At 51.6% G+C, this 140,196-nt stretch overlaps 5 protein-coding genes across 7 annotated transcripts in view; all 5 read left to right on the top strand.

Annotated features, from left to right (window-relative positions):
- FUBP3 (far upstream element binding protein 3) overlaps window positions 1–12,052 on the top strand; it is a 50,728-nt gene extending 38,676 nt beyond the window's left edge. Inside the window, exons 12-19 of one of the 2 annotated variants that reach the window (XM_084899794.1) lie at window positions 493–634; window positions 3,973–4,133; window positions 4,831–4,904; window positions 5,178–5,258; window positions 5,449–5,525; window positions 8,502–8,573; window positions 9,729–9,856; window positions 10,742–12,052. In XM_084899794.1, the coding sequence (XP_084755920.1) occupies window positions 493–634; window positions 3,973–4,133; window positions 4,831–4,904; window positions 5,178–5,258; window positions 5,449–5,525; window positions 8,502–8,573; window positions 9,729–9,856; window positions 10,742–10,750 (744 nt within the window). In that variant the 3' untranslated portion in view covers window positions 10,751–12,052. The remainder of the gene's footprint in view (window positions 1–492; window positions 635–3,972; window positions 4,134–4,830; window positions 4,905–5,177; window positions 5,259–5,448; window positions 5,526–8,501; window positions 8,574–9,728; window positions 9,857–10,741) is intronic. The other variant, XM_084899795.1, reaches the window with a different exon arrangement.
- A 14,477-nt stretch (window positions 12,053–26,529) lies between these two features.
- On the top strand, window positions 26,530–39,567 carry PRDM12 (PR/SET domain 12; the record flags this gene model as incomplete). The annotated part of the gene is made up of 5 exons (XM_084898141.1): window positions 26,530–26,752; window positions 28,541–28,731; window positions 29,630–29,785; window positions 37,697–37,808; window positions 39,158–39,567. 5 exons carry the CDS (start codon window positions 26,530–26,532, stop codon window positions 39,565–39,567), a joined length of 1,092 nt encoding a protein of 363 aa, XP_084754267.1.
- Window positions 39,568–43,609: 4,042 nt separating this feature from the next.
- On the top strand, window positions 43,610–50,550 carry EXOSC2 (exosome component 2). The gene is made up of 9 exons (XM_084898564.1): window positions 43,610–43,757; window positions 44,343–44,444; window positions 45,386–45,431; window positions 45,652–45,741; window positions 46,919–46,984; window positions 47,431–47,499; window positions 48,601–48,777; window positions 49,341–49,469; window positions 49,908–50,550. The coding sequence occupies exons 1-9, from the start codon at window positions 43,636–43,638 to the stop codon at window positions 49,986–49,988; spliced, it is 882 nt and encodes a 293-aa protein (XP_084754690.1). The 5' UTR covers window positions 43,610–43,635; the 3' UTR covers window positions 49,989–50,550.
- Window positions 50,551–54,289: 3,739 nt separating this feature from the next.
- LOC311630601 (uncharacterized protein) lies at window positions 54,290–55,242 on the top strand (the record flags this gene model as incomplete). Its single annotated transcript, XM_084899804.1, has 1 exon — window positions 54,290–55,242. Exon 1 carries the CDS (start codon window positions 55,090–55,092, stop codon window positions 55,240–55,242), a length of 153 nt encoding a protein of 50 aa, XP_084755930.1. The 5' UTR covers window positions 54,290–55,089.
- A 508-nt stretch (window positions 55,243–55,750) lies between these two features.
- Window positions 55,751–138,696, top strand: ABL1 (ABL proto-oncogene 1, non-receptor tyrosine kinase; the record flags this gene model as incomplete). 2 transcript variants are annotated; one of them, XM_084899792.1, is made up of 11 exons in its annotated part: window positions 55,751–55,886; window positions 112,229–112,402; window positions 113,168–113,463; window positions 120,150–120,422; window positions 127,762–127,846; window positions 128,637–128,814; window positions 130,516–130,700; window positions 132,375–132,527; window positions 133,618–133,707; window positions 134,061–134,225; window positions 135,191–138,696. In XM_084899792.1, the coding sequence occupies 11 exons, from the start codon at window positions 55,751–55,753 to the stop codon at window positions 136,894–136,896; spliced, it is 3,441 nt and encodes a 1,146-aa protein (XP_084755918.1). In that variant the 3' UTR covers window positions 136,897–138,696. The 2 variants fall into 2 exon arrangements, with proteins under 2 accessions (XP_084755918.1, XP_084755919.1); XM_084899793.1 differs by lacking the exon at window positions 55,751–55,886 and adding an exon at window positions 96,022–96,555.
- Between the last annotated feature and the right edge of the window lie 1,500 nt (window positions 138,697–140,196).

Here is a 140,196-nt window from a genome sequence, read left to right as displayed (position 1 = left end):
TAGCGGTGTCTGATGGTTCCTTACCGCAGTCTAGCCAGGGGAGGTCAGAAGTCATCCATTGTCACGCCTGTGTCACTGCAAATGGCGGGACTCTTCATCTAGTATCTGGTTTCTGGTCGGCCCACCGTGTGTTAGCCCCTGGGAAAGGGCAGCTTCATTGAAGAAAAACTCACCTCTGACGTAGATGAGGGCCCAGTAATGCAAACCCCAGGGAGAGGGGCACTGGGCCTCGGACCTAGGAGTTCATATCTGCCCTGTTTCGTCAGGTCTGTGCGGTTATGTAACACGTGCATTTATCCTCACGTGTGCTCCTTGAACACACCTGTGATGTGCGCTAATTCTGCTTCTAAAGAGCCTTCACCATTTGAAATGCGGAATGATGCTCGGGTCCGATCCATGACACTGATTACATCCTGTCACAGCTCCTCCTGGGGATGGAAGAGGTGCGGGGGCAGTGGCAGGAAGCTTCACCTGAGCTCTGCTCCTCCCCAGGAAAGGGACGGCTTTGGAGGCCTCGCAGTGGCCCGAGGACGAGGCCGAGGCCGTGGCGACTGGAGCATGGGCGCCCCTGGCGGCATCCAGGAGATCACGTACACGGTGCCCGCAGATAAGTGCGGCCTCGTCATCGGCAAAGGTAAGGGGCCGCTGCTGGGTGTATGTTCCCTCTCCGCTGTCTGACGGCCGGCACACGGGTCACAGACCTCCAGTGCACACGTGGAGGCTGGTTGCTGCGCTTGCCTGAGGCACCGGGTCTGCGGCGTCAGCTGCCTTCTGCGGGGCCCTGCTGGGCACGGGCCTTCTCGTGAACGGGGCAGGGCGAGCAACAGATGGCCCGCAGGGCCCGCTGCCTGGGGAGGCAGCTTAGTTGCTGAAAAGGCTGAATGTTTGCCTTCGGATGTTTGTGGATTGACTGGTCGGTAATGAATGCGCCTCCAAGGAACTTAGGACCAGTTAAGATGGTCTCCTCTCGGGAAGGTGCTTTCTGAAGTGTCACTCTGGGTTTGGGCATTGGCCTCATTGACACAACATGTGGAAGTGTTTTTAATCCTTCCAGCACTTTTACTGCCTCACCCCGCGGAGAATGGAGATAGATTGTTAGTTGTTTCTGGGCTCTGAGGGGCAGGAGGTGAAGCCATCGTCACCGGCTGCATGCGGGAGCGAAGAGGGAGCAGCGATGTCTCGGTGGCGGGCTGGCCTTGCCCGGAACCCAGAGAGGCAGCTGAGAGCAGGTCTGCCCCCGGGCCCTTCCCCGGCCGCCGGCTCAGCTGCTCCCTGCGCTCCACAGTCTCCATGCCAGCAGGACACTCGGTTCAGGGGGGTTGTGTCTGAGGAAATAGCAGGCTTCCCCAGAGTTCCTCCCGTTTCTGTGCCACAGGCCTGTGCCCGCTGGAGGAGGGTGCCAGCACTCCACGGAGGTGATTTGGGAAGGTCTCCACCCACAGAAGGTGGGACCGAAGTGGGACGTCCTCACGAGCTGGCGTGGGGTGGGCCTTCCTCCTGCGCTGCCCCCGCCTCCCAGTCTGCCCTGGCCCTGCCCTGGCCCTGCCCGGGCAGTGTGCTTACGCTCTTTTCACACCTTTACCTCCTGTGTCTGTCATTCGGAGATTCTCGGGAGTGGTAGGAACAATGTGGGCTTGTTTTCATCTTCGGTGATTGCCATGCTGAGAATAGTTTGACAGATACTGTTAGCTGCCCGAATGCTGTGATAACCAGACACACACACACACACACACACACCAGCACCAGCCCTACACCTGCCTGCCTGAGCGTAATTCTGTGGATGTGCAGGTTGAGAGTCAGCTCTGGGTCTCTGTGCCTTGTGAAATCCGTTTTTATCTTCAGGTTTTCCTGTGAGTGTCCTCTAGAGCCGGCGGCCTTCGCTGGGACAGTCCTCACACTCGGGGGGCCTCGGTGTTCACAGGACAGCCTCTGCTCGCTCACCCGCCGGTCCCCGTAGTGCCGCCCAGAGGAAAGCGGGAGCAGAGGCCGCAGGCGTGGTGCTGTGGCGGTGCTCCGGCTGCAGCTGGACAAGCCCAGGGAGAGTTTCGTTGGGGGTTGGGGGCTTTCTGTACCCACAAGGGCTGGGTGTGAGGTGCGCTCCTCCTTGGGAACATGCGGGGAGGAGGGGGGGCAGAGGGAGCCCACTCAGTCGGGCCTGCTCCCCCTGCGCCAGCCCCTGGGCAGACGCTGCGCCTCCCGGCCCCTGCTGGATTTCCATGATAAACACAGCAGTGGTGACAGATAGTGTGGCCGCCCTGCTCTTGTCAGCAGGCCTTTTAGCAGTTTGATTAATTGCTTTACGATTTCACAGCAGCCAGGGGCCGCTGGGGTGGCTTCTGCCCCCATCAGGTGGAAGAATGGAGCGGGCTGCTGAATGAGTCTATAGACAGCCACCATGTGCCAGGCTGGTGACCTCATTTTGAAGGAAGATAAACTTAAATTAACTCCTTCCGGCCCCATGCCGTTTTGTGGGGCCTCACCCTATTAGCATGCTCCTGAGGCCTCGGGAGAGGGGCTGTGGTCTGCCGGCCGAGTGCCCGGACGGAGGGGCTGCAGGGTCTGTCTCAGACAGACATGAGCCTTTGTGCTCCTGCCCACAGCCCAGCGGCGCTGGGATTGCGTGGATGGTCTCCGCCGCGGCTAGGCCCTTCGTTGCTCCCCAGAACGCCATTGCCGAGGGGCCGAGCTGCTCGCTCCTCGCTCCTCAGGTGCCAGGTCAGAGGCACCCTCTGCGGGCGGTCCTGGGACTTCCGCATCGGCACTGCTGTCCCCAGACAAGCGCGTGTAAGGACGCTTTCCTAAACTGTCACAGCTTCACAAAGATCCTGTGCACAGCAGGTGGCTGCCGAGTCCTTTTTTAATTTGCTTTTACATGTAAAGCCTCCCCATACTACCCAGGCCGATGTGAACAAAGCTTCATCCGAGTCCTCAGTTTCTTTCCGCGTGTGAGCGCTCCAGCGAGGACGCCAGGCCCGGCCCCGGCCCCGCTTCTGGCCCCTGTGGTCCCTCCGGGGGCCGGCGGCCGCTGTCGCTCCCTCCGGGAGGCAGGGGGCGTGTGGCCTGTTCCACGGCAGGGACACAGGTCCTGTGAGGTTAGTTTGACTCCGGGCAGGGAGGAGAGTCACAGGCTGGCCTTTAGTTGTTGCTTTTGGTCATTTGGGGCTCCCTGGTCCCTGCGCCAGATTTTCCACGGATCGTCTTTTTCCAGTTTTCCAAGCTCTGCGAGGCGTTTTCCTTGTATCCTGTTCCCCCAGTTGAGCCGTGCTGGTCTAGTTCTGTGAGATCTCAAAGGAAGAATCAGACCATTGTTGCCCTGGTGGCGCTTTTGTTACACAAATTTCATTAAGAGACTGGGACTGTCACCGGTTTTTCAAAGAGTCCAACTAAATTTTCATTAGCCCGGCTCCACCCAGGCCTCTGTGACCCCATCCTCCGGCGGCCTCCGTCTAGACCTGTCCCCCCACCCCCACCGCACCCTCATGGAGGAGCAGGGACTGGAGAGTGACAGGAGGAGATGGGATAGTAAAGGCCGAGCGGGCTTCGGGCATTGTCGGGCCTGTGGCCGTCTGTCTGACCTGTGGAGGGGGGAGCGCCCAGTGCGCAGCCACGCAGGGGCTGAAGGACCCCATTGTGCTGTGGAGGGGCCATCAGGTGGCCGTTCTTGTGCTGAGAAGGATGGAGTGCTTTTCCCGGTGAGGCCTCTGGCTGGGTGGGAGCTGGGCGGGAGCTGGGCGCTGGCCTCCGGGGGCTGAGCGCCATGTGTGCCAATCCCGGGCCTCCGCTTCCTGGCCTCTGCGGGGAGAAGCAGCAGGCGAGGTGCCGTGGTGTCTGCACTGCCGGCCTGACCGGAGAAAGCCTGAGCCTGGCTTCTGAGAAGCGGGTGCAGAAAGCCCCTCCTTCTCTTCTGGAGCGGATCTTGCTCAGCGTTCGGGCTACGACTCACCCTTCTGTCCCCTGTGCTCCTGCCCGCAGGCGGCGAGAACATCAAAAGCATAAACCAGCAGTCCGGCGCGCACGTGGAGCTGCAGCGGAACCCCCCGCCCAACACCGACCCCGGCCTGCGGATATTCACCATCCGGGGCGTCCCCCAGCAGATCGAGGTGGCCAGGCATCTCATAGATGAGAAAGTTGGCGTACGTACAGGGCCTTTCCCTGGGCTTACTAATAGCTGACTTTCTGGTGATGTCCAAGGTACCTGTCCTCCCGGCACCTGTACTTCCTGAACCTTCCGTCCTCACGCCGCGTGAGCCCTCCTCTCACTGCCGAGGGGGAGTGCGGGGCCCAGGGATGCCAGCCAGGGCCAGGCGATGAAGGAAGCCTCTGGCAGATCTCACCACGCCACCAGCTCCGGCCCTAGGGCCGTGTCCCCCGCAGGCTTAGAGGAGCAGCTGGGGCAGCAGCCGTCCCCCAGTCCTGCCCCGGGACTGCCTGGCCGCCAGCCCCACAGGCAGCTCTCATTGACTCTGGCTTTAGTTTCAGGCGCCTCAAAGCAGATAAAGAAAGGGAGTGTTGATGGAGGACAGATGGGCCACTGCTCACCTCAAAGGGGACGTAGAATGGCAGAAAGAGCCATGGGCCAGCCTAAATTGACGGGAGAGTCAAGCAGGTTGGTCCCTACCCCCAGGGTGACATGCCAGGGCAAATGTGGTGGTGCCAGCATTGGCTGTGTGGTGGTATTGGTTCCTCCAGGGGAAGGAAGGCTAGTGTGAGTGCCATAGGATGTCTCCTTCACTTGGCTCTGTCTCCCCGGAAGCTGTGGTCTGCCTTGGGGGGCCTGGGCAGAGGGCAGAGACGCCCAGCAGGAAGTGAGAGCTCCCTCTGCCGTGACAGGGTTCCAGTCTGGGAGCACCGGGAGCCTTTGGACAGAGCCCCTTCAGCCAGCCACCTGCTGCACCTCATCAAAAGTGAGTCACACACACACACACACACACACACACACACCCCCGGAGAGACCTCCTGCCCAGCTGCTGTGGGGCCGGCAGCCTGGGGCCTGCGTGTGGGCAGGGCTGGGCAGGCTCCTCCCACCTGTTCCCGGGGTCCCTCCGGCCCATCCAGAGCTCACTGACGTGGGTGAGGGCCCCCTGGGCAGCATCCCTGAGGAGGCTCGCCATCGTGGGACAGGGGAGGTTTCCCCAGTGTCTGTGTTCGCCCTTTAACGGAGTCTTCACTTTCTCCAGCGCCTTCCCTCCTCGGAGCTCAGGGTGCTTCCCAAACATTGCTGCTAAGGTGAACGGGAACCCGCACAGCGCCCCTGTGAGGTGGGTGACTCTCCCGCTCGTCCTGGAGTGCCGTCAGGCCGGGGGTCCGGTGACCTGGCCGCTGGCGGGGGACCATTGTGCCTGCCTGGGGGCGGCGGGGTGACAGCCAGCCAGCGGGATTGCGGGAGGTGGGCACCGGGGTGCAGGGGTGTGACCTGCACTGGAAAGTGACTCCTCCTGTTCTCGGCAGCGGTCCTCCGGCCTTTCTGACCCAGGGCTGGGGCAGCACCTACCAGGCCTGGCAGCAGCCCACGCAGCAAGTCCCAAGTAAGTGTCTCGGAGGAGGTGGCACTGGGCACCCCCACCCCCCGGAAAGGCTCGGGGGGGGGGGGGCCTGAAATGCTCTCGTTCCACCGCTGCCCACAGGCCTGGGATGCCCCTTCCCGGGTGGCAGCGAGCCTCCTGGGGCATCTGGAGCTGCCGGCAGAGGAGGCTTCTCTGCAGGTGGCACTGCTTCCAGCTGGGCAGGGGCAAAGGAGGCTGGCCACCTTCTCAGACCTTTCCTTCCCACACTCTGTCCTCAGCGCCGTGGGTCACAAAGCCTGAGGGCCACGGGCCTGGTGTGCTGAGCCCTCAGTTCCTCCTGCCTGCAGCTCTGCTGCTCACTATGTTCTCCTAAGCAGCCCCCTGCTTGCTGGGTGCTTTCCCTCTCCCCTCCTCTGGCCGCGCGGTGACCCTCTCCCTCCTCCAGCCCCGCCACAGGGGCTCTGTCTCCGGGGAGAGCCTGCTCGGCGGGCTGGGGGAGAGAGAAGCTGCTGTAAGAGGAGTTCTATGGGAACGAGACCGCCCGCTCCCCGGCCCACTCTCAGGAGCATTCTTTTTTTTTTTTTTTTTTTTTTTATATTTTTATTGATATTATACAGAAAGGAAGGGAGAGAGATAGTCAGAAACATCGATGAGAGAGAGTCATCGATCAGCTGCCTCTTGCACACCCCCTACCGGGGATATGCCCGCAACCAAGGTACATGCCCCTGACCGGAATCGAACCCGGGACCCTTCAGTCCCCAAGCCGACGCTCTATCCATTGAGCCAAACCGGTCCCGGCAGGAGCATTCTTAAGTCTTATTGCTGGCGGAGCCCATCTTGCTCAGCCTGCAAACAGAGCACAGGGCCTGGCTCCTCTGACCCTCTCAAGGGCCCGGCTGTGCCCGGAAGCAGTCTCCAGGCTTCGGTGTGCCTGCGCGTGTCTGCCCCGCACACTGGCTGCAGGCCAGGCTTCACAGCTGTGCTCACGCGGACCGAGCCCGGGGCCTGTGTGCCCCCCTTCCCTCCCTGACAGCGCTGCCCAGACCCCAGGCTGGTCACAGCTGGATGACACCCACGGGGTCCGGAGGCCTGTGCTGTTCTCTGAGCTCCAGTCTCGTGGTCTGAAAGGAAGAGCTTGGATTTGATTTCTAAAGGAACGACAAGCTCTGAAATAGCGTGGCTGTATTTTTCCTCCTCTGCAGTGTTTTCTTAGGGAGCATATTAAATATGCAGAATGTTTTAGAGTAGGGGTGTCGAACTCAATCAGAGAAGGGGCCAAAATCTAAAATCCAGCCTAAATCGCGGGCCGAATGGTTTACTGAACAGTCATAAACTGACAATGTCATAAACTGACAGCGGAGTGCAGTGATGACAGCGCGGTGCGGGCCACATTGCAAGGCCTGGCGGGCTGGATTTGGCCCGCGGGCCTTGTGTTTGACACATTTGTTTTAGAGCTTCACCATGAACACCTAACACCGCCCTGACCCTACCGCTCCCGTTTCCCTGGCTCACTCCACCTGGGAGCTGTCCGTCTGGTTCCCTCCTGTTCTGGCCATCGAGGGCGGCCCAGGGTGTGAGGTGGCCTGGGGTGGGCCCACATGAGCCCCGTTGTCCAGGGCAGGACGGGGATGGTCTACACTGAAGCCCGAGGGCACGTCGACCCCGGGGCTGTGGCTCCGCAGAGCCCGGCCTGCTGCGTGCCCGCGCCCAGGCCGGCCCGGGGAGCGGGGAGCAGCATCGGCGTGGAAGGACGACAGCAGATGCCTGGTTCCTTCCTCTGTTCACTAGCCTGCGTCTTTTTTCTTATTAAATATGTTTCTGTTGATGTCAGAGAGGAAGGAGAGGGAGAGAGAGAAACATCAATGATGAGAATCATTGATCAGCTGCCTCCTGCACGCCCCCCACTGGGGATGGAGCCCATCACCTGGGCCTGGGCCCTGACCGGGAATCGAACTGTGACCTCCTGTTCACAGTTACCAGCCTGCACCTGGTGCGGAGCTTTGTTCTCGGGGGAGAGGGGAGTTAGGGATCAAGAACTGGTTTTGGTCAGTGAAACCTTGTTTGAAAGAAAAACCCTGCTTGCCCACATTCCTCATGCCTGGCCTTCCCCCCAACCCAGTCCTTCTACCCCTAGGTCCTGGCCTGTCCTCCTGCCCAGGCGGGAAAGGAGGATGAGGAGGCCTCTCCCTCTCTTCCCCTCCTCCCTCTTTTCTGCCCCCAGCCCACACCCAGACCCCACGCCCCTGTCCTCAGTGGGCTCACGCGCAGGAGGAATGCTGGGAGATGGCTGCGGGCCAGCCTCCGTGCTGCTGCAGGCTCTTCCCCCTGCAGACGGCGAGAGGCCTCGGGTAGACACCAGCCAGCCTGGCCTCGGCGCAGAGACCCCGCTACCTGAGCCGCCGGGCGGGCTTGCTGAGTTCATTCCCGCTCTCTGTGCACTGGGCAGGCAGTCTCCTGACCCCGGCCGTCCTCACTGCCCTGCTCCACAGAGGAGGCTCCGGCTGGTACTGAGGAGGGCAGAGCGAGCCACACACCCCCCCCCACCCCCCACCCCAGAGGCAGAGGCCACAGCCCTGCTGTGTGGGCCTCACCTGTCATCACCCTGAGCTCAGGTCTGGACAGTGTCCCCGTGTCGCTCTGTGGCTCTGCCTGTGCAGAGGGGCAGCCGGCAGTCTGAACAAAGGTGCAAGGTCCCATTGAAGCCCCTCCGGGAAGCCCCTCACCCACAGCCCCTGTGTGAAGGGTGTGAATGTCCCCGATGCCACCCTGGAGGGCATCAGCCCGCCCACCCGGCCTCACGGGGTCTGAGCGCACACACCGGGGCCTGAGCAGAGGCCCTCCTGGGGTGGCCACGTCTCCTCCGCAGCCCTCTGCCGCCACCTTCTTCCCGGCCACCGGGCCGGGAGCGGCTGTAGAGTGTGTGGCCCGGGGTGAGCCCGCGCAGGCAGGGCCGGGGTCGCCGGGCTGGGCCTGACCGCTTTTGTGTTCTTCGCACAGGCCAACAGAGCCAGCCGCAGAGCAGCCAGCCCGACTACAGCAAGGCCTGGGAGGACTATTACAAAAAGCAGAGTGAGTGTGACGGCCGCCCTCACCCCAGCCCAGCCGCAGCCCCTCGCCTGTGGCCGTCACTGCCGTGGCTCCCGTCCCCGTCTGGCCCTCTGTGTGTCTCAGGAGACGTGGCGCAGCCATTGCTTTCCCTCCGCCCCCGTCCCTCCCCCTCCTGAACGCCACAGCGAGCCCTCCACCGGGAGCAGCCACTGTCCTGCCCGTTAGGCCGCGAGGCCAGGACGCAGCCCAGCCGTCTCCTGTTCCCCTCTTGCCGTCAGCTGGCTCTCTGGCTACTCCGGAGCGGGTGAAGGGAGAGGAGAGAGTGCTGGGACTCAGGGAAGGGAGCCTGCAGTTGGAGTGGGTGATGAGATGTTTGGTTTTCTTAGGAAATTAAACCAGTCTTTAAAAAGAGGAGGGAAAACTAACAACGGCAACCCAAACCCCGGCGGATGCTTCAGACGAGGACTCGGTCCTCCGTGGGTGTGCCGGGGCTGGGGGCGGGCGCGGGGGGAGCTGTGTCGCGGGCTTGCCTCTGAAGGATGCTACTGGCCGGTTGGAGGTCAAAGGCCATCAGAGACACAGTCCCTGGGGTTTGCGTCCTCACTGGGCCAGGAGGACATCACCGGAGGCACCTGGTGCAAGTCCAGGGCCCTTCTCCCCACACCTCCCAAACCCGGACTCCCAGGCACGGCGCCTGGGCACCCTGGGCAGTTGCACCCTCCTCCCCTCCTCACTGGGTGCTCACGGGTCAGGTGACCAATGCAGAGAATGTGGTTCTGAAGAGACAGCCAGCGATAGAGCAGGAGCAGCAGTGAAAAGCTAACGGTTTTTGTTTGTTTTTAAATATATTTATTTTTTACAGAGAGGAAGAGAGAGGGATAGAGAGCTAGAAACATCGATGAGAGAGAAACATTGATCAGCTGCCTCCTGCACACCCCTCACTGGGGATGTGCCTGCCACCAAGGTACATGCCTTGACCGGAATTGAACCTTCAATCCGCAGGCCCACGCTCTATCCACTGAGCCAAATCGGTTTGGTCAGCTAAAGGTGTTTTTTGCAGCCAACACCGGGCCCCACCTCACCGGCATCCAGGGGGCACTGGTTCCGGATGCCACGTCTTTAGGAAGCGCCCCCTAGCGCCTCCCCTCCTGACGAGCTGTTCCTTCTGTCCCTCAGGCCACGCTGCCAGCGCCGCACCTCAGGCCAGCTCCCCGCCGGACTACACCATGGCCTGGGCCGAGTATTACCGACAGCAGGTTGCTTTCTACGGGCAGACGTTAGGGCAAGCTCAGGCCCACAGCCAGGTGTGTACCCGTGCCAGCTCTGCTGACACCCCCCAGCCCAGCCCTACCTACAGCCCTTCCTCCCAGGCCCTGCGCCTGCTCCCGGGGCAGAAACACCAGCCCGGGGGGAGGAGGGGGGGGGCTGCGCAGGCCCCGTGGCTGCCATCTGCCCAGAGCCCAAAGGCAGCCGCCAGCCCTCCTTGCCCAGAGAGTGCGTGTGGGCCAAGTGGGAGAGGAGGCGGTTGGGCAGTCCCTCCCAGACCAGGCCCAGCCCGCAGCGCTGAGCGGCCTCAGTTTCCCCCCCTAAATGAGAGCACCAGGCTTGGAGGATTCTGGGCAAGCTTGGCACTGCGATAGGGACTGGAGCTCATGCCCGCTGCCGTTCTGAGGGTGCTGGGGCCAGGCTGTCGTCCTTGCCTCCGTCAGGGCGGGGCCAGGGCCCACACCCTCGGAAGGCTGGGCAGGGCGGAGTGCCAGCTCTTGGTCCTGCACAGAAGCCTGAGGGCTCTGCCGTCAGAGGCCAAAAACGGATTTCTTGTTAACGGAGGGCAAAGGCCAAGTGACCTAACGCTGGGCCCTCAGAGCCCTGGACCTAAAGCTGCCTGGCCCGCTCACTACCACGTTGGCCCTGGTGCCTGTGCGGTGGGAACGGGTGTCCGAGGCTGGTGGTGACCGGGAAGTATCGCGGGCTCACTCCCTCTCCCCTCCCAGTGTCCCCCCAGAAAGAGATGCCGGACCTCTTTCTGGGGAGGCTCTTTGCGGGCCGGAGACCCTGGGAGGCGGGAGGCCGAGACACTGCTGCTCCTGTGTGCCCCGCCTGGGGGCAGCCGAGGGCGGGTGCCCTGCCCCCCATCAGCCTGCCCCTGGGAGCCTGCCCCCGGCTGACCCCTCTCCCTCCTTCCACAGGAGCAGTAGGACAGTGACCTGTGACCCCTCCCCGAAATCATCGTGAGCGAAAGCCTATTTGTAACAGGTTTTTAGATTTGCAAACCTTTTGATGAAGAACCTTTGTTCTGTGAAACACTATATTTAGATTAACAGAATTTTTCTAAAAATCGGGAAATTAGTTACTAAAGATTGCTGATCATTTTTGTTTCATTATTTTTGTTATTTCAAACGTGGAAGCTCTGGGATTCTTTTTGGAGCAATATCTGCCAATGCAGGCACCAGAATGTGCCTCACTGCAGCAACATTTCAACTGGTGTGTTTTGTTCTGTTCTGTTTTGTTTTGTTTCGTGTCTTTTTATTTACAGTTGTTTCTGTTTCAACAGAAAGTGGCTTGGAAGTCTTAGGAGGTGTGTAACAAATTATTTTTAAAAAATTTTAAACAGTATTTAAATGTGTAAATTCATTAAATGTTTTACTTCTAATTTCTTGTATCTTGGCTGTCAATTGTTTTATTGCATTTTTTAAAAAACTGAACTATTCTGTATTGTAATTAATTATGTGAATTCTGAATTGAGACAGAGAATTTATCGCTGTCCAAAGGGATTGGGAGGGGCATTTTTTAGGGTTTGTATAATTTCTAGAGTTCTAAAGGGTAATATAAAAATGTGTTCATGTGTCTACATACGTTTTTTTTTTTCATGTCTCATTACCAGTTGCAATTGTGTATCTAAGACCTCCAAGCTTGTTTTAAAAACAACACAAAAAACCTTTCTCTATTCTCTCAGAAATATAAATGCTGTTATTTTTAATATTAAGAGGAACTTTTAACAAACACTGTGGAACTTTAAACCGCATAAAAATGTAGTATCTATTTTTTAATTGAGGCATTTTTTGCTTTTTGCTTTTAAATATTTTTTAATATTTGTCAAATTAACTAGATGAATAAATAAATCTAGTATTAACCACACTATGAATTCAATGATTTTGATTTAATAAAAGGGATACTATGATTTCCAGTGTTTACTGTAGCGTGTCTTGTACAGATAACATGTATTTTTAAAGGAAAGAAAAACGGAATTAAAGCTATTTTTTCTTGCATTTTTAATTGACCTGGGGGACATTCCGTTTGAAATGTGCTGACATTACTTTTCTGTTTTTTTTCTCTCATTTTCTTTATAATGCTTGAGAGTCTAACTATTAAAAATAAATATTTGGAGAATGTTATGCATGTTGTTTTTAAAAAGAAAAGTGTTCTTTTTATTTGACTGACAACGCATTTTACACTCTATGTAATAAAATTTCCACAAGACATCTTGTGGTTGAAATATTTTGAGTCTGTTTGCTTTCCATTCGCTTGTCCCTCCCTCCACCCTCCACCCTCTGCCCGCTGCCCCCGAGATCAAAGCCAGAGTTCATGGCCAGCCCCCTTGCTCTGCGGCAGCCCCACTCGGCGCACCCCTGGATTCCTAGCTCCCCGGTGACGCTCCTGGTAATGTTTGGTGGAATTGGACAGTTTGCCTTGAGCCCTTGGTCACCGGCAGCCCCTCCCTCTCACCTGTCCGTCTGAGCCGCGCTGGCCTGGCCGTGGGGGTGGCACGGGAAATCAATAGCGCCTCCCAGAGGCGCGGCTGGACAAAAGGGCCTGATCAGCTCGGCCGCAGGGCGAGCACACTTCCTGGTGACTGAGTCAGCACCGGCCCCTCCCCCCTCAGCCTGAGAAACGGGAAGCTCACACCAAAACTGGAACAAGAAACACAGACCAGCATGGCCCCGCTCCAGGGGCCTGCAAACCCGTGCAGCGTTTCATGTTTAAACAGGAAGTAAAGTAGCACCAGGCTGGTCTTGGCCTGGGAGCCGGCTGCTGCCTTCCACGGCGGCCTGTTTGGCTGCAGCTGCCTGAGACCCGCCGGCCTCTGGCTGTGTCCTGGTGGCCGTTCTCTCGGCCCCGGCCCGCTATGGGCCACTGGGTGCTGGGAGAGCTGGAAAGGGGCTCCTCCATCATTCTGTTTGTCAGTAAGGAAACCAAGAGCGGGTGTCCTTACCCACGGGTTACATTGGGGAGGGTCCTGCGGTGTCGGGACACGTTAGGACAGTGCGGGCCCTGGACTAGGATGTTGAGGAACAAGATCAGCCTTCAGCTCTTTCCCCTCCTTCCTTGTGATGGGAGCCACTGGCTCTGGACCCGGCTCCGCTTTAATATTTGAACACGCCTGCCTCTGCCGCCGGCTGCCTGCGTGCGTGCGTCATCCCTTCATTTAGAGGCGCTTGTGCGGGTCCTCCTTATGGCTCATCCTCGGGTGCGTTTCTAATTCTGGTCCTTTTTCTTTTCTCGGCCCCAAGCTCTGAGAGGAGGGGGGGAAGCATCTGTGGCTCCTTTAGGCCAAAAAGGGGTGTGGAGAGCAGCCCATCTGCAGCCGCTCCGAGGCCGCGAGAGCCGGAAAACAAAAAGGAGACGGGCATCTTTAACTGCACCTCTAGAGAATCGAGTTTGACGTTGAGAAATTGAATAGTAAAAGCCACTTGAGAAGGAGGAGGGGGCTGAGCCCAAGGAGGGCATAAATGCTGATGATGGGGGTGGGAATTGGGGAGAGGGCATTACAGAGAAGACTTCCTTCTAATTCATCTTCCAAGCTCTGTGCCAAAACAGCATTTGGCATGGTTCACAGGGAGCGATTGTGTGATAATGAACCCTAAGGTGTCCCTTAATTGAAGACTGAGCATTGCGGTTTGTGCCAAGAGTCATAAATGGGGCAGGCTTGCGAGAGGATGCATTTTCTTAAATGTATCGGTAAGTACAGATTAGCGCTTGTCCCCAGTGAAATGCCCATACTATAAATTATGGAAATCTCTCTCTCTCTGATGCAACCTTTTATTGAGGGGGAAGGCGGGGTGTAATACAGCAGGAGGTGGAGGGGGGGAAAGTTTGCAAGCGTATGAAATTCGGCCTCTCATTAACATGGCGCCCACGGAAGATGGTTCTCATCAGCAGTCTGGTGTCCTGGAAGGCTAAAGTGCTCGAAATGTACCAAGTTCAGCGGTTGTGTTCCATTAGGAAAGCTGCATGGTCATCACCGAAAGGACAGTCTGTGTGTTTGGGGGGGTGGGGGGAGGGCAGCTGCCGGTCCTTGCCCCACCCCCGGCTCTCCACCGCACATGCACATCGGTCTCCGCCAACTGCCAGGTTCACTGGTCAAGGACCAGCTGTGTTGTTACAAACCCACGTACGAGTGTGGGCCAGGGTAGGGGGTTTTCCAGCCAGCGTGCCTCCGTCAATACCCCTGGCCTCCCCTGAGCCAGGAGGCACTGTCTTCCCAATGTCCCTCTCCAGCGGTGGCCGTCCATGACGTCCTACAGCCCCGCGGTGGGGTTGGCTGGGGCACAGATGGCACATGGCAGGGCCTGTCCAAGAGGGCTTTGGGACACCGTGGGCTCGGCTTCCAGCTGGCTCCAGCAGGCAGCTTCCTGAGCCCCACTCCTGGCCCACTAGGGCCCAGCTGGGGTCTTGTGAGAGGGGCTAATGCAAGTGGTCCTGATAGACTCAGAGAGATTAATGGCCAGAAAGTGACACTCAATTCCGCAGAGAGCGCCGGCCTGGGGCTGCGTCTCGGGTGGGTGGGAAGGGAAGTGACAATGAGCCCTGGCAGCGATGGGAATCCTGCTGGCCTCTGAGGAGGATCCACCCAAGGAGTTCTGGCCTCTGCGGGCAGCTCCTCCGGTGGGGTCTCCACACCGCGGGAGGTGGACGGGACTGTTCTAGTCTTACAAACGAGGGTTCCGAGTCAGAAGCTCAGTGTGGGGCCAGTTTTGTGCCACGTTCTGTGCTGGACGTCGGGGCTTCCGTGGAGAGCAGAACAGCTGCCCACGGGAGCTCACGGCCAAATACGGGTGCTACGGTCACCACCACGGGAAGTCGTTGACCAGACGGAGAAGCGGCTCTAAAAGGTTAGTGTCACACGTTTCTGACTTAGGTCAGTGGTCGGCAAACTGTGGCTCGAGAGCCACATTTGGCTCTTTGGCCCCTTGTGTGTGGCTCTTCCACAAAATACCACGGCCTGGGCGAGTCTATTTTAAAGTGGCGTTAGAAGAAGTTTACGTTTAAAAATTTGGCTCTCCAAAGAAATTTCAATCGTCGTACTGTTGGTATTTGGCTCTGTTGATTCATGAGTTTGCTGACCACTGACTTAGACTAACGTGAGGAGGGCTGCCAACTTGGAACTTCCGTTCAACTCTCTTAAGTTCCTCCAATTTTTATTTTTATTTTATTCCCTCCAGTTTCTAAATATTAAAAACCTTGAGTTATGCCAACACCTCAGGCCAAGCCCACTTCACTAACCCTCAGTACTGTACAAATATTTCTGAGTGCCTGCTGACTAAATACTCCTATCCCACGTTACAAAGGCTGAAGCACCAGCTCACACATTTCAAACGGGCTCCCAAGGAGTAAGCAAGCCATGGGGATGCTAGCAGTGTGGTGAAGGGTCCTCAGTGGTAACAGTGAGTGCGCGGTGAACTGTGGCTCATAAGCAGATGTGAGATGGGGCATCAGGAAAGTGCAACCCCAGGTTTCTGTTTAATGGACGGGCATGTCTACCGAAACCTTCCTAAAGGGCTCAGCACCTCTCCTGCAGGCTCCCAGCGCCTGGCATTCACATAAGTCTCCTCACTGCTAACACCCATTCTCTTCTGACGTTTTCCTCTGTGGGGAACCATTAGCAGCGAAGGCGGTGACTAATGTTAACAAAGCTTCCGACTCCCTTCGCTTCCACCACGTGGCCCTCAGGACCGGAAATCCGGCTGCCCCGGGTCACGTGTTCTGCCGCCATATTGGCTCTGCTGGCAGCTGCGAGCCTGGGAGGGTGTGATGGAGCAGCACCGCTTCTCTGGGCGGAGTTTTCCTCCTGGGAGAAGGCCCACCGGCTGTGAGGGCAGGTGGAGGAGGTGGAGGGGCTGTGGGGGCAGGTGGAGGAGGTGGAGGGGCTGTGGGGGCAGGTGGAGGAGGTGGAGGGGCTGTGGGGGCAGGTGGAGGAGGTGGAGGGGCTGTGGGGGCAGGTGGAGGAGGTGGAGGAGCTGTGGGGGCAGGTGGAGGGGCTGTGGGGGCAGGTGGAGGGGCTGTGGGGGCAGGTGGAGGAGGTGGAGGGGCTGTGGGGGCAGGTGGAGGAGGTGGAGGGGCTGTGGGAGCAGGTGGAAGGGCTGTGGGGGCAGGTGGAGGGGTTGTGGGGGCAGGTGGAGGGGCTGTGAGGGCAGGTGGAAGGGCTGTGGGGGCAGGTGGAGGGGCTGTGGGGGCAGGTGGAGGAGGTGGAGGAGCTGTGGGGGCAGGTGGAGGGGCTGTGGGGGCAGGTGGAGGGGCTGTGGGGGCAGGTGGAAGGGCTGTGGGGGCAGGTGGAGGGGCTGTGGGGGCAGGTGGAGGAGGTGGAGGAGCTGTGGGGGCAGGTGGAGGGGCTGTGGGGGCAGGTGGAGGGGCTGTGGGGGCAGGTGGAGGAGATGGAAGCCTCTGGAGGGCAGATGGGAGGTCTCCTGGGAGCATGGTGAGAGAGGATATCACCTGCAGGTGAGGACTTGATCAGGCCTCAGCCAGTCATTGCCTCGCACATATGCAAATCACCCTGAAAGGTATGTATCACCCAACAGCCAATACTCACCACACCTTGCGGTCATTCAGAGCACATGTGCGTGTTCCTCAACGGTGAGCAGGACAGCCTGCCTCCGGGTTTCAGTGCTCTCGCTGTACACAGGTGACCTCGTTGTCCGGAGCCTGGCTTAGGCATTTTCCCGCTTCCTGCTGCTGACGTTGCTGTGGAAAGTGGCCCAGCACAGTGCCGTCTGCTGTCCCGAAGGAAGCCCTGCCGGGAATTCAGTGTTGATGAATGGACAACGAGCATTACACAAGGTGTCTTTGAGTACCAGCGCACAGGAGCGATGTATGTACCGATTGGCTGATGGAAAGGCTGTGGCCGTGGCTGGAAGGAGCGCCCCCTGTGTGTCCCTCGGAGCGGCCATGGCCCAGCATGTGCTGACTGGGGTTCGCCGGACCCGGTGGAACACAGCTACCACAAACGGGGAGCGCCGTGTTCTGCTTTCCTCTGAGTGCCCACGGCTCTCGAGCCCCATTTTAGGTTTGCCAGCGTCGTACCAGGCCTCTGGAGCCAGGGCTCAGGCCTTCGTCTGCCCACTTCTCCCGTCGGAGGGACACCTAGCTTGTTCTAGAGCAAGGTGACCAGATCGTCCAGGTGTTGGCGGGACAGTCCTGATTTCTAACAGTTTTTCCCGCGTCCCGCGGCATTTTTAAAAAGTCCCAATTTTTAGAAAGAATCTTTCCAATGTTTCCAATCTTTCCAAAAATCGGGACTTTTTTAAAACACCGCAGGACTCGGGAAAAATTGTTAGAAATCAGGACTGTCCCGCCAACACCCGGACGATCTGGTCACCTTATTCTAGAGGGACCTCGTAGGTCCAGGCCGCCCGGGCAGCAGAGTGGGAGGAATGGACGTTTGGACTCTCAGGCTTGGGTTTGAGCCTGTCTTCGCCCCTCAGCAGCTCTGCGCCCTGAGGCAGGTTGTTTACCGCGCTGGCCTCCATTTCCTTACCTGCAGAATGGGCGTAGTAACTGCCTTCCTGGCCAGAGGTCTGAGGTAGGTCAGCGACATGCATGTAACGGACTTGACGCCTGGCTCACCATGAGCACTTAGAAAATAGCAGCAAGCCGAAACCGGTTTGGCTCAGTGGATAGAGCATTGGCCTGTGGACTGAAAGGTCCTGGGTTCGATTCCAGTCAAGGGCATGTATAATACCTTGGTTGCGGGCACATCCCCAGTGGGAGGTGTGCAGGAGGAGCTGGTCGATGTTTCTCTCTCATCGATGTTTCTAGTTCTCTATCCCTCTCCCTTCCTCTCTGTAAAAAAAATATACTTAAAAAAAAAATACAGCTGAAACCAGTTTGGCTTGTGGATAGAGCATCAGCCTCTGGACTGAAAGGTCCTGGGTTCGATTCTGGTCAAGGGCATGTACCTTGGTTGTGGGCACATCCCCAGTAGAGGGTGTGCAAAAGGCAGCTGATTGATGATTCTCTCTCATTGATGTTTCTAACTCTCTATCCCTCTCTCTTCCTCTCTGTAAAAAAGTCAATAAAATATATATTTTTTAAATACAACACTACCTTAATTACTGTACATTCACAATAAGTCTTTCAGCTCTGTTCTTCAGAATTACCTTGGCTCTTCTCAGCCCTTTGCATTTCCATATAAATTTTAGAATCAGTTTATCAATTTCCTACTCCTGACAAAGTGTTTTCAATTTGGGATTTTTAATAGGATTACATGGAATCTGTTGGGTTTTGGTAAGAATTGACAACCCAACACGAGTCTTCTAATCCCTTCTTTGGTTTAGTTCTTTGATTTCTTTCTATCATTTTAGTAGTTTTCAGTATAGAGGTTGCACAGCTTTCTTTGCATTTATTCTTGGGTTTTTTTATGTTATTGAAAATGCTATATTTAAAATATTATTTCTCATTTTTTTGTTACTGGTTGTAGAAATACACCTTATTTTTGTATAGTGACCTGATTCCAATGGCCTTACTTCAATTCCTTTTTAGTTGTAATAGCTTGTAGATTCATATGGATTTCTAATATTAAGAATCATATCATTTATGAATAATGACGATATAATTTTTCCCTTCCTAATCCTTACGCCATTTGTTTCCTTTTATTGCACTGGCTTAGACTACCAGCACGCTGTTGACTGAGAGTAGCAAGAGGGCATCCTGGTCTTATCAGAGGGAACATTTTTAATAATTCACCATTAATGATGTTTGTTCTACAATTGTTGTACATACCTAGTATCAGATAAGGGAGTTCCCCTCTGTTTCTAGTTTGCCACAAGTTTTATCATAAGTGGTTGTTGCAGTTTTCGGGTGCTTTTTCTGCATCTTACAGAGACCATCACATGATGTACCTCCGTTTTTATGTTAAAAACTAGAGGCCCAGTGCACAAAATTCGTGCACGGGGGTGTGTGTCCCTCAGCCCCCACGCTCCAGGTCCAGTCTGGCACATTGCGGTTTGCAATCAATATTTGCATAATTAAAATAAATGCATGACGATCTGAGAGTCTGGAGTGTCCAGAAGGCTCCAGAATAAATGCAACTTGAGACTTGTTAGACATTTAGAGCAGCAAACGCCCCCTTCATTGTAACTACAGCTCATGTAAGTGGTCTTCCAGCGAGTCTGTCTTCCCTGACTGCCCGAAGTCTGCCTCTGGACAGAGGAGGGGAGGGGCAGGCACAGGTAAAGGTGGGAGGGGTAAACGAGTCTAAAATTAAGTCTTTATCCAGCCCAGTTTCACCCATTGCCTGACACCTGCTCAGAGCTGGGCTTATGTAGGGGCACGTGGATGTGAAGATACAGTGTCCGAGGGTTCTCTCTGGCTTAGGGAGCCACGAAGGCGAGAGGGGAAGGCACGGGCTTAGCGGCTTCCATTGCTCTCCCTGGGCCTCCGTGTCCTTGGCTGTAAGACGGGGTGAAGGTTGGAACACATCTCCCAGACTCGCTGTGCATTGTCAATATCACATGTACGTGTGTGACCCCGTGCTCAGCGTGGGAGCAAAAGGGGGCTCTCAGAGAGTGGGAGCCACCCCCCCTTTATCCTTGGTGCTGTTGGCGGCTTTGGCACCAGGACTGCAATGATGATGACGGGAATTGAACCCGGGACTCTTTGGTCTGCAGGCCGACCCTCTATCCACTGAGCAAAACTGGCTAGGACAGGCTTGGCCTCATCTTAAGGTCTCCTGGCCCGGTGGCTCCTGCTGGGACCAGGGACTTTCCATGCGGCCAGGCACTCTTTGCTGAGGAGGCGGCAACAGGAATGAGAGCCTCGGCTGTCCCCTCCGTGGGAGCGCTCATGGCCGGCCGGCCGCCGGGATGAGGCAGGCGAGGCTCCTGCTTCCACTTCGCGGGAAAGGAAAAGAACCCTCCGAGAGCTGGCCTCGGAGGGGCTGCCACCCCCTCTCGCCCACCAGGCTGCAGGCCTGCGTGCCTGGGAGCTGGTCTGGGGGCAGGGCCTGGGCCCGGTGCCTGGGGCCTGGGGTAGGGCCTGGCACACGGTGGGTGCTCAGTAAGTATTCGTTGAGTCAGAGCCTCCAGGATCCCCGAGAGGCGGTGATCGCCTGGGTGGCAACAGGAGGTGAGTCCAGAATGAGGCTGTCACTCCTGTGCCACCTCCTCTCTGCTCCGGGGCATGGCAGGTGGAAGGATGGGCAGGAACAGGGCTGGCGGCAGGAAGTGCGGGCAGTGGAGATGGTGGCGGAGGCGGGGGGCTGAGTGGGGTGGGCAGGGCCTCTGGAGGAGGACGGGGCTGAGTCCTGGAGCTTTCTTGTGGCCGCCCAGACTCACCGGAGACAGGAGGGGCCCAGGCCAGAGGGTCCGAAGAATAGGGGGCAGGGAGGGCCTCCCATCACTCCCCTCCCCCCCAAACTCTCCCTCTTCACCCTCCTGCATGCTTTCTCCATTCTCCTTCTGCGCCCCCCCCAATCTCTGTGCCTGAGGCGCCCCATCCTACCTCTCCCTCCTGCCTCTTTTTAATATAGTTTATTGATTTTGTACAGAGAGGAAGGGAGAGAGATAGAGAGTTAGAAATATCGATGAGAGAGAGTCATCGATCAGTCGCCTCCTGCACACCCCCTACTGGGGATATGCCCGCAACCAAGGTACATGCCCTTGACCGGAATCGAACCCGGGTCCCTTCAGTCCCCAAGCCGACGCTCTATCCACTGAGCCAAACCGGTTTTGGCTCTTGGCCAATTTCTAACTCTCAGAATTCTCCTCGGGTCTCTCTAGGAACCCCTGTCTCTGACGTGCATACCTTGGCTCCCTCCCAGCAGTACCTACTGGAGCCAGGATTGGACTCATTTTTTAAAATTTATCATCATTATCATTATTATTATTATTATTATTTTAAAAATGTATTTTATTGATTTTTTACAGAGAAGAAGGAAGAGAGAGAGAGAGAGAGAGAGAGAGAGAGAGCTAGAAACGTCGATGAGAGAGAATCATCGATCAGCTGCCTCTTGCACACCACCTACTGGGGATGTGCCCCGCAACCAAGGTACATGCCCTTGACCAGAATCGAACCCGGGACCTTTCAGTCCACAGACCGACGCTCTACCACTGAGCCAAACCGGTTTTGCCATTATTATTAGTTTTATTTTTAAATCCTTACAGGCGGATATGATGGGATAACCCCTATCTCTGACTCCTTCGCCTCAGACTAAGACTTCCACCTGGACCCTTCCCCTCTCTCTGCCTCAGTCTCCCCCGCCCCGCCCCTCTGCCCCCAGCAGCCTGCGCCCCTTCTCCCCGCCGCTGGGCCTCCGCGGCGTCTCCCCTCCGTCCCGCCGCATTGATCCGCCGGGCGTGGCGCGGGCATCCCGGAGCCGGGCCGCGCGTGGGCCTCGGGGCGGGGGAGGGGGTTCCGGGAGGCTCAGCCCCGGAGGGAGGCGCGCCCGCCGCCCGCCGCCCCGCGCAGACCCCGCGCCACTCGCCCGACGGGGCGCCCGGGCCTTGTCTGCGGCGGAGCGGAGGGCCGGCGGGGGCGCTGTCCCCGGAGGGAGGGCCGGCGGGGGCGCTGTCCCCGGAGGGAGGGCCGGCGGGGGCGCTGTCCCCGGAGGGAGGGCCGGCGGGGGCGCTGTCCCCGGAGGGAGGGCCGGCGGGGGCGCTGTCCCCGGAGGGAGGGCCGGCGGGGGCGCTGTCCCCGGAGGGAGGGCCGGCGGGGGGCGCTGTCCCCGGAGGGAGGGCCGGCGGGGGCGCTGTCCCCGGAGGGAGGGCCGGCGGGGGGCGCTGTCCCGGGCACGCGGTTGCATCCTTGAAGCCGCCCTGGCGGCCGCACCCCGCCTCCTCCGCAGCCGTCCAGCCTCTGTGCGCCCGAAGCCCAGACCGGCCTGCGAGGACGGGGCGGGAGACACCCGGGCCCGGCGGGAGGACGGAGCCGCCCCGAGGGAGGAAGGGCTCGGGGGCCCAGGGCTGAGGAAGCCGCGGGGGCGCGGGGGGCCCCGGGGAGAGGGCGCGGGGGGCGAAGGAGGAACAAGTGCGATGCCGCGTGGGGAGCGCGCCGGGGCGGCCGGGGCCGGGGAGGAGCGGGAGCGGGTCCCGCAGGCGGCGGGGAGGCCGGGGCCGGGGTGCGGAGCCCCAGGCAGACGGACGAGGGATGCAGGGCCCCTCCCGCCGCCAGGCCGGGCGCACGGGGCGGCGGGATCCGGGGAAGGGGGTCCAGGGGAGGGGGTCCGGGGGAGGGGGATCCACATTCTTCCCTTCCTCCCTCCGCTCACCCGCCGATCGATGCCGCGAGGGCCGCCCCCTCCGGTCCCCCTCCCCCGGCCCCCCTCCCCGTCCCCCCGCTAATATGGTTTTAATGAGTTCGCGGGGGGCGGCGGGCGGCGCGGGGGGGACAAATCTCTCCTCCAGGGCGAGGGCAGAGATCCTCTAACGTGTGAAAGAAAGACGGGCTTTCACGGCCCCAAAAAATGTATTTCCCCGCGGACAATGGGCTCCTTTCTGCGCCTCCCGGGCCGGCGGGCGGGGAGCGGGGAGGTGCGAGCCTGGACCACACCCGCCCCGCGCCCCTCCGCCGGAGAGCCCCCCAACACCCTCCGCCAGGGTGCCCCCCCAGACACCCCCTCCGCCAGGGTGCCCCCCGACACCCCCTCCGCCAGGGTGCCCCCAACACCCCCTCCGCCAGGGTGCCCCCCCAGACACCCCCTCCGCCAGGGTGCCCCCCCAGACACCCCCTCCGCCAGGGTGCCCCCCAACACCCCCTCCGCCAGGGTGCCCCCCCAGACACCCCCTCCACCAGGGTGCCCCCCGACACCCCCTCCGCCAGGGTGCCCCCAACACCCCCTCCGCCAGGGTGCCCCCCCAGACACCCCCTCCGCCAGGGTGCCCCCCCAGACACCCCCTCCGCCAGGGTGCCCCCCGACACCCCCTCCGCCAGGGTGCCCCCCAGACACCCCCTCCGCCAGGGTGCCCCCCAACACCCTCCGCCAGGGTGCCCCCCCAGACACCCCCTCCGCCAGGGTGCCCCCCAACACCCCCCTCCGCCAGGATGCCCCCCAGACACCCCCTCCGCCAGGGTGCCCCCCGACACCCCCTCCGCCGGAGTGCCCTCGAACATCCCCCCGCCAGGGTCCCCCCAACACTCCCTTCACCGGAGTGCCCCCAACACCCGCCCCCCCCCGCCAGGGTGCCCCCCAGATACCCCGCGGAGGCGCTCCCCAGACCGGGGCGCACAGGCGGGATGGTCAGCGCCCTCGGGTCCGGCCGCGCGGCCCGGAGCCGGGGTGCGGCCCTCCGTCCTGGGGGAGCAGGAGGGCTCCGGGGCTCGGCGGCCCGCGTCCTCCCCGCGCTCCGCTCCGCGCGGGGCAACAGGTAGCGATCCCCGTCGGTCCGGGCGGCCGCGGGCCCTGAGCTCCTCCTCACCTGCCGGGGCGCACCCCCGGGCTGCCTGCGCCCCACCCCGCACCCCAATCCGCAGGCCCGTCACCCCCCTCGGCCCCTCGGCCCCTCGGCCGCTCTCCGCTCCGGGGGCGCGGCGGGCGGGAGGGACAGGCCGCGGGGTGACCTCCGAGGGGCCGCGGCCGATCGATTGGTTCTGCCGGAGCCCGGGCCGCGAACGGGCCGCGGGATAAAGATGTTCTCGGCGGCGAGGGGCCGGGCGGGGGGCGGCCATTCACTCCGCCCGGCCCCTGGGGAAACGGCCCGAAGAAAGGGGCCGAAAGGGGCCGGGCCTATTCAGCCTTCGAGCGGCCACAAAGGCCGATATGCTGGGGCCTCTCTATTAACGCCATGAATACTGAGGAGCCGGCGGCGGGCGGGGCGGGCGGCCTGGAGCTCCGGCCCGCAGCGGAGGGGCTTCCGGGCCGCGCACCGGCCTCGGGGAGAGCGATCGGGCTCGTCCGCGGAGAACCCCGAAGGCCGCCTTCTCGGCCAGGGGAGAGGAAAACACAAGGTCCTTGGCTCCCAGTTTCCAGGCGCCCTGAGACGGGGCGCTCCCTGTGAGGCTCCCTCCGGGGCGCATCCAGGCGGCCAGGGCAGAGCTGAGCTCCCGGCCGAGGCTATTCTGGGCTCTGCGTCCACCCGGCCCCCAACACCGCCCCCTGGGCTTGTGGGTCCCCCTGGGTTTGTGGATCTCCCTGGGTCTGTGGGTCCCCCTGGGGTTGTGGATCCCCCTGGGCTTGTGGGTCCCCCTGGGTTTGTGGATCTCCCTGGGTTTGTGGATCTCCCTGGGGTTGTGGGTCCCCCTGGGGTTGTGGGTCCCCTGGGTTTGTGGGTCCCCCTGGGTCTGTGGGTCCCCCTGGGTCTGTGGGTCCCCCTGGGGTTGTGGGTCCCCCTGGGGTTGTGGGTCCCCCTGGGTTTGTGGATCTCCCTGGGGTTGTGGGTCTCCGGAAGAGGAACAGGGCTCCCTGGCGCTCGGAGCGCTCAATCCTTTCTGACCCCTCGGTGGGTTAGGACCCAGAGGGCTTTTCTCAGTGGGGTGCGGTCTGGGGTTGGCAGCATCCTCAGGGCCTGCGGGGAGGAGGTCACCTGACCCCAAGGCAGCCCGGGCGAGAGGAGCCTCATCCACACAGTGCGGCCCGCACCGCCTGGGCCTCCGGGGGCCGAGGCTGGCGCGGCCCCGGCAGCGCTCCCCGCAGCCGGCTCCTCGGCCGCGGGCGCAGCTCCTCCGCCGCCGCGTCTCCGCAGAAGTCAAGTCCTGGGCGCCGAGGAGACTCCCGTGCCAGCCCCTCGGCTGAGCCGGAGCCGCGGGGACTCGCCGGAGGCGGCTCGAAGGGACCCTAACGGGCCGCGCTCTCTCCGCAGCGCTGCCCTCTGCTGGGCAGGCCCGGAGGCCGCGCCTTCCGCCCGGTGCTCCCTCCCAGGACCAGCCTCCGTGGCTCTGGGCCCGGGTCTAAAAGCCGGAGGTTGCCCACGTCCTAGCCTCCCGCCATGGGCCCGGGGTGTCGGAGGTCCCTGGCCAGAGCCCAGCGTGCAGAGGCTGGGGTCCGGGCCGGGGGTGTGAGGATGGCTCAGTGCAGGCCCGGCCCGTGGTGGAGGGGCTCCTTGCCCAGGGGCCTGAGGACAACCACCCGCTCCCGGGGGAAGGCCTGTCCCCCTGCCTCCCCACCCGTTTCCACCCCGCGGAGTAGCCTCGGAGCCGGCTTCCTCCAGCGAACCCATCCGTTCTCGGAATCTGAAATCCTGCCGCGGGGATGGGGGGGGGGGCTCTGCAGGTTGGGGGAGGCGTCGCCATGCCTTCCCCCTGGTCTGGCACTGGGTTGGGGGCCAGAAGCGAACCCCAGGAGCCAGCAGCGCCTGTGGGAAGCCGTGGCCTGCCCGCCTTGGCTGTGGGCTCAGCTACTGCGACCCGGAGAGGCCGAGAGAGAGGCTGCTGCCGGCGCTCAGGTGCCTGGGAGCCTCGGAGCAGAGAGCCTCGTGGCGGGGCGGGGGCAGAGGAGCAGGGAGGAAGGGGAGAAGATGGAGGATGGAGGAGAAAGAGAGGGAGAAGGCAGGAAGGGAGGAGTGCAGGGGTGCATCGAGTTTCCCAAGATCTGGACTGAGCGAAGCAGCCAGGAGGCCTGAGTATGGAGCCCAGTGCACACGGCCGGGCCGGGCCAGGGAGGGCTGTGAGCTCGGAGGACAGGCTCTGGGGCACGGCTGCTCCCGCCAGTGCGGTCCACGGCACCCTTTCCACCCGCCTGCCCAGTACCCGCTGGAAAGCCTTTTGCGAGCAACCCCCATGTCCGTCTGCCCCTCCGCACCCCCCTCCCCCGCCCCCACATCCATGTCATCACGGCCGGCCCGGCCCGGACAGGACTGCAGCGGCTCAGGCCGCCTCTTCCCGGATGGTTCACCCCGACTGTGAGCGGCGGCAGAGCGATCGGAGCGCCCGTTTGAGGCGAAGCGCTCGAAGATCCATCAGCGTGGGGCCTGCAGGCTCTGGGGCGACTGCACAGCCCAGGACGGGATGCCCGGAGCCCCAGGTCCGCCGAGGAGCTGAGGACCTGTCCGGGCCCGGCGGATGGTGAGCCCGGCCGGCCGAGGCCAGCTCCCCTCCTGCCCAGCAGCCTCTGGGGTCCGAGTCTCTGAACTTGGCTGAGCCCCCTCCCCGGCTCCTCGCCGTCCTCTCGCAGCCTCCCTCCCCGCCCGGCTTCCCGAGGGGAGAGGAGGAGGAGGAAGAGGAGGCGGGGGAGGAAGGGCCGGGAGGGGCGGGAGGAGCGAATGGGGAGCCGTGGTGGCGAAGGCTCCTGAGCCGGCGGGTACGGCGAGTGTCCTCCGACGTCAGGGCGTCATTAATAACCAATTAGGAGGGTCACCGGCGTCTTATAAAGGCGCCGAGGGTTTGCCAAGACCGAGACCGACCGGGCCGAGTGCAGGAGGCGAGCGCACGTCCGAGAGCCCCGGCCGCCCTGGTCCTCCGCCGCCGCCCGCCGCCCGCCTCCCGCACCCGCACCCACCCGCACCCGCACCCGCCCGCACCCACCCGCCTCCGTTCCCCCCGTCCCCGCCGCCCCTCCATCTCCGCTGCTCCCCCTCCATCTCCGCTGCTCCCCCTCCACCTCCGCTGCTCTCCCTCCATCTCCCTGCCTCTCCGCCTGGCTCCCCGCGTCCCCCTTCCTCCCCGCCGCCCCCTCGCCGCCCTCCCGCACCTCCTCCCTCCCCGCTCCCCTGCTGCCGCCTCCAGCCCCGCGGCCGCTCCCCTCGCCCCTCCGCGCCCCCCTCGCCCCGCGCATCTTCCCGTCCGCCGGGCCGTCGGTCCGTGCCCGGCGCCGGCGCGCCCCGGGCCGCCCATGATGGGCTCCGTGCTCCCGGCGGAGGCCCTGGTGCTCAAGACGGGGCTGAAGGCGCCGGGGCTGGCGCTGGCCGAGGTCATCACCTCCGACATCCTGCACAGCTTCCTGTACGGCCGCTGGCGCAACGTGCTGGGCGAGCAGCTCTTCGAGGACAAGAGCCACCACGCCGGCCCCAGGACGGCCTTCACCGCCGAGGTCCTGGCGCAGTCCTTCTCGGGCGGTGAGTGCGCCGTCGGGCCGGCGGCCGGGCCCCTCCTCCAGGGAAGGACCCTCCCCTGCGACGCGCGGGCCGCGGCGGGGCCCGGAGGCGGGGAAGCGGCGCGGGTCCGGGTGCCTCGGTTTCCCAGAAGCCGAACCCCGAGCCGGGCCCCGGCGGGGCGGGACGGGGCGGAGGACGGCTCCCCGCCGCGCCGCTCCGAGAGGGACCGGGAGCGGACCGCGGCGCCCGCGCCCCTGCCCGCCCCGCGCCCCTCGGAGCCGGCGGGCTCCCGGCGGTGAAAGCCTTACGAGGCGTGTAATAGCACTTGACTCGAGAAGAAGGGGCTTTAAATTCATTTGGTTAACTTGGGCTTGACCCGCGAAAGTTCCCACTTAAACCGGGCGCTTTTTTTTTTTTTTATTAAAAGGCGGCGGGGGCGGGGGCGGGCGCCTCGGAGGAGGGCAGCGAAAGAGGAGGAAAGTTCTTTTCTTCAGGATGTCTCAAGTTCCCCCGCTCATTCATCACCGGCACCATCTCCCTCCCGGCGCTGGCGCCCGCTCCCCCCGGCTCCGTTCCTCCTTAACTCGCCGTGCAGCCTAATTCCCCTCCATTCACGCCCCGTCAACCATCTAATCCCCCCGCTTTGTCCGGGGGATTCCTCGGCCCCTTTTAAACAAGTCCGCTCCGCGCGGAGCCGCGATTTACTGCTACAGCATTCTTCCCGGGCTAATGAATTTGGAATTAGCCATTTCTGGCGGATGGGGCCCGGTGAATGCGGCCGCGTTAACGGCGTGACAAATCGCCGCCGCCGCGCCGCGCCCGGCCCGGTCCCCGCTCCCCGGCCGGGCTCCCCGCTCCCCGCCGGCTCCCCGCTCCCCGCCGGCTCCCCGCCGGCTCCCCGCTCCCCGCCACCGGCTCCGGCATTTTCCCAGGTCGCTTAGGGGGGCGTCTTGTCAGACACGGAGGCCGCCCTGTGCGCCTCCCATTCCCACAGCGGCTGCCAGGCCCGGTCCCCGCCCCCCCCCCCCCCCATTCCTCTCCCAGGGACGGCGGGGCGCCCCAGCTCTTCCAGGCCGGGACAGGCCACGACTTCAGGGCTCGCCCGGGTTCGGGAGCCGCCCTCCCCGGCGCCCCGGATTCTGGATGGATGCTGGGTGCGCCCTGCCCGGGTCACACGGGGAGTGATGCGCCCCGAGCGTTTCTCTGGAGCCGCCTTGGCCCCCTCGCAGGCCGAGGTCTGTGCCCAGCGCTGCCGGCCCGTCCCGGGGAAGGGCCTCCCGCACCGGCAGGAGTCGGAGCTCCGGACCGCACCCCGGTGCGCCGAAGCGCAGGGAGCTCGCAGCGCAGGGAGCTCCGCGGGGTGACGAGGCGGGGGTGGGGGATGTCGGGGCGGAAGAACACAAACCCGGACTTGGGCGAACAGTGCCGGCTGGGTTGGCTCCTCCGGGGAGCTGGCCTTCGTTTGCCCACGTGTGGGACCACTCGCTGCATCGGTTCAGTGTTCTCACACTTTCCCGGGGTGCGGGCAGGGGGAAAGATGGGTGCTCTGAGACTTCGCGAAGAGACTAAATAAAACAACAACACACGCACACACAAAAATAAGACAAAACTAGAAATAAGCCCAAAGCACCGCTTCCAAGGGCGCGGAGGGTGCCAGGCTTGCAAACTGCGCGCGGCCTCCCCGCACCGCTCTGTTCCCTCCCGGTCCCCGTCCCCGCACCCGGGGAGTGGCCCGGCGGCTGGGGCGGGCGGGAAGGGCCCCGGGCGCTGAGACCCTGTCCCTGTCCCCTGTCCGCCCCGCGGCCACAGAGGTGCAGAAGCTGTCCAGCCTGGTGCTGCCGGCCGAGGTGATCATCGCGCAGAGCTCCATCCCCGGCGAGGGCCTCGGCATCTTCTCCAAGACATGGATCAAGGCCGGCACCGAGATGGGCCCCTTCACGGGCCGCGTCATCGCCCCCGAGCACGTCGACATCTGCAAGAACAACAACCTCATGTGGGAGGTAAGGGGGGGAGGGAGAAGCGCGGGGGGGGGGGGGGAGGGGAAGGCAAGAGGGGGGGTGCGGGGTGGCGCGCGGCGGCAGAGGGGGGGAATCTCCAGCCGCCCAGCAGCTGCTTCTGCCCTGGTTGGGAGCTGCAGCCCTGCGGCTCCTCAAGGCAGGACCCTATGCCGCTGGATCCCCCCAACCCGCCCAGTCAGCTTCCCCCTCTCCCCCCACCTCCAAATCCGACCCTCTTTCCTCTGGCCACGTCTATGGAGCATGCCTGCTGTGGGCTCACTTCACAGAAGAGGCACTGAGACCCGGCTTGCCCAGGGCCCATGCAGACTGGGAGCCTTCTCCTCATCATCTGCGTTTCCCCCCACCCCTCCTCACCTCCCTCCTCCCCCCCGCTGGAGGCACAAGCCGGGGTTACTTTTTCTCCTCGCTGCTGGGTCAGAAAGTTGGGGTGCAGATTGAGGTCCCTGGCAGCTCTCCCCGGGCCAGGTGCCACGGGTGAGCCAGCCTCGCCACTCTGGGCTCCCATGTGCCCTCTGGGGTGTGGCCAGCGCCTTCCGCTGCTTTGGGGAACCCTCTCCATCCCCCGCGGGGTGCTTCTTTGTTTCACCCGAGACCCCGGGAGACCCCTTTCTAATGGGGATGGGGAGGACATGGCAGCCGGAAGGAGCCTGTGGCCCCTAGAGATGAACTCCCCACTGGCCACTCCTGGCCAGCTGGCCTCAGGCAAGTGCCGCTCGGAGCTTATCTTTTCTCAGCGGAAAACTGAGATGGGAAGAGCCGTCCACTTCCTGGGGCCGCTGTGGGGCGGGGAGAGAGCGCGCCTGGCCTGGCGCCTGGGCTGGACACAGGTGGCACACCTGCCAGCGCGCTGCCTCACCTGGTCCCCACGCCCCTGTGCCAGGTGTTCAATGAGGATGGCACGGTGCGCTACTTCATCGACGCCAGCCAGGAGGACCACCGCAGCTGGATGACCTACATCAAGTGCGCACGGAACGAGCAGGAGCAGAACCTGGAGGTGGTCCAGATCGGCACCAGCATCTTCTACAAGGCCATCGAGGTGAGCGCGTGCTGCCGCGGAGGGAGCCAGGAGCAGCTGGGTGCAGGGCATGGGGCATGGGGCAGGGGGCAGGGGCAGCTGTGCTTGAGGTCTGCGCGGAGGGGCGCTGACAGCAGCCCAGCGGCCGCCCAGGATGTAGGGCTGAGGCTATGCACCCCGGTCTCCAGGAGTATGACCCCCAGGCACGCTTTCTGCCACAGATCGGGAAGGACGGGACTTTGGATGTGATGCCGGTGGGAATGTCATGAGCACCTCAGCAGTGAGGTCCCCGGGCAGCTGCTGAGGGTGTCCTGGGGTTCAGAAGCCATAGCAACACCGAGAGCCAGACAGGAAGGCAGCCCAGGGCGAGCGTGCGTGCGGGCGGGAGAGGGGCTGTGTCTGCAGCGGCTCAGCGGTGTGTTGCCCCTCATTCTGCGTGTGTGCGTGGGACTCTGATGACATGGAGGTCACCATCTAGTCTCAGCCGTCACATAGCGGTCGCTCCGGGTGTCAGGCTTCTCCTGGCGGCAGTGCCGCATTATCCCGCCTAATCCTCACGTATTTAACCCACACGGGGGCGGCTGCGGCTGCTGCAGTTTACAGACACGGGGACTGGATCGCAGTCGGCGGCAGGCAGACGCAGGAGCTCTCACAGGGCATCGGGCTTCATGCCTGCGGTGGCGGAGCTCCTCTGTCAGAGGAGAGAGAAAGGGGGAGCAGCAGGCAGATAAATATCACTTCCCATGGTCCTGTGGGGGGGCTGGGGGGCTAAGCCGGGCTCAGGGCATGAGACAGTTCAAGAAGGTGGGAGAAAGAGATGCTTGGGCAGCTGCAGAGGAGCTCACAGTGTTCGGGGAGGAGCTAATGGAGAGCTGAGTGGTGGTGGCCAAGCAGGGCCACCCTGCCGGGACCTTCCTGGGCTGTGTTCCTCGGCAGGAAATTCTCTCAGCATCTGGCCCAGGACAGCCTGGTGCCTGGCCTCCCATCGGCGCAGGTGGCAGGTTGTCGGGGAGCACTGTTCAAGGGTGATGGGGTTGTTTGCCCCCACTTTTCCGGCCCTCCTGCTTCTGCTTGCAGGTGGGGAGAGGGACAGTGCCCCTTAGGTGGGGCTGGGCTTGGCTGAGCGCCCCCAGAGTCCAGGAGTGACTTCTTATTAGACTGTGCTCCCTTTCCTCTTCCCCCCCTCCCCAACGACTCAGGTCCCTAAGTTCTTCCAAGGCCCAAGGGGCATTGGGGCCTAGAAGCTTCTGGAATTGAGGTCCGGTTGTCCCTGAATAGCCAGGCCTCAGGGAATGACCAGAATGGGTTTGCTCGGTGCAGCCGGGGAGTGGGCCCCAGCTGGGGGGTGTGGGGAGCCCTGGGAGGACAGGAGGTGGACGACAGGAAGGTGAGCTATCCTACCCGGGGCCCAGTGAGGTGGGGCGGGGGAGGCAGTGTGACGGGCCAGGTGGCCAGGCCCAGGACAGAGGAGGTTCTTGTGAGCATCCAGGGGGCTAACACCCTGAGAGAGCAGACCTCCTGGAATCAGCCTCAGGGGTGGCCGAACCCCACTTCTGATAGAAAGTACCCTTCCAGATCCTCTCCCCTCGCCCCCTCACACACGCACCCTCACATGTGTACCCGGCTACCCAGCCATCCAGACTCAGATGCGCCTGGGACCCACACCCACACCATCCCCCCCCCCCCCCCGCATAGACCGGCACACGCACCCAGGAGGCCGATGGGGCGCCTGGGTGGTTCTGGCAGACGGCTTCTGGCTCGGGCAGACACGGGGGCTAGTCTCAGCTCGCTGTGCCCCGTCTCCTCTTGCGAGCCGGAAGCTGCCCGGAGCCAGGACATGTTAATAGACATTTATTCAGGGTCAGAGGGCCGGCGGCCCAAGAACTCTGCAAGGAGGGGCCTGGGTGGTATGAGCGTTTGAAAAAGCCACCCACATTCGATCAGGAGTAGTGTAAGCTGGTAAGAGAAGCTCAGGGAGAAGTCCCATCATTTATGATATTGGTAGCTGGATAGCACGCTTGGCCAGGAACGCTCTAACTTCTGCAAAGACGGACCTAGTTGAAGGAGAGGCAAAGAAACAGAGAACATCACCCATGTTATTTTCATTAGGTTTGACTTTTTACGAGAGAGAGAGAGAGAGAGAGAGAGAGAGAGAGCGCTTAATTTATTGTTCCACTTAGTTATGAATTCATTGGTTGATTCTTGTGTGTGCCCTGACTGGGGATTGAACCCGAAACCTTAGCGTATCAGGATGGACGTTCCAACGGAGCACCCCAGCCAGGGCTTCCTCATCTTATCTTGACTGCGTGAAGCTGGGCACACTTTTCCGTGGGGACAGTCTCCTCAGATTGTGTTGTAATGTCCAATTTCACCCACCAGACCATGTGAGCGTGTGGGTGTGTGTGGCCATCGTGCTGCGGGTCCGAGGCCTCAGCTCACGGGACACGGTGCGCCCAGACCTCTCCCAGACGCCCCTGGGGGAGCCGGCTCTTTGTTCTGGGCCCGCGTGCAAGTTACCCCAGGAGAGAGGCCCCTGCGTGATCGGCTTCCTCCATCTTCCTGTCACTCAGGACTATTTATATTTCCTAACGGTAACCCATTACGTGCCAAAGACAAATAAATAAGAAGGAAGATCTTTATTCAATAAGTGGGATATACTGCTGCCGCTCCACAGTTTTCAGCCGTCTGCACGGAGACCAGGGTGGGCTTGTCCAGGCCAGCGGGCCCGCAGAGAGCCGAGAGCGAGAGTGCCCAGGCCTTTCGGCATCTGGCTTATCTCCTGGCATGTCATCCTTGCACATGGCGACCAGGAAGAATTTCCTATAACCTCAGTGCCTACAGTGACACTTCTAGAAAGTTCCCAGCCCATGGCAAATGGGAGCTCGGTGTTGAATGAATACTTCTTTCTGTAGGGGAGGGGGGCTGAGCTGAAAGGGGACACACATGGACCCAGTTTTCCCAGGAAAACACCCACCTCATCCTCTGGAAGCAAGGTCTTTGACTCCAAAACGCAGCACAAGGAGAGGACGTGGGAATAAGAGACGGCGAGGTGTTTTGGATTCGGGAATGAGGGAGAGAATTCCGTCTTTCCCCGCCCGTTTTCTGACAAGTTCCTGGCCCTGAAACGTGGGCTTGTCTTTTGCTACTTTCCTTCTCATCTCAGGCAGCTGAGCTTTCCCCCTGGAGTGCATGGCCCCCCTCTCCTTCCTTTGGCCCCGGGTGGGTGGGTGGGGTACGCTCGGTTTCCCTCCGACCTTGTTCACCGATGGGTGCAGGTAAGGCGCTCTGATTACTAATGAGCAGCGTCAATGACACTGTGAGTCTTTACCGCGTGCCGGCGCCTTGCTAAGGCTTAGCAGCTTTTTTAGAAATAGAATCCTCTCCACCCCATGAGGTGCTCTCCATCGCTCTCCCCATTTCAATGACGATGGAAGTGGGGTTCCGGGAGACTGAGGGAGGTTGCTGGGCTGTGATTGGAGTCCAGGCCTGTCGGACCCCAGAGCCGAGCCTTCGGCCGCCACGGGGCCTCCCTGGCCACTATCTATTTGCTGGAGCTCTATTAATTGGCGTGTCAGGACATCTGTGGTACAATGGAAATTGATATCCGCCCAGATGACACCGAGATCCTTCTAGACCCGGGCTTCTGCGCCGCCTGGGGCAGGGAGGGCAGCAGAGCCCCAGGGAGCATGTTCAATAGTGTGGCGAGAATTTGTACTAGGCAAACAAACCCCAAGCCCCGTCATTTCAGTTTATAAAAATTCAGAAACGGAAACGGGGCGGGACAAACCTTGTGGGCTGGTGGAGGAGGGAAGGAAGCATGAGCTGAGAGATGGTGCCATTTGTCCACGGAAGTCTCAGGCACTGATATCCCGCCCTCCCCTCCGGTCCGGGTGATGGGCGTGGGACTCGGTTGCTCTGGGAACTGTGTGGTTGACTGCATGTCCCCAGCCAGTCCCTGCTCCCAGGAAAGTGAAGGAGCGGCTGGTTCTGGTCCTCTGAGCCCCAGGGAGAGGCTGGCTGGGCCAGGCTGGAGGGTTGGACTTAAAGGAACAGCACGAGTGAGGGGACGCGGGGGCCTGCAGGCTGTGGCTGGTCCTTGCTCTCAGGCCGGCAGCTGGCGGGAGCTCGGGGCCTCCAGACAATGGGACCAGGATCTCAGGAGGAGGCTGCCTGGAGCAGCAGAGACCAGACGTGCAGACCAGGGCGGCTGCCGGCTTCCAGGGCTCAGTTCCGGGTCTGTGCCGGCCAGGCTGCCTTCCCCTCCCCGTGGGGCTCAGAGGGCCGGTGGCTGCTTGCTGTCTGGGGCTGTGCGTGATTCTCAATTCCAGTAGGTTCTTCTTAACAGATTCTCTTTCTTTAAAAAAAAAAATATATATATTTTTTGTATAAAAATAGAATGAGAGCGGCTCATTTTTTAAAAGATCAGATGCGTCATGTGGAAAATGGAAATCACTCTGCCCATCACGCTGCTCCCCAGGAACCCAAATCAGCGTTTGTTAATTGTCTCAAAATGACAGGCCCCTCGCCACCAGAACCCGCAGTGACTGGCATCCGGCGGGGGGAGGCTGGCTGCTCCTTCTCGCCGTTAGGTGTTTGCACAGTTTTGTCTATGGTCCGCATCACTGTTTTAACCTTATAATTAATTTCAGTAAAACCACTTGGAGTACATTTTAAAGATTGATCTTAGAGAAAGCGGGGGGGGGGGGGGGGGGACATCGATCCTGAATGGCTCACGGGAAGACTCATCCAGCTGCAACCAACTGAGCCACACCGGCCAGGGCCCATTTAAAAAATATATATATGCCGAAACCGGTTTGGCTCAATAGATAGAGAGTCAGCTTGGGGACTGGAAGGTCCCGGGTTCGATTCCGGTCAAGGGCATGTACCTTGGTTGCGGGCATATCCCCAGTAGGGGGTGTGCAAGAGGCAGCTGATCGATGACTCTCTCTCATCGATGATTCTAACTCTCTATCTCTCTCCCTTTCTCTCTGTACAAAATCAATAAAATATATTTAAAAAATATATATATATATATTTTTTTAATTCATTTTGTACAGAGAGGAAGGGACAGGGATAGAGAGTTAGAAACATGGATCAGCGGCCTCCTGCACACCTCCCACTGGGGATGTGCCCGCAACCAAGGTACATGCCCTTGACCGGAATCGAACCTGGGACCCTTCAGTACTCAGGCCGACGCTCTATCCACGGAGCCACACCGGTCAGGGCAGGGCCCATTTTTATACATGTGAAAAATGTTAGTACATAAACGCCTCACGGTTGTATTGAAACAGTTAACACTGAAGCTCTGGAATAATAATTTTCAAGTTTTGTGCAGTCTCAGAGTTCTTGGCTCCGCAGTCATCACCCCCCTTTTCGTTGTTACGTTTAATGAATAATTCTTACTGTCAATGAAGAGGAAAAGGCCGGCTGAGTGAGCCTGGAGGTGGAGCCGCAGCTCAGGCTCAGGGTGACATCCCGGGGGAGGGAGGGTTGGAGGGTGGCTTGCTGAGCCTCTCACCCCTTCTCTGCGGGAAGCAGTGGGGGCCAGCCTGCGGTCCTGTCAGACGGTGAAGGCAAAGCCACGGCCACGTGGGGCTTTAACGGCGCCCGGTGCCATGCTGCCAGCTCTGCGGCGGCTCCTGCGGGACTCCCACGCGCCTGAGATCCTGCCAGCTTCTCTGTGAGGCTGGCGAGCTCGGGAGTGGGGGTGCGGGGTGGGGGTGGGGGTCACAGCAAGCTCTCCTGGGTATCGATCGCGTAAAGAGCTTTGTGTGCCTGGCTCCTCTGCACCCCGACAAGCACCCAGTTATGGCGGAGGAAACCGAGGCCCAGAGCCTTGCCCGAGGTCACATGCTCAGCAGCGGGGGAGCCTGAGGGGACCCCAACATGACTGAGCTGGGAGCCTGAAGGAAGAGGCAGGCCAGGCTGTCTGACGGGGGCTGGTCGCTGTACAAAATCCACGCTGGATACAGGTCAGTCCATCTGAGAGTTGCAGCCAGGCGTTGGGGCAATATTGCAGCTGACATACAACCAGAGTCCTGAAGTTGGGGGGCCTCAGAGACCCCAGTTCCCGCATTTGAGGCAAAGTGGCTTCTGCAAGGTCACCCAGGGCCCTCAAAACGGACGTCCCATGTGCGCAGTCTCGTGGTGAGTGGCTTCCCTCACAGTGAGTTTATTTGGAATATTTTAGTTCCGTCCTCCGGTTTTCCAAGGGCTTACAAAGCCCCCCTCCTCGCCGCCCTTTTCCAGCGGGGCCTCTAGGTCTGGCCCGCTGGGCCTCCCGGACAGTGGCCACGGCTGTGAACGGCCAGAGAGGCCTCCAGAACTTTCGCTGTGGTTCCTGCTTTCTGTGAGGCTCCACCTACTTGTCAGTGGGTTCAGACTGCACTTGGTTCTTCCATATTCCGCACCGCGCCCCCCCCCCCCCCCCCCCGCGCCTGTTCTCAGCGCTCACTTTCCCCCAGGCTCCAGGCCATGTGCTCTGGGCCCGGGGCTGGCTGAGAAGGGCACATGACCCCTGGCTGCGTCTTGGAGGGGGGGTGTGCTCGCACCCGCACTTCCTTCTTCCACCTGCTGCTCCCCGAGTCCCTCTGCTTCCGGGAACAGGCTGGCTGTGCTGCCTGAGAGTCTTTGGCCTCCGACCAGAGGGAGGAGGTGTGCGGGACAGCAGGCTCACAGTATGATGGGGACTGCGGGCCAGAACCGCATGGAAGGGTGGGCCCTCGCTGTGACCACAGAGGAACGGGAGGGCCTGCACGGCTGACATCAGACACCCCTAAATGAATCCATCAGATCTAAACGGCCAGGGCCCTGGCTGGTGTGGCTCAGTTGGCTGAGTGTTGTCCTGTGCACCAGAAGGTCACGGGTTCGATTACAGATCAGAGCACATGCCCAGGTTGCAGGCTTGATCCCTGGCTGGAGTGCATGTGGGAGGCAACCAGTATCATTTCTCTTCCTCCTTTCCTTTCGCTATAAAAATTTTTCAATAAAAAACATTTTTTTTTTTTTATTTAAAAAAAGATGACCTACCAGGAAAACAAACCAGCTGCTGCCTGGGTTTCCATCTTTCTCTGGAGAGATCAGAGGGACCCGGGGTGGGTGCAGGCTCAGGAGGGTGATGGGCCGTCCCCTCTCTCATTTGAGCCTGATGGCTCCCCTCTCGGCAGTAGGACTGGGGGCCCCTTGAGATACCCCGGAGGGTGGTGTGTATGGTCAGCTCCACTCAGGAGCTGGCGCCCAAAGCTCCCTGGATTAGCACTGTGAGTCCTCCTCCTGGCGGCCACTCCCCGGGCAGGTGCTCCCACTGCGAGTCCTCCCTCCGGCGGCCACTCCCCGGGCAGGTGCTCCCACTGCGAGTCCTCCTCCTGGCGGCCACTCCCCGGGCAGGTGCTCCCCGGGAGCAGAGAGCCTGTGCTGTCTCTGGCACTGAATGCCAGAGGCCAGGACACGGCCAGGGGAGTTCGTGTAAGGCTGCGCGGCCCAGTGCCTCCCCCGGTGGCAGGAACCGGGAGGTGCTTTGGTGCACGGAGCCACACAGCCTGTGATCCAGGAGGATGCCTGTGGTGTGCTGCTGCCTTGGGGTGCTTTGGATGAGAGCTGTTTCCATTTGAGAGCATTATGGGGCAGGGGTACCCCGCAACGCAGGCTCCTTGGGAACATCCAGCTCTGCCCTCAGACTTGAGGGCTGGCTGACTGTTCTCCTCACCCCCACGTAAGAAATGGAGTCTTCTAACTTGGGGTGCCCGTCACATCTGCTGCTGTTGTGTTGCCATCCGCTTGGGGGCGCTTGGGAGTCTGGGAGGCAGCGCGTTCCCAGCAGATGCGGCAGTGTGCAGAGCCCTCTCTCTCTTCCTCTCTCTCACGCACACGCACACGCACACGCACACGCACATGCCACCGCCTCCCTGACCGCCTCTGGCCTCCTTCTCACAGATGATCCCTCCGGACCAGGAGCTGCTGGTGTGGTACGGGAACTCGCACAACACCTTCCTCGGGATCCCCGGGGTGCCCGGGCTGGAGGAGGAGCAGAAAAAGAACAAGCACGGTAGGTCTGCTCCACCAGGCCGCCATGACAGGGACCCCGGAGCCATGCGTGTGTGTGTGTGTGTGTGTGTGTGTGTGTCCGCCATGACAGGGACCCCGGAGCCATGCGTGTGTGTGTGTGTGTGTGTGTGTGTGTGTCCACCATGACAGGGACCCCGGAGCCATGCGTGTGTGTGTGTGTGTGTGTCCGCCATGACAGGGACCCCAGAGCCGTGTGTGTGTGTGTGTGTGTGGTGTGTATGTGGTGTGTGTGCGTGATGTGGTGTGATGGGGAGGCACCTGGCTCAGCATCAAGCACCACTGAGCACAGGGGACCTACTGGGTGGAGGAGGCCAATGCCTCCGGAGCCACGCCCTTGGCCCAGGCATGGTGAGAGGCGTCTGCTTTCTGGCCGGAATGGAGGCAGCTGGCTTGGCAGGAGGAGTGAGGGGCCAGGCTTCTGTGCCATCCTGGGAATGGCTCTGTGACTCAGTTTCCCCATCTTTAGAGGAAGGGGGTTGGGTAAGGTGATCTCTAAGCTCCCTCCGGGCCCTGAGGCTCTGGCCCAGCCTGGCACTGCGTGGTGCTCAGTGTGAGCCTGTGGGAAGGCGGTGAGCAGTTGCCTCATGTGTTGGAGGGCCGCTGACCTATTCTGTTTTGGGCTAAACGTTTATCCCCGGGATCCTCAGGAAATCCTTGTGAGCTCTGATGCCCCTTATTTCTAGAGGATGCACCTGAGGCTCCTGAACGCTGCTCACTGAGCCTTCCCCTGCAGCTGACAGTCACTCCTCTAGTCCTCGGCGCTCAGGGCGGCGCTGCTGGTATTGCTCTGAGGGGGAAAGTGAGCGCAGTTCCTGGCACACAGGAGGCTCAGGAAACGTTTGTGGGGACAGTAAATGAAAGGAGTTTTTCTTGGGGGGAGGGGAGGGGTTATAATAGTCACTTCCACTTATGGAGGGCTACCATGGGCAGGCACTTGGCACACCTGGGGGCAGGCAGGTAAGTGCTCAGCACAGAGTAGCCTTCAGCTTTTGGTGATCGTCTCCTCTGGTCCTGCAGAGCCCCCCGAGGGGCAGCAGGCTCCCTTTTACAGATGGGAAAGTTGAGGTTTGGTGGGGCCGAGTCACTAAGTCTCCGAGTCTCACAGTGTGTCCTGGAGCCCAGCTCCTGCCTGACCCCAAGCCAGGCCCCTCGCTCCCCCTCCCAGCCCCGGCCCGGGCTCCCCATCAGCTGCCCGAGAACCATCCCGTTGGAGGTGGGCGATCCCGGGAGCACCGCGCGCGTGGGGAGCGTGGGTGCTGGGCGCTGGCCGCGGGTTCTAACGAGGCCTCTCTCTCTGCCGCTGTCTCTCCCCCCTCTCCCCGCGGCCAGAGGACTTCCACCCCGCGGACTCGGCGGGCCCCGCGGGCCGCATGCGCTGCGTCATCTGCCACCGCGGCTTCAACTCGCGCAGCAACCTGCGCTCGCACATGCGCATCCACACGCTGGACAAGCCGTTCGTGTGCCGCTTCTGCAACCGCCGCTTCAGCCAGTCGTCCACGCTGCGCAACCACGTGCGCCTGCACACGGGCGAGCGGCCCTACAAGTGCCAGGTGTGCCAGAGCGCCTACTCGCAGCTGGCCGGCCTGCGCGCCCACCAGAAGAGCGCGCGCCACCGGCCGCCCGGCGCCGCGCCCGCGCCCGCGCTGCCCGCGCCCGCGCCCGCGCTCCCGCTGCCGCACCCGCACCCGCCCGCGCTCGCCGCCGCCGCCGCGCACCACCTGCCGGCCATGGTGCTGTGAGCGCCGCCCGCCCTCCCACCGCCCCTCCGCCGGGCCCGCAGGGCCGGTGCGCTCCCGCCGGGAGCCCCGGGCTCGCCGGTCGCCCGCTGTGCGGATGGGGACGCCGGGGTGAGGTTTTCTCCCCCGAGACCAGCCAGGGGCTGCAGCCCCCAAGCCCGGTCCGACTCCCCAGCCTCCCTCCTCCGATCGAGCCGCGCGTCCGAGCCGGATCCCCCCTCGTGGGCGGCGGGAGAAGGGACTGCGAGTCCCCGAGGGCCCCAGAGGGGAAGGGACCCCGACCTCCGCGCCCAGAGCTGCGTGCCTCTCCCCGCCCTGCCTCTGGGGACTGCTGTCCTGCAGGGTCCGCAGGCACCGGAGAGGATGGCCGCCCGAGGAGGCCCGCAGAGGCCCGCACTGCCCTTGAGGGGGACCGAGGGGAGGATGGGGTCACTTTTAAGACACTTTCCTCCTCCAACCCCCACGCGGCCCCCGGAGGAGAGTGAGGCAAACGGAAAGCCACTGTGGGACCCGGGAAAGACTCTGCCCCTCTGGGCCTCAGTTTCCCCTTCCTCTATTTATAAAATGAGAGAATTGGACCGAGGCCCCCCCCCCCCCCCTTCAGCCCTGGCATCATGGTTGGGAAAGGGAAGTTTTCCTGTTCGTCCTCGCCACACTCCAGCGAGAGGAGGGCAGGCTGGCCGAGCGGAATGGGAGTGTGTGTGTGTGGGGGTGCCCACCCTGCCGCCCACACTCTCCCTTGCTCCTTCCCGTTTCCCCCCAGCTCGGCCCTGAGCGCCCTCTGGTGTCCTCTCTCCCACCCTCCAGGCATTTCCCGGTGTTTCCGTAGGGCGTTTTGTAAGATACAGAAACTATAATAATATTAATGAAAAGTATAAAATGTATAGAGTTTTCAAGAAACTGTGTTCTACTTCCAGAAAATGGTCACTTTAACGTTGTAAATACTTACCTGAAATGTTATTTACAAAACTGTGGTATATATTATTTGATTGTATATGTATAACTGTAAATACCTTTGTACCTCTCTTGTATTCTAAAATAAAAATTACTTGGAGCATTTATCACTTAGCATCTGAACGGGCTGGCACTTTTGTCTACATGAAGAGGGAGTATGGGGAGTGCCTGGAAGCTGGCGAGGGATTGTGCCATCTCTAAGGAAAAATCTGTTGCAAATGGGGTGTCGGCTCGCAAAGAGATGGCCACAGTGCAAAGCCACCCGCCTCCAGATTGATTCCACGACACCTCAGAAGGGGCTGGGTTGACTCCTACTTTCCAGCTGACTCAAATATAGGTCCCATTTAATCACTTCCCCAAAATTTTTACTTACTTTTTTTTTTTTTTCTATTTTCATGGACAACTTGAAGGAATTCAAGCAGCCAGGAGTGGGGGTGGGGGTAAGATGGGCACCATGTGCCCTCCCAATGCATAGAATTCCCAAGCGCTCAGACACCCACTTCGGACTTCCTTGGGGAGGACCCAGGAGCAGAGGGGCCATCGATGCAGGGCCAGGCCCTGGCTCCACCCTCCAGGGCAGGTGTGACCGGGCAGTGTGCGTTCACACCTGTGTTCCAGTACACGCCAGCCATGGCTACTGGCGTCCTCTAGCCCAGTGTTTCCCAACCTTCTCTCATGATGAGAATCACCTGGTGGAGTTGTTAAAACACAGATTCCTGAATCCCAACTAAGAAGTGCTAAACTAGGATTTTTGGGAACATATAGGTAAAATTGTATACTTAACTAGTGCTCTAAGACAGATGTTATATACAGAGCACTAAGTTAGGTATGCAATTTTACCTATATGTTCCCAAAAATCCTAGTTTAGCACTTCTTAGTTGGGATTCAGGAATCTGTGCTTTAACAACTCCACCAGGTGATTCTCATCATGAGAGAAGGTTGGGAAACACTGCTCTAGCCATACGTGTGCGCACATATACACACACAACTGCAGACGCTGAATGCACGCTTGCCCACACAGGCCACTCCCCTCTTTGGAGCTGCAGGTGTGTACTCCCAAAACCCCCCACACTTTGGGGGACTGCACCCTAGCAGGTGGAGGCATGGGCAGAAATGTACATTTAATGTGCTCATTTGCATATCCCCTCTGGGGTTTCCTTCCAGGGGGGCCAGGGGGGAAGGCACCCTTGGTGCTCCTGCTCCCGCTCCCATCACAAACCTTGCCTTTGCTTTGATACCTCACCACTAGGTTTCCGATGCCTCTAGTGGCCCCCGGCATTACCATCCTCCCACTGCAGCCCCCACCTAGGCATCTAACCAAAGCTTTCTGTCCCTAAACCCCATTCCCTCGGGATGCAGATGGGTGAGGTAGCCTGCCGTACTCTCCTGGCCCCGCTACACATCACAGGGAGCTACCACCCAGTCTCCAGAACCCACCTGGTGGCAGGAGGCTGTAATTGCAGACTAAAAGCATCTGCTAAGTCAGCTGCAGAGATGTCCCCCTGCTGGAGGTACAGGGTGAGCGGGCAGGGATCTGATCATGAAAACTTTGGGATACTCACTCACAATTCCCTAGAATCTGGAGGCAGTGGGGTCAATTAGGAGGCGGGGGAGCAAGGAGAACCTATGGAAAGGTTCATGAATCCAAATAGTGTCTATGAGAATCCAAATAGCATCCCTCACTCCTTAGCCAATGAGGACACAGTGAAAAGACAGCTATGAACCAGGAAGCGAACCCTCACCAGACACCAAACCTGCCAATGTCTTGATCTTGGACTTCTCAAACTCCCAAACTGTCAGAAGTAAATTTCTGTTGTTTATAAGCCACTCGGCCCAGGGTATTTTGTTAATAGCCCCCAAACAGACTACACAGTATCCATCATTCCATCGTGACAGGCTCTGTAAATGCGAGTGCTGCGAGAACGGGAGGGATTAAGGTTATGTCCATCCCATCGAGGATGAAACTGAATAATGTGAAGACTGTACCTCTTCCTTAGTCAACTGAAACTCCCAGGCCCACCTCCCTGGCGGGCTCACAGGACACTACCGCCCTCTTATGGTCGAGACTGGCCTTAACAGATGGCCCTTCCTCACACTTGCAGTCACGAGCTTTGCATAGGTGAAAGAGATGCTGTCTTTTTGGAGATTTAGCAAACGATCAGTCTATGGGTCTTCGGGAGGCAGCAAGCCTGGTTTTGTGAGCACAGTGGACAGGACTGATGCAACTCGTTTCATTCAAACCTCTTGAGGGCCCATGTGCATGAAGAACGGTCCTCTCCGCTTCCCTGAGGTTTGTGGTGAACGCTATAAACCACGCAGGGCCAGGGCGAGGGGAAGGGTGGGGAGAAGGGAGGCGGAAGTGCTCCCGTCAAACAGGAAGTGAAGACAGAGCCACACGTACATCTGTCCCTCCGCCACAGTCCTCAGAACACAGCGAGCACTCCGTTCACGTCTGAGGAAAGATGAGCGAAGAGCTTTGTATCACGGGCCCGCTTGCCCACCAGATGTACCTGCCTTGCAAGGGTTGAATGTTTTCTCAGTTTCTTGTTTTCACAAAAGAAGTGTTCGAGTAAACCAGCTCCTTCCAAAGTCGCTATGAAAGAACGGAAGCAGCCCCCAGAGCTCCGTGTGGGGGCAGATGACGGTGGGTGCTGAGAAGAATACTGACGGCACTAAGGAGCAGCAAGAAAGGGGGCTCTTCTTTCGGTCTGAAAAAGAGAGTTTTCCTCCTGCGCTCATTCACACAGTGAGCTGGGAGGACACCCAGAGGGCCATTTCTCAACGACCTCTGACCCCGGTAAACCATCAATTGGACGATGACTGCGAGGCAGTTTGGTAAAAACAAACAAAACAAAAACAAACAAAAGAAAAACCAACACCATACATGAAATTTTGTTCCCCAGGTACAGACTTCCCGTAGTAAAAATGGCGACGCTGCTCCCTCCTTCCCTTAATCTGAGCCAAACTGTTGCCCACAGCGACCATGGCCGCCAGGCCACGCGTTCCCATTGGCTGCTGCTCCGCGGCCCCGCCCCCTCCGAGCGTGGGCCGGGAATCGCGGGCCGGGATCTCGCGGCGCTCCGCCGGGCCGCGCCTGCGCAATTCATTGGCGCCAAGATGGCGATGGAGATGAGACTCCCGGTGGCTCGTAAGCCTCTTAGCGAGAGTCTGGGCCGCGAGACTAAGAAACACCTGGTGGTGCCGGGGGACACGATCACCACGGACACGGGCTTCATGCGGTGCGTGGGGACCCGGGGACTCGGGGCCGCGAAGGGCGGCCGCGGGGCTCTGCACGTGGCCCGCGGGCCGGAACCTGGGCCTCTGTCCCCGGATACAGCGCCCGCGGGACCCGGGGCACATCTCAGGAGCGTCCCCGCTTTACAAGGCCTCGGGCTTCTGCTCCCTGCATCTGTGTGTCCCCGGGTGCGTTCGTCTCAGACCCTTGAAGCCCTTCTCCGCTGGCCGGGAGAGACAGATGCTAAACAATAAGCACAACAAACAAGCTATTCAGGATGTTTGGTGATGAATCCAGTGGGGGCAATGAAAAGTTGAGCAGACTAAGTGGAATGTGGTTGGGACTATGGTGGGGTGGGAGCAGAGGGGTAGGTGACTGTTTTAAATGGGGCGGTGAGCGTAGGCCCGATGGAAAAAGTGACGTTGGTGTAGACCTGAGTGAGATGAGGGGATGTCCATGTAGCTCTCTAGAATAGGAGAGAGAGCAATGGCACGAAAGCCAGGCTCGGAGGGAGGAGGCCCTGGTAGTTGGAGGAATACATTGTTCTTGACAAGTGTTACCTGGTATCCTTTGTGTCTTCTTGCAACAGGGGCCACGGGACTTACATGGGGGAAGAGAAACTTATTGCATCCGTGGCCGGCTCTGTGGAAAGAGTAAACAAGTTGGTCTGTGTGAAAGCTTTGAAAACCAGGTGAGAGCAGAAGGTGTGTATTCTCTTTCCTGTGGCGTCCACCTTGCACAACCAGGCCTTTTCTGCCACGCCGTACCTCCCACCCCCACCTGCCCCCTGGCATTCTGTGGGTCTGCGATTTGGAACATGAATAGGTGGATAGGCAAGTGTGGGCTTCCAAGATTTCCTCACATTACTTAAAAACAAAAAAAAAACCCAAAAACTAAGATTCTGAGGTTTTTGGTTTGAGCAACTGCAGGATGGAGTTGTCCTTTACTGAGATGGTGACCTCTGGGAGAGGATCAGTTTGTGATGGAGGAGGGGGTGCTGGGAGCTTTGTTGTAGGGGTGTTACATTTGAAAATGCCTATTAGCCATGCCTATTAGAGATGGTGCCAGCAGTTGCCTGGAGTAGAATTCAAGGGAGTGGTGCAGCCTCGTGCCTTTAGGTGGATGAACTCACAAAGAGGTGAGCGTGGGCTGAACAGAGAAGAGGCCCAAGGCCTGAGCCTTCAGCGTGTCATTGGGATCGGGGCGAAGAGCTAGCAAAGGGCCTGGCAGGAGCCGCCAGTGGGTGCGGGAGACGGTGGGTAGACTGGTTTGGGTGGTGTGCGGTCTCCCACTCCTTTCTCCTCCCGTGGCTGATGCCGAACCCGCCTGTGTTCTGTAGCCACCGGGAAATCCTCCGTGTTTATCAGTGTCTGTAGTTAACAATAGGGAGGCTCAGGCTTCATGAACTGCTGCAGTGAATGTTCGCTGAGGAATAGTTCACGCAGACTGTGTACTCGCAGGAGTGCTTGAAGTGATCAGTGCCTGAGGATAAGTCCCAGCAGCATAGTGGTTTGAACTCACTAAATGTGGTGCCTACTCAGGGCCCTCATCCTGTTGAACTGAAATCTCAATAGCGCTTGGTTTTGTACTCAAGTCTTTTACTGATGGATCACCATTTGTGTTGTCTTTCAGATACAATGGTGAAGTAGGCGACATCGTGGTGGGCAGGATCACAGAGGTAAAGTCATGTCATCTTGGTCTTTACGTAGTAAAAGCAAGCTGGTGCCTTAATGAATGGGATAGCATTCTGTGCAGTTACGTGAACAAAGAGTCACTGCATTCGGCTCGATGTGACCTGGGATGTAAACAGTGCCTTGTTATTGGGGTTATTGGTCACTCGTGTTGTGCGGTCTTGGCCCTGGAGTATGTGTCCAGGTGTGGAATTTCTTTGTTTCTAGGTTCAGCAGAAGAGGTGGAAGGTGGAGACGAACTCCAGGCTGGATTCCGTCTTGCTTCTGTCTTCCATGAACCTTCCAGGAGGAGAGCTGGTGAGGGGCTGCGGCTGGGACTCATTTGCTGCGAGAGCTCTGGTCTCTGCTCCGCCAGAAAGCTCTGCTTTCCATCGGGGTTGCCCGCTTTCTCCTGCTTCTCTGCTGGGACGTTTGCTGCCCGATGACACGTAGGCTTTTCCCTTGGCCCACGCCTCCCCACGTAGGCAGCAGTTGGGCTGTAGTGAGATCTGGAGCGTCCATGGGGAGGAACCCCAAAAAGGAGTTGGAAATAAGCCCTCAGAGGCTCGGTGCTTACAGTTTTCCTTCTGGCTTCATCAGCTTTGAAAAGTGTGTTTTGCATTTAGATTCGATTCCAGGAATTGAGTGGCATTGGGTTACCCCAGGCAGCTGCGGCCTTTTGTAAAAGGCCCTGGTTTCCCTTGTGTGAGGTTCTGTGGAGAAGCAGGACAAAGGAGGCGGGACTGAGTTCCTGAAGTTTACAGACTACCAGGGATGTAGATTACCTGCAGTGAAGAACAAACGAGTGTGGGATTGTACAGAGAGGATTAATTTCAGTGAAAGACACTCATAGGAAAGGTGGGCACTAGAGTTGGTCCTTGAAGGATGGATAGAATTTCAAGGATGAACTGGGGATATCTGAGAGGAAGGGGAATGTGTGAGCACAGACAGTCAGGCTGGAGGCGGTCTGGTCCTGCTGGAGCTTGCAGGGCTGCCGGGGAAGGTCTCTGGGAAAGTAGGCTGGGCTATCTTCGGAGGGTTCTGAACACCATGTCCAGAGCTTTAATTCTTCCCAGAGGAGGGAGAAGGAGAAGAGCTGTGGGAAGGTTGTAAGTGGTTGTCACTCTCATCTCCTTGAGGGGCACAGGTTACCTTAGTGGTCGGCAAACTGCGGCTCGAGAGTCACATGCTCTTTGCCGCTCTGTTGATTAATGAGTTTGCCGACCACTGGGATAGGGGCTTAATCACAAGGAACAACAACAGCCTGTAATTATTGGAATCCAGAGTCTAGGTCAGTGGTTGGCAAACTCATTAGTCAACAGAGCGGCAAACAGCATGTGACGCGCGAGCCGCAGTTTGCCGACCACTGGGTTACCTACAGTAGTGTTTGGGTACTGTGACTGCATTTAGAGGTCTTGCAGTGAATGAGAAAAAGGAAGCAGGCGGCCTTTCTGTTGGAGCTGACTTCAGTAACGTGTGCCTTTGTGTGTTTCAGAGGAGAAGATCTGCAGAAGACGAGCTGGCCATGAGAGGCTTCTTGCAGGAAGGAGACCTCATCAGTGTATCCTGCACCGTGCGCTCCCGCCTCTGCTGACGTGGCGCTGGGAAGTGGGGCTTAAACTCCCCCACAGGAGAAACATCCGCGTCCCAGACGGAGTGTCGGGCTCTGCTGCAGCCCTTCTCCGGGTCCTTACGCAGGGTGACGCTCCAGCTCTGGTCACATCTGGGCTGCTCCGTCATTTCTGTGGGTCTTGTAACTGATGTGGCCCGTGCTTTAAGCTAGACTCATATTTTCTTAATGACATTAACTTTTACCCCAGGTTGTAGGAAAGGTGTTATTCATATCAAGATATTCATGGCTAGAGGGTGAGGTTAGGTCATGGTCATGCCTTCCGGTCCAGGACTGCCCAGGGGGATTGTTGGGTGGGAGGAAAGGATGGGAGAGGGGCCAGGGCAGAGAGGATGCAGATGGCATGAAAAACGTTGGCTCCTTCATCACCTGGCCAGGCGGAGGTGCAGGCAGTGTTCTCTGACGGAGCTGTTTCCCTGCACACGAGGAGTCTGAAATACGGAAAAGTAAGTCGGGCTCTTGCTGTTCCTGTTTGTCGAAAGAGACTTCAGATTCATTTCTGAATCCTCAGAGCTCTGGAATTCTGACCCAAAGAACCCCAGAAGTTAGGGCCCCAGACTGGCATACCACTGATGATTACCTCACACAGTCATGGGCTGTAGCGTTGTGGTGGAGGATAACTTTTACCCTTACTTTACTGATGAGCTTGTCCCGGCAGGAGCCCCAGGACCGAGGACCCTGCGGCCCTGCTGTCTGCTCCCTCCGGTGGGTGCTGCGCTGGGGTAGGGGCTGCGAAGCAGTCTGGAACAAAGGGAAGTCTCGGACTGATGAAGCAGGAGAGTAACTCAGACAAACGTCTAATCAATAAAATGGATATTATCTCTAGAACGATTGTTCACTTGAGCCTCTAAATGAAGTTTTACTGCTTTTCTTCTATCAGGTTACATTATTGAGGCTATTTTTTTTTTTTTAATGACAGCTTCCCAAAACAAATTATGACTTGTTAGGATCTTGGCTTTATCTGAAGGAAGCTTTTCATTTCCTTCCCTTAATGGAGTGGCTACAGCCAACCACGTTCATGTCCTTAAAGCAGGAGGTGAAAGTTACCCTGCACACGCTGGCCTTTTGGGCCCGGGTACTGCGGACCCTCCCTTGGTGATGTGGGGTTTGGGCTGTCCTGTCAGAACCAGGGCTGGATGTGCACCCTTGGTCAGTCCCCAGCCCAGTGCTGCACATCTTGTTGACAAGCTAGGTGGTTGGGGTCAAGGTGCAGCAGACAGCGCTCCTTGTCCTGCAAGAGGCTCCAGCCAGGTCCTCATTGGCCCCAATTTTTCCAGCAGTCAGAGCACAGCGCTGGCTTAGAATGTGGTGGTGGTGATTGCAAAGGAAAATGGCACAGAAGGATATTGAAAGTCACCTTCCTTGGGATATGTCAACAACCTATGCACCTAGAAGTGTTCTCTGAATACTTACTGTGCATGTGCAGACGGTGACCCGCAGTTACTAACGAGAAGGACTGATTCCACAATAACTAGGACATGCATTCTGCAGTCTACTTTTCCTCCACCTGCTGGTCCCACGGGACTTAGTGTGACGTCTCTCTCCAGCTCGGTCAGGGTGTTCTGGTCCAGGTGTCCCCGTCCCTGGTGAAGCGGCAGAAGACTCACTTCCATGACCTGCCTTGTGGTGCCTCAGTGATTCTGGGTAACAACGGCTTCATCTGGATCTACCCTACCCCTGAGCACAAAGAAGAGGACGCAGGGGGCTTCATTGCAAACCTGGAGGTGCGTAAACACCTCTGTAGCTGTCGGGACAGAGAGTACTCAGTCTTCCTTCTGCTTCTTAACTTTTTTATTGCTGTTTTTAACTATATTATTGCTGTAGTGTGTTAGTTTGAAGTGTTTTGTGAAATTACTTTGCCCTCTTTCTGAAGAGATGAGGTCAGCAACAGATGGCAAAGTTGTAGGGTAGTAGCTGAAGAGCCACTGAAGAAGCCTTCCTTTTTTTAAAGCCTTGCCTGAGGCTATGCTTAAAAAAAACAAAAATATTTTGGGGAGGGCAGAGGAGGAGGGAGAAGGAGAGAAACATCGATGGGTTCTGCCTGTACTCACCCTTAGCAGGAATAGAGTCAGCGGCCTTTCGGTGTATGGGATGATGTGCCAACCCCCTGAGCCACACTGGGCAGGCAAGAAGCCACTTTTGTGAATCCTGATTGGAGTTAGCCGTTTGGTTTGGCATCCCAGAGTGATAACTGAGTTATAAGTGATTTCTGTGGTTTGCTGTGACCGTTCACTTATTTTGGTCCTGTTTCTGTTCCCCTCCCCTTTCCCTCTGCATCCCCTGGCAGCCGGTCTCCCTCACTGATCGAGAGGTGATCTCCCGGCTTCGGAACTGTATTGTCTCGCTGGTAACGCAGAGGATGATGCTCTATGACACCAGCATCCTGTATTGCTACGAGGCATCCCTTCCACATCAGGTACTCCTCCCAGGCTTCCCTTTTCCTCATTGATCTGGGAGCAGTATTGCATATTTATCCATTTACTCCGTGTCCATCAGGATGAACCGATCGGATGGACAGCCCTAACGAGTGTCTGGAGCTCTTTCCCCAAGATACCTGTAATAGTCTCAGTGTGTCTAGTGTCACAATAAGGGTTTGGGGCGTGAAGGTTATGACAGCAACCCTCTGGACTTCCTCTTGCCCATTCCAGTTTCAGCTCTCTGTTTAGTGAGTGCTGTATCCCAGAGAACCTTCTAGCAGATCATATCCTGTAATACTTAGCCTCTGATAAATGAAACAGAAAGAAAGATAGAAGGCTTGTGTTAACCATGCTTGCTTTCTGCATTCGGCCTGATTAGATGGCCTGCTTGTGGTTGGTTTCTTTTCTGAATAAATACTTTTTCCTTTCTTTTTCAGATTAAAGACATTTTAAAGCCAGAAATAATGGAAGAAATTGTGATGGAAACACGTCAGAGACTTTTAGAACAAGAGGGATAAGCAAAAGCATCTGAAGGCCAGGACTGTGTACCTGACAGAGCAGTTCTTGAAAGTGAAGATCCGAGCTGTAGTTCCGTGTGTGGCTCCGAAACCCATCCTGGACGTACGTTGGGCTGCCTCCGGCCACAGACCTGCTTGCTTCTGTTCGAAGGCCAAACCTGGGGGAGGTGACCTGCGCTGCTGGCCCCTTGGGCTGCCTGCAGATCCTAGCACTTCGGTGGTTTGTGGTCTTTAAAAGTACACAGTGTTCCCATCCTGGAATAATACAAAGACTCTTTCCTTTTCTACTTAACCATCAATTCATAAAGCACAGTGCCTCAAGAAATTGCCTGTATAGTTTGGCTGGTATGGCTTAGTGGTTGGGCATCGACCCAGGAACCAAGAGGTCCCTGGTTGGATTCCTGGTCAGGGCATATGTCCAGGTTGCAGGTTTGATCTCCAGTAGGGGGCATGCAGGAGACAGCCAATGGAAGTCTCCCTCTCTCATCAATGTTTCTCTCTCTCTCTCTCTCTAAAATCAATAAAGCAAAAACAACAATAAAAATGGCTACTTGACCCCAAATTGTCTGTTTTGGCTTCCATTCCCACCTCCTCTGCTGTACAAGTTAGCCCAGCAGTCAATAAACTTAACCAAGCAGCCTTTTGCTGGGTTGGAATCTTCCCTTCGCATGTTCCTTCTAGTGGTAGATTCAAGGGCCTCCACACCAGGCTGCCTTCTGTCCTGCCATTGAGGGTGATTTGTAAGAAGTTGAATTATTGATAATAGAATGAATGTTTTGGGTGTTCCTCCTATAATTGAAGTAGCAATGCATTAACTTTTTTTTTTTTTTAATTGATTTTTAGAGAGGAAGAGGGAGAGAAATACTAATCTGTTGCCTCCCACATTTGCCTCTACCTGGGTGTGTGTCCTGACTGGGAATGGAACCTGCACCTTTGGGTGTATGGCATCCCCCAGCAGCCTGTCTTCCTTACTGAGCAAGAGGATCTCCCGGCTTTGGAGATCACCAATTGAGCCACACTGGCCAGGGCAAGATGCTGACGTTATTAAGAAATGCCAGAATTCCTGTGCACTGGTTTGTCTGATGTAAAATAAAAAAATGGTGCTGGGACCGGTTTGGCTCAGTGGATAGAGTGTTAGCCTGCGGACTGAAAGGTCCCAGGTTCGATTCCGGTCAAGGGCATGTACCTTGGTTGTGGGCACATCTCCGGTGGGGGGTGTGCAAGAGGCAGCTGGTCGATGTTTCTCATCGACATTTCTAACTCTCTGTCCCTCTCAATTCCTCTCTGTGTAAAATCAATAAAATGTATTTAATAAAATAAAATAAAATAAAATAAATGGTTTAAAGGCACTGTTTCTGTTCTTGTGTCCTTTGTAATACTTGAGAACTGAGTACAGTTGAAGGAGGGCATAGCAGATAAACATTCTGCCAGAGGCTCTAACTACTGGGGTCACCTAATAAAAATTTAAACCTAGGAGAGTTTCAATGGTGGTAACATGGAACACTGTTTTTGACAATTTTGAATAAAGTTTGGCTGTTTTTCATTAAGTGATATATATATATATTCAATATATTTTTATTGATTTTCAGAGAGGAAGGGATAGCAGAGAGATAGAAACATCAATAATGAGACAATAGGCTGCCTCCTGCACACCCCCTACTGGGGATTGAGCCCACAGTCCAGGCAAGTGCCCTGACAGGGAATTGAAAAGTGATTTCCTGGTTCATAGGTCAAGACACCACAGAGCCACATCAGCCAGGCATAAAGGGTATATTTCTTGTTTATAATACTCAATAGACAACTTTAAAATATCTCATTCTTTTTCTGTTCCAAGTGTATCAGTTGTTTTGAGGAGTTTGCAGACAACTGAATATTCTACAGGCTGTTGCAACTTAGGTTTGCTTACCTGTCATTTTTGAGAACACAGGCCAGGCCATATGCCTCTTGAGAGAAGGGAATAAAAGATGGGAGCTCGAGTCCCTGGTTTGGTTTGGTTTTAACCAGGGCCATATGTGAGCTTGTTGAAAGTTATTCTTCTCAATGAACCATCCTGAGCTGCCAACCTATGCTGTTCAGTACCTGCTGAAGGGTGGTACCTCAGAGTAGAAATAAGAGAGCTAAAGCACCTTTTAGTATGTAGTTATTTTCTGTGGCCCACTAGAGGGCGCCCTTGTTAAGTGAATATATTCCAGAGGGCGGAAGAAATGGAACAAACTGAACAGAATAGGATACGTAGATGAATTACACCGGTACTGAAACCCTTTAGCAATTTGGTGGATCTATTGTCAGGATTTCCTGGGCTCTGGGTTCTAGTTTTAAGTCATCAAAATATTCTACAGTGTTCTACACGGGGTAAAAAAGTATATTGAATCTCTAAAAATATAGACTGGGCTTGGGGCTCACCTAAAATTAAAAAATGGCTAAAGTAGAAAATGGAGATTTGGGATAAGTGTTTAAGTACAGCTGGCCTCTATACTGACTTTCATAAAACAATTTCAATCTTTGTGGGAAATCAAGATCTCATTTGATCCTCCTGATAGCCTTGTAAAGTTGGCAGAAATGACTCCACTTAAAAGTGAAGGAAGTGATTCAGGGAGTTAAATGACTGGATTAAGCCCATTAACAACTAATGAGGAATAGCTTTAAGCTTTAGAGAGGTATCAGAGCAATCCAGGGTAGCCTAAGACCATCGGAAAACACAGATATTTACATTATGATTCATTAATAGTAGCAAAATTACAGTTACAAAGTAGCAACGAAAATAATTTTATGGTTGGGGGTCACCACAACATGAGGAACTGTATTAAAGGGTTGAGACATTAAAAAGGTTGAGAACCACTGCATGGGTAAATAAAGCAATATGGGTCTTCAAGTTTTAAGAATGATCTGCAAGCCAGGACCAAGTTTGTTAGCCAGATTGTTTTGTGACAGAGCAAAGATAAACCAAATAACTTGCGAATATAAATTCTAGCTCTGAATTTGTGCACAAATTTTCTCTCATGTGCTTCACATTCCCTCCCTCCAGGTGACTATTTTTTGAAGTCTATGTAAAAACATCATTTCCCAATCCAGCAGAAATATTTCCAAGATACATACAAGACCTACAATTTGGCTGTGGTTTTCCCCTAATATCAGTGGCAACTTATTAAAAAATCAGAGTCTAATGAGGCCAACACTTGTTTGATACTGAAAACCATGGGTTTTGGAGCAACATCAACTGGACTCAAATTGTGACTTTGTCACATGCTAAGCAAGTGACCTTAGGTAAGTCACGTTTCTGAAGTTTTTCCCAGCTGTATAATGGGGAATATTTCATGCCTTTTTGGGCTTTAGTGAGGATTAAATGAGATAATACAGTTTATGAAAAGCATAGCAGTGCCTGGTGTACAGTAGGCGCTGTGGTGAGTGGATCCTCTTAGAAATGGGTGTACAGTGACTTGGTCAGGTGCACCATAGGAGACATGGAGAGTAAAGAGTAGGGAACCAGGGTGCCTTTTAGTTGCAGAACATGGGTTCTGACAGGTGTGGGCTTGTGTCTGGGTCATTGGGCAGTTCTGCGGGCCTGGTGCCAACAGGCCGCGCAATTTCTGGGCTTACACAGTGGCTGTTTTCATGTGAATACATGTACACCTGTGAAATGAGGTTTTATGGTAAAGGTTCCGCTTAAGCATCTGTGATTGCGCCTGGCTAAGCCTCCGAGCGGCTCCTGATGCCCCAAAGAAACAATGAATTCTATAGCAATATGTCGGATGCTTCCCAGTCATTAATTTTTTCCCCCCGCTAGTTCTAATATTTATACTTCTTGGGGAAACGGTGGAAATTTATGGTCGGGGAGTGGGCACCAAAAACCTTGGTTTCCAGGAGGGAGCCAAATTTTCTCAAAGAGCCTCAAGGAAGTAATCCAACTCCGGTTCTGGGAAAATCCAAACCATGGTTTTCTCCTTGCTTTGGTTCCTCGCGGGTCTTTCAACTCGCGCAGGGGAGAAAGTTGGCCAGCCCGAGCGAGACCGGCTAGAGTCCACCGGCTCCCAGGAGGGTGGGACCGGAACTCAGGGCCTGGGCAGAGGTCAAGAAGTCGAGGGTGCGCGAGGACAGGTGTGTGTGTGGGGGGGGGGGGGGGGGGGGAGGGAAGAGAGGCGGGGAAGGAGGGCTATGGGACCACAGTTCCCGACATGCCCTGCGGGCTGCGCCGAAAACGGTTGGCTGGGAGCTCTAGCTTTACTGCCCTTGTCAGCCAATAGGACGCAGGGGGGAGACATGACCCGGATTCTCGCGGACCAATGGTGAGGCAGGGGAGGCGGGCGCTTCCTTACTATTCACCTTGCCCTCGGAAAAATCCCATTTCCATGGTTGGGCCGGGGCGGGCTCTGGCGGGCACGGGGAGCTGAGCGGGAAGGTGCAGCGGCGCCGCGAAAACGGCGCCTGGAGGGTCCCGGTCCCCGTGCGGCGCGCGCGGGACGCCGCTGGGGGCGGGGCCGGAGGCGGGGCCTGGCCTCGTTGTGGAGCGGCTCGTAATCCATCATGGCGGCCGCGGGGGTCAGTGTCCGTTCCTGAGCCGCGCCGGAGCCGGAGCCGGTCCCGGGTCCTGCAGCTGAGGAGCAGCGCCGCTGTCCACGGCCCCTACCTGCGGGGCGCGGCCAGGCCCCGCGGCGGAGCTCGGGGGATGTGACTGCCTGGCCGCTGCGGCGACGTCCGAGGCCGGGGGAGGGGGTGTCTCGGGCAGAGACCCCCGGGCTCGGGGCAGCTGAGGCGGCCGGGCCTCCTCCCCGCTTCGCCGCCTGCCCCCTGCGAAGCCCCGCGAGCCTCTGGGCCCTCAGAGCCCTGCGCCGGCTCTGGGACCCTGGGGGTGGTCTCCCGCCCCCGGACCCGGGGCGCCCGGCTCCCTGAGGCGACGGGGAGCGTCGCCCCGGAGTCACCGCCCGCGCCGCGCCCGGCCGCCTCCCCCTCCCCCTCCAGCCGCCCCTTCGTCCGGCTCCCGGCCCCACGTTTGGCCTGGAACTCCCCACCCCCCTTCCATTCAAACCCCCTCCCTGCTGTCCAGGCCCCTCCACCCCTTCTCCGCAGGCTGCTCCCGGGAGCCTCCATGTCCTGACTTCTCCCAATGTCACCGACGGCGCCCCTCGCCTCAGCCCTGCCCAAAACTTCCATGCGGAGGAAGAGTCTGGACTCGTTTCACAGGCCTTTTAAAAAGCGGCCCTGCAAGTTGCCGGCCGCGCACTCCTCCTCGGCGGAGCCCGGGGCCCGCGCCCGCTGAGCCCTCCGGACGCGGGGCGGCGGGCGGCCTGTCCGCGGATGGAGAAGCGGCCGGGGGCGGCCGACCTCCGCAGGGAAGGTTCTGGAGCAGCCTCCGAGGACGGCCCACGGTTCCTTCGCGTGTGGGAACCAGCGCGATGACCTGAGCAATCGCCCTGGTGCAGCAGCATCTCCTGTGAATCTCTCCGGTGAGGCGTTCCTCCTGGAAAGAAACCTGTCGTTCAGCCAGTAAAAAAGACACTTACAACAAAGCAACTTTTTTTTTTTTTTTTTTTTTGGGGGGGGGGGGGCGTTGCAATGACTGCAGACTGACAAACTGCGAACATAGCGGACCCCTGTTCGCACGGGCCGGCCCGGGATGGAAGGTGTTCTGTGACTGCCCTCCGCCCTGACGCGGGCAGGCGGGGGATGTGAAACCCCACGTGGAACGGGGGCCGTTGTCCTGAGCTCACGGGCCATTCTGAGCGGCCCCGGACCCTCTTCTGGAAAGGGGCACCTATCCTTACTTTATGGGGCAGCAGCCTGGAAAAGTCCTTGGGGACCAGAGGAGGCCGAGCTTGCCTGCCTTGCACTTCATCAAGGTAGCAGGCAAGAAGGAGGCGTCCCGGCACGGCGGGCCGCCCTGCAATGTGTTCGTGGAACATGGTGAGTGCTCGCCCGCCCGGGCCACACGGCCCTCCCGGGGTCAGCGCGGGGAGCGCAGGAGGGCGGGGAACCGGCGCTCCTGCTGGTTCTTCCTGGGCTGCTTAGAACTCTGTTCCTGTAGCTTTCTCGGTTTCTTTGGAGGAGAAAAGGTTGCGTGGTGAGGGGACGTCCTCATTCAGTATTTTGTTGTTTCTTGCTTCTTGTCTGGCTCTCGCCGGCTGTCGGTTGACCTTGGACAAGCCATTTCACTCTGCCAGCTTCCTGAGGAGGTTGGACTCGTGCTTTCCCAGGATCCACAGTCCACGACTGTGCGCCAGCCCGAGGCGCGGGCTCTGCCCCTCAGGTGCACAGGTCCTTTCCCTTCACCTGCAGGGCGCTTTGGCCCAAAGCTTAAGAATCGCAGGTCCTGGTTGGCCTGACGTCCGTGCCCTTCTCGGCCATAAGCACTCACTCTGGGGTCTGGGAAAAGTCAGGCAGGGAGCAGCATTCCATGGGACTGGTGTCCAGCCTCCAGTTATTCACTTTGTGCAGGGGTCGTCCTTTCCCAGGGATGGAGTGAAAGTTCCTCCTCCACTGACCCTGTTTCAGATGGCATTTGGGGCAAAAAAGTTGTCTCTGACATTTTTATGGACATAGTTGGCATCTGAGTTCTGACAGTGCATGTTACTCTTCACTTCTAGTAATACTGTGTGAAGTTTTTTGTGTTTTTTTTTTTAAATATTTTCCTTTTTTTTAATGATCTGTGTACATATCTTACCTCCCCCTCCCCCTCCCCCCGTGAAGTGTTTTGTTTTTTTAAAAATATATTTTATTGATTTTTTACAGAGAGGAAGGGAGAGGGATAGAGAGTTAGAAACATCGATGAGAGAGAAACATCGACCAGTTGCCTCCTGCACACCCCCTACTGGGGATGTGCCCGCAACCAAGGCACATGCCCCTGACAGGAATCGAACCCGGGACCTTTCAGTCCACAGGCCGCTGCTCTATCCACTGAGCCAAACGGGTTTCGGGTCTGTGTGAAGTTTTAAGTAAGGGTCAGCTTAGAAGATGACTGTAATGGGTGGGATTAATTAGGGTCCTCTTTATACACTTGCAGCATGACATTTTTTAGACTGGGTACTTTATATTAAAACTAGAGACTCATTGCATAATATTTGTGCAAGAGTAGGCCTTCCTTCTCTCTGGTACTCCGGACCAGGGCTTCCCTCTGGCCGCCGGCAGGCACAGCCCCAGCTTCATCGGAAGAACTTCACAGCCCCGGCTTCATCGGAAGGACTTCCGGAAGGACGTCCGGTCTGATTAGCATATTATGCTTTTATTATTATAGATATTGGTTGAGTCCATTGATCCTATAAGCAAAGGTGTGTGCAAGTGGCATATACTTTAAAATTCAACCATAAATACCTCTTAACCATGGATGACTATAATAAACAAAGGTCTCTGTTCATTGAATTTGCACTTGACACTTGAGGTTTTGACTTTCTTACAGAAAAATATTGACCTTATCTAATTGTTCCGGGTACTTGGATTTTACTTTGCTTAAAACATTTGGTTATATTTTAGCATTGGTTTTAGACAGGCAAATATGGTAATGTGTTATGTTCTGGTGCTTCCCCAATTCAGCATTTGTAAAGTGAATTCTTTGCATTTTAAAATGCTAGTGAAATAGGAAAATTGGTTCAGACTTTCAGGAGAGCTTTGACCAAACTCAGGATTTAAAGTGTATATAGCAATGAGCCAGTAAAATCTCACTCTTGGGAAACTATCCCAGTACAGAACAGTATAGTCCCTAGATGTTCCTGATATACCCCTTTGGGGGACCAGGGTTAAAACAGTTTGCATATTAATGCAATGCCAAGATGTTATTGTACTCTGCACAAATGGTGCAAAAGTAATGCGTGAATCAAGGCTGTGGTACCTAACTGCTACTTTACTGGTAGCCATGTATGCATACTGTGCACCCATAGTTTTTAAAAAAAGACTTTAACTTAACAATGTCCTTGGTGAAGTAGCAAAAACTGTTAATTTTATTAGCTCTTGATCCTTGTGTATATGTGTTTAATATCCTATGGGATGAAATGGGAATTCACAGTGCTTTTCTGTTGTGTATTGATTATCTCTAGGCAGAGCACTGGGGCAGTTGTTTGAGTTGCAGTCTGAACTAGTGCTTATATCATGGACTATCCTTTTTACTTGAAACTATGATGAAAAACGATGACTGACAAATGATGGTTATTCAGAGTTAACATATAAAAGAGTCTTTCAAAGAAAACAACTGGTAGTATCTGTTGCCAAAGATAAAAATTTTAGCTTTCCAGCAAAAAATAGTTTGTGGAAATAATCATATCTTATAGAGATTGGTGATACTATTTATAAATGTGATATTTTGATAAATGTTATTATATTCTCCTATATAATAACTTAATATTCTAAGTGTCTAGTCAACCGGTTAGCTATTCAACCAAAGAGTAATATGCTAATTATATGCTAAGGCTGCTCAACTGCTTGCTATGATGTGTACTGACCACCAGAGGCAGGCAGTTGACGGGTCAGTCAATCTCTATGATGTGCAATAGCCACCAGGAGGGCAGACAGTCGACCAGTTGACCAGTTGCTATGACATGCACTGACCACCAGGGGGCAGATGCTCTGACCAGTAGGTTAGCTTACTGCTGGTGTTCAGTCTATTAGGACTGAGTGAGACGGGCTGGACATACCCAGGAGCCCTGCCTTGGTCCCTCCCTGGCTGGCTAACCTCCTGCACCCCTCCCTGGTCCTGGTTGTGCATTGGTGGGGTCCCTTGGCCTGGCCTGCGCCCTCTCGCAATCTGGAACCCCTCGGGGCATGTTGGAAAGCCAGTTTCGGCCCAATCCTGCAGGCCACGCTGAGGGACCCCACTGGTGCACAAATTCATGCACTGGGCCTCTAGTCTTGTAATCAAATGTGTTATTTGGAAGATCTACATAATTCAGTGCATCACTCTTTTCTAAATGATTAACACATGATATTATAAAATCACATACAGGTAAAAGATTCATTCAAGATATAAGATGGACCAATGAATTTTTATGTAACAATACCAAAGTTCATTGTTACAGTTTTAGATTCTACATTACAGCTAACCTTAGGAAACTACCAGTTACCAAGTTTTGGTGTAGCTTCAAAGAATATCTATAGTTATCTAAAAATAGGTTGAAACATTTATTTTTCAGTTATAATAAAAACATTTATTTTTAAATGAATAATTAAAAATTTTCAGTTTAAACTTCTAGAATGATAAATAATGATGAGATAAGCTATACAAACAAAAACTCTTCAGGGTCCTCAATAATTTTCAGAGTGTCAAAGAGGTTTGAGAAAAAAAAAGTTTGCCTTAGCTGGTTTGGCTCCACGGATAGAGCGTTGGCCTGCTGACTGAACGTTCCCAGGTTTGATTCTGGCCAAGGGCATATGCCGGGGCTGTGGGCTCGATCCCCAGTAGGGAGCATGCAATAGGCAGCCGATCCATGATTCTCATTGTTTATGTTTCTATCTCTCTCTCCCTCTCCCTTCCTCTTTGAAACAATAAAAATATATTTTTAAAAAAGTTTGAGAACTGCTGCTATAGAGAGTATGTATATAGAGGGCACATAAGGATGTGTACTGACATACTGTAAAGTATTAATACTGAAAGATGTCCATGTAGTGGCAAAAGGGAATTGGAAGATCAGTCTGCATGATGTGGCGGCCCCCCCACCCCCCTCATTTTTATTGATTTCAGAGAGAGGAAGGGAAAAGGAGAGAGATAGAAACATTAATGATGAAAGAGAATCATTGATTGGCTGCCTCCTGCATGCCCTATGACTGGGAATGGAACCGTGACCTCCTGGTTCATAGTTTGACACTCAGCCACTGAGCCATGCTGCCCGGGAACTCATCATGGTTTTGATAGTCTGTTGGATATCTTACCCTTTGGTGTTTGGGTGTTTGGAGATGTTTTTTTTTTTTTTTTAATCACTGCAATGTAGGTTTTTTTGTTTTTTGTTTTAAGTAAATACAAGCAATTATGCCTTTATTATATAAAAGATAGTATATGATATATACTGTTCTGTACTTTTTACTTTTTTTTTTTTTAATATATTTTTATTGATTTTTTACAGAGAGGAAGAGAGAGGGATAGAGAGTTAGAAACATCGATGAGAGAGAATCATCGATCAGCTGCCTCTTGCACACCTCCTACTGGGGATGTGCCCACAACCAAGGTATATGCCCTTGACTGGAATGGAACCCGGGACCTTTCAGTCCGCAGACCGACGCTCTATCCACTGAGCCAAACCGGTTTTGGCTACTTTTTACTTTTTTGTCTTTCACTCAATATGTACTCAGGATCTCTCCGTTTGGGAATATGGGTGTCTTAGTTTTTCTTATGGCTGCCTTGTGCCCCACTATCTTGGAAGTGTCATTGATTTTTCAGCTAGTCCCTCTTTCTGGACATTTGGTTGTTTCCAGTCTTGAGCTGTTACAGGGCTGCAAGAATAACCTAATATCTGTCCTTTTAACTTGTGCAGGTGTAGGTGTGGGAGAGATTGCTAAAAGTGGGAATGCTGGGCTAGTGCACTTGTAATTTTTATTGGTAGATGTTCCTTTATATGTTAATAGTAGCAGATAGATATTAATATGGATACTGTTTGGTAGATATTGCTCCCAAGTTCCTTCCCATCTGTACTAGGTTATGCTCCCATCGCTGGTAATGCACAAGAGCCTGGCCAAGAGAGCGTGTTGTCAAACTTTGGGACTTTTACCAATCTGATAAGAAATAACGTCTTAGTACGTTTTTAATTAGTAGCTCGTATGAATGAGGTTGAGCATTTTTAATATTTTTAAGGAACACATATGTGTATCTTTTTGTGAACCGTCTCACCGGGTTCGTTGTGTGCCAGACACTTAAACAGGCACTTGTGCGGGGCAATGGCCCCTTCACCCCGTGTCTCACCAGGAAGGACCCCACCCCAGCCTCTAGAGTGTCCCAATGAGGCCGTTGTCAGCCCTGGCTGTACTTCAGGATCTCAGGTCCTGCTCCCAGGGATCGACGTAACCGGTGTGGGGAGAGCCTGGCCTGGGTGTTTTGTTTTGTTGTTCAGTAAGGAGTGACTTCATTCAAGAGGAAGATCGCTGGCGGGGAAGGGACTGTTGCAATAGGGAGAGCATTCTGACCAGAAGGTCTGCAAGTGTCTCAAGTGTCTCCTCGCCCCACCCCCCACCCCCTCTCTCAACTTTCAGTCTGATGGAAATTAGGCCTTTTTCCCTTGTGTTGGGCTTGGGGTCTTTGCTTCTGGAGGGCAGCCTGCCGGAGGCTGGGGCTGAAACGCTGGGGCCGCTGCAGAGCCTCCCTCTGGACTGAGTTAGGTGACTGATGCATTTCCCTCATTGGTTAAGCCGTTTTGATTTGGGTTGACTATTACTTGCACCACCAGTTTTTATCGAAAAAGTAATACATGTTAACCTAATCAGTTTTTTCCACCTCCCATTTTTTGGAAAGAAAAGTGGCAGCTTCCATTGACAAATGATATTACCAATTCTTTATATCTGTTTTGCTCTTTAGTTTCATACCACGTTCACACATTTTTTTGTTTTGTAAAATTGACAAAATCCAGTTTTATGAAGGTAACCTTACTTCTTCCTACCACAGTGAGCTAATCATATCCCCAAGGTATATTGCTGGGTGACCTTGTGATAACATCAGTTGTTAGAGATAAGTGTGTGTATTGCCTTGGAGCACAGTCCTGAGGTCCTGTGTCCTGGTCATTGCTGCTGCCTCTTCCAGGGGGTGGACTGGATTGGCTAGTACCAGCCGCCTGCTGTTCCTAGATTTTAGCTTGTCCTGCAGTTGACACCTCAAGTTAATATGCTAAGCCCCAGGCCATGCTTAAAGAACATAGGACTGAGGTTTAGGGAGCTCTTATTGTTGCAGACTGCATGGCGAGGAAGCCAGAGGGGGAGCTGTCAAGTCTCCTGAATGGCAGTGCTGGCTCCCCGGGAGCAGAGTGGTGAAAAACTCAATTCAGCTCGAGTCTTCCTTGGAGCTGCGGTGGCCAGTGTTCAATAGCTTTGACCTCAGAACATGTCCATTCTTGAGGAATGATGGTGGATTAGGAAGAAAACGGAAAAAATAGGTCCCAATGCAAAACATCTCCTACCTAAGGTAGCCAGCACATTGCCTAAGGGGAGAGGAACGCCCTGATAGTGTTTGTCTTTCAGTTGCCTTTCCGTATCTAGGCTAGTAGTAATAACTGGTAGGCTTGTTAGTGCTTTCTGTATTCAGGCACTAGTCCAGATTTTAAATTTGACTTTTAGAGAGAGGAAAAAAACAATATTGATGTGATAATGAAATATCAATCGGCTGCTTCTTGCATGGTGCCTACTATAGACCGAGCCTCGAACTGGGCATGTGCCCTGACTAAGAATCTAAACAGGCAACAATTTCATGTGTGGAATAATGCCCAACTGACTGAGCCATACCAGCTAGGGTCCAGTCACTTTAAAAAATATATATATATATGTTTTATTGATTTATTTTATTTTATTTTATTTTATTTTATTTTATTTTATTTTATTTTATTTTATTTTTTTTTACAGAGAGGAAGGAAGAGGGATAGAGAGTTAGAAACATCAATGAGAGAGAAACATCAATCAGCTGCCTCCTGCACATCCCCGACTGGGGATTTGCCCGAAACCAAGGTACATGCCCTTCGCCGAAATTGAACCCAGGACCCTTGAGTCCGCAGGCTGATGCTCTATCTACTGTGCAAAACCGGTTAGAACAGGGTCCAGTCATTTTTAATATGTTAAGTTATTTAATATATTTTATTGATTTTGTACAGAGAGGAAGGGAGAGAAATAGAGAGCTAGAAACATCGATGAGAGAGAGTCATTGATCAGCTGCCTCTTGCACACCCCCTACTGGGGATATGCCCGCAACCAAGGTACATGCCCTTGACCAGAATCGAACCCGGGACCCTTCAGTCCCCAAGCCGACGCTCTATTCATTGAGCCAAACTGGTTTCGGCTAATATGTTAAGTTATTTAATACAACAGCAATTGTAGGTATTTTTAATAAGGAAAAATGAAAATTAAGAATTCATCATTATTAGTACATTTAGAGAGTTTGTTTTGTTTGAGAAGCATAATTGAGGCAGTTGCTGGGATGAGTGATTTGTGAGGACACAGGCGAACACATAAAAACGTTAAAACATGCCCTGGCTGGGTAGCTCAGTTGGTTAGAACATCATCCTGACACACCCAGGTTGTGGGCTTGATCCCCAGTCAGGACACATACAAGAAATAACCAGTGAATGCATAAGTGGAACAACAAATCAATGTTTGTTTTTTCTCTCCCCCCCTCTCTAAAAAATCAATGGAAAGGAAAATAATAAAAGAAAAGTTGTACATGATACTATGAGTAACTAGAGGCCTGGTGTATGAAATTCATGCACAGGTAGGGTCCCTAGACAGCGATCAGGGCCCATTGGGCCTTCCTTCGTTCCGCGTTGCCCCCTGGTGGTCAGCACACTTCAGAAAGAAGTCAAACTCCCTGTTGGTCCAACTCCCGAGGGGTAATTTGCATACTAGCCTTTTATTATATAGGATAATAATAGTGATTATTTCCACCTCCCATTCAAAACAAAATCTATTGGTTAGTGGACACAATCTAAGGAAAATTTTTTTCTTAGAGAAATGTGATATATTCATTTTTGGTGATATATGAGCCTTTCAAAAGTCTCGCAGTGAAAATAGAGCTCTTTAATTACAAGAAAAGTATATTGTTTATGTGATTTGTTAGCAATAAACACACTGTGTAGCTTTCTGTTTCTTTGGCTAGGCTGTGATGTGTGACATTTAATTAGCATCCTCCTTGGCATGGTGTAATTCATGATTATGCCCTTGTCAGTTAAACTGAATGTATGGTGTTTCCAAAAAAAATGTCCAGGGATTTTTAAAAAATTTTTTTTTAGTTTAATTAAAATATGGGTATAATGCATAGACACAGACAATAGGGTGGTGAAGGCCTGGGGCAGAGGGTGAGGGCATGCTAGAAGGGGCCAATGGGGGAAGAAAAGGGTGATATATAATACTTTTAACAATAAAGACCTAAAAAAAATTAGCTACATTATTGCCTGTCTGGTGTGGCTCAGGAGGTCACGGTTCAATTCTTGCTTATGCCCAGTCGAAAACTAGATCACCATTAGAGGGTGTACAAGAGGCAGCTGATCAGTAATTCTCATCACTGATGTTTCTGTCTCTTTCTCCCTCTCCCTTCCTCTCTGAAACCAATAAAAATATATTAAAAAATAATAAAATAGCTACATTGTTTTTTATGAAAACAACATACATTTTTGTAACTTATTCAGTCAAGGAAGATTTGGTTTAGAAAGTAATTTGAAGTTCAAAAATTTTTTTTCTTAGATTTGTATCCACTAAACCATAGATTTTGTTTCGAATGGGAGGGGGAAATAATCACTATTATTATAATCAGTGCTTCTTTAATTCCTGTTCAAATGAAAATTAATCCTCTCCTACTGACAGTGGACAAGCAAAGTAAGGAAAATGTGGTGGAGGGAGGAGAGCAGGAATACCAGTTACCCTGCTGGAGTGCCCGATTTGCCCAAGACCTATAGTCGTACCTGAGAGGCAAGACCGCACCTGGCCTCCGGCCTTTACAAACCAATGCGGAGAAAAACGAGCAAGATGAGAAAAATGTAGTGAAAGGATGGTTGCTTAAGAAAAGGGATAAAGTGGGTTGGTTACACCACACCCACTTGCCCTGCATAGCACCAGTGAGCGCTGTGGGGGGGCGGGACATCTGGCTCAGACCTTGTCCAGCGGGGAAGGCTCGTGCCTGTCACAGGCCAGTTGTCAAAAGGGAGGAGCCTGGTCGTTTGCCCCTCGGTGTGAATTCTTTGCTGTGGTGCAGGGCTCATTGCTAGGCCCACCGAGGTCTCAGTGTCCTGGGTGCTGTCTGGTTGTCCCTGGTTTTGGCTGAACTCAAAGGATGACCATTGATGCTCTTTACCACTATGTGCTCCAGCGGAGGTGGGCGTCATTTGGAGGATGTACACTCAGCAGTGAGTCAGATGGGATGCACACATGGCTTTCGGTTATTAACCCCTGCACTTTCCTAATGAGCTTCTGAGAAGTCCTGATGTCAGTATTGAAACTTTTTACTGGCTAGAAGCTGAGGCCTACTTCAACAAGAAGGACTTCCATGTCTTCTGAAGTACATTAGGAAAACTGGAGGCTATTGACTCACAGGTGATGAGTTACATGTAAATAACCCATCTTAGACATACACCAGGTACTGATAATATAAAAGCATAATATGCTAATTAGATAGGACATCGTTCTGGATGAAGCTGGGCCTGCAAGGGAAGCCTGATCCCGGGTGTCTGCTGGCGGGCCAGAGGGAAGCCCAGGTACTGGGTGCCTGACAGAGGCCAGAGGGAAGCCCGGGTCCTGGGTGCCTGACAGAGGCCAGAGGGAAGCCCGCGTTCCAGATGCCGGAAGGAGGCTGGTGCCAGCAGCCGGGAGAAGGAAGTGCTATTCTTGCATGAATTTCATGCACCGGGCCTCTAGTGGTCATATATTACTTGCGTAGTATAGCTGCTATTGGAGTGCTTTCTCTGTGCTAGGCTCTGCAGAGCCCTTGAACATACTATGTTAAAGGTTATGAAATAACGCCAGAGCCCTTTCCTACAAAGCAGTCTATCATTTGAACCCTCTGGTGGTTCCTATTCTGTACAGAAACAGTCTCTATTTTTGTATCTTTATCCCTAAAAAATTTTTGAGCAAGCAAATTACACACACACAGGCAGGTGCGTGCACATGTGAAAGCTGTGTTTGAAGTTTTGGAGTGGAATGTTTTTGCTTTTATGGAGCCAAAGTGGCAAGGACAAGGTAAGGTGGTGAGAAGGTACTGTCCCTTCCTTGGAACCTTCTCATTATGTGGCGCCTGGCAGTTTTATCCTGGCCTGCCTAATAGAGCACCCTGCTGTGAGATTTGCAATTTTCTGTAGAAGGAAAAAAATATCAAACAAACAAGAGCAAAGCTCTTCATGCCTCCTGTCCTCCCTCCCTTCCTCCTGACATATATGGGTTCTGATAGGAAATTTTCCATCTCACTCCTGGAGTGAGGGGAAAATGACTTCCACATTTTGGTTTCTAATTCTAAAATTCCCAGATTTCAGCCTGGATTCTTTGATAATGACCTGAGCTCTTAGTCTTTGAAATGCATGTGGAAAAATGTTTATCGCTATTGAAATTTGACATTTTTTATCTCGTGAAACTCCAGAATTGATTTTTAAATTTCTACTTGTTTGTGGTTAAAATTCTATTTTTAAAAGAGTAGAATGTACTCCAGCAAATTGAAGATCAGATAAATAAAGAGGACCTGGACAACTAAGGCTTGACAGTGTGACAGTGTATATTAAACCAAATCTTCCCAGACTATAGGATAGCGGTTCTTTTGTCCCTTGACAATTTCCTCCTTCTGTGTCTATCTCAGTCCAGTGGTCAGCAAACTGCGGCTCATGAGCCGTGGTTTGCCACTCTGTTGACTAATGAGTTTGCCGACCACTGTCCTAGTCAAACAGGGAGACAGGTGTGAATCATGGTTTTATATGAATTCACATCCCAGCTTACCACTTCCTAGAAGTGTGTCCAGCATTAACTTAGTAGATATTAGTTGAACACATACTTTGTGCTGCACACTTTGCTAGGTATGGGGAGTACAGCAAGTCTTTTTAACCTCTGAGTCTCTGGTTCCTGATTTGCAAAATGGCAATCATAGTGCTTCCTTTGATTGTACAATTGATGAGGGAATTAGGTAATGAATAAACATGCTTAACAGTGCCTGCCACTTCGTTAACCCCTAACAAAAAATAATTATTGCTGCTATTATCTTACCTAATAATAGACAAACATGTAAAATTGACCATACCTCCTCTACACCCACAGCCAATCAGGAACGAGTATGCAAATTAACCCACCAAAGATGGCAGGTTAATTTGCATGTGGAGGTGCAGAGTGGCTGGGCAGGGCAGGATGCCTGCTCTGGGGGAGGGGCACAGAGGGAGCTACAGGAGCGGAGGACTTGGCGCCTCCCAGGTGGCCCGGGAGCGGGGATTTGCAGTCTCCCGGGTGGCCCAGGAGTGAAGCCAGGGGAAGGAAGGCCTATTCTTGCATGGATATCGTGCAGTGGGCCTCTAGTTGTTTATAATTCTAGAATAATATACCTGTCAGTAATAAGAAGCAGGCTGAACAGAATCAAACCAGAGGACAATTAAGAAATAATTTCTAGTAATAATACCATTGAGATGAGCAGTTTACCTGCAATAAGTTTGTACAATGTTGATAATTAAAGATTATCCATAAAACCCATGGGTTATATCTCAACTTATGATGACACTGAAATGCAACTATTCAAAAAAAATTCTAGAGAAACTCCACTTGAACTGTCAACACTTTTTTCTTTAAAGCACTAGATTTTAAGCACTAACCATTTATTTTCTCTTGAAGCAGTGATTCATAGTAATAAATTATGCAAAATTCTTTTTTGGTCCTTGATTAAGTCTTACATAGTATCATTTATTACTTGAATTCTTTTTAAAAAAAAATATATTTTATTGATTTTACACCGAGAGGAATTGAGAGGGACAGAGAGTCAGAAACGTCGATGAGAGAGAAACATCGATCAGCTGCCTCTTGCACACCCCCCAAAGGGGATGTGCCTGCAACCAAGGTACATGCCCTGACCGGAATCGCACCCCGGGACCCTTCAGTCCACAGGCTGATGTTCTATCCACTGAGCCAAACCGGTCCGGGCTATTACTGGAATTCTTATAGAGTTATGAGGGGTAATTACATGAATGCCAATGAGATTAATAATTATCTGAGCATATACTTGGGTTGTAAGTTCCCATCCCAACCCCAGGTCAGGGTACATGCAGGAAGCAACCAATCGATGTTTGTCTTTCATTTTCCTAGCGTTGTTATGAGAGTGAAGTATAGAATGCATGTATATTAATGCATTCTATACTTCATATTGACTAACTCAGAATAAATAACCAGCAATAGTAGTTTCGTTCAATCATTCTTTAGAAGAAGGTGGCAACATGAAAATTTTGTTGTGCTGCTGCCTCTGTTAAGAATACCCCCTGGTAACTCCTACGTGCGATAACCTTATTAAACTTAAGAGCATGTCACTTCTTCTATTCCCACTGTGTCTTGTGCTTACCACTGTAGTATTTATTACACTTTTTAAATACTTGCCTCTCTGTTACTTCCTCTGAAATGTCTTTAGAGGTTGTGTTGTGCCTGTCAATAGTACATGTTCAGTAAATATTAATGAATGAATGGTGAATGATTAAAAACTGGGTGATGTTTTTAGCTTGAAGAGGAGACGAAGGGAAGACATGTTAGCCATCTGAAAATATTTAAAGAACTATCATGTAAAAGGAAATTGGTCTCACTGTACACTGCTTTGGACGGCAGAATTAGGACGAGTGGATAGAAGTCACAAAAGAAGGCCTCTTGGGGCTCAGCGTCGGCCTGCAGACTTGAGGGTGAAGTATAGAAGCATGTATATTAAATGCCTACTCTATTGGCTAGCTCAGAATAAATAACCAGCAGCTAGTAGTTTCGTGTTAGTGAATAGAGCGTCAGCCAGATTTGATTCCAGTCAGGGGCACGTACCTTGGTTGTGGGCACATCCCCTGGTAGGATTTATTTCCTGTGGGTTCAGCAGGACAGGCCTCTTCATATAGCTTTCCTGTTCACACATAAGGTGTGTGATGTGTTAGCTGTTTTCAGCAGTGCTGTAAGAGGGAGCTTTTCTCTTCTAGGCCGTGGACACACATTTTACTCCATCATTTCCTCTCCGCCTTTGGGGTCACGCTGACAGTGTCTAAGGCAACCCGGCAGTGTTTGGCCACAGAAGAAAAGAAGGAAGGGCTGTGGGAGTTGAGAGGAAAGTTGCAGTTTCTGTTGTTGCTACTTGCCAAGTTAGAGTTATCTAAAAAATGGAAACAAACTGTCCACCGTGTCAGTCTGCGGCTGGCCTCTGCAGCGTCAGCAGAGGCGGGCTGCGGTCCTGCTGTGTGCTAACGGGTTTGAGTCCACTTTGACATGATTGTAAGAAGGTCTGAGGTGTGTGTGTCTGGGAGTGTTTTAACGGAGTGGAATCAAAGTTCTTCTTTCCTGTGCACATGGTTGTGAATTGGGCATTTGGAGTCCTCCAGGCCTGCAGTCTGGGCAGAGCTGGGCTTCCCTGGTGCTACCTGCTGGGGATGAGGCAGCTCTGAACACTGGGTGCAAGGGGGGCACACATCATTTTATTCTGCAGGATTCTCTTCTGAGCCTGCGAGAAGGCAGCGTGGAGCCCTGTGAGCAGCATGCTTTGTAAGTGAGGAAACTGAGGCTGGCTCACTGTACACGCAGAGCACAGGCTCTGAGGTCAGCCCGGGTGGGAAGGGCTCGGTCCTGGAGGAGAACGCCAGGTGGTGGGAAGCGTACAGGCCCCGCTTTCCTGCTGAGAATCCAAACTTCAGGCAGAAAACCGGAGGAGCTTGGCAAGAGCTCTGAGAAAGCTAAGAAACTATTGCCCCTCCAAGGCAACCCGCCTGCCCCACCCCAAGCACTTTCCCTTTCCCTCAGGAGTTTACCTCAGTCCCCTCGGCTGTGAAAACGGGCTAACAGAGCCTCCTGAGGGCTGTTGCAGTATTGCTGAGATGTTCTGCGGACTCACACTGAGTGCCTCTGAGCGGATGCTGTGCTGGGCGCTCACTTTACAGAGTGGCTCCGAAAGACAGGCCTGGGATGGGTTCCCACTCAGTCTTCACTAGCTTTTCTAGCTCCAGACGCAGTAGCAGCTTTTCTAACTACAGAGATGTCGTAGCAGCTTTTCTAACTACAGAGATGTCGTAGTAGCTTTTGTAACTATAGAGATGTCGTAGTAGCTTTTGTAACTATGGAGATCTAGTAGTAAATTTTCTAATGCTACAGATCTAGTAGTTATCTCAGACAAAATCATACCTATCTCATTGGATTTGGGAGGTTGCCTTAGAGAGGGCATTATCTTGTCATCAGAGTGGAGGGAAGACTGATAAGACACTTGGCAAAGGTTCTCCAGGGCTGAGGAGGCCCCGGGCAGCTGCACACCTTGCAGGCGCTCCTGTTTCCCAGGACATCAGTTTACTCTAATCTAATCGTTGAGTGGATGTTGTGCCTGGACTTCTCCTAAGGGTTTGCATAGTCTCTTGGCTAAAGCCTCCCTGTAGCCCCGCAGGGCTGGCATTCCTAGCCACACTTATCATCCACACCGGCTTGTCTCAGTGATGGCAGGATTGGCGCCCAAGCTGCTGTCCACCTCAAGGCTCACCCCAGGCCATGCTGAATTGTTTCAGACCTTTAACCTGGTGTCACCTTACCTTGGTCAGGGAGAGATTGGGGTTAACTTTGTTCCTTCCTTGCCCACAAGCTGTCATGTGCTGCACCAAGGATGGGCAGGAGCAGTGTTTGGTCTGTCCCCCTCCTTAGAGTCAGCCCTTTACTGTGGGGACTTTAGGAACCGGACCATTGTTATCAGTTATAATTCCTGTTCCTCTTGGGTTTGTGATGGAAGCCCCTGTCCGTAATCAGAGGCTGTTGTTCCTTCATTTCTTTCTGTTCTCCTAACACATAGATCCTTCTGAGTCTTACAGATATCAGGGGCTCTGGGAAGCAGGAAATACTCTGATCTTCTCTAAGTGACTGTATAACTGATCCTTGTAAAAAGACCTGAAAATACTAGGAAAAGACTTTTTTGCTTAAACGTTCGGGTAATAAGTTCTTATTATACTGCTTCTCTACTTTTTAAGGGAGAAAATTTCTCACAAAATTTGGGGGAGCTAAATTTATTTCCCTCCCTTTTTATGACCATTCATGATCTTTCACACATCATTCAGATCTGATGACTGAGTTCCGGAAGGGAGGGTGGCACCTGTCCTTTCTCCAGCCGGCAGTCCTTCCCACCCTGAGGCCTCTCGCAGCTTTCTCTCTTCTTTTCGAAGGAAAGAGCTCTCTTTGAAGCATTATTAGGACTAGGAGGACAAAATCGGAATTGCTGAAATACCCCGCTTTAGGGCCTCTCCCCCCCTTTAAAATTCATTGTTAGACTTATGCAGTGAGAATCTATTTACCATTACCAAGCAGGAGGGCCTTTCTTCCGCATCGCCTCACAAACGCTGCCACGGTATGACCAGGAGTCTCACTGTTAATATCTTTTTCCTCTGACATAGTTCAAGTCTTCATTTAGTGGACTATCCAGCTATTTCTTAAAAAAAATTTTTTTAGTAATGTAAAAGTTAATTTTTTTCCACAAATGAAATTTTATATTTATCTCTGTAAAAGAGATAAATGCTCATTATTCAAAAAGAAAATTCAGAAGTATAGAAAGGGATACTGAGAAAGGAATACTGAAGAAAGCATATTCCACTACTTAGAAATAACTACTGTTTATTCTGTGGCAATCTTTCAGATTTATTCCTCTGCTTATAGCCACACTCCACTTGCACAGAAGGGTTCATATTAGATATGCAGTTTCTGTTCATTTGCTTTAAAAAGCTTACCTTAACAATAGATTGCACTCATTTTCCCATGGCGCTGAATGTCGGTGGTAATTTTTTATTTTGTGTCGTGTGCATTTTATAGTTCATAGTGATTGTGTATGTTTCTGATGATTTTCAAACGAGTAATATTTACAAAGAAAACAATTTGTGGTAGTTGGGTGCATAGTGTGTTAGGCACTTCATAGGAGCCGTCTCATCAAAGCCATCACTTCCTCTGGATTTATGCAATACCCTTTTTACTGATATTTCTGCTTTCAGTCTTTCTGCTTCATAAGTTCTTTTGCATACAGAAACCTGAATAATCTTTCAGGAATGCAAATGAGATCATATTGCTCCTCTGCTTAAAACCCTGCAGTAGCTTCTTTTTTCACTTTAACTGAAAGCCAGATGCCTAACTGAGGTCTGGCCTATGTCCCCGGCAGCCCCTCACAGCCACGTTGGCCTGTCTTTCTATTCCTTAAATATGACACATCTGTTTTAACCACAGGGCCTTTGCACGGCTTTCTAGTTCCTCTGCCCTGGGTCATCGGATAATTGGCTCTTTCATTCGGGCTCCAGTTCAAATTGAATTCATGAAAGGCAAACCCTGTTATACATATACTTCATAGAACATTTTAAAAATGTAGCAAGGTATAGAATAGAATATGTCATTTATAATCTCACCATTCACTCTAACATTTTTGAAATTCTTTTTCTTACATTTGCTTCATTTATTCATTCTTCTGACAAAATGCCTGCGATAGATATGGCTGTGTATTGTGCGGGTGTTCGGGAGGATGCAGCATTAACTGGACAATGATTCTTGCCTGTGTGGTCTGTCGGGGCGTTCACCCTTCTGTGGAGGAGGTTGCATGATGTGACAGTCAAGAACTCAGACTCTCGAGTCAGACGGCAGGATTCAAACACTTCGGTGAGCTATTGTACTTCCATTCTCAGTCTGTTTTCCCAGTGTTAGTTATCTCGTTCCGCATGACAAATTGCCTCAGAATGGAGTTGCTTAAAACAGCGAGCATGTATGACCTCACAGTCTGTGGCCAGGAAGCAGAAGTGGCTTAGCCGGTGGTTCCGGCTTGTGGTCTCCACTGAGATTGCAGTCTAGATGTCGCCTGGGGCTGCAGTCGTCCGGCAGCCTGACCGGGATGGAGGACCCCTCAGGTGGCTCAGTCACGGGCTGGCAGGCCGTGCTGGCTGTTGGCAGGAGGCCTGCCTTCCTTGCCACAAGACAGCTCCATAGGCTGCTTGAGCGTCCCCAGAACAAGAATCTCAGAGACCACCGCAGGCAAAGGCTACGTACAATGTCTTGTGACCTCTCGGCAGGAACCCTAAGGACGCCATCATTTCTGCAATATCCTGTTAGTTCTGCAGGTCAGCGGGGCAGGGGACTAACCTAGGCGGTGGGAATCCCTGGGGCCATGCTGGATGCTGGCTGGTACGCTGGCTCAGCATCGCAGTGGTGACACATCCTGGTTTCCAGTGAGGGTTAAAAGAGATCGTCCATAGAAAGTGAATGCTACACGCTCTGAGCACTCAGGTATCTTAGTTGTGATTGTGTTGTCATTACAATCACTGCCACCTCCTCCACCAGCACAAGGGGACAATGAGCCTAGCATAAAGCGGGCAGGAGGACGGCGGGAAAGGCCCCAAGGAGGGGGCATTTGTGCTGAGGAGACGGGACCTACCAGCGGGCTTTGGAGAAGTTAAGGACATTCCAGGCAAAGGGGCAGTGAGGGCGAGGTCCTGAGTGGGCAGGCAGCTGGCTGGAGCGGGGAGAGTGGCAGCGAGGGGGCAGAGGCCAGGAGGCGGTCATCACTGTGCCCTGTAGGGAGATGTCCTTCTCAGGGACCAGAGCTGGGCTTCCCCAGGAACTGCGAGAAGGTAAGAGCCGCGGTTTCCGGAGTCACTTACCCGTGACGCGAGGCTTGTGTGCACAGGTTTCCCAGAATTCTCCACGCTTTCCTCATTCCCAGCGGGAGCACACACCTGGTCTTCTGGTCTCCCCTTCACCACGCTGTTCTTCCTTTCCCCGGTGACAGACCTCCTCTTCCTCCGGCTGTGCTTCTGTGTTCACATGCATGTTTCTTTTATTTAGCAGGATCCGATGCTTGTTCTGATGAACGCTCCTCTGCAGGGTGCTGTTTTTATTGTTAAATGTGACTGACAGGTTCTCCTTGGACTTTCAGGCCGGTCCAAAAGCTTTTCCACCACCGCACCGCTACCAGTGATGGATGCCTCTGGTCAGTGCCGGGATTGGGGAAACAGGTCGGTGCTCATGTCCCAGCAGATTTGTGTAACTTGCAAACATTTCAGCATTTGTTCAGACAGCGAGCCCGTGACCTAAAGAAGAAAGCCAAAGGAGCTTCCCAGATTTTTTATTTTATGGGTTTTGGGGAGGAAGTTCGGAGCCTTTATCAGCTTCTGAAGGGGCTGGAGGCGAAGGGGAGGCCGTGGGCAGTGTGATAGAGTTCTGGCGCCCAGCGGGGCCACCGGTGCTGCTCGCCCTCTCCTCTGGCGTTCTTACGGGAGGAGGGCGCACACAGCAGTGAAGCAGGATGGACGCTGAGTCCCATGACGGCTGCGGAGAAGCCGTGACCCAGCCCCCTGGCCCTCTATTGCTGGACGCCAAGTTGGTTGACGATTTTCTCCCCAGAATCATCTTCATGACCCATTTTTTGTACATTTTTATTATTTCCTTAGGATAAAATTCTACACGTGGGACTTCCGCATCAAAAGAATAGGTTCTGTTAAAAACCTTTGAACGTATTTCTAAGTGCCCTCTGGAAGGAGCATCTAATCAGATCAGTTTATTGTGCTCTGACAGTAACAGCTCTGTCTTCATTTACCTTCGTCAAGGAGGAAATCCCGTTACTGTGGGCCTAGAGGTGAAATTCAGCCCCTCAGACCCAGTGTTTCTAATCTGTCTGCGAGGCTCCCACAGCCCCGTGCTTTCTTCCCTAGGCCACAGGCTCAGTATTTTAACAGACACTGACATTTGTGCAAGTTACACAAACGTATGGGGCCCAAGAGTCGCAGGTTTTCCCAGTCCTGCACTGGCCAGACGCATCAGCTGGCAGCAGTGGTGCTGTGGTGGAGCAGCATCGCCAGCGGGCTGCTGGAGGGTGAGGACACGGTCCCAGGACTGTCCTGCTCTCCGGAGGGGCTCCCTGAGGCGGGAAGGTGCAGCCAGCAGTGTGAACTCATCAGATCGTGTTTGGCAGCACGGAGACCCAGTGGGTGCAGGTCATCGCCCACGACGTGTTTCCCAGGGTTTGGAGCGCTGCTGCCCAGAGCTGCCGACGGGGAGGGCCTGGGGCAGGGCTTGCGTGGTTGCTCTGAGGAATGTGGCCGTGGCATTCCACAGACACATACCAAGCACACTTGGCCTCCCTGGCGCCCTCCGCCAGCTAGCTCCCCGTCATGCTGAATAACCGGCAGCCCACACGACCGCAGCGTGGAAAGGGAGTCTGGCCAGGCAGGACAGAGGCCTGGCTGTGGCTCAGGGAGGAAAGGATGATGGTAGACACACTTCTGAGCAGGACCCTGAGAAGAGCATGGGAAAACTCAGTGAATGTGGCCCTTCTGAGGAAATCGGAGCGTCACGGAGGTAGATGGCCTGAGTAGCTCACCGAGGCACAGGTGAGAATGCCCCGTGGTTATCAGATGCCCTGCCACCTCCTCTGGATGTCCTCCTGGCTGCCTCCCTTCTCACTCCCACTCTGATCCAGCAGCAAACGCTCCAGAACAAATCGCAGAGGGCATCAGTCCCGCCCTGGCCCTGTGCTCTGCCTGTGCACTGCTGTCTCTGTCCTGCAAGGTTTCCCAGCCTGGTCTGTTCCTGTCCGTGTCTGCTCTCCTGCGGCCATGGGAGACCTTTCCTCAGGCCCTACATCAGTCTTCACTGCCCCGCTGCCTTCCAGCGGTCCCCCGCTCAGTTAGAACAGGATTTCCCACTGCTCTCCACAGCCTCTGGCCCCGCATGGTCTGAGCCTGGTTCCCTCTCGGACTTGAATTCCCTCACTCCCTTTGTTTACGGGGTGCCTCTCCCTGTCAGTGCCTGCCCCGGGCTCTGCTGCCTCTGTGGGCCCTCTTGTACCACATCTCCTGGGCCTGCCTCGTTCACATGCAGGCCCCGCTCCCGAGCACCTTTTCGGAAAGTCCTTCTCTGAACTCCAGTCCAGAGTACCCATGCTGGCCGAGTACCATGTGGCAGAGGACCCACGCCAGCACCACTTCTTTATCTCCTTCCCCTTGTAATTTCTCCACAACACGTGCCATCTGCAACCACCTCATGTATTTATGGATATAGTTGTGTGCTCTCCAGGGGCCCCTCAGCGATCCCCTTCTCCTAAAGCAGAGGTGGGGGATGTCAGGGCCTGTAAAATCATGTGGTCTGGCCCTCCCACGGCATCAGGGGTGAGTTAATTACATGTTTAATCAAGTATAGCAGGCTGAGTTTTAAGATGATAATTTTGTATGGCCCACTGAATGATATTAAAAATATTCAAATGGCCCTTGGCAGAAAAAAGGTTCTAAAGCCCCTGTTCTAAAGGCTCACCTGGCCTCAGAATGTCCTGGAGAGTCTGACCCCAAATAGGAATATTAAATTTTAGTTCTGGAAGAGCTGCAGGTTGTATGAGAAAGAAACACATTTGATTTCTCAAACCAGCCACAGCATAACTTCCAAAACAGAGTACACACACACACACACACACACACACAAATAGGTATCTCTTTTAAACAGAAATGGTCATCTGTATTTGAGCAAAGAAAGTTTCAGATGGAGGAAAACATTAAAATGAAGCTGCTAATAAATTAAACTTAGTCATTAAAATTTAGGCTGAGGGGAATTCTGTAGAACAAATAACTTGGTTTCATTAATGGGTAAATTGAAAGAAAAAAATTAAGTGGAATTTATAAATTAAAGGAGACATAATTGCAAAGTGTGGAACTTATTAAAGTCTGATTTCACACAAACTGTAAAAATTGTGAAAGTTCATTTATGAGCTGATTGGGGAACTTCGAACTGCCTGAATATTGGATAATATTAAAGATTTACTGTTAATTTTTTAGATGTGATAACCAAAAGAGTCATTATGTTTAAAAGTTATGGTCGCTGGCCTTTTATTATATAGGATAGACCCACTCTGTAGGTCATTGGGAGAATTAAATGAGCACCTCTAATAACTTAGAGCAATTAAATATTCATTAACAAGGAATGACAAAATTAATTGTGGCCACCATGCTGCGCAATACTCTTAAGTTGAGAACTTTTACCTTTTCACTTAACGCAAGCACTCTGTAACTTCTCAAAGCAACTCCCGTGCTTGGGGTCATCAGTAAGTAAAATAAGAGTGCTTGAGCACGGGCACTGCAGTTCCCCAACCGCTGATCTGATAACCCAGCTGGCTCCTAAGTGATGGATGAGCGGGCCAAGTGTAGAGCGGAGAGATGCCGGACAAAGAGATGGTTCATATCTCAGGGCAGGATGAAGCGGAGGGCTTGAGATTTCATCACGCTACTCAGAATGGTGCAGTTTAAAACTTATGAACTGTTTATGTCAGGAATTTTCCATTTAATATTTTCAGACTGTGGCTGACCACAGGTAACTGAAATTACAGAAAGCGAAATCACCAAGAAGGATGATGCTGTATAACACATGCTATTGGTATCTGTTGAAAGTGTATTAAAAACACTCACCACGTGGTGGCACTCTTTAAAAAAAGGAACAAAAGATGATAGGTTCACATTGAGTTTTAGGCATGGAGCTGAGTAGAGGCAGCTAGAGTGCCAGTTTATATTCTATACAATTGTGCTCCGAGGTTTGGGGGACAAATAAGGAAATCGAGTCCTTTCATTCTATTGGCTCAATAAGTTATGCAGATGTCAGAATATAGGAACATTTGTTCTTTCTTAAGCATTAGGACACATTCATTGTATATTATGCTATATTTTTTAAATGGTCTCAGTATTGTCATTCAGAAGCTTGTATGCTTAGTGGGAAAACACACCTATAAAGAGAAAATCATAGATACTTCTTCACAAATGTTTTAAACATATGTTGCCCGATAATTACTATAGGAAGTACAGTTTTAACATTTTGTGGATCTCTTGATGCAAAACGTACCTACCTTAATGATTTGAAATGCATACTGCCACGCAGTTACTGCTATGACTGGCTGGATTTAGGTTATTAAACAGAATAACTAAGTTATTGTCAGGCTGGGTGACCCTTGTGCACCTTTGGAGGGAGAGGAAATATCATATTAATTTCCCTTAAGCATTTTTACTCCTGTATAAGTTAATTGATTCACTTGCAGGTTTTTTTGTTTATTCAGACAAGGCATTGTGCTAGAGCTATGGAAGAGTCAAACATGATGCTCATTTTCAGGAATCAAATCAAGAAGATGAAACACCCAAACATTCAATCCAAGTGTTAGGCATTATTTGGTTCACATTGATAATATAGGCAAGAAGAATGGCAGTGGTTGAGAGGAGAGAGAGAGTGCTCCTTACAGTGGTGATTGGTCAGGGAGAAATATGGGAGTGGTATTTGGCGGGGGGAAATGAGAGAACATTTGGGCATATGAAGAGCCAGAGTTAACGAGGTAGATTTTTACTCAAAATCTGACTGTTGGAAGGAGCAGTGGGTGCAGGAAGGAGAGGCAGGTTCTGAAGGCTTTTCTTAACTACTTTTCAATCACTTTTTTAAATTAATTTTTTTTGGCAGTCATATTTTAACTACTGAATCTCGTATTTAAAATATATTTTTATATCAAACCACATTCTTGATTTCTGGAACAGATAATCTTCATGAATGTCTCCGAGGCTCTATGAATTAGGGAAAAGTTGTGGGTAGGATCTCTCTCTTTTTTATTGTATGTAGTTTCCTGAATTACCTGTTTTCTTCAGGGTGAATCATTTTTTGTGATACTCTATCTAGGCTTTCCTCCAAAGTCTGGTGACCCCGGTTGTCCATTCAGATTTTAGAAAGTGGGAGTAGGAAGGCTGATTGGAGTTCTGTATGTGGGGGATTATAGATTGCTGCATTTCTGGATTAATGAGTAGGGGAATCAAGAAACCCTCTCTAAGGCTTTTATATCTGGCAGCACCATGCTGATTGGTGTTTTGCAGATTTGCCTGTGTCTCTGTAGGAAAGGTCCCTCCTTACCGTGGTAAATGTCTGGGTGTGGAGAGATGGGTCAGGTGTGTGTTTGGGTTGTCTACCATTTCATATACAATTTATACTCCTCAGTTTTCACCCCATGTCTCCCTCGCACCCTCCGTTCCTGGCTTATGGGCTCTTTCAAGACTCTCCTCAGTGCAGTGTCCCAGGCAGCGCTGCCCCTCCACATCCGGACTCCAAACATTTGTTGAAATTCCTTGTCTGCTGACAGCCCGCTTTCTCTTTTCTTCACTGCCCTGGGCTTAGACTTTTTATCCCTTTATTGTGAGTGAAAGGGTCGCAGGAAGGAGAGGGAATAGCACATGTGCCCAGTCTACCTTGTTCCAGAAACCCAGTCGTTATTTTAATACCTCTGATGATAGGGATTACTGCGGATTAAGAAAACAGGCCATTCAGGCAAACATATATCAACTCCTAAGCATTACCTAGAGCTTATTTAGACTTTTTTAAAAAAAGTTTCTTGCATTTTAGAAATTTGTCATTTTCTAAAAAAAAAAAAAAAGTTTATGGTAAATAGGGAAAAACTTTTTAGATAATTGAGAATTATAATTAAGCAAGAATTAAGTATTATCATATATTGATGAGAACTGTGACTTTTATAAAACAAATCTAAGACTTGCTTGTTCAAGAAATAGGCACCCCCCGCCCCTTCCCAGTGTCATGTGATAATGGCCTTTGACCTAAGCAGCCATCAGATGAATGAAAGCGGATCTGGAGAGATGGAGTGGCAGTAACAGCACTGGAGATATGTATGCAGTTTGTTAAGATGATTCAAATGGTAGTTATGGTAACAAAGAGCAACAGAGGGAGAAAGAGAGAGATACTGGAAAAGCAGCAGCACATTTTAGTAACAGCCATTATTCATAATGGCAAAGTTGTTTACTATAAAAATTCCATCCTCCTTTGCTCTTTGCTGTCCTCCACCATTTTTACTTTGTTCGAACTTGCTGGCTTATCGCCTGGTGCAGTCAATTTCACCTCTCAAACAAAGTCTGTAAAGTCTCGAGACATATTAAAGACTTTAGACCCTAACAGTAAGTCATGAAAGGCCCTTATACTGCTTAACCTTTTATGCTTGGGGAGGGGCAGCTTATACATTTATATGGAGAAGTGGATATGAGGCGGTGCATTTGATAATTAACTGCCTCAATTAGGCAAACATGGCCACTTCAAGAAAAACAATATATATATCATCTGAGTAATATTATGGGGGGAGTTGCTTTGTGTTTTTTGAATCCTCTCTTAAGGATATATTTTATTTTATTTTTATTTTTAATATATTTTATTGACTTTTTACAGAGAGGAAAGGAGAGAGAGTTAGAAACATTGATGAGAGAGAAACTTCGATCAGCTGTCTCCTGTACACCCCCCACTGGGAAGGTCCCAGCAACCAAGGTTTATGCCCTTGACCGGAATCAAACCTGGGACCCTTTAATCCGCAGGCCGACGCTCTATCCACTGAACTAAACCAGTTTCGGCAGTATATGTTTTATTGATTTTTTTTTTTTTTTTGAGACAGACAGATAAACATGGGGCAGTATCTGACTCATCCCGAAGGGAACCCTGTAGCTTCCATTTTGGAATTTTACTCACTCCCTGTCAGTTCTTCCTCGCTTTAGACCTCACCTGCCGTTTTTAGGTGACTAGTTCCCTCCATTTCCCAAATCTCATGCTTTCCTCCCCTTGGCTGACTGGGCCTCCTCCTCCATCCTCATCCTACATGTCACCCTCAGAGACCTTTCCGGTCCTGGTCAGTACTCATCCTTGGTCTGATTTCGTCCCTGCCGGCCCTCTTTACAGTTACGGGAGGTGTGTAAGTGTGGCCGGTGTTAAAGCCTCCTGCTCCACCAGGCAGCGGGAAAGGCTGCCTGCCTCCGGCCGTCTGCGCTGTCTGCGGCGCCTGCGTTGAGCCTGGCACCTGCCATGGCTGGTGCCGTCACTGTGACTGACTGGGTGGGTGGTCCGCCTCTGCCCGTCCATCAGGTATCCACGCATGCTCACCGTCTCTGGTGGGTGCACAGGGGTCTGATTTAGGTGAGCCATTGGGTACTGTCTTTATTAGGACTGGGAGAAATACTGAATTATTTCTGAAAATGGGGTAGGAGAACATGGGTCATTGAAATCCTTTTCCCAGTCTCCATAGGGAGATTTTCCTTTTTTCAGTAAAAAGTTAGAGGAGGGAACTCCAGATGTGTGGGAGAGTCAGCACTGGGGAAATCTGAACTAGATTTCTTACTTATACGACCAAGGTAGGTTGGACTCTGAGTGGGCAGAGAAGGTGGACAGGAAGTCTTAAAGAGATGAGCAAGTTAAGAAAAGATTGTGAAAAAATGGCCAGCCTATATTACCCGTTGGAAAAGTGAGCAGGTCATGATGAAATAAAGGTGAGGAGAACATTCGCGGCACCTGCCTGGTCCTGGTGATTCTGAGTGGGTGCCGGCCGATCTCTGGCTTCGAAGGCAGCCTTTGCCTGGATGTAGCCGCAGTCTGTTTTGAAGTTGTGCAGAGAAGCTCACTTGCGTCATTCCGAAGATGCAGTGAGTCAATGCAGTCCCCGGGGAGCAGTAATGGCCTCAAACAGAAACTTGGAATGAAAAATAGCTGTGGTTTTAAAGACATAGTACTTTCTTCCTATGATTTCATTTGGTAGCATGAAGATTGATTCACAGAAAACCCTCTCTAATGGCGGGCCGTAAACACATGTGGAACGATTGTTTTCCTTCAGTCTTCCTGTTGAACCTCTTAAACCAGGACATAGTTAGGTGCTTGGTGGGGGCGCTCATTAAAATAATTCGCCAGCGCTCTCTTGCCATCCACGTTGCCACCCCCAGCTGCTTTTGGACTTCTCAAAAAATGTCACAACGGCTTTTCCTGGTCTTGATTGACCTCCAGCCATATTTACGTGCATGAGGTTTTCAGTGGAGAAGAAGAACCAGAGAAGAATCTTTTCATTTAATTTTAACCATTGACCATATCTACTATTTCAGCCTGATTTTTAAATTGATATCTTTTAATAGAATTACAGATAACATCTCACTAAAACAAACATCAAGGGGATTATCCAGATTCTTACTGGAAAATGTCTTTTATATTAGCATATTTGCCAGCTGCATTACTATCTGTTAGTGTGTACCAAAAGTATATTATTTTGAGATTAGAGACTTCCCAGTGGAATTTTCACCTTAACCATCTAAATCTGTATTGCTTATTGCTTATTGCTTCCCCCCCCCTGCAGTCTCCTACTAAATAGTGAGGCTCTGGGCAGGAAATGAAAGAGGAGGAGGCAATATAGAATAATTCAGAATGGCTTTAACACGTTGTGACGTGCATGAGTATATACTACTGTACTGTGACCGGTGTGTGTGTGTGTGTGTGTGTGTGTGTGTGTGTGTGTAAAGAAAGTCTGAAAAAAGCTTATGAATTAACACATGCCCTTATTATGAAGCATAGTGATGTTTTCTATTTTAATTCATTTTCGGAAACTGCTTCAGTGACTTACTAGTGGATGTCATGACCAAGAATGAGTCCTGACCCAGGTGTAAAGACTGGCCATGGAAAGCCTGTGGGCTCCAGAGCTTGTCTGCCCGGGTTCAAATCCTGGCTCTACCCTACCTCAGGCTTTGGCCCTGACTCTTTCCAACACCAACGGGGGCGGCACACACACCCGCCTCCCGGGTCTGAGCAGATTTGGGGAGAGACTGAACCAAAGCTCTTAGCGAAGCGCCTGTGAGAGGCTTTGTAACTCCGCTGGGCAGCGGGGGTCGTGACTGTCCTTAAAGGCGCTGCGCGGCTGTGCTGGCTTCATGAGAAGTCGTGGAATTTCATTCCCTGAGGATATTGAGAAAGAGAGATTGTACTTGTCAAGAGCATTCATTATTCTTTTCTTTTCTTTATTTGTTAATGAAAAATTTTAAACGTTTAAAAAGTTAAAAAAACAGTGCAAAGAATCACCAATATATCCCTCATCTAGATCCATCAACTTTTAACACTTTTACACTTTACACACGGGTACGTTCCTCCTGGAATTGGCTGTAGGCTCCAGCAGCCAAGAGCAGGCACATTCTCTCACACCCCCACAGCGCTAGCAGCGCGTGAGAAAACGAACATTAGCCCAGTAACATTATATAACATGGATCCATAGTCAGAATTCCCCAAGTCTCAGTAACATTTTAAACAGGAGCCATCAAAGAATTTATGATGAACTAGATTGCCTATGAAGTTTGTCATGGAGCTAAAGACTCATGTGAAGTTGAAATTATTAAAATGATGTGTATCTTGTTGGCCTCCTGCAGAGAACGGACAGATGAGGTACAGCTTTGGTTACCTGCCCCGTGTGAGCCAGGCAGCTGGGCAGTCAGCACACGTGCGTTAGAGATTGTATCCTTTACTTTGCCAGTTCACACAGATGGTTCTGGTATAAAACAGGACCAGAAAATTTACCTTGATAACAAATTCCCAAAGGCTGTCAAGACTCAGCTTAAGCAATGGTGGGTTTTTTTTCTTCCTTTTTTTTTTTTTTTTTTTTTTAGAATTTTTCATTAAAAAAAAATATTTTTATTGGTTTCAGAGAGGAAGAGAGAGGGAGAGAGAGAAATATCAATGATGAGAGAAAATCATTGACTGGCTGCCTCTTGCACGCCCCCTACTGGGGATTGAGCTCACAATGTGGGCAGGTGTCCTTGGCCAGAATCAAACCTGGGACCCTTTAGTTCGCAGGCTGATGGTCTATCCGCTGAGCCAAACCAGCTAGGGAAAGCAATGACACTTTCTGGTGAAAACGTAGGGCTTACCTCAGAAGTGAACACCCAGGCCTACTTCCTGGATGGAAATGCTCTCCATAAGTATTGTAAAGCTCTAATTATTAACTAGTATCCAGACTAATTGGAATTTCCTGTAAATGGAATGTCCTTTGTACCCTGTAGGACATTGTTATTACCCTCTCCATGCAATTTAGAAGTTTCAGACTACTTCTTCTGAGAAATAAATTGAGTTCATAGAAGCTGTATTGTGAAATGTACCCTTTCATTTGAATTTTAGTACTGGGCTTTCCTGCTCTTAAAAGAGGCAGGTAAACCCAGCTAATGAGTGAACTTCCAACACTAAGCCATCATTCTCCTGCAGGTGACACTGGATCATGGCACATCGCTATCTTGGTGAAAGGTGCTTCAAACCTCGAAGTTTGTAACTGCCCTTAAGTCATTTTTTTTTTTAACTTGCAAACTTACAGCCAAAAGTTAGAATATGTCATAGTCAAGTTCTTTTATTTCAAGTTCTTAAACTAGCTGATTTATTAATATTTTGTTCATTTAGTGAGCTTGGAAAGATTTTTTTTTTTTAAGGCTAAGTTTAAGATACCTTATAATATAAAAATATGGGTATTTCCTGGCCTGTTCTATCTTCTGAAGGTCAGATTTCATCAAAATAAATGAATCACTGTTTTTTTTTTTTTTCTTTCATCATCCCTTAATTGGTTTCCAAATTAAAATGATTAATGGCTGAGTTTCTCAATTGTATTGTTTTGATTACAGTCCTACTGGCAGTGCTGGTGATCATTGGGAAACATTTTCAAAATGGGTGATTGTTCCTGACTAGGTCACATGACTCCACCAAGGGTCCCGGATATGTTGCCACTAGGAAGTCTTCAAAGAAGCAAGCAGGCTTTTTTTGTAAGTTAAGGAAAATGATTTTAAATAATGAAAACTTAGTTACGATTAGGGCTCTATTTTAAAAAAATATTTTTATTGATTTTAGAGGAAGAGAGAAGGAGAGAGAAACATCAATGATGAGAGAGAATCATTGATTGGCTGCCTCCTGCATGCCCCCTACTGGGGATCTAGTCTGCAACCAGGGCATGCACCCTGGATAGGAATCAAACCCGGGACCCTTCAGTCCTCAGGCCGAACCAGCTAAGGCAGGCTCTATTTTTTCTTGAGGTGTTTTTAGTTTTCAGAAAGGAAAAAAGTGTACGTTTTAGAGTTCCCTAGAGCATATTTTAATTAGTGAAGTTTTAAGCCATTAGTTTGTATGAAAGCATCATCAGCTGACCCTCTTGCAGGATATGACTTCAGGCCCCTTTTTCCTGGTACCCTCAGAAACACAACTCCCCCCCTGGTTGCTGTGGCTCAGTTGGTTGGTGTCGTCCCGTGCACCTAAAATTGCTGGTTCAATTCCTAGTCAGGCACATGCCCAAGTTGTGGGCTCCATCCTTGCTATGAGCATGCAGGAGGCAGAAGATTGATGTTACACTCTCACATTGATGTTTCTCTTTCTCTCTTCCTCTCCCTTTCTCTCAAAAAATAAATAAAAAGCCCTAGCCTGTTTGGCTCAGTGGATAGAGTCGGCCTGCAGACTGAAGGGTCCTGGGTTCGATTGCAGTCAAGGGCACATGCTTGGGTTGGGAGCTTGATCCCCAGTAGGGGGCATGCAGGAGGCAGCCAATCAGTGATTCTGTCTCATCATTGATTTTCTTTTCCTCCCTCTCCCTTCCTCTCTGAAATCAATAAAACTATATTTAAAAAATCAATAAGAAAAAAAGTAACTCCCTTCAAATTTCTTAAACACTTTGAAGAGTGGCTTGGAGCATAAAGCTAGTTGGATGAGCGGGTGAGGCACAGGCTTCCTCCCGAGCACCTGCTTTGCACGGCAGGCCTTGGGTTCATGGGCGCGCTGTTCCATAGCCAGTTGGCCACTGAGAATTTCTTCTTATGAAGTGGGTGGTTTTAGAATTCCACCTCAGATGGCATCAGCCCTTAATGCAGCTGGTTCCACTTAATACGTTTTGTTTAAACAAACCCTGTTCCTGGAAATGGTTTCAGAATAGTCTGTTCCTTGTAGCTGTTCCTTTGCCTTTATTTTTAAAAACGTGTTCCCAACGCTATCATCTGTGCATGAGCACAACAGATTCAGAAATTCTATTTAAGTTATTGCATTTATGAATAGTGTTGAATCCAGATATTATAGATTGATTCTTATTCAGTACCTCACTGATTTAATTTGGTACCTTTATTTTGCAGAATCAACCAAATTCCTTTGTTGTTTAGGTATATTCCCCTTTAAGGGACTCATGCAGAAATCTCCACTGACAAAACAGATAAATTAGGGAATGAGTACTTTTTAACTTTGTAAACATGAAAAAAAAAATTTTTTTAACATGAAAAATTTTTAACAAAAAGCCAACGCTGGGCTAATTATATTGATATAATTAATATATTTTCAAATAGAATATACTAGTACATTTTTATTTTGGGTATGATGACAATATTAAAATTAAATTTAGAAAAAAAAACTGGATGAAAATACAAAATAAGGTATTAGTAGTCTCTATTCTGACTTTTTCTAAAACAAGTTGTATTTTTATTTTTTAAATATATTTTATTGATTTTGTACAGAGAGGAAGGGAGAGAGATAGAGAGTTAGAAACATCGATGAGAGAGAGTCATCGATCAGCTGCCTCTTGCACACCCCCTACTGGGGATATGCCCGCAACCAAGGTACATGCCCTTGACCGGAATCGAACCTGGGACCTTTCAGTCCCCAAGCCGATGCTCTATCCATTGAGCCAAACCGGTCTCGGCACAAGTTGTATTTTTATTTAAAAAATTTTAATGAGCCCTGACTGGTTTGGCTCAGTGGATAGAGCATCAGCCTGCGAACTGAAGGGTCCCAGGTTCAATTCCAGTCAAGAGCATGTAGCTTGGTTGAGGGCACATCCCCAGTAGGTGGTGTGCAGGAGGCAGCTGATCAATGTTTCCCTCTCATCAATGTTTCGAACTATCTCTCTCTGTATAAAAATCAATAAAATATGTATTTTTTAAAATAAAAAAATAAAAAAATTTAATGAAAGAAACTTTTTTTTAACAAGATTTTTAAAATATATATATATTTTTATTGACTTTTCACAGAGAGGAAGAGAGAGGGATAGAGTGTTGGAAACATCGATGAGAGAGAAACATCAATCAGCTGCCTCTTGCACACCCCCTACTGGGGATGTGCCCGCAACCAAGGTACATGCCCTTGACCGGAATCGAACCTGGGACCTTTCAGTCCGCAGGCTGATGCTCTGTCCACTGAGCCAAACTGGTTTCGGCTGAAAGAATCTTTTAAAAATAGGAATTTATAAAGCGTATATGCAACTCATTAAGAACTTTTTAACATAAACTTTCATTTCGTTATATTGTCATAGGATTTATTCTTGTCTTTGGAGAAATTAGTTTATAAATCATACATTAATTAAAGTGATACTTCATTTACTCTCTCTCCCTTCCTGGCTGTAAGCTCCCTTCGCATGGAGACCATGACCACTCTGTGCACATCATATGACCTGACACATAGTCGATGTTTAGTAGAAACTTAATGAGTGAGTGAATAAAGGAGTCAGTGAACACTTCTCACTTGGAGTGCAGTGTGATGACAATGATAGCAAGCCACTTACATTCCTCTTCACTGTGTCAGGTATGGTTCTGAGTGCTTTACATACTTTAATTCCGTATTTACTAATACATTTAAATGTTATCAGGCACTCAATAGCATGCTTGATAACTTTTAAGTCTTTGTTGCCAAGACCTTTATTTTTGTGTTTGACAGTTATTTCAGGCATTTTCCACAGGCATATTTTGGCAATAACACAGGATATTCTTCTACTCCCGGGACTAGTGCATGTGATTCCAGGTGCAAATCTCTTTGGCCAGGAGCCATTGACCTATTCTCAAATCCAAACACTGCGTCAGAGATAAGAGTTGGTGCCTTTCCTTTTATCCCTATGGTTTTCTCTCCTTTTTCCCCCTCTTTGATTCTCATTTCATTTTCTTTCTTTCTTTCTTTTCTTTTTTTTTTTTTTTTAATATATTTTATTGATTTTTTTACAGAGAGGAAGGGAGAGCGATAGAGAGCTAGAAACATCGACCAGCTGCCTCTTGCACACCCCCTACTGGGGACGTGCCCGCAACCCAGGTACATGCCCTTGACCAGAATCGAACCTGGGACCTTTCAGTCCGCAGACCGATGCTCTACCACTGAGCCAAACCGGTTTCGGCTCATTTTCTTTTTAATATTTTTATTGATTTCAGAGAGAGGAGAGGAAGAGGGAGAGAGACATTGATGTGAGAGAGAAATATCGATCGGTTGCCTCTGTACCCCTGAATGGGGATCTAATCCACAACCTAGTGTGTGCCCTGACCTGGATCTGAACCCTCAGCATTTTGGTGTGCCTGATGACGTTCCAATTGATTGGGCCACCCGCCAGGGCTGATTTTCATTTCTTCAGCAGGTCCCCACCATCCAGTTCTGGGACATTTCTGTCATCTAATAAAGATCCCCTTTGCACTCGATCCCACCCCAACCCCAGGATGCCACCCTCTACTGTCCGTCTTGATAGATTTGCCTTCTCTGCACATTTCACATGAATGGAATCATACAGTATGAGCTCTTTTGTGACTGGCTTCTTTCACTTGACAGCATGTTTTTGAGGTTTATCTATGTTGTTAACAGCACATGTCAGTACTTTGTTCCTTTTTATTGTTGGATATTATTCCATTCTTTGGAAATACATTTTGTTTATCCATTTGCCAGTTGATGGACATTTGGATTATTTCCAAGTTTTGGTTCTTATGAATAACTAGAGCCCAGTGCATGAAATTTGTGCACTTGGGCTGGGGTTCCTCAGCCCAGCCCTCACCCTCTCACAGTCCGGGGGCCATGAGGGGGTGTGTCCTAAGCTGGCAGTTGGACATCTTTCGCGCTGCTGTGGAGGCGGGAGAGGCTACTGCCACTGCCACCACGCTCGCCACTTGTGAGCCCAGCTTCTGGCCGAGTGCACTGACCACCAAAGAGCAGCTCCTGCATTGAGCACCTGCTCCCTGGTGGTCAGCGCACATCATAGCGACTGGTCGTCCCGTCGTTCAGTTGAATTGCATATTAGCCTTTTATTATATAGGATGGTGCTTGTACATGTTTTCATTTCTCTAGGGTAAATTCGTAGGAGTGAAACTGCTGGGTCTGGTAGAAAGCTCTCCACATTCTTACAAACACATGGTTTTATCTGTCTTTTATTTATTTATTTTTTTTATTTTATTGATTTTGTACAGAGAGGAAGGGAGAGAGATAGAGAGTTAGAAACATCGATGAGAGAGAGTCATTGATCAGCTGCCTCTTGCACACCCCCTACTGGGGATATGCCCGCAACCAAGGTACATGCCTTTGACCGGAATTGAACCCGGGTCCCTTCAGTCCCCAAGCCGACGCTCTATCCATTGAGCCAAACTTGTTTCGGCTTATCTGTCTTTTTAAATTATAGTTATTCATATGGTTGTGAAGTGGCATCGCACTGTGGTTTAGTTTCTATTTCTTGAATAACTAATATGCTGAACAATTTTTTATGTGCTTGTTAGCCATTCATATTTCTTACTTGGTGAGATGTCAGTTTAAAAATTTTAAATTGGTTTGTGTACTGTCTTATTATTGAGGGGTAGAGTTCAGTCTATACCAGGTACATGATAGAACAGAACACATGGGTTTTTAATTTTCCTCACATCAGCACCAGAGACTGTGGAAAGGGGCAGGGGCAATAGTAAGAATAATTAACTTGTACTATTTGCATGTTGTGAGTTGGACACTGGGCTATGTGTTTCACATGGGTTATTTAAACCATTTTGTCATTTTTTAAAGCTTATAGAACAGTTTCATATGCTTGTTCTACAATTAACAGTTTTTCATAGATAAAGAATAGAAACAGTTGATTTGGAGAATTCTTATATTTTTTGCGAATTAGGACAAGCCTTTTAATATTATTACCATTAAGACTAAATGGTGATAATACAGATGCTGATTGCCAGTGATATAAACAAGCTAGATGTTTATCTCTCTCTAAAACAGGCTGACATTAGCCAACCTGGATGTGTGTGGGGACTCCACAGGGTGAAACACCTGATATCTTGATATCTTGTTACTCTTTAAGATGCAATTCTGCTTCAGGATCCAAAAGGCCATTCCAGTTGACCTGACCCCTTGCAGACAGTGGGAAGTAAAGAGGAGTTTTTTTTAAATATAAAATTTTAGTTTTCAATTAGAGTTTACATTCAATATTGCTTTATATTAGTTTTAGGTGTATAGGATGGTGGATAATACAGTCATATCCTTACAAAGTGTTTTCCCCGATATTTCCAATACCCACCCTAGCATCATACATAGTTATTACAATATTATTGACTATATTTCCTGTGTTGTACTTTGCATCCCAGTGACTATTCGGTATCTCCCAATTTGTAGTTCTTAATTCCTCTACTTTTCACACGGCCCCCCAACTCCCTCCTCCTTCTCTGTGTCTGTGAGTCTGTTTCAGTTTTGTTTGTTGGTTTATTTTGTTCTTTAGACTTTACATATAAGTGAAATCATGTGGTATTTGCCTTTCTCTCGCTGACTTATTTCACTTAGCATAACACCCTCTAGGTCCATCCATGCTGTCATAATTGGTAAGATCTCATTCTTTTTTATGGCCGAGTAATATTCCATTGTGTATATGTACCATAGCTTTTTTTACCCACTCGTCTCTGGATAGGCACTCGGGTTGCCATATCCTGGCTACTGTAAATAACACTGCAGTGAACATGGGGGTGCCTGTATTCTTTTGAATTAGTGGTTTGGGTTTCTTTGGATACATATCCAGAAGTGGAATTGCTAAGTCATAAGGCAGCTCCATTTGTAATTTTTTGAGGACCTTCCACACTGTTTTCCGTAGGGAGGAAGCCCTTTCCTTTTAAGAACCTGGCTCTGAAGCTCAAGTATCTTTTCTACTCACATACTATTGGCTACACTTGGTCATGTGGTGGTGCTCCATGTGAGAGAGTCTGGGAAATGGGTCCATCCGAAACTTAGGGTCTAAGGCCTGAAACTTAAGGTTGAAGGTAAGAGAAGGGAACAGATGGGGCCACTGTTGGGCTTGCGGGCTCCTGTAACTAGTCTGTGTGGGACACTCATTCATTTTTCATTAAAGAAAGACTAGTTGATATGGAGCTGTTGGCCTAAGCCTTATTGAAGAGTTACTTTTACTATTGTCTTTAGAATCACACTAGAATGTTCTTCATGGTGAACTAGTCATAAATATAAATGATCATTGCTCAGGGAATCTGAAAGTACTTAGTGATTAAATCTGATTTTGGAGTTGCTATACTGAATATAGGATTTTATGTATCAGCTAACGGGAAGGGGGCAGATAAGAGGACAGCTCCTGCCAGGTCAGCGTGGAAAGCACAACTCTGTGTTCTGTGGTTTTCTTTCCAAGTGGCGGTTTCCTCCTGATGTCACACAGCCGCTCACTGCGCGGCTAACGGGAGCCGCTCTTTCTGGCTAATGTGTCCTCTGGATTAACATGCCGATCTGTCGCTGAGAGAAAGAGCTGTCATTGCTTCTCTGAGGACAGCAGGACTTTCTAATAAGTGTAGGCAAGACACTGGACCCATTTGTTCTTTGTGTGTTTAAAACCTTACAGACAACAACACTTGGTACTAAATGTTTTGAAGAAACAAGCATTAATTTTCGGTTTCCAGCTCTGGCCTGTGAGAGGTTCCTAATGCAGCCCCTTCCAGCCCCGCAGAGACCCCGCGGCAAACAGGCTGCTCCAGAGCCTCCTGCTCCCGCCGCCCGCTGCGGGGCTCAGACAGCTTGTTTTCCTTCCCTCTGGGCCTTCCCGCTCCCCTCCAGCTGCCTTCCTCCGCCCCCGCCCCCACAGTAACGTGATCTCCGCCTGGGCTGCTGCTTTCGCAGATTCTTTTCGTCTTAGAGAAAGAGAGGAAAAAATTAACCATTGGCTTCCCAGTCCAAAGTTAACAAGACCACAAAAGCCAAAAACAGTGCCAGTGTTTGAAAAGGAGTGTTTTGCTTATAAGTAACCAGTGCCTTTATTAATGGTTTATATTTTAATCATGTATATTGAAGTGTACTTAAGGTTACCTTCTTACGGAGATAATAAGAGGCCTTTAGGATTATTGCAACTTGCTATTTTTGTTTCTCTTGTAAATATCTTCATCTTTACTTCATCTTAATATTCAGATTAAAAGCAAACAAGATTTTTGTGATTTAAAATAAAATTCTGGGGCATTTTTTAAAAAGTTAACCAAAGTAAAGGGACAAAGGCAGTGCATGAAAACATGCAAAATGTCTTTAAGTTGAATTCAAGTACTTAGAGTTTAGTAAGAATATCCCAAACTGTTTTTGTTCTGTAATATATGTTTATAGCTTCACTTTAAGCAGTGGGACTGGATTTATGAATTCGGGGTTTGGTTGTTCTTCACAACAGCAATGTTAAGATTTGAGACCTATAGTTTATAACAAATTTTAAATAGTTTTTCACTCTCTTGCCCTGGCTGGTGTGCTCAGTGGTTAGGGTATTGCCTGTGCACCAAAGGGCTGTGGGTTTGATTCTGGTCAGGGCACATACCTAGGTGCTGGTTTGATTCGTGGGGGCGCATTTGTGAGGCAACCAGTGATGTTTCCCTTCACATTGATGGCTTTTGTTTTTTTCTCTCCCTCTCCTACTCCTTACCCCCCTCTAATATCATCAGTTGGATTAAAAAAAAGTCCTTCACTCTCACGTTCTAAAGCTGGTCTTCAGTATGGGTAACTGATGGTGTCATGTAATGGAAAGTGTCTAACACGGGCGTTTGGAAATCTGGGTTCCATTCCTGATGTTGCCATTCACTTGCCGTGAGACCTTGTGTTCAGCTATCTCATGCATCAAATGGGCAAAGTAGATTTTAATTTAAAATTATTAAAGATTGCAGACCTGTTTTTATCACTCTTCCTCCCCAAGCCGCACTAAAATTACAGTAAAAAGATTTTTTAAAAAGTGAAAATACATAAGGACTAAAAGAATTCAGAAGGATAAATGGATAACAAGTGAACATATTTTTAGAAAATGGCAGTCAAAGGCTAGCCTTAGCAGAATTGAGGAAGATGAAGTCCAGCCTCTTCTGAGAGAGACATTGGTTAGAAGTGAGCCTTTTGCTTATAAGAACCTGAGGGGAAAGCAGAGTTGTGATTTGCCATAAAGCATAGTTGCAGAACCTTGGCTTTCGGATTAAAAGTAAGACTCTGTGGCATTTCACTGTTAGTTGTTACTCCTGCCCCGTAGCTAGTATTTCTTTCCCTTAACAAAATGGTCCGATTTCCCTTTCCCTGGGCAAACCTCCGGACTCTCCCACTCCCGCAGGCGGTGCTCTCTGAATCATTTCCACTTAGCACTTTTGTTCATTTTAGCTCTTAACTTAGTCCCAGTCAGACTTAGACAGGAACACAGGCCATCACCTGACACATTTGGAAATAACAAGCAGCTCCTGTTTATTGAGCACTTTCCATGCATGATCCCTAATCTCCTAACCCTGTGACATAGCTGCTCCTGTACTGCCCCACCCAGTTTTACAGACAGAACATTTGGCCGAGAGGGAAGTCACTGGCCCACACCGCCCAGCGCCCAGGCCGGAGTCACCGGGCCGCGGTGACCCTGGCTGGTGGGTGCTCTCACTGACAGTGGATCGGAGAGGAGCGTGTCCTGTGCAGTCGGGCAAACGTGGACGTGACCGTGGGCTTTCTAAGCGGCGTGCGCTCTCAGTTGGACCCACAGTGGACCCAGAAGGCTAGGGTCTCGCAGGCTCTCACTGGACCGTGTTTGCAGAATCAAAGGAAGTGCGTTTTGTGGGCACGTGCGTGTGAAATAACATGCACATACTTCAAGTTTCCGCCCTTTCCCGCTGAAACCATTGGCTGGGCTGGAAGCAGTCAAAGGGGCAGTCAGATCTGGGATTACTGGTCCTAAGGGTCCCACACCAGGCCCACATCAGATCCACCTCCCTGCCTTACCCTCCTCCCCATCCTGCTCTGCACAGGGGCCTTTCAACACCCTGCCTCCTGGGCGCCCTGTCTCCTTCCTCCTTCCCTGACCCCCTGTGGGCTCCCCACCCCTTAAGAATAGGACCGAACTTTAAAAAATTAAATTCTTCTATCCTAAAATATTCTTAAGAAAAGAGTCCCCTTTTGGTGAATTTTTCTAGAGTTGTACCTTTTTTAAAAAAGTATATTTTATTGATTTTTTACAGAGAGAAAGGGAGAAGGAGAGTTAGAAACATCCATCAGCTGCCTCCTGCACACCTCCTACTGGGGATGTGCCCGCAACCAAGGTACATGCCCTTGACCAGAATCGAACCTGGGACCCTTCAGTCCGCAGGCTGATGCTCTATCCACCGAGCCAAACCGGTTAGGGCAAGTTGTACTTTTCTTAAATTCAGAAATTGCTTTCAAATGAACACATTGTAGAAATATCTGTTCATCTTTGTCTATTCCCAGTGAGAATAAGAAGCAAATCTTTCTTTTCTAAAACGGCGGTTTTCAGACCTCAGTACAGACCCACCAGCTCATCTAGGGCCTTCAGAGGCAGTGCGCTCCACACACCCTCATCCGGGACCTGAACGGAGGCTGCTCGTTCAGCAAGGCCTGCGGGGACTCTGTGCGTGTCCCTGCACCTCATTTTGGAAACACAGCTCTGTTACATGCTTTGATCTCATTAAGGACCTTTATTCTTCCGTTCTTACTATTCTTAACATGTCAAACTATTCTTGTTAGTTCTAATTCCCAGAACTATTTTCTTTTAAGACTTATTCTTCCAGTTTCTGTTTCCTTCTCTGGCTTTACACATATTGTACACTTTTCACTTAAATTGCAAATTTTGTGCCATTTTGGAAAATTCAAGGACTTTGGACCTTACTACTTCCTCGCTTTGTATACTTGGAAAGATATTTCCTCTTTCCCCCTCCGCCCAGTTTCCTACCTGTGAAATTAAATCCCATATCCAATGCCAAAGACTGCTGTGGGCTTGTGCCTGGCGAGTGTTAGGTGCACAGTAAGTGTCTATCCTTTCCCAAGCTGAACGCAGCATGACAAACAAGTTAAGTAGGTCACAGACTTTTTCATTTCGTTGTTGTTGTTTTCCCTATTTTTTTAAGTTAATGCCTTTGAGGCCTAAGATTGCTCAGAGGGAATCCTGGGCCCATGGGGGCTCACTTGCTGGTAACTGCCTTTTGTATCTTGCAAGTGAGTTTCTAGGTTCAACACTGGCTCTGGAGAGGATCGTACAGGTTTGATATGGCAGTGTACAGTTTGGTGATAGTTTCAATATTCGTTGCTCAGTTTTGGGCACAGTTTGTAAGTAAGCATTACTCATTTAAAAATATATATATTGATTTGAGACTCTTGAGAGGAAGGGAGGGAGAGAGAGAAACATCGATTTTTTCCACTTATTTTTGCATTCATCGGTTGATTCTTGTATATGCTCTGATCTGGGATCGAACCTGCAACCTTGGCATATCAGGACGATGCTCTAACCAACTGAGCTACCTGCCTAGGGTAATACATGTTAGTGCTGATTACTCACGTGCTCTAAGATATGGACTAACCGAAGTTTTTTTTTGTTGTTGTTTTTTTTTTTAAAGAATAGTTTTTATTGATTTTTAGAAAGAGGGAGAGAGAGAAACCTATGTGAGAGTGTAACACTGATCAGCTGCTTCCTGCATGATCTCCACCAGGGATCGTGCTTACAGCCTGGGCATGTGCTCTGACCTGGAATCAAACCAGCAACCTTTTGGTGCACCGGATGATGCTCAACCAACTGAACCACACCAGCCAGGGCTGGACTAACTTAGTTTTTCTGCCTGTTGCGTTGATACTATTATTAAATTTTCTTTTCTATTGTTACTGATATTTATCTGATTTTTATTAAATTATTTGGTATGATTGGGACTCTATTGTTTCCTGTTGACCTGGATTTCTGGTATTATGCCAAGTAACATTCTTGTGATATGCCATTGTCTCTTATCAGTCCGGACCTGAGTTATACACAGATTTGAGCCCAACACAGCAATGAGATGGGTTTTAAACAGTGGTGCCGTGACACCTGCCCAACAAGGGCGACAGTTCTCCGTGGAAGAAAAGGAGGCGAAGTCCCAGGCCCTGCCTCTGGAGAGTTCTCACTGTGGAGACCACATCCCTCACATACAATCGGAAATTACGTGTGAGTGTGAACTCGCACATCTCTTCCTTGTTCCAGCTGTCTCTGAGCCCGAATGTATGATTTGACAAACGTGTTGCATTCTTGTAACTGTTATGTGGGTTACAAAGTTTTGATTATTCATTCCTTAACCACCCATTGAGTGTAGCCTTAATCACAGTAAGCTCACTGAATAGAAATGAGACCGTTATTGGTAATTCCAAAGGAATTTGCGTTATTCACCAGCGTTCTGGGGACATGGGTTTGCCAGGGCTGGGGTATGGTGGGACCTAGCAGTGCAGGTTGAGAACTTCTCCTGGGTTCAGCAGTGGCCGGGAGCACCCGCGGGCTCCAAGGGGAGCAGCGGGTGTAGGGATCGCTGTGCTCAGGTGCTCTGCTTATAAGCAATCCTGCGGATTCAGAAGTGGATTGGCTTTGGACCGCTGTCTAGCTGGCCTGGGCCTTAGGAACGCCTGGAAAGGGCCCCTGCCGGCGCCGAGGGGGTTAAGCGGAGCCGTTAGGAGGCGGGGCGGGCCTCGCGGGCCGGGCCTGGGCCCTTTGTTAGCGGCGTCCGGAGCGGGAGGGAGCCGGCCGCGGCCTGGGGCGGGCGCGGGGGGCGGTGAGGCCCATGGCGGGGCCGCGGGGGCCCGGGGCGGCGCACGGAGCCGGAGCGACCAGCCGAGCCTGAGCCTGAGCCGCCGCGGGAGAGGAGGGGGCGCCGGCCCTCGGGGCGCGGGCACACGAAAATGTTGGAGATCTGCTTGAAGCTGGTGGGCTGCAAGTCCAAGAAGGGGCTCTCCTCGTCCTCCAGCTGCTACCTGGAAGGTGAGCCCGGCCCAGGGCCCGAGTGGGCGAGGGGGCCGCCGCCGGGCCTCCTGGGCCTTCCCGCCTGCGCGCCCCCTCCCTTCCCCTCCTCTCTCCCCCTCTCCTTCCCCCCTTTCCTTTCCTCTCCAGCTCCCCTTTTCTGCTGCTTTCTCTAGGCAGCTCCTGCGCGGTCCTGGCCGGGGAGGGGGGGGGTGGTGCGGGGCTCTGGCCCCCGCGCACTACCAGCCCCTGGAGAACCTGCGTCGGGATGGCTGTGTCGAGGGGCCCCAACTGCGGGCTTCGACCCGAAAAAGTTTGAGAAAGCGAACTCTGAGGGCCTGGACGGCCCACACGGTGGAATTTCCACGGTTAATTGGAAATTATGTGTCAAAAAAGTCGACCTGTGTTTGTGAAAGATCCGATTTGCATTAGGTATCGGGCATTACAAAAGGAAAGCGGCTCTACCATTTATGGATACAGAATTTCAAGGGATCCTTCCCCTCCCGGCCCCAACCCGAACAGACCATGAGGAGGTCTTAGACTCTCTCTCTTCGATGGCGTAGGAGCGATCACACCACATTTTAAGAAGGCATTTGAATGAGCCCGGAGTGTTTGGGGAGGGGCAGTAGCCACATGCTAGGTTGCTTCAGAAAAGCTGAGACCCAAGAGCGGCTCACTTTTGCCTTCTCCCCCTTCTGCGCTTCTTTTTCTTATCTAAGCCCTCCCCTCCCCCGTGCCTGTTCCTTGTCTTTCCTTTCTGTCCCAGGAAGGTGAGGTCTGGAAAAAAGTGAGCTGAGGATGAGTGGTTATCGTTGATAGCTTCAAGATGGATCTGAAATTGATCTGCTTTGGGGACTGGCCATCCCAGGCGGTTTGCTTTCAGCTGAAAAGGCTGATTGGACTTCAGAGATGTACTCCTGCTTGCATTTCTCCATTGAGTTCACCGAGGGCTTAACATATTGTAGGAATAGAAATGGAAAGCTCACTGTAGAACAAGTAGGATTTCTACTATAGCGCCGGGAAGGTGTAAGGCTTTTCTTTTTTAAATGAAGGGGAAATAAAGAGGCCTCATTAATTGTCCAAACTATTTTTCTTCTCACTTTTTGACTTGAGGGCCTGCCTAGAATCATATATGGAGCTCAAACCATAAACCCCAATGATATAGGCAAAACCTGTGTGCCCTTTTTGCCACAGGAGGTGTACCTGGGTCCCTTTCCCTCTCTGGGATTGGGGCCTGAGAGAAGGCCCACCCGGATGGAGTGGGCTCACAAAGGCTGGCATCAGGAGAGAGGGCTTATTTGTCCCCTGAAAGTTCATATCTGAACAGCCAAGATCAACTTCAGTTAATACGTGGCTTGTTTTCCAAGTTGCTCAGAATTCTGAACACATTCTCATTTCCATCTGTAACGAGTTAGTGTCAGGCATTATCATCTCCGTTCTGCAGATGGAGGCCCAAGGCTGAGCAGATGAATGGACTTTTGTAACTGCAGGGCTGCAGGAAAGGTCAGGGCACAGCCAAGCTGTGACACTGTTTTGCTTGGGGGCGGGGGGGATTTAGTAGTACCTGGCTGGTTTAATTATTCTTTTTGGGGGGTAGGGGGGTCTAAAGTGACCCATTCCAGCATGTCTTGAAATAATGTTGGCTCTCAAGTCTGAAGGGAAAAAAGGATTCTGGTACAACAGACTACTTTAGTTAAGACTTTATCTGGAAAGCTCTCACGATAGGAATTTTTTATTGTTACTGATATTCCTGATGTCATGGTTGTGTTTTAATTGGGAAAAGTAAATGAAATTATTATTTTGTAGTTTAGAGAATTTAACAAACCTCAGCGATCCTTTCTTAAAGACTGGATGTGCTATTAGTCTCTTGGGAAACATAGTTGCCAACATCTGGGTAAGTAATCCAGCCCTTCTGTTTTTACTGACATCTAGATCCATCAATCAGTGTTTATTGACAGCCACTGGGGCCCAGGCATCACGCGTCATGGAGAGAATTAAATACGGTCAAGTTTTCCATCCTATCAAAGGAGGGTCAGCTGTGAATGCAACGATCATGCATCCACTTTGCTATTCGGGCCTAGCTGTCAAAGCAATTATTAAATGCTTACTGTGTGCCAACCACTGTTTCAACGTTCTGTGATTTCATTTGCTTACTTCTCATGATGGCCTTGTGGTTATTTTCATTTTATTGGTGAGGAAACTGAGGCACCGAAAAACTAGGAAACTTGTCTAAGGCAACAAAGCTAGCAAGTGGTGGTGCTGGGATTTGAACCCATGGCTATCTGTCCCCAAAGAGTCCAGTTTAGCCACTCTGCTTTATGGACTGTGACTGTTTATCTTCTTTGGAACTCTCTGTGGATGTGAAAATGACATCTTCAGAAACACTAATGCCTCAAAAGGGGGTATTCTTTCTTTCCCTCTGGAAACCTGATATTGATAAGAAGGATTACCGTTAGCCATTTTGAGTCCTCTTTGAAATCAATAAAAATGTATTTTACAAAATAGCTGTCATGCTAGCACATTCTGGAAGGGTATTCTGAGGGGTAATTCTGTCCCCCGTGCAGTTTCCTGCCCAGAGGCATGGGGACTTTCTGTGTGTCCTCCTGGAGCAGCTGCTGCCAACCTTTCAGACCTCAGACGGCTGGTTGGCGACCCCTGTTCTAGAAGTGTTTCATACACATAAAAGCATTTATAGCATTTGAGTTGTTCATCAACTTGGTGAAAATGTATCTTTATACCATAATCATGTTCATCTTTATAAACTTTGGTCTGCTTCAAACACTGACTCTGTTACTCCTGACCTCTAGCGATGTGAGAGAAAACATGAACAGTAGTCATTTGCATTCATCTTTTCTCCAGTTTACTTTTACTCGTTCATATGCTTGTGTTTGCATACATTGTGTGTGGTGATGTACGGGGGCATGTAAGTTCTATGTGGGGAATAAAAAACTAATGTCTGGAGTGAACTCTTGTTGAACTTTCAAATGTTATTTGAAGGGCCCTCTTTCCACTTCTTGTGAGTACAGTTAACGTTCTGGCGAGTGCTTTCTGCGGTCCAGCCACACAGATACACTAGTATCGATACTTCTGCCTCAGATTGCTGGTGCTCTTCCTAACCCCTCCTGAGCTCATCGGCTGCTCCTCTTGTCCAGTAACAAAGACAACCTGAGCTCTGGAGCGGGCTAGCCAGGCAGCCCTTCTCATCCGGGCTTGTGTTCAAACATGGAGCATGTCTGAGGGGGCACGCCTGGGCACCCCGCTTCATTGCCATCCTCACTAATTCCCGTACCAGTGCTCCGAGGTGCTCAGGGCAGAGAAGGGCCCCGCTCACTTTGGCTGGAAACACTTGTGATTTTTGAGTCAGGAGATCCCCTTCTTGTCCGACTTCTCTCAGCTTTTCTGTTTCATTTCCTCTAAGACAGAACAGGCACCTCTGTCCAGCTCACCTTAGAGCAGGGGTCTTCAAACTTTTTAAAGTGGGGGCCAGATCACGGTCCCTCAGAGAGCTGGAGGGCCGGACTATATGAACTACTAATCCCTACTGTAACACCTCGGCTGCGCTCACTGCCCAAAAAACCTGGCGGGCAGGATCAGACTCCCCTGGGGGCTGCATGTGGCCCGTGGGCCGTAGTTTGAAGACCCCTGCCTTAGAGGATGGTTTTCCGAACATATGAGATGATTCAGGTGGAAGTTTAGAAACAAATAAAATGCTTAATGTATGTATTTATACCAGTACAGGTTCCTTTGAGATGTCCTAAGTCCAGAGAGTTTTCTGGCCAGGATATACATGCTAAGTCCCATTCTGCTATGGCCCCAGGTGCATCCATGCTGCCCAGGGTCTTGGGCACACAGCTTTCTGAGCTGGATGTTCTCACTTCTAAAACAGGCTCCGAGTGGTTCCTGTCTTGTTGAGTTGGTAGATTCACACGAGAGATTTCACTTAAATTGTTTAGCACAGACCCGGGCATGGAGCAAGATGTTAGCATATGTTCGATGTTGTTATTTTAAACAAATACTTAGCAGTCTAAAATGTTGGGGTTGCCAACTTTTCTAATGGCGGAAGAATGATAGAATTGAGTTGAACCTATCCATAGTTTCTTTTCTTTTTTTTTCTGATAGTTTTTCTTGTTAACAAAACAATGTTTTCAAGTTTGTTTTGATGCATATAATTAATATTTCCTGTCCTTGGTTTTAAGGAAAAGTATCTTCCCTTCCTCTGATTCTATCTTATTCCCATGGTGAAAATTTTAATTATGGAAGAAAAAATCCTATTGGTTCATGGGTTGGCATTTTATTTCTTCTCTCCAGAGGGAGTTTGTTCATAGCTCCAAACATGTGAAAGCTAAAAGTCTCATACTGCTTACTACCTTGTTGCAAAATAATTTTGCCAGTGTAATTAAACACTGACCCAAAACAGAAACAGGAAAAATTGTCAATTGTTAGGCTTTAAAAATACATAATATTGTACAATGTGATGATATGGTTAACAAATACTGTATTGTGTATTCGGAAGTTGCCAAGAATAGATCTTTATAAAGTTTCTCCTTCCAAGAAAAAAGTTAATAGTTATGTGTGTTAATGGTTGTTAACTTTTATGATAATCCCTTCATAATATATACATATATCAAATTATTCACCTTTAACTTATACAATATCATTATACCTTAAAACTGGGAAAATATATGTAACAAGAACTAAAGATCAAATGTGACATGGGAAAAATATATAACTTTTTTCTGTAATTGTGGATTGTAGAAGAACACAGAAGAACAATTTCTAAAACAAATGCTTGTTAGTCTTTTTTGCCCCCCCTCCCCCCAGCAGAAAGTTTTAAACCCGTGACAAAAGCAGACAACATAATGAACTCCCTGGTACTCACCACCCAGCTGTAATATTACCAGCTTCTGGTCCATCTTGTTTTCTTTTCTATTGAAGTTACAGTTCCAAAGCCATTGAATAGCTTTGCTAGTTACTGACTCTTTTAAAAAATATTTTTTATTGATTTTTTTATAGAGAGGAAGGGAGAGGGATAGAGAGTTAGAAACATCGATGAGAGAAACATTGATCAGCTGCCTCCTGAACATCCCCTGCTGGGGATGTGCCCGCAGCTAAGGTACATGCCCTTGACCGGAATTGAACCTGGGACTCTTTAGTCCACAGGCCGACGCTCTATCCATTGAGCCATACTGGTTCGGGCTAGTTACTGACTCTTGAGAGTCTAATTTTAAATGGCTTCTCATGTCCTGTCCTAACCCACACCGTAGGTGATTGTCATCCTCTCTGTGTTGGGTGGTGGTAGGGAAGACAGGTAGACAGAGGAGGCCGTTAGAGAGGGAAGGGAGGCAGAGGAGCAGGAAAAGGAAAACGGGGGGGGGGGGGGGGGCTACAAACAAATTGGGAGACAAGGACAGTAGGCTGGGACAGGAAAGGGAAACCAAGAAGGGAGGGAAGAAGACACAGAGAAGAGAAGAGGGGATGGGGACAGAGGGAGTGTGTCCTGAGAGGAGCATGAGAGAGGCAGGTTGGCCGCTGAGCAGGATCCCGGCGGGAGGGCTGGGGTGCCATTTCTCTGCCTCTGTCTCCTGCCCTCCAGGGCAGTAATGATGGAGTTTGCATAGGAAGGTGGTAGGATTTAGTGCACATTAAGTGCAGGGCACAGTGCTGGCACTCAGTAAGGGATCAGTAACGCCCATTGTATTGCATTTCGGTGCATAAACTTTAACTTCATTACTCTTAATTTCTCTTTAGAGACCTAATTCTTACCAGTCCTCAGATTTAGCCAATGGCATTGTACATTGCATACCTGAAAATTGAATCTAAAGGCAGGCCATGAATAGAATTAGCCACTGCTTTTAGGAGCCAAAATAGCTTTTCTGTTCACGTTCAGCTACTCAGGTTGGCAACAGAAATAACAACAGCTAATGGGACATTCTGGGGAAATAGTCTGCCATTGGGTGACCCCTCTACTTCAGTGACTTGGATGTAAACTGACCGAGGAGCCCTGGATGATGCTCTAGAGCAGAGCAGGAGACGCGGAGTGAGTGCTTGCAAACCAGTCCGGCCGGCGGGCAGCGCGGGGCCCCAGGCTGTGGCAGACGCCCGTGGGCAGCCTTTCTCCCCAGACACACCCCGCGTGGCAGGGGCCGCTCACCGCGCCGTCTGCCCGCGAGGAGGCACCGAGCAATGGACTCGTGTCACACCACGGTGTGTGTTAGGGTCCTGGCCATGCTTTACCTTCCGGTGACAAATACATACTGCGTTTCCTAGATCTTCACCAAGGCCCTCCTGGTCAGGGGTCATTTGCTTTTCATCTTTATTCTTCCTGCTCTTCTGCCGTTAGAGGCTAACAGGCAGTTCAGGTGCACTCGTCGTTTTTTATCTTGTTGCTGAAGACAGACAAACGCAGGTGTTCTAGGAGGTGATTTAAATAAGCGGCAGTGCTATAGGTCCTGCACCATGGGCCAGCGCTGGGCACTCTGAAAGTGCTGGTCTCTGCCCACGAGAAGCTGATGCTTGTGGTGACAGTCACAAGAGAAGAAGTAATTGCCCTGTGGTGCCCTAGTGCCAGGTGCCACGCCTGACATTCATACAAAAACAGTCTGCATGCAGCGTGCATTGAGCTTTCGCCCACCCCACCAGCCCGGCCAGGGACCGGGTCCATACTGGTGTTGTCCTGCTGTGCACTGGAGTCACCGAGGCTCAGAAACGAGCATCTTCCAGATGTGGCTGCGGTTTGAACAAGGCTTGCCCAGGCTAACGGGCTGCCAGGGACACAGGTCCCTCAGGGCGGTAATAGACACAGACACCGAATACCCAGTGAGGCGAAGGGTAAGTGACCCTCAGTGTGAGGCGGCGGGGCCGAAGGACAGACAGAGGTTATGGAGGTGGTGAGGTCCGGAGGATGGGTTCCAGGGAGAGGAAATGGCCCTCGGCAAGGTGCACACAGATGGGGCAGAAACAGGGTTTGCCTGGGGGAACAGCAAGGCATGTGCGGAGGCTGGAGTGGAAAGTAGGGGTTACTGGAGAAGGTGGTCCCTGACCAACCCCAAGGGCCTCGTGTGCCCGCCTTAGGCGCTCCAGCTTCTGCAGCGGTGGCCACGCCGTGAGGCCCTGTTACAAGCCGGGAGCGGTGCCTCCCGCTTTATCTGCAAACTGCCCACCACCCTGCAGGCACCTGCTCTTAGGTGCCATGGTGCGCTTCCAGTGAACGCAGACTGGTGACTGACAGGCAGGGCCGTCACCCGGACATCTAGATGGGATTTTGACAGGAGAGGGATTTGGTCAGATTTACATTTAGGGGGCCCTTCTGATACGGGCAGGGCCAGAGGGGGAGCCAGACACGGACGGTGTGGTGGTAAGGAGAGGACAGGACTGACCAAAGAGATTAGGAGGAAGAGTGGCCAAGATGTGCGTGTGCACGTGATGGGATGAGAGGGAGGGAAGCGGGCACATAGGACAGGCGTCCAGTGTTTTGAAGATGGTGCTTCTCATTTTACCTTGATCTTTGTGCTCCATTTCCCAGAACTGGAGGCTTTGCAACAGATTCTTAAAAAGTGATACAAAAGTCCTTTTTTCTTTTTCATTTTGGTAGAGGGGGATTATAGGGACTATTTATCTTCAGAAGGCTAATATGTAGACTGTGAATAGGTCAGGACAAAGGATTTCATTTTCTAAAATGGACTGGCTAGGAACATCACAATATAAAAAGACTCCAGGGGAAATATTTAAGTCTTAGGCTAAGTTAAGTGATTTTTTAAAAAACTTTTTGCCTTTTAAAGGAGATTTCTCTAGAAAACTGTTTAACTTTTTGCCTATAATGTGACAAAACAGCATTATTTAGGAAAGAAAATACTAGTATAATTTGGACTTCTCATTCATTGCTCTTGGCCCCTCCCAGGGCTTGTACGGAACCAAATCTGAAGTGCTGGAGCCGTCAGCCAGAAGGCCCTTGGGTTCCCGCATAGAATTCAGGGTTCTTGTTCTTGGATGGAAAAATATTAAACCTTATTTTACTAACCTCTAATTGAAAATTAGTATTTCATTTTTAAGAACTTACAAGACAAACTACAGTAATATTAGCAGTGCTTGTGACTTTGTCACCAGTAGAAATCAGATGTTTTCATATTATATAACAGTTTTGATTATTACTTACACTCACCTCTACTTGGAACTGAAAGTAGTCACCACTGGATCTTGTTATTTAATGTGTTAATAAAGAAGCATATACCAAATATATTAATAAAAAGCACTATGACACATTTTAAAAAAGCTTTGGGGACTCTTTCAATATAGTTGTTTCCTTTGCAATGCTTCATACTTACTCTGTGCATCTGCAAACTTGACTGTGAAGGGAGTCCCTCGGCATCAACACAGGGTCCACGCACAGCACAGCACAGCCCCCCTCGGTGGCCGTGGGGGTCAGGCTGCCTCGGGTCCCTGTGAGTCCTGCTTCCCTCGCTGGGCACTGACTTGTTCAGGGTCACCTCCTCCCTAGCCCCTCGCAGCTCCTGGCCCCGGTGTCTGTTCTTACACACTCCTCCTCAGGCAGCACTGTCCTCTTGTTGGACTTGTGCTCCGAGGCCTGTGCATATTTATTTATTCACCGCGTGTCGTTCTCCCCTCTCCCCCAGCCTCCGTGCCGTGCCCCGCTCCCAGCTGCTGACACGTGTTTGCGGGTGCTGGGACATTTTTGTTCAGATTGGGAAGTTAGTGCCAAGGCTGTATTTAGCTAATAAGTTTGTTTTTAAAATAATTTTAACTGCTCTGAGGGTGTAAATGACAAAATAAAGGGCCATGTATACTGCAGATAAAATTACTTTCATCAAGCTCAAATACTTCTCCTCTAAACTCATTTTATAAAAAGTTGTGTGAGACTTCCAAACTGACTTGAGCATAGTCTGAGCATGATCTCATCCGTTGGAACAGAGTCGGAAATAAAACACGAAGCCTTCCCTCTTTTTTGAAGGATCTGTTTTATAGATTTTTAAATTACAGAGATTCCTTGAACTGGAGGATAATAGTGAAGGGCCCACAAAGGAAATGGGGATAAAGCAACATGGGCGAATAACTGAATATGAGTAAAAGTAAAGGGAATGCTTATCACATCTGACACCCCGCCCCCTCCCCCCTCCCCAGCTCTGACTTGGTGACGTGCCCTCTGGGCAGTAAGGACTGCTGGGGGCACTGCAGAGGGGACCGGCGCCGGGGGCTCAGCGGCCACAGGAAGGCGGAGAGCTTCCCAGGGAGGCTTTTCCTGGGGTGCAGTCTCCCCTCCCATCGGAGCTGGGAAGCGGCCTCACCAGACGCTGGAGTTCAGAAGCCCTTCCTTCTCTTCCGTTTGCCCCCCTCACCCCCCCCCCCCCCTTGGGTCAGCGGCACAGCCTGGAAGTCTAGACCAGATATGCCATATCAGGGCATCTTTTGTAAACATTTCTGATCGGTGACTCACAACTTGAAGAAAGGATTCTTTTGTATCAGACTATCTAACTTGTACTTTAAAGACCCAACCCATTTTCTTAGAATACCCAGTTAGTCATGCACAGGCCCAGTGAATTAATTGTGTGGCGTTTCCAAAAGTTTGATATTCTCTGAGTTGGAACGCTACCTTTCTAGAGGTTTGTAGATGTCATAATTCTTGGTGCTTACAATGGCTGATTAATTACTTTTCCTGAGTTTTGTTGATGGTGGAAACCTTTTCATTAACACTATGGTGAAGTAACAGTAGACTTCTAAGTGCGATGAGAGGCACTTTTGATGATACAAATATTAAATGTATTTAAAATAAATATGTCCCGCCGAAACTGGTTTGGCTCAGTGGATAGAGCGTTGATCTGCGGACTGAAAGGTCCCAGGTTCGATTCCGGTCATGTACATTGACAAGGGCATGTACATTGGTTGTGGGCACATCCCCAGTTGGGGGTGGGGGGGGTGCAGGAGGCAGCTCATCTATGTTTCTAACTCTCTATCCCTCTCCCTTCTTCCCGGTAAAAAAAATCAATAAAATATATTTTTTAAAATAAATAAATATGACCCAGAAAGGATGCTGCAGAAAATGTTCACACACACACACACACACACACACACACACACACATCCAAGAATAATAGCCGATGGTAAACTTTTATTTCCCAAGATTTAACAATAGCCGAACGATCCATTGGGAGGATGGAGGAGGGGTGCTGTTTTGGGCATCTTTAGGGGTTTAACTTCCTGACAGGGAGACTGACAGAAAGTTCATGTATTAAGCAAGGAAGATTTAAGTACATTCTGCAACTTTGGCCTTGGAAGCCGTAATCATTTTTAAGGTTGACGAGCATAGTTCACTGTGAAATGAAGCAAGGAACTTGGCATTTCTACCTTGTGAGTCAATTTTGACATCAGCCTGGATTGGGAATTGACTGGAAGGTTTGGGGTTGGACTGTGGCTGCGCTGCAGTGTCTCGATCCAGAGGCATGCATGAGCAATCCTTCCCTTTGGGCTTTGGCCATTCATTTGTGGAATGGAGCAAGAACTGGAGAGGAAAATGGAGAGGCTGCCTTGGATTTCCTCATATCCTGTTGAATCAAAAAAAACGGTGGGAGGCCCTTTCCTTCCTGACAAAGGCCTCATCCCTTCACATGAAATTCCCGCATCTGTCTCCGTGTTAGGGACGGCCTCTTTAACCCATACTTTAGATCGACAGTCACCCCTGGGTATCTGGGTTCTGCTGTCCCAGGTGCTTTCCAGGCCACTTCCCCTGATTATGTAACTTTCTTTGATCAAATCCAGATGCTGCAGAATGCTTGATAGAAGAGGTCAAATGGCATTTGAAAAGAAAAGCATTACTGTATTCATGACTTCGGTTTAATTTCCTGTATGGGCTTGGTCTGCCAAGGTTGTGTGCTCATGGCCTTGGGTTGGGACACGAGAGGGAAACGAGCAAATACTTTTTAAGGACAACTTGAGAGGATGCCCTCCTCCCTCAGTGTACTTTTTAATGTTAGATTATCAATTATATAAACATCAGCTGGCTTCTATTTATAGATTTTTTCTTATTTTTGTAATTGTTTTTTGATGATAAAAACATTCCACATCCAAAATACTAGGAAACAAATTAAAGAAAATTTTAAATGTTTGTAATTTCACTTACCCTGAACCACTTTTTAACTACTTTTTAAAAATTTTATATTTTATTGATTTTTTACAGAGAGGAGGAGAGAGGGATAGAGAGCTAGAAACGTCGATGAGAGAGAAACATCGACCAGCTGCCTCTTGCACACCCCCTACTGGGGATGTGCCTGCAACCAATGTACATGCCCTTGACCGGAATTGAACCCGGGACCCTTCAGTCCACAGACCGACACTCTACCACTGAGCCAAACCGGTTTCGGCACTTTTTAACTACTTTTAATGGTACTGTTAACATACTACTCTGAGTTAACTGCTGTTCACATTTTAGTTTGGTTCCTTCTGGGCTTTTCTCAATTTTCTCCAAAAATATTTTGAACGGCTTTATGAGTATACTAGAGGCCCAGTGCACAAATTCTTGCACGGGTGGGATCTGGCCACCCCACCCCCATGGGGGCTTATTGGGGGCTGGGCCTGCAGGGCGGAGGGGCTGCAGGAGAGCTCCAGGGCCCATCTTGTGCCAGACCCCAGCAGCAAGCTAACCTACTGGTCAGAGCATCTCCCTGGTAATCAGTGCATGTCATAGCGACTGGTTGACCTGTCAGCTGTCTGCCCCCTGGTGATCAGTGTATGTCATATTGAGTGGTTTAGCAGCTTTAGCATATCATTAGCATATTATGCTTTGATTGGTTGAATGGCCGACCAGATACTTAGCATACAGGCAGTCCTCGGGTTACATTGTACTCGACATACATCGTTTCATTGTTATGTGGTTACGTCGCCATCTCCCATTTATTTATTTTTAAAAAAGTTCCATCATTTCGATGTATGTACATATGTGCTTTATGATTTTTTTTATTTATTTATGACAAGTAAAGGTCAGGAATTGTTATCTATCTTCTAAAAAATTTTTAATTTCACTTCATTACTGTTGTGTATGTGCTCCATGTGATGATGTAGGTGCTTATGTAGGTGGATTCCAATTTACTGTGAAAATCGCCTTATGTCTTGCCGTAGGAACGGATCTCTAATGTAGGAACGGTACTATATTAGGCTTATATTATATAAGATTCTATTTTATGGATGGGACCACAAACTAACTTAAATTGTGTTGATAAATATTTTGTACTTTTATGTTTTGCTATTTAAAAATCACTCTATATAGATCATTGTATGGCTCTGGTAGAATAAATTCCTAGAGGTAGGACAAATGTTACAGAATTTTTAAAAAGACTCGATTCATATTTCCAATTGGCCTTCTGAAATGTTACAGCAGTTTTTGCACCAAGTACAAGCATAATGTGAGAGTGCCTGTTTCACTGAAGTCTCACACTGTTAGCCTCCAGAAAACGGACCAGCCAGTTTAACGGAGGATTTGACTACTAGAGGGTTAACCCGCTTTCCATTTTAATGGTAACTTGTTTTCTGTAACTTGCTTATTCATGTTTTTTTTAAATTTAAATTCTTTATTGTTTAGAGTATTACATAAGACTCCTTTTCCCCCATTAACCTCTCCCCAGCCACTCCCACTCCCCATTTCATGCCCTCCCCCCTTACTGTCTGTGTCCATTGGTTGCTTATTCATGGTTTTGGTCTATTTTTCCATAGTGGAGGGATTTGTCTTATTCTTTTGATATGCAAAAGTTCTTTTATGCTAAGAATCATCCTTTGTCTAATTTACTTAATATAATGACTAGAGGCCCAGTGCATGAAATTCGTGCACTCGGGAGGGGTCCCTCAGCCCGCCTGTGCCCCTCACGGTCCGGAAGCCCTTGGGGGGTGTCTGACAGCCTTGGAGGCGGGAGAGGCTTCCATGATCCCTGTGGCACTTGCCAGCTGTGAGCCCGGCTTCTGGTCTTCTGGCTGAGCGGCACTCCCCCTGTGGGAGTGCACTGACCACCAGGGGTCATTTCCTGTGTTGGGCATCTGCCCCATGGTGGTCAGTGCGCCTCATAGCAACTAGTCGTTCTGCTGTTGGATTGATTTGCATATTACCCTTTTATTATATAGGATGGTAGACGTTCTTTTTGCTTCCACTTAACTGACTTGCTGAATTGACCCTTGCACTCAACTACCCTTGCCATGGCACAGATACAAGACTGTCATGCCCCAATTTCTGCTGGGAGCACTGCAATCCCTGCAGTTGCAGCCACACCAAAGCCAGTTAGTTGTGTTTCTGAACTGTGTTGTTGTTGTTGTTGTTGTTGTTGTTGTTTAGATACTTGTTGTTTTAATTACTTGGTTAATATGAAACCAGTGAAATCCAAATGTGAAACGGTAATTCTTTCTGTGAAAATGAATGCTTTAGACTCAGTAAAGGCGGGTCACTTTTATGAAATTGCTACTGGACTAGAAGCAAGGCGAGTAAGGCGCCGGCGGGAAATTGGAAGGGTGTACTGGGTCCATAGTGAATGGCTCTGAGTTCTCCTCCGCCCGCAGGACAGTGAGCGGAGGTGAGGCGGTGCATTGCAGGAAGGACGTACCGAAGAAGACAGCTCCCAGCTCCCAGTGCACATCCACACAGAAAGGCTGGTCCTGGGCCTGTGGCCAAGACAAGCAAACTGATGCATATTCCAGTCGGGAGTGGAGGTCACATATTTTAATAAAAAATAATAATTCTCTGCTTTAATGAGCTTTTTGTTGTTCATTGATCAACCCCTCATCACGATGGCACTAAACACACTTTTAGAGCCAGTGTAAACACTCAGCAGGTCACACCTGTACCTCACACTTCACTGAGCCTTTTCCACATCCAGACCCTCTTCCTTTAAATTATGTGTCCCCGTGGTTCATAAGATGAAATTACCAAGCATAGTAATGACATAACTTGGGATGCATTTTTTTAGGAAAATTCCTGAAGGTTTACTTCAGTCTGTATACAAAAGCTAGAATTGAAAGGCCTTCATTTACGTACTGTTGGGTTATTCCAGAGAGTTATTAAAGAATGTTCAGTTTTGAAAGTTCTCCAGTCATGTTTCTGGAAGTTTAGCTTAGTCCCTTTAGATGTCCTGGGTGCCTCCAGTGGGTTTTTGTTTTGTTTTTAAGTGAATGCTGAAGAATCAATGCCTATTCTTATTTTTGTTGTTCTCAATCCTCACTTGGGGATATTCTTTCATTGATTTCTAGAAAGAGTGGAAGGGAGGGGGAGAGACAGAGAAAGAGAAACATCATTGTGAGAGAGAGACATTGTTTGGTTACCTCCCACCCCTTCCCTAACTAGGGCCAGGGATTGAGCCTGCAACAGAGATAAGTGACCTTTAGCGGAATTGAACCCAGGACCCTGAATCCAGTCTGCAGGCTGCCGCTCTATCCACCCAGCCAAACCAGCTAGGGCAGGCCTATTCTCAAGATGGGTGTTATTGCCCAAGAAAAGGTATTGGATGTCTTCTAAATCCATAAAGAGAGGAAATGAAAACAGTTTTGTTTTGTTACCATTTGGGTATGGCTTAAGTATGTGGTAGGTCTTTCTTTCAAATTAGAATCCCCCCCCCCCCCTTTAAGTTTGATTTCTTATTGTAGTTTCCTTAAATGAGTGTTCATATTTAATTTCATAATATCCTTACAACTGTTAAGATCCACTTAGAGTAGATTTGCTGGTTTCAAAGAACCCTTGTGCATAGTTGTCATCATCACAGGAATTCTAGAGGGGTTGAGTGTACTTCAAGAAAAAGAAAGGCAGGAAGAAACTTAGGAGAAAATAATGACGTATTTGACCTGTAGTGACTAATAGTAAACTATTAAGAAATGTTTATTGGTTTTCAACCTTTAGAATCTACCTGCAGACAAAGCATGAGAGTGTTATTACAGAAGAGAAGACACGCCACCTTTCACAGGGTAAAGGAAGAGGAAAGAAGGCCCTTTGCAGAGTGAGCACAGAGTGAGGGAAGCTGGAAGGAAGGCGAGGGTGTCAACATAGCTTACCAAGTAGATAGTGGAGGACACTGTCTCTAGCTGGTAGGAAAAGAAAGAAAGGTGCAAGTCTGCTACTGAAAATACAAAGGTAACAGTAGTGGCTAGCGTAGGAGAGGTGGGGCAGGGACGCAGGTTCTAGTGATGCAGCTTACGTTTAGAGAGATGGAAATGATGACCAGAAAAAGAGCTGTTGCCTCCAGGCGTAAAGGAGAGTGGATAGAAAATACTTGTTTTTCATTATAAGCCCTTCTGTAATATTTGATTTTAAATATGTTTGTGCATATGTTTGTAAACTTAAGAACGTTTTAAAGCAAGAAACTTGCCCTCCATACTAGAGCATAAGCAGCAGCAGACTTATGAGGATGGATTATTTCCAGTTCATTTTGAATTAGTGCATTTAAATGGCTGAAGCTACTTGGGAACTCCACCTTGGATGCAAATACTTAGGGTTTTTCACAAGATTTGGGAAAGGAAGAGTCCATTCTTTACACCACCTTTCTTTTAACATGTGAAGTGCACAGATGTTTCTTACTTTAAGAAACAAAATAAATTAGGAATGTATAATTTTGGAAATAACAGATTTTTTTTTTTTTTTTTTTTTTTTGCTCATGAGAATAAAATTAAATTTTCCTTAATTATTTTTTAAAATTTCTTCTATTCCCTGTTTCTCTTCCAGAAGCCCTCCAAAGGCCAGTAGCATCTGACTTCGAGCCCCAAGGTCTGAGCGAAGCAGCTCGTTGGAACTCCAAGGAAAACCTTCTCGCTGGTCCCAGTGAAAATGACCCCAACCTCTTTGTTGCACTGTATGATTTTGTGGCCAGTGGGGACAACACTCTCAGTATCACTAAAGGTAAAAGGGCTGTGGGCAGAGGTGGTAGTTGCAAAAGCCAGAAATTGGGTGAAATTGTGGCTTGATTGTTCAACCCTTTGCTGATTAAAAGAGCAGATTTAAAGTTTGGAATGCCGAGATATCCAAAAAAGAGTCACTTCTCTTGAGAGGAGTTCCAGATCTTCACAAAAGATCTTGCCTTCTTCTATACTGAACAAGATACCGGACCAGACACAGAAAGACACTTTAAAAAAAGTTTTTATTGATTTCAGAGAGGAAGGGAGAGAGAGTGATAGATAGGAACATCAGTGATGAGAGAGAATCATTGATCAGCTGCCTCCTGCACGTCCCCTATTGGGGATGGAGCTTGAAAACCTTTTATGTGCCCTGGCCTGGAATTGAACCAGTGACCTCTTGGTTCCTGGTCAGTGCTCAACTGCTGAGTCACAACAACCGGGCAAAACACTTTAAAAAAAAAAAAAAAGGTGTTTTTTTTTGTTTGTTTGTTTGTTTTTCCTAAAAAGCTTCTTGTTTTAGGGCACTTGAGTAAACAAAACATAATAGATCTCTGAAATCTGAGGCTTTATGTTTATCTCGGTTTTCAGTACAAACAGGAAACTTCATATAAAATGTGCTCTTATACACTTAGAATGCATACATTTATGTGGACTTGTTGAAGTAGGTATGTAGGAATTTGGAGATTTTTAGTAATCATATAAGATTAAGTGAGAATGAGCGAATTAGCCTATGAAGCTGATGTGTCTGATTTGCTTCTCTTCTTCTAAGGTGAAAAGCTCCGGGTTTTAGGCTACAATCACAATGGGGAATGGTGTGAAGCCCAAACCAAAAATGGCCAAGGGTGGGTCCCAAGCAACTACATCACACCCGTCAACAGCCTGGAGAAACATTCCTGGTACCACGGGCCAGTGTCCCGCAACGCTGCCGAGTACCTGCTGAGCAGCGGCATCAACGGCAGCTTCCTGGTGCGGGAGAGCGAGAGCAGCCCCGGGCAGAGGTCCATCTCGCTGCGGTACGAAGGCAGGGTGTACCACTACAGGATCAACACAGCCTCCGATGGCAAGGTAGGGCCCAGCCGGGGGCGCTGACGGGCAGGGGAGAGGGTTATTTGGCCAGGAGGACCCAGAGGGCCTGATGGCTGGGTTGATAGTTATTGCAACAAAACTCAACCAAGAAGGGATTTGAAGAAGCTTTCAAGTAAACAGGTATCAATTTATTAGCCCTATGAAAGACTCTATTGAGGACCAATCACATGTTATTATAAGGGCTGGTGTGGTTCTCTCATGATCCTGCTGGACTGTTGGCAGTTAGCAGTTTCCTAAGATAAGTGGAATATCTATTGGGATTCGTACATACCTTTTACATTAAGACTCTTTCGTAACAAACCCCTTATGATGGTAATTTATCCTCAGTGACGAAAGTTTAGATAAAGATGGATATTTTAAAAATCAAAAGCCACCTTAATAGACCCTCCCCAAAATAAGTCTGGTCCACAGCCTTCTTTCTATGGAGAACATCGTGTGTGTGTCTAGACACGGTTCTTATACAAAAACGGGGTCACATACCCGTAGATTTCCAAACCCGGACTAGTTTAGTAAAGAGGTTGATGTACTAGATGGTTTGTCATCTTCGTACAAAGGGTTCTTAAGAGTCCGCCCAGGGAAGAGAGGGATGAACACTTAAGAATTCCTACTGTGTGCTGGGGCATTTCATCTCTTACTCAGTCTTCCGGACAGGTATTGCTGTAATCTGCTTTTTTGCATTATGAATGGCTGGTCAGAGGGATGACATTTCTTGCTCAAGATTAATGGATGGAACTAGTCTGCAACCCCATAGTCCGCTCAGTCGTTGAAGGTGTAGATAGATGAATTGGCGTGGGTCCAGATGGTGTTTGTATTCTTAATTATATGTAATACATGCACATGGTTTGAAAAAAATGAATTACAATGAAAAGAAATTTTGTCTCCTAACTTAGCACCCTACCCGGAGGCAAACACTGTACCAGTTTCTCCCAGAGTTCCCTGATGTATATATGTTCACATTTGAAAAATAAACAATGCATAGTGCAGTGTTCTGCATCTTGCTTTTCTCACCTCACCTGAGAATACGCTTTGGAGATTGTTTATGGCGGCACATTTAGAGCTGCCTCCTCCTTCCAGATGATGCCGAGCTGATGGCCATCGTTTATTTACGTAGTCCCTGCTGGTGGCCTGTGAGGTTGTTTTCAATCTTACCTAGCGCTGTTTGGGGAAACACTGCACGTACTACTTTGAGTACAGCAGAGCATATGCAAGCTGTTGCTAGAACTGGTGGAAGGGTGTGTGCATGTACACTTGCCTTCTGGGAGATTGTACAAATGTGCTTTCTCACCAGCAGGGTATACTCTCCTCACCCTCCTCAGAGCACGCTAGCAGGTCTGTTGACCTCTCTCTCTTCTTCCATTGGTCTTTCTGTACATGTGCCAATACCAGACTTTTAATGTGTAGTGCTTTATAATGTTTTAATGTCTGCTAGGGCTAGTCCGCTCTTCTTAACCTTTTTAGCATGTTTATGATTATTCTCACACATTCATTTGTGCCATCCATACAAGTGTATGTAGTGTATACACATGTACGTATAGTTAATGTTCTTACCTGTTCTTTTGCACGTGGTAAAGTTTTTGACCAAAGGCCTGCCAGTTTCTGATGCTTTCATCACGGCAGACACCTTCGGGCCAGCACTGGTTTGTGTGGCGGATAGCATAGTCTGTTGATGTGTGACTGGAGATCAGTCTCATCAGCTGGTTTTTCGGGACTTAGCCCAGATGGGCTGGTCCTTCCAGTCTGCAGATGCAGGCCCTCGGAAACCTTGCCTTCAGACCACGGGTGCCTTTTTAATGAGTCAGAACAGCAGAGTGCACCTAACGGAGGTGATTTCCTGCACATTGTTTCCCATCCGTGCTGCTTGTCCGAGGCAAGCCATGCCACATGGTCCTCAGTTGAGGTCCGTATTGAACAGGGTAGTGGTCTCTTCTCCCTGGATGTCTAATCAGCACCCTTGCTGGCAGATGCAGGCAGGCACGATCTAGTTTGACACCTCACAGGGAGAGAGCACGGCCGACGTGTAGGATGCATGACTTGCAGACTCAGAGTTAGCCGAGGAAGACAACCCTCCGTCTAAAGGCTGGTGCGCGCCAGGGGTTCCTTCACTCCAGGTGCAGCACAGGAAGCTCATTGATCAGGCACTACCCACACTGAGCAGCTCATCAAAGCCTAGGCCTCCCGCCCTTCTCCCTCCCTGACAACGCCCTCCCGTTAGCTGTTTGCTCCTGGCGGTGCCTTGGCCCACAGGGTCATCTGGCAGACCATCTGCGGAGGCTCCTCTCGGGAGGCTGGTTGGGTGGGGTCCTGCTCCTGGAATGCGTGGACCAGCATCAGAACAGAGAGGCATCGGGTGACTCAGGACCGTGTTTCTGGGCACTGACAGGCTGCTCGTGCCGAGCTCTGCTGCAGTCCGTCCTGGACTCCCAAGAAGAAAATGGAAGGTTGGTAGGAGGGACAGGCTGGGGCTGAATAGGTTTAATTCTTGATCTTCAGAAAACAACGGAATTTCCAAGATTCTTCTGTAAGGCTCCAGAGGATTTCTCTGTCTCCACCCTCTTGGCTTGGATTGCCTCTCCGTGCTCTGAGCTCTCGGCAGCAGTCGCAGCCAGCCAGCCCGGGCCACCAGCTCAGGACCCAGAGCCCAGGCCTGGGCGTGGGGGGCCTTGGAGCTGGACTCTTGAAAGGGTCCCACCAGACTGAGTCACCGCTGTTGCCTTAGTCTGACAGCTTAAAATCCTCAGATGCCCTGGGACTTGGATGTCATCTTCCATGCTTCCTCACAATTTTTAAAAAAACATATTTTATTGATTTTTTACAGAGAGGAAGGGAGAGGGATAGAGAGTTAGAAACATCGATGAGAGAGAATCATTGATCAGCTGCCTCTTGCACACCGCCTACTGGGGATGTGCCCGCAACCAAGGTACATGCCCTTGACTGGAATCGAACCTGGGATCTTTCAATCCGCAGGCCAACGCTCTATCCACTGAGCCAAACTGGTCTCGGCAGCTTCCTCACAATTTGTAATGCTCTGCCAGCAATGAGGAATTAAAGACTGATTCTTATTCACCACCCCCTCCAAATCCTCCTCAGTTCTTCTGGTTGTGACTTCACGTTACTTCGGTGCAGTGCCCCTGTCAGGTCCCACCACTTCTCACAGCCCGTGATGGAGTCTTGTCTTTGAAGAGATGCCCACTGACATGTTTTCTCAGTCTGCTGGAGTGGCAGGCTCAGGCTGACAGGAGTGGCATTCGGGCTTAGGCTTTGGCAGAGGTGGCAGGATGGGCCAATGTGTGATCTCTAGACTTTTGAGATTGATGCCCCCTGACAGGCTCGGCAGGTGCAGACATCCTGGTGAAGAGCCTGCTAACCCGGCTGCCCCTCCCTTGTGGAGGAGCCTGGGAGCACTGTTGAGCGCTGCTCAATTATTCAGTTCCACCTCCTGCTGGTATGTGAGGGCTCTGGGCAGGGCGCTCCTGGCCCAGAGCCTGCACACAGCACACCTGCGGCGGGACTCCAGGGTCAGGCAGCTCAAGGGCACACCGGGCTAAGCTCTCATAAGCCTGTGGGCCGCTGTCAGGAGGAAAGCCGTTCCTGTTGAGTTTCTTTGACAAGCCCTGTCTTTCAGGTTCCTGTGTGATGAGGGAGAGGCCCAGCCCTGGCTGAGCACCCAGAGCATTATGTAACCGCTGCATAGCATAATGACATGCCATTCATAATGCTAATTTCACTTTCTTCTCTGTACGTGCCATGAATTCCTGATGGAGATTACCCAGTTCACTAGCAAAAGCTGCTAAGAAACGAGAATTAATCAGAGAAGCCAGCAGATTGCTTGACTGTTAGAAGAAGGCTGTGCAGTGCCTTGAAGGAAGAGTAATTTTAATACTTAATAAGTGTCGGTATATAAATTTTATGTTGAAAGATGAACTGAGGCACCGTTTAATTATTGAAAAGGGTGAAGTTGGTCCATTCATCGAGAGATCCCATAACTCTGAAATGCCTAACGGAGGAGCCTGTGAGGGAACCAAGTGAGACCGAGGACAAATTCTACATAAACGGGGGCTTGGGGAGCCATCTGGCGATGGAAGGAGCACTCCGGGTTGGGGAGCACTCCTTCGGAGCTGAGGCGGAGAGGTAGATAATGAGCCTGCTCCCAGGTGACCGCCTGTGCTGTGCCCGTGATTCCAAGGTGGGGGTGCTCTGAGTCCAGGGAGTGCCTTCTCGGAGCGGCTTTCTCTCTCCTCGCCATTGCTCGGTAGGGAAGGCACTGTACGCTTAGCTGAGGAGAATTCAGAGCATCACAACCTGAAGTCAAGCATCAGCATGCCCGGCAGACTTTTCCAGAGCGAGGTGAGCTTTAAGACTGAGCCCACGTCCACTGGTCTCTGTGCACTGCACTTGTGTGGGGGCTAGCACTGATGGTGCTGTGCATGCTGAGGGCAGGCTGACTGCGCTCCCCTACCCCCTGCCACACGGCATCTGTTCAGGCCTGAGCGTGTCACATGCATGTCCTTAGAGAAGGCCACTTCGAGGCGCTCTCAGGCATAAAATGGGGCCTTCTGGTGGGCCTCCTTACCCTGCCAGGTCCTGCCTTCACAAAGGGACAAGCTCCGCAGGCCTGGGGAATCTTTCTGGATAATTCCTGAATTGCTCAGAATTTTATCTTTGTAGGGTTGCTACCAAAAGATTATAAATTATAAACCTATAAGCTAAGGTGTGCCAATGGCTTGCCTTAGTTTTAACAATTCGTTTATGTTATCTCCCTAAGCAGCAAAAAAAGAAAATCTCCTTGTTAATGAATCTTACTTAATATTCTGTTGAGAATTGTAGAAGGGATCAATTTGTACTAGTATATTTGGTATTTCCTTCCTTTAAAATATTTTTGCCGGGACCGGTTTGGCTCAGTGGATGGAGCGTCGGCCTGCGGACTGAAAGGTGCCGGGTTCGATTCCGGTCAAGGGCATGTACCTTGCTTGTGGGCACATCCCCAGTGGGGGGTGTGCAAGAGGCAGCTGGTCGATGTTTCTCTCTCATCAACGTTTCTAACTCTGTCCCTCTCAGTTCCTCTCTGTGTAAAATCAATAAAATATTTAAAAAATAAAAATAAAAAAATAAAAAAATATTTTAACGGTCTGGTGTTACAGCATACAGAAACTACCATAACCACAGCCAGGCCTTGGCCCTGCCATGTGTGCTCAGGCTTTTTCTTCCCCTTTCTCCATTTAAGTAGTAAGATGTTACAGCTACAGCTGACTTTCTCTCTCCTGCCCCAGGCATCATCACTGTTCCAAATCTTCATTCCTCCTTTCTATTCCTTTGCAATTTGAGCAAGTCTTATGACCTAGTTGTGATTTTGAGTATTCTTTCTGCCTTCTTCAGGATTGTGGGCTGGCCTCCGTGAGCCAGTAGACTTAGTTATATGTCTGGAGTCCACATGTTCTGTGGGGGTTTTAATGTGGAATTGATTTCCTCACCACATCACTGAAGCGGAGAGAAGAAAAAAGATAGCTGTCACCATCCACATGGTTGCCCTCCGCCTCCTTCCTTTGCCTCCCCCACCTCTGTTGTGTCTGGAAGAGAACTCGTGGTGGGCAATCCCTGCACAGCTGCTCACCGCTGCACGTATCCGAGAGAGGCTCGCACGTACCGGTGTCTGAAAGCCGCTCCTGACTTCCTGTGGCGGGAAAGCCCGTGCGGCCCCCGAGGCCTGGCTCTTCCTGAGGAGCTCTGACCAGCGCCCACGGGGACCCACTGCTGGGCCTCGCAGGGCTGGGTCTCTGATGCTTCTTGATGATCTCTGATGATTACTCGGCCAAATCCAGGAAGTAGGAATGAGGAGGACATTTATGCTTTGTTTAGTAATTTTCATCTCTAATTTTCATCTCTGTTTAGTTCTAGATAATTATATAATTATAAGTAATAATGATAGACTTTAATAAGCATTCTTATCCTATATAGTAAAAGGCTAATATGCAGATTGTCCCCTCCACTGAGAGTTCAGGAGTTCAACCAGAGGGCGGGGCCAGCTGGCCAACCTCACACGTCCCGTCCCCGAGCCAGCCTGCCCAGTCGGTCCCCATCGATCGGCCCACGCGGGGCAGGCTGGCCGGACCCCACCTGTGCATGAATTCGTGCACTGGACCTCTAGTTTTAAAATATTTTCTAACCAAGCAGTACTTTTAAAGTTCTACCCTTCACTACTATAATCAACAGCTATTATCAAGTACCTATTTTTGTGTTCATTCTTGTTCTCAACTTTGGGGAAACAGGATAAAAATGGATATTTCAGGGCTTTGCTCTCATGCAGCTGACATTCTACAAGCAGATAAGACGGAATTATCAGTTAGTGGTGAGCGGTGCAGAGGAGTAAGACGGGATGTGATAGTGCTGGGTGCCAGCTTTAGATCGGGTGGTCAGAGAAGGCCTCAGGATGGCGAGAGAACCAGGCACTTACCAGTGAGGGTTAGGCAGGTGGAGGACTTCACTTAGGAGCAGATACAGAGGCCGGGGGCATGTTGCTGCCTCTTTCTGCTTTAGAGGTAAGCGATAGCCTGGGTGGCTCTGGTCCTGGTGGGAGCCCTTTACCTGAGGGTTTGCTGTGCATCCATTCAGGCTCAGAAAGCTGGTTCATTGAGTTGAGTTTGTAGTTACTCTGTGGGCTCTTTCCTCAGCTCTACGTCTCCTCCGAGAGCCGCTTCAACACTTTGGCCGAGTTGGTCCATCATCACTCCACGGTGGCAGACGGGCTCATCACCACTCTCCACTACCCGGCCCCCAAGCGCAACAAGCCCACCGTCTACGGCGTGTCCCCCAACTACGACAAGTGGGAGATGGAGCGCACCGACATCACCATGAAGCACAAGCTGGGCGGCGGCCAGTACGGGGAGGTGTACGAAGGCGTGTGGAAGAAGTACAGCCTCACGGTCGCGGTGAAGACTCTGAAGGTAGGCCTGGCCTGCGGGCTGGGAGCCCCGGGGAGCCCCTCGCTGCCCGTCTCGGTGAGAGGCGGCTCGTCGTCCGCGCGGCGTGCCGAGGCCCCTTCCCAGGGCCGAGGGTCCATGGGTGCCGAGGAGCTGGCTCTCAGTCTCTTGTCATCTGCTTCTCTGTGCACTGAGTCATTCTCCCAATCTCAGTGTTTCCACATATGGCGAGGGCTGAGAAGGGCTGCGGTTTTTGGTGTAAAAAGATGAGTCATTTGGAGAAGTTTTTTTCATTCTATGGCCAGAGTCTTTTAAAGCCGTGGGTTTCCGTTCTCTTTGTGTAGCATTTGAATCACTTCCTATTGAGCGTTAAGGGAAGGAAGGAAGGAAATAAAAACCTACAGTTTTGAAAGGAGATTTAACCCAAATGTGTTTGACATTCTGTGGGTTTTTGTTGGCCGCTTTGAAAAGCAAGTGCCATTTGTTTCTTAGCAGGTCCCAGTTCTCCGTTGTGTGGCCAGGCTTCTGGAATTAGAAACATGAAGGCTCCCTAACGCGGCTCCCCTCCGCCCCTTCCTTCTTGTTTTCTGTGCTTTCATCCTCTCCGCCAATGCACAGTGTTTGGCTGGCGTTTCTAGGCGAGTTGTTTTCCTTTTGGAGTTCTTTGAAAGCTTTAGGATGCGGAGGGAAGTTTTAATTTGCAGCCTTCTTCGCTATGTGATGCGCGCTTTACCTAGGGTGAGAGTGTCCCCTAGTGTTGGCCGGCAGGATTTTCACTTATTTTAAATGAACTCTGACTATGTGAAGGGACATGTGCACAGAAATCGAGATAGCCCCTTCCTTCCTTTTTTTTTTTTTTTTTTTTTAAATATTAAACACATATATATTTTATTGATTTTTTTTTATAGAGAATAAGGGAGAGGGATAGAGAGCTAGAAACATCGATGAGAGAGAAACATCGATCAGCTGCCTCCTGCACATCCCCTACCAGGATGTGCCTGCAACCATTGTACATGCTCTTGTCCGGAATTGAACCTGGGACCTTTCAGTCCGCAGACCGACGCTCTATCCACTGAGCCAAACCTGTTTCAGCGAGTCAGCCCCTTTCTGTAGCCAAAGGAAAAGAACTAAACCTTCCACTGCTGGGAAAACGGACCCAACTACAATATATGCACACCACAGCAAGACCCCGCAGCAAGACCGTGCAGCCTGAGCCTCGCCTTTCAGGGACTCCATCCCTCTCCTGATACCCTCCCTCAGGCATGGGAAGGCGGAAGTGACGATTTCTGCCTAATAAATGGGACGCTTTAGAGAAAAGATCACATTCTGTATTCCTAGCAACCAGAAGAGCTTCCTGGCCCTATATTAAATGTGACCCCTGAGATCTGTTCTGGGAGCGAGACTGATATTTGTGTGTGTGTTGCGGGGGGGGGGGGGGGATGGGTGGTGTGGTTTGGGGTCACCTTGTGGACTCCTAAGTATTTCCCAGATGGGATTTTTAAAATTTAATAAGCATTTATGAGTCCCTTACTTTTGTTTGCCAGGCCCTGCACTTAACACTGGGGTTGTGAAATAATTGGAAAGAGGTCTTCACTTCAGGCTAGTCTAGGTAGTTAGAATGGTCTGGTTAGTATTATAGTAGGCGTAGGCAGTCTAGTTAGTAGGAGAAATGAGCAATATATTCATAATTGTAGTGAGTGTGACAAGGACCGCGTAAGGTATGAGCATGGCTCTATGTCACTTCCCAGGAATGAATGGAGGGCTGCCCAGTGAGCTCTGCTTGGTGGGAGGGAGCATGAAGGGACTCGGGAGCTGGGGCCATAGTGGAGGAGCAAGCCCTGGCCAAGGGATCAAAGGTCAGGAGAGGCAGGTGGAGGGCAGAGGGCACAGCCAGGGTGAGGAGCTGGGATGCTGTCCTGGAGGCAGCGGGGCCCCTCGAAGGCTTGATGCCCAGGAAGTGCTGATAAGGTTTGTGCTTCACAGGGAGGCTACATGTGAGCCCCAGAAAGGACTAACCTGCCTGCCCTGCCGCTTCCGACCGGGGGCACAGGAAGGGGGCGTGCTTGTGCTGCAGCCCCTCCATTCAGCGCTCGGCTGAGGACTCGGCCCGAGACACTGGGCTGTTAAAACCCTGGGTGCCACCCACACGTTTGCCAGGATTTGCAGAAAGAAACAAGGAAGACTAAAAGTACGAAATACATGGGATTTCAATCCAGGCAAGACGTGCGTGCAAACTTGTAAAAAGAGGTAGAGCTCGTGTGACTTGAAGCCGGTGCTGTGGTGGTGGTTTCTGAGCAACGGAAAGGGGTTTCAGGAGGGACTTCATGTCCTTCTCTACTGATGGGTTTTTAACTTTATTATATGCCTTTAATGGTTTCCCCCCAAGAGCCTTAGTAACTTGTGGTCCCAAGGTACAGGACCCAGTTGCATGGAGTTCTGTGAGCAGTCACCCCAAATGCTAGCCATTTGGGGGAAGGAAAAGGCATCATCTTGAGGGATGTTAACCCGAAACACCTAAGCGACTTCTAAATAAATGATCCCCCTCTCCCTCACACTGTGTAAGACCTCTCCATGTTCCCTCTTATCTGATAGGATTAGTGTCCGTACTTGGAGCATTTATCCCCACTGTAGAGTTGAGGACTTGAGTGGATTCTCAGTGACAGTAATGGCTGGTGTTTATGAGCTCCTGCCACTTGCCTGGAAGAGTTCCGGGTGCCTTGCATGTGGCATCTCAGTGAAACCTTAGAAGAGCTTTAAGGAAAGGGTAGTGTATTTCCCCCATTTAACATTGAAAAAGTGGAAGCAGAGGGAGGTGAAGTCACTGGCCTGCAGTTCTACAGGCTGGAGTGGCAGAGCCAGGCTCAAACCCAGACATCCTGCTTCCGAGCCCAGTCATTCTTATGCTGTCACTCTGATTCCCCACCCACCGTAAAATACACACACACCACGGTGATGCACCTTCAAAATCACCTTTCCCCCTCCCCACTCACTTCCCTCACTGACGGTAGCCATGATCTGCCTTTCTCTTCAAGATCCCGGAAAACCTTGCAGCTCTAAGCCAGGTGGTCCTCCAAACTCAGCGTCTCTGGGCCAGGCCCCAGTGAGCCCCCAAGTCAGTCTCTTCCCTCATCCCTGTCCTGCCAGATGTGTATCGTCGGCCCCTCACAGGCAGAACCAGCAGGGGGAGCCAGGCCCTAATTTAACCATGACTCTTCACTGAACCCCCAGGCAGCCTTGGCTCTTGCACCTCCAGGGCATAAGGAAGACCAAAGAAAACTGGAGGAAAAAAGGAGGCGCTAGGCTGACCCCTATGGATGGGAAATTGCAAATACAGCCAAAGCCTCCTGATGGGGAACCACTAGTTTGAATATGGACAATATTCAGCAGGACATAGGCTTGACTGGACCCTTGCTAATGGCAGGATGTGCCTAAGAGAACCAATTGTCACTACAAAAAGCCCCAAGTTTCACATGAGCCGTGTTCCAACTTATTTTGTAAAAGTCAGTTTTTTCCTTTGAAATAGTTTTGTGTAAATTATAGAATTTAGAAAAGGTTACTGTTAGTCTAGTTGGGGTGTTATGATTGAATCATAAGCTTAACAAATTTACCTTTAAAATAGTGGAACATAATGTTGCTATATGTTGACTTAAAATTGTACCCAATTCTTTACCTATTTCCAACAGGTAAGATGTGCACAGCCTCCTCCTTGATTTTTGTGTCTTTCCAGAAATATTCCGCATGTGCATTACTTTTAACCATGTGGCGGCATGCCATCGACACTGCTCCATGCTTCTGTGTCCACTTCACGTAACTTGACGGTTGTTCCTTGTACACGTCAGGCTGTCTCTCTGTGTGTGGCTGTATTTGAGGATGTACCAGCCTCTGCGGGCATTTGTATTCTTCCCCACACTTGGCTGCTACAAGCAGGGCCGCGGGACGCTCCGTGCTGGCACATGGGCAGAGTGGCCTGTTGGGTCAGCTCGAGCAGAACTACTGGAGCACGGGCCACGGGCATTTATGGCTGTGACCCTGCCCCCAAGGGCCCCCAGGAGCCCGCCATTCACTCTGCCAGCAGTGTGAGCAAGCGCCTGCTCACGGTCCCCTCCGGCTCGGTGTGCTGGCTTTCATGTTTGTCATCTCCCCAGGAATTGGTTTTATTGGAAGCTCCAGCCGTGAGCGGGAGGCAGGGCTCCAGGGCAGCACTGGCCCGGCACAGGCCTCTCGGGGCTCTCTGGCTTCACGAGGGCCGAGCACCCGGAGGGCCGCAGCCGGTGCCCACTGTTGCCGTGCCACCCGGGGCCTTCAGCGGCGTCTCCTGCCTGCGGGGCAGCCTGGACACCGCAGCGTGTGTGGGCTGGAGTTCTGGGGCTCCCTCTGGGTGGTTTCTGGTGGATGTTTCGCTGGATTTGTGCCCACCTGCCTCAGTTGAGTGAAGAAACTGCCCAGCCTTCCAGTGTTTAACGTGTGTCCCTGGTCCACCTGATGGCGAAGAATGGCACTGCCCTTTGGTTGTAGCCCTGCTCACCTAACAACCTGAAACATGTGGGAACTGATCTCAGACAGGAGCCCTGGCCCAGGCCCGCGTCCCCACCCGGGCGGCAGTGGGGCCTGAAAGCTGTGCAGCCCCAGGACATGGAGTTGTCTTTATGACGTAGAATACGGATTCCTGGAGGTGAGCCCTGAGCACACAGAGGAAGCTGCTAGAATGTACCTGGGAAGTGGGAGTCTGGGAGATGTATCTGTGAGAAAGGCAGAAACAGTGCTATGGAGCCAGCCTGTCTTAGATGCAGCAGTGTGTCCCGCCTGCTGCTCAGGAGAGAGACCAGCTGTCCTCACAGTCATCAGCGTGCCGCTGGCGGGGTGCTGACGTGGCGGGGCGCCGCACGGACACTCTGCACGGGCACTCTGCACGGGCACTCTGCACGGACACTCTGCACGGACACTCTGCACGGGCACTCTGCACGGGCACTCTGCACGGGCACTCTGCACGGGCACTCTGCTCTTCCTCCCGTGGGCGGGAGCGCGGCGGCTCCTGAGGGCCTCTGTGCTGTCTGTTCTGTGAGTCACGTACCCGGGGCCACAGTGGCAGAGCCGGGTCAGCAGAACTCGCCAGCCGTCTCTTAGCCTCTCGGCCGTGCCAGCCAAAAGCTCCCCGCACCTGGGCCGGGCCAGCCAGTCCTTGGGAAGAGAGGCCAGGCGACCCATCCCCCGCCCTAACGGATCAGCCTGGAATTCACACTTTTACTCAGTGTTGTCTTCACCCTAATTAATCTGAGCAAATTTTATTTTACTATGTAAATGGAAGAATTCTCTTCAGAAACCTGCTGGGAAGTTTTTAAATAGAATTGAAGGAATATAAACGTAGCAGGAGGGCATCAGGGACAGCGATGGGCAGGATGCTGTCAGCAGTTCCCATTGTCAGCTAGACCAGGTCTGATTCCAGCAGAGGGAGACAGTCCACACTGACCCTCCTCAAAGGGTTTATTTGCACTGTCTACGCAGGTGCAAGCATGTGCTCGAATGAACGGAGAGAGAGGCGGGTGCCTTGAAGGTTGTGTTCTCTTGCGCATGGCCAGGTCTCAGGACACGGATCTTTTAGAAAAGATCCAGGAGCTGTAAGAGCACGGGATGTTTCTGAAATTATTTCGCTGTACATGGCGCTTTAAAATAACTCTGCGTGTCTAGAAAACTTCATGGGAGAGCGACTTTTTGACATATTGCTGGCCAAGCAAGATTCTTGCAGCTCCTGGTCCTACACGAGCAGCAGTGAGTCGCCGGCTCTGGCAGGCGTCGGCTCTCTGGCATGAGCATGTCAGCTGGTCAATCAGGGCACTTCCGCCCCAAAGGGCACGGTCGGCTGAGCGTGTTAGGAGTAGAGAGGACTCGGAAGAATTAAGCAGCTAATGGGGTGGCAGCAGGGAGGAGACACAGAGACTACCGGCTGTTTAATTGGCATTTAGAGCAGCTCGCCATTTTTAAAGAGCAGTAAATGGTTCGGAGTTTCAGTCTCGCAGAGCCCTAACTAAGCAGTGATAATGGCTGACACATAGCCCATTGGTCATGCTTCACTTGTAGGCACGGAAGCGCTGGGAGAGGCTGGCCGCCCTCTGCACGTCTTCCCTGAGGAATGGTGCCGTCAGGCGAGGACGGCGGTCAGATCTTCGTCTCCCAAAGGGGTGGGAGGACCACCCATCTCCATGCACTCTCTCTCAGTAAAACTCAGAGTCCATGTTGAAACCTGGAGGTGGCCTTTATAGCCAGGTCCTCACAGCAAATAGGCCACGTCATTTACCACCACTGCTTCCTGTGGTGTGGACAGGGGGTTCTTTAAGTCAGAAAGAGGGTTACCCAACAGAAGCCCAACAAGGCTCTTGTACAATAGGGTCTACCAGAGCAGTGATTTCAGCCCTTTTCATCTCACCCGTAAACTCATTACTGAATTCGGCACACCAAAAGCTTATGTTTCTGCCAGTCTGACCCAAAAAAAGGTATAATTTTGATTCATTCACACCAGGCAGCTATTTTTGTATTGGTTATTGTCATTTCTTTATTTGTCTAAGGGAAAAGAGGTCTGTGCCCTTGACTAAACAGTCAGTATTGCACGTGTTAAGAATTCCTGCAGCACACGGGTTGAAAATCGCCGGCCTAGACTCAGAATATGTGAGGAAATGCAGAGTGTCCCTCACACTTGCTCTGGGCACTTGCTGATGTCTCTGTCTCCCCTCAGCATCCGGGTGCTGCGAACTCGCTGCCCTGAGGATGCTTTAGAATCCGAGTAATGGACCTGGCGGAGCGGCGACTGCTTCATTAGAGCCGTGACACCATATTCTTTAGTGTCGCATGCTCTGTTCCTACCGTGTTTTGAGACATCGTTCTTCTTTGGCAATCCAATATCTTTTGTATCGCCCGGGTCTCTTCTCTTAAATCAAGGGCACATTTCAGATTCTTTTTTTTTTTTTTTTTTTTTACATTATGCTTTTTAGGACCCCGTGAAACCTCGCTGTTCCTCAGAGGACTAGCACCATGTTTGTGGCATTTGCCTGCACACATCTCCCTCCCCTCTCCCCCCCCCAACTCCACAAGGTGAGGGAAACCAATATGGTCTGTGCCACCAGAAGCAAGTCACCCGCACACACAGGCCGCCCAGATGTGTTGCCCTGGGGGAATCGGAACGCTCAGCCCCAGGGGACTTCCTGGTGCTGGGAGGGGGTCAGCGGCGGCGCCGGAACTGTCCAGAGCAGTGCGGCGGAACTGGTTGGCCAGAGGATTGTTCATCGAAGCTCCAGCTCGTACTGACCATTCACGGCGCACTTTCCCACTCAGGCACGCTCCTTCTGAAAGAATTTCACCACTTTCCCCGCAGGAGGACACCATGGAGGTGGAGGAGTTCTTGAAAGAGGCCGCCGTGATGAAAGAGATCAAGCACCCCAACCTGGTCCAGTTACTTGGTGAGTGTCAGCGAGCCCTCGGGCAGAGGGAACGGCTGGCCCCAGTTCCCCACCGGCACCCAGCCGTCGGTAAAGGAGGCCTTGGTGGGGTTGTGTGTGTTGGGGGGTTTGTGAGAGAGAGACTGTTACTACTTTAAATTGACACCTGAAAGCTTTCAAATCTCAAATTGGCTTTTGAAATTTAAGAATTTTTTTGGAAGTATATTTTTATTGGTTTCAGAGAGGAATGGAGGAGGAGGAGGAGGAGGAAGAAGAGGAGGAGGAGAGAGAGAGAGAGAATCATCAGTAATGATGATTCTGTCATGCCTCCTGCATGCCCCCTGTTGGGGATCTAGCCTGAAACCCGGGCATGTGCCCTGACCTGAAATCAAACTGGGACCTCCTGGTTCCTGGGTTGACACCTAACCACTGAGCCACACCGGTGTGGCAAACTGAAGAATTTTTAACGTTCCTTCACTGAAGTGATTCTGTAAGCAGACATAGCCATCAGGCATAACCACTGAGGTAAACTAAGGATGGTTTTTAGGCCGTTTGACGTGGGCCTGGCCTTTGCTTCCGAACCCACTGACAGCCTCTCCTGTGAGCCCATGGGCCTGAGAGGAAGACAGGAGCAGGAGCGTGCCCCTCCCGCAGGAGCACAGGCTCAGTCACAGTGCTCGGAGCCATACTAGAAGTGGGAGCGGAGTTAGCGTTTGTTTCAGAAGCCTTTTCCCTCAGTGCCAGTCCTCTCTGACACTCGTTCCGTTGGGAGTGGAGCAGCATCCTGAAGCCCTCCATGTCTCGTTGGCAGGGGTCTGCACCCGGGAGCCCCCGTTCTACATAATCACTGAGTTCATGACCTATGGGAACCTGCTGGATTACCTGAGAGAGTGTAACCGGCAGGAGGTGAACGCTGTGGTGCTGCTGTATATGGCCACTCAGATCTCCTCAGCCATGGAGTACCTGGAGAAGAAGAACTTCATCCACAGGTAGGACTGGCTGCACAGCCCCCCACACCGCCAGGGAGCGAGCGGGGGTGGGCATCCTTCTGGAAGAGCCCAGCCTCAGGCCTGCTGGCCCAGCCTCTAAGGGGAGTGCCGGCAGCACAGTAGCCCTGAAACAAAGGCGAACACTGAGTCCTGACACTGCCACTTCGGTGTGCGGAAGGCAGGCCTAAGAAACACTCCCTCCGGCGCCATTTGGAACTAAATAGAATATTAAATGGTTCATAAAAGGCGTCCTTCCACGGAACCACAGCTCCCTCTGAGGTGGAGGCTCGTGTACCTCCAGCCCGCGTGTGTCCTGTGACCTGCTCCTGGGCAGTGGGCGTTGCTTTCACACACGTTGGCGGTGATGGCCAGTGCGCGGGTTTTGTTTCTGCGTGGGGTACTTCCCCCCTCCCATCTCCTCATTATCACTTGATTCTCCACTTAAGTTGCTGTCATCTGGGTCAGCGATGTTCCCACAATTGTCAGAATTGTGTGCCTGTGCTTCTAAAAGAAGCGCCTTTGCTGTTTTAAAGCCTGGAGTGTTTTGACCTTCAAGTGTGCGGCAATTACCTCGGTCCTCGCATTCTTTGGTGGTGGAAATGGCATCCTAGCAGAGAGACAGCCAGTGCCGGACAGAGCCTGACGGGCTTTGCCGGAGTCTTTTATGCAGGATGCTCTCCTCGCCACCGTGGTGACCTTTCCTACCCAATTAACTGGAGGATGAGACCTGCACGGGCGATCTCACAGTGAGGAACAGGGTAGCATGTGTGAAGCGCTGCGCTCCTTGTACGACAGATTTGCTATGCTCCAGGAGACCCGATTCGCATGCACCTGTCACTCAAGAATGAACCCTCTGAGGCTGCAAATTGAGATTTCCTGACTGGTTTGCCTTGCACAGCAAGGGCCGTTCCCTCTTCATTCAAGCAGACTTAGAAGCCGTTACCAAAACCCTGCGAGGCACAGCTCCTCTGTGTTTCATTTCCCTCTGATGGAGCTGTCCTATGCAGCCATGGCTTTAGCTGCTGCCTCGGCTCGTTGCTCCATTCCTGTTTGCCTTGTGATTTCATGGCTAATGTCCTTGAACCAAGATTAGATTCCTACTCCCTGGTAGAATCAGGAGGCAAGAGGAAGCCGATTAGATGGAGGGAAGTTTCAGGATCCATTTGGAAGCATCAGGAAGAAAGGGGGAAGTAGGGAACGGTCCGGGCAAAGGGAGCCATGGGCTTTATTTTATTTTGACCACCAAGTCTGGGCAGTGCAAGCGGAGACTCGCTCTGCTGTGAGTTTCTCGAGGACTGGCCTATGCTTTTCTTCCTGGCATAGGGCAGTGACAACCGGACAGACACGTAGGTGACACTTACTGTTCTCTTGGCACCGGTTGAAGCACTTCCCATAGAATGAACTACCACCACGACCCTCAGAAGTAGGCGCTGCGATTATCCTTGCCATTTGTGAATGTGATAGCTGAGTCCCAGTAAGACGGTGCTCCTGGTCCCGGGGCCCGGGGCCCGGGCCCCTCCAGTGCCCCTGCTGCCTCTCCATGTTGGGAGCCCAGGTGGTGCTGAGGGCCGGCTCTGCTCTCTGGTGGGAGTTAATGTGAGTCTCCCGGGGACCAGACTCCCTTTTTCCGTTGTCGGTGGTGGATTTATGAGGCTGGAAAGCCAGCCGGGACCTCTCATGGGTGAATCTTTCCTTTCCCAGAGACCTTGCTGCCCGAAACTGCCTGGTAGGGGAAAACCACTTGGTGAAGGTGGCTGACTTCGGCCTGAGCAGGCTGATGACCGGGGACACGTACACAGCCCACGCCGGGGCCAAATTCCCCATCAAGTGGACCGCGCCCGAGAGCCTGGCCTACAACAAGTTCTCCATCAAGTCCGACGTCTGGGGTAAGGCCCCAGCTTCCCCATCCCCCTCCTCGCCCGCCCAGGGGGCTTCTTTCCTGTTTTTATTTTTTTTTTCCCCCCTCTTGCTTTCTCACTGCCTCTTTCTTGCTCATATGCCCCTCCCCCCATTATTTAATTCTCTTTTTTGCTTTTCTTTTTCATTTGAAAGTCTTTTTTTCCCTATTCTCTCTTCAAAATGAAGTAAAAATGAGTTTTTTCTTCTAAAATAATTGAGGTTAACTTATCCTTTATCTTCGTTCGAAGTCTGCTGCTTCGTTTTGGGGCACCCAGCCAGCCCTGCGGGGAGCGCTCTGTAGCTTGGCTGGGGCTTTCCGGAGGCTCTTACCTCTGAAGCCTCAGGTGACAGCATTGTGTTTTCACTTTTTAAAGAACTTCTGTGGCAGTTGCAAGCACACCCTAAAGAAGACAGAGGTGCCTAATGAGCGCCCGTGCCCCCATCCCCAGTTTACTAGTCACACCTCATGGCGCTCTTGCATCCTCTGTGCCCCGCCTACTCCACTGACCCTTATTTTGAAGCAAATTCCAGGTATCATATTACTTTGTCCATAAGTATTTCAGTATGAGCCTCTTAAAGATGGCATTTTCATTCTCATAACTACAGTGTCCCCCTCCAAAAATAGACAATAATTTCCAAATATTATTAAATATCCAGTTAGTGTACAACCTTCCCATTAAATCAAACAAGTCATACTTTTTTCCCTGGCCAGTGTTCCTCAGTGGTTAGAGCGTTGGCCTGTGCACTAAAGGTCTGGGGTTTGATTCCTGGTCAGGGCAAGAACCTGGGTTGTGGGTTTACAGTTATTTTCCTTATTGATGCTCAGGCTGTCTCATCTTTGGCTGGTAGGAACTTCACATTGCTCCTAGTCCCTTTGACAAGACCCTTTCAATATCGCCTGTGACGTTTCCACTTCATTCCCTGCCCTAGACCTGAGCCACCCATTTCTCTAGGGAGGAGTCAGTTCTGCTTCCTCTAATGGGATTGGGAATGTCAAGGCTGTACTCAGGGCCTGCAAAACTTTCAACGATTTTGAGATATTTTTATTGATTTCAGAGAGAAAGGAAGAGGGAGAGGAAGATAGAAACCTCAATGATGAGAGAGAATTGCTGATCAGCTGCCTCCCTCGTGCCTCACATGAGGGATCAAGTCCAGAACCCGGGCATGTGCCCTGGCCGGGAATCGAACCTTGACCTCCTGGTTCATAGGTCGATATTCAACCACTGAGCCATGCTGGCTGGGTAAAGACTTTGTAAGGTTCTTGTGAAGCGTTGGAGGGGACCTTAGAGATACTTCATAGTCCAGAAAGGGGAGGGGCCTGTCTTAAGCACAGAGCTAGTGGTCACAGAGCTAGGAGTGGGAATGCTTCCTGACCGCCAGCCCTAGCGCCCTCCACACACATCCCTACAAGGTGGTCACGTTACCTCCAAGGCCCTGCAGGGCTCATCTGCGCGGCCCTCTGCGTGTTCTGGTCTGGGGGTGAGTGAATGGAGAGCTTCATTCTGTCCTGGGCAGTTAGTAGTTAAGAGCCTGGTAAAATGTCAGTGCCTGGCCTGTTTCTGAAGGTGTAGCTTCTGTCTTCTATACAGGTAACCAATTGTAAGTATAGAATAGTTAAACTCTGCATGTTCCAAGTAACCGTTCTTGTTTTTCTCCGCTAGCATTCGGAGTACTGCTGTGGGAGATCGCTACCTACGGCATGTCGCCCTACCCGGGCATTGACCTGTCCCAGGTGTACGAGCTGCTGGAGAAAGACTACCGCATGGAGCGCCCGGAAGGCTGCCCCGAGAAGGTCTACGAACTCATGCGAGCATGTGAGCCTCCCCCGCCCGTTCTGAACATCGATGTGGGCTTTGTGAAGATGCTGCTGCGGGAGTGCGTGTGTAAAGCAGTGAATGAACTAACTGGAGACATATTTTGGCAGACTTTTTTTTCTTTCCAGTTTTTCTCTATCCCTTTATGTGTGAGGGTTTTTTGTTCTTAATACAAAATTGGGATTGATGCATACCAAACTTGGATTTCTTTTCAATAAATACCAACTCCTGGGCGACCTTCACACAGCTGCTGTAGTAGGTAGCCATTCAGGGGACATTTACCTGGATAGTTTTATTATATATATAAAACCATTCCTGCAGCGTTCTTTGCACTTAGCAGTGTAACAGACAAATCTTTCCACGTTCATAATTCGGAGATGTCTCTCCTCTCCTCCTGCCCCCTCTTAATTTTATCTAGCTGTTTGGCATCCCATTGGGGACTTTTCAGTCCTCTTTTCATGGACGTTTGTTTGGGATTTTGCCATAAGCAAGGCGGGAGTGAGCACCCCCGCACACACCTCTGCATTGCACTGGTTTTGCTGATCATTGAACTGTTGGCTCAGAGAGCCGTGTGCGTTTTAAGTTTTGATAGATTTTGCCAAATTGTTTTTCAAAAAAAGTTGTACCAACTTATACTTCCACCAGAAGTGTGTGTGAGTGAGTCTACATCCTCACCCTGATCGGTCCTTCATCCTCATTTTAACCTTGTTGACTAGCATGTCTTCACTATTGAGCGTTTGGACTTTGATAATGTGGAGTAAGGTAAAGTAGAAGGCGGCCCGTTTGGTTTGGTCATTCCGTGCCCTTGCTAGAGTGGGGTTGGGAGAAAAATGTTTGTGAATGCAGTTCCCTGTCAACATCTCCCTGGGGTTTTACAATCCATATGCTGGCAGGTTCTACAGTTTTTCTAAATTCTTAATGCCTGATAGGACCCACTGGCCTTCATCACTTAACTTGTCACTCTGAAAGGTGGGTAGCAGGAGTGGAATGCTTCTTTCAGTTCTAGACTTTTCCTGGAGAATTGCTAGCCACACACTTGTTATTGTTAGCAAGGCCTCCTGGGTGGTCTGACTCGGTCTCATCTGTCCAGGTTGGCAGTGGAATCCCTCTGACCGGCCCTCCTTTGCGGAAATCCACCAAGCCTTTGAGACCATGTTTCAGGAGTCCAGCATATCCGATGGTAACGTGCCCGACCTCGGGGTGCCTGCCTGCCGCGGGTGAAAGGTTGGGGTCGGCGGGAGGGGTGTAGGGGACTCCAGCCCTGGTCCTCTAGTTCACTCCCAGGGAGAGGTGCGGGCCAGCAAGTTCTCAGAGCAGAAAGCGGGACGGAAGTGTTGAGTGTGGAGCTCTGTCCTTCATAGCCATGCAGAACTCTGAAACTACTGTTTCCTTATTTTTATGTCTTTTCTGTAAACGTGTGTAGATGACACTGTTACTTTAAAAAGAAAAAGAAAACCAACACACCAAAAGTGACCCATACTAATGGCTGCTGGTTTGTGTGTGTGTGTGTGTTGTTTTTTCGGTGGTTCTTAGAAGTGGAAAAGGAACTGGGGAAAAAAGGCATGCGAGGGGTTGCAGGTACTCTGCTGCAGGCCCCAGAGCTGCCCACCAAGACAAGGACCTCCAGGAGAGCCACGGAGCACAGAGACTTCACCGACCTGCCTGAGACGCCCCACTCCAAGGGCCCAGGAGAGCCTGGTATGTCGTCCCCCCCACCCCCTGGTGGCCAGGGTCAGCGGCACATGGGACGCAGTGAGCGAGCCTGCACAGAAGGGCAGGCAAATCCCGGTCAGTAATCCGGCTTTAAAGGCGGGCTCTCCTCTCCCGAAGCACACCTACCCCACCCCGTGAGCCAGCAGCAGTCAGTCAGTCACACAGGCAGAGGTGCTGGGAAACCCGAGGGAGAAGCCCGCCTTTTCACGTGTCACTCACAGCTGTGGCCCAGAACGAGCGTCCTGTCTGGACTCTGAGAAGCGAGAGTGAGATGGAGTGGTTCAGGAGGATTCTCAGTATTTTCAGGAGCTGATCTGGTGCCTCCTGTGTGCCAGGCTCTATTTGGAGCCAGGCTGCTCTGATGTAGCAGTTGTCCCCCTGTCCGCCAACCTGCAGCCCAGCGGGACAGAAGTGCCGGTGGGCTAGCCTCTGGTTTGTAAGGGTCTCTGACGGTCACAGACTAAGTGGGAAGGTACTGGGCAGGCTGGCCATACGGATGCTTTGCCACAGCAGAACCTATAGAACCATGATTCCCAAGTTTTTTGTGTGATGTTTTTTTTTTCTTTTTTAGTGTTTTTATTCTAAAGAGAGAGGAAAGGAAGAGGGAAAGAGAAACATCTATATGAGAGAGACACATCAATTGGTTGCCTCTCGCATGCACCCTGACTTGGGCCAGGGATCAAACCTGCAACCCAGGTACGTGCCCTGACCGGAATCAAGCCTGCAACCCTTTGGTGCGCAGGCTAATGTTCTAACCACTGAAAGTGCCAGCCAGGCATAGCCTCTGTCCCACAGATGAGAAAGCTGAGGAGGAGCAAAAAGAAGTAACTTCCTAGGCCTTTCCGAGCCCAGAGCCCAGAGCTCAGCGCCCAGAGCAGGAGGCTAGCTCGGGTCCCTCGCCCCCACGGGGGTCTAGCTCGGACCTGGTGACCCTTCCCCCTGTGTTTCAGATCCCCTGGACCACGAGCCCGCTGTGTCTCCACTGCTCCCTCGGAAAGAACGAGGCCCCCAGGACGGCTGCCTGAATGAAGACGAGCGCCTTCTCCCCAAAGACAAGAAGACCAACCTGTTCAGCGCCCTGATCAAGAAGAAGAAGAAGACGGCGCCCGCCCCTCCCAAACGCAGCAGCTCCTTCCGGGAGATGGACGGCCAGCCGGAGCGCAGGGGGGCCGGGGAGGAGGGCCGCGAAGTCAGCAACGGGGCGCCTGCTCTCCCCCCCTCAGACGCAGCCGAGCCCAAGTCCCCGAAGCCCAGCAGCGGGGCCGGCGTCCCCAACGGAGCCTTCCGGGAGCCGGGAGGCTTCCGGTCTCCCCACGTGTGGAAAGCCAGCACGCTGACCAGCAGCCGGCTAGCAGCCAGCGAAGAGGAGAGCGGCAGCAGCGCCAGCAAGCGCTTCCTGAGGTCCTGCTCTGCCTCCTGCGTGCCCCACGGGGCCAAGGACACAGAGTGGAGGTCAGTCACGCTGCCCCGGGACCTGCAGTCCACGGGGAGACAGTTTGACTCGTCCACGTTTGGAGGGCACAAAAGCGAGAAGCCAGCTCTGCCTCGGAAGCGGGCGAGTGAGACCAGGTCTGACCAGGTGAGCAGAGGCACGGTGACGCCCCCGCCAAGGCTGGTGAAGAAGATGGAGGAGCTGGCCGATGAGGTTTTCAAAGACACGGCGGAGTCCAGCCCGGGCTCCAGCCCTCCCAGTCTGACTCCAAAGCTGCTCCGCAGGCAGGTGGCGGTGGCTCCTTCCTCTGGGTTGGCCCACAAGGAGGAGGCCGGGAAGTCCGGCGCCTCGGGGACATCTGCCGCCGCCGCCGAGCCGGCGCCCGCCGCCAGCAGAGCAGGACCAGGAGCACCGGGAGGGGCCGGCAGGGCCCCCGCGGAGGAATCTCGGATGAGGAGGCACAAGCCCTCCTCCGAGTCCCCAGGGAGAGACAAAGGGAGGCTCTCCAAGCTCAAGCCTGCCCCGCCGCCCCCACTGCCAGCTTCTGCTGGGAAAGCCGGGAGGCCCGCTCCGAGCCCGAGCCAGGAAGCAGCCGCAGAGGCAGGCGCCAGCGGGAAAGCGAAGTCCACGGCTGTGGCTGTGGATGCCGTAAACAGTGACGCTGCCAGAGCCAGCCAGCTGGGAGAGGGCGTCAAGAAGCCCGTGCTCCTGTCCGTGCCAAAGCCTCAGTCCTCCACCAAGCCGGCGGGGACCCTGACCAGCCCGGGCCCCACCCCCTCCACTTTGCCGGCAGTGTCCTCCGTCCTGGCAGGGGACCAGCTGTCCTCCACCGCCTTCATCCCGCTCATATCGACCCGCGTGTCTCTTCGGAAAACCCGCCAGCCTCCCGAGCGCATCGCCAGCGGCACCATCACCAAGGGCGTGGTCCTGGACAGCACCGAGGCCCTGTGCCGTGCCATCTCCAAGAACTCCGAGCAGATGGCCAGCCACAGCGCCGTGCTGGAAGCCGGCAAAAACCTCTACACGTTCTGCGTGAGCTATGTGGACTCCATCCAGCAGATGAGGAACAAGTTCGCTTTCCGTGAGGCCATCAACAAACTGGAGAACAACCTCCGGGAGCTTCAGATCTGCCCGGCGACCGCGGGGAGTGGCCCGGCGGCCACTCAGGACTTCAGCAAGCTCCTCAGCTCCGTGAAAGAGATCAGTGACATCGTACAGAGGTAGCAGAAGCCGGCATCGGGCCAGCCAGAGCCGCCTGCAGTGTGTGAGGGCTCCCATGCCCGTGGCGGTGGCTGACACAGGACCTGCGAGCTGGGACCTTGGCCCGGGAGCGGAGGGCCACCATGGAGTACCGCCCTACTACCTACGTTGTGCACCCACTGTCCTGCACTTCCTCCTCAGCCGCTCGCTGAGCCTCTGTCCGAGTTCTGTCTGTGGGTTCCCGCCTGGTGGACTGCAGTCAGCACGCCAGCCCTTCCCCAAGGGCTGCAGGACTGCCCTCAGGCCAGCTGTGAAGGTGGGTGAGCGCTTCCTCTCTCTCTTCTTTCTGGGGGATTTCCTCTGGCTATGCCTTCGCCTCCCTTTTCCCCAAAAAGAACAGGAGCTCTGTCGCCAGGCCTTGGAACTGTTGCCTTCACTCACTGGTGGAGGGAGCCTGCACCCTCATCCTCCTCGTACCTCTTGTGCTTAAGACCCGTCTGCAGCACTGCATCCTGGGGAGCTCTGCCAGCGGTCACTCGGCCTCCGCTGCTGCCGGGGCTGGGCCCTCACCACTTCCTCACGTGAAGGACAGCTCTTACTTGGGGGGCACAGCAGGTGCTAACACAGCCAGCCTTGGGTCGCAGGAAGGAGGGGACTGTCCTGTCATCCTGCTGCGTGTCCTCGAGCCCAGTCCCGGCTCTCTGTGACACGCACTGCCCGTTCTGGATGGAAAGCCCGAGGCTGAAGGGGAGCAGGTCGCCGTCCAGCATGCAGGGCGGGGGCAGGGCAGAGGGGCGGCTTGTTGTGTGAACACTGGTGCTGAGCTGGCCCTGGCCCCGGCCTAGGCTGGTCTTCAGTGGCCCAGTGTTACCTTCCTTTTGAACTTGCAGGTGCCCAAAAAAGGCACTTGACCTTGATTTCTGACTGATCTCCATTCCCTCCCTTGTACTCCCCTAAGACAAAGTAGATTCTTGCAGGACTTTCTCCTTTGTGACAAGCCAGTCTTCAGTTTTCTGGAGTTCTTGAAGCATTTCACAGCTCTGCTCTCAGCACAGCCGGTGCAGACGTGGGCACCGGCACTCAGACAGGAGGAGAGGACCGGCCACAAAGCCCAGGAGTGTGGGCTGCGCCCTCCTGGGCAAATGTCTTTCTTAATGACCACGAGCAGCACGTAGCCACCGGGGAGGAAGGAAGCCACAGGAAGCGGCACCCTAGAGAGCGTCTCGAAGAGCAGGTGTGCCGTCACCTCCCCTGGGCTGCCCAGGACCAGGCTCTCCTTGACCGTGACCTGGAGCAGCTCCTGAGGAGTGGGTCTTACTCCAGCCAGAAGCAACCCCTGGAGGAACCAGAAGAAGCCCACCTTCTGCTCCTCACACCTTCCACCTGTGACCTCACACAGGCCCTGTTTTACACTAGTTACCCAGACTGTTTTATTCCTCCGGATCGTTTGATACTGTTCTCACAGCGCATCACCTCTTCGCCCCCTCAGACGCTGTCAGGACTGAGGGAGGCTAGCACACCGCCAGCGGCCTTGCAGACAGCAAACCCACCCACCAGGCCCCTCGCCTCCTGTTTTCGTGAGGCACCGGCCTCCTCTTCCTCCACGTGACGTGCCACTATAGTTTGCATTTATATTTGGTATTACACTCTTGTAGACTCGCTCTTTTATAAATGACGTGTAAATAGTGTTCCACTCCCTCCCTCTCCATGCCTATGGGTTCTCTCTCTCTCGTTTGGTCCAGTACATTTTGTTTCTGTATATGACTGTTTTTTGAAACCACATCTCTCCTCCGTAGTATTTTTTAAATAAATGTTTACATTAGAGTTTGCGTGTATTGCTTTGGTCTGTGACTCTCCCTGTTGTCCAGAGCCGTGGTGTGTGTCGGTGGGCGGGCGCCCTTGCTTCCTGGAAGGGCTGGAGGCTCCGGGTTGGGTTTTCTGGAGCAGAATGATGGCAGGATCCTGCAGCCTGTGTCCCCTAAGCCGTTCTCAGGCACTGCCCTGCCCTCGCCTCGAGCCCTTCCGCCCTTGACACTTCCTTGCCAGCAGCCCAGCGCTTGTCAGTGCACTCTTAGTACGAGCCACTGCTGACTGGCATGGGCAAGGAAGACCAGCCCGAGGGCTGTGCCAACCGTCAGGCCGCCACAGCGTCATGGAAACGGGAGGATGTGATGTCCCAAATCCTCGCTGGCCTGAGAGTCATCCCTCCGCTGGTGCTCTCCCTTCACCTTTGAACTCACTTCTGCCACTGCCCTCAGCCTGAAACACCCCTGGCTGTGTTCACCACACCAGGTGCCATCGCTCTGTGCGTCTGAGGACCAGCAGGGTGTGCTGGCCGGCGAGGGGTGGGAGTACCACGCTGGCCCTGCCTTGGCCTCTCCCGGCGCCCAGCAGGCGCAGTGGGGGCGGCACTGGCTCTTCTCCTCTGGGTCTGTCTGACGCCGCTGACAGCCATTAATAAGTGGGAATGATACTCATTAAGCCAGCAGCTTGTCAGGGAGCGATCCTGCTCACCCGGCACAGGACGAGCGAACCTCTTACCCAGGACGGGTGGCGCGCCACGTGGTGGAGGTGAAGATGCCGCCTGGAAGCCACCCGAGTTCAGGTCTCCCCTCGCTTCACCAAGGCAAAGGCCGCGTCCCTGCTGCAGAGCCTGGGGGTGGAGCCATCCCTGGCACCGGCTCGCCTGGTCCAGCTTCTCCGCGGGAATGGGTGACAGCTCTCCGGTCCATGTCAGACGTGTGCTGGCCGCAGACCTGACACAGCAGCCTCTTAGTGTGTCCTAAGGCCCTTCTCCCAAAAAGGACTCTTCCTTGTGTAGCACCTGAACGTAAACGTGGGTCTAACTTGCCTGTGTCACAAGACCCCCTGAGAGCTGAATGCACACGACTCCAGCCCCAGAGAAATGCACATACGTGCGCGCACAGCAGTTTTCAGATCATTGTGAGTTCTGCCCTCGAAGTCCGGAATCAAGGAGGACCCAAGCCAACCCTGCCCATAGGACCAGCGCTGTTGTTGTTGTAATAACAAAATAGGAGCCTAAAGCGTCAACTTAGGATAGGCACCTTGTGGCGTGTCCCTGCAGTGGAATGTTCTGGAGCAGGGGTCTTCAAACTACGGCCCGCGGGCCACGTGCAGCCCGCAGAGGAGTCTGATCCTGCCCGCCAGGTTTTTTGGGCAGTGAGCGCAGCCGAGGTGTTACAGTAGGGATTAGTAGTTCATATAGTCCGGCCCTCCAGCTCTCTGAGGGACCGTGATCTGGCCCCCACTTTAAAAAGTTTGAGGACCCCTGTTCTAGAGCAATGCGGAAGAACTCGGCGCTGC

This window comes from Pipistrellus hanaki (genome assembly GCF_964339955.1).
Source record: "Pipistrellus hanaki genome assembly, chromosome: 11".
In the NCBI taxonomy this organism is placed as follows: Eukaryota; Metazoa; Chordata; class Mammalia; order Chiroptera; family Vespertilionidae; genus Pipistrellus; species Pipistrellus hanaki.
Note: the sequence above shows the minus strand (reverse complement) of the source record. Positions and strands in the feature narration are given on the sequence as shown.

What these genes read in the sequence shown, in the direction of transcription:
- EXOSC2 (XM_084898564.1), top strand. Translation starts at nt 43,636, where the DNA reads ATGGCGATGGAGATGAGACTCCCGGTGGCTCGTAAGCCTCTTAGCGAG. An exon ending in GTGAAAGCTTTGAAAACCAG is followed by an intron (nt 44,445 to 45,385) that starts GTGAGAGCAGAA and finishes GTTGTCTTTCAG; the next exon opens with ATACAATGGTGAAGTAGGCG. An exon ending in GCTTCATTGCAAACCTGGAG is followed by an intron (nt 48,778 to 49,340) that starts GTGCGTAAACAC and finishes ATCCCCTGGCAG; the next exon opens with CCGGTCTCCCTCACTGATCG.